The 144179-nt window shown below is 45.2% G+C and overlaps 2 protein-coding genes across 5 annotated transcripts; both read right to left on the bottom strand.

The window, feature by feature from the left end:
* Positions 1–49544: 49544 nt before the first annotated feature.
* On the bottom strand, positions 49545–95917 carry TMEM44 (transmembrane protein 44). Of its 4 annotated transcripts, XM_052639237.1 has the most exons (11): positions 95624–95917; positions 93073–93199; positions 91313–91406; positions 90042–90208; positions 89749–89835; positions 84767–84937; positions 83247–83387; positions 81545–81649; positions 68904–69062; positions 56653–56685; positions 52986–54105 (listed from the first exon to the last, which is right to left on the bottom strand). In XM_052639237.1, exons 1-11 carry the CDS (start codon positions 95776–95778, stop codon positions 53995–53997), a joined length of 1350 nt encoding a protein of 449 aa, XP_052495197.1. In that variant the 5' UTR covers positions 95779–95917; the 3' UTR covers positions 52986–53994. The 4 variants fall into 4 exon arrangements, with proteins under 4 accessions (XP_052495210.1, XP_052495197.1, XP_052495204.1 ...); XM_052639250.1 differs by lacking the exons at positions 52986–54105; positions 56653–56685 and adding an exon at positions 49545–49681; XM_052639244.1 differs by lacking the exon at positions 56653–56685.
* Positions 95918–106835: 10918 nt separating this feature from the next.
* On the bottom strand, positions 106836–132348 carry LSG1 (large 60S subunit nuclear export GTPase 1). Its single transcript, XM_052639908.1, has 14 exons — positions 132213–132348; positions 130612–130738; positions 126438–126558; positions 126171–126257; positions 125593–125679; positions 121577–121637; positions 120353–120529; positions 114602–114997; positions 114055–114156; positions 113758–113910; positions 113207–113321; positions 110946–111025; positions 108792–108965; positions 106836–107260 (listed from the first exon to the last, which is right to left on the bottom strand). The coding sequence occupies exons 1-14, from the start codon at positions 132309–132311 to the stop codon at positions 107081–107083; spliced, it is 1959 nt and encodes a 652-aa protein (XP_052495868.1). The 5' UTR covers positions 132312–132348; the 3' UTR covers positions 106836–107080.
* Between the last annotated feature and the right edge of the window lie 11831 nt (positions 132349–144179).

Raw genomic sequence — 144179 nt, 5'->3', positions numbered from 1 at the left:
CCTCTGGGCTCTGGCAACTATTGATCTTTTTCTTTCACTACAGTTTTTTATTTTTCTAGAATTTCATGTAAATAGAGTCACACAGTGTATACTCTTAAGTCCGGCCTCTTTGATATGATCAAGATACAAAACGGTCTCATCATCACAGGGGCCTCTTGTGTTGCCTTTTTATAGCCCCATTCACCTCAAATAGGAAAAGGAGTACGTCAAGGCTGTATATTGTCACCCTGCTTATTTAACTTCCATGCAGAGTACATCATGAGAAATGCTGGACTGGGAAGAAACACAAGCTGGAATCAAGATTGCTGGGAGAAATATCAATAACCTCAGATATGCAGATGACACCATCCTTATGGCAAAAAGTGAAGAGGAACTAAAAAGCCTCTTGATGAAAGTGAAAGTGGAGCGTGAAAAAGTTGGCTTAAGGCTCAACATTCAGAAAACGAAGATCATGGCGTCTGGTCCCATCCCTTCATGGGAAATAGATGGGGAAACAGTGGAAACAGTCAGACTTTATTTTTTTGGGCTCCAAAATCACTGCAGATAGTGACTGAAGCCATGAAATTAAAAGACGCTTACTCCTTGGAAGAAAAGTTATGACCAACCTAGATAGCATATTCAAAAGCAGAGACATTACCTTGCCGACTAAGGTCCATCTAGTCAAGGCTATGGTTTTTCCAGTGGTCATGTATGGATGTGAGATTTGGACTGTGAAAAAGGCTGAGCGCCAAAGAATTGATGCTTTTGAACTGTGGTGTTGGAGAAGACTCTTGAGAGTCCCTTGGACTGCAAGGAGATCCAACCAGTCCATTCTGAAGGAGATCAACCCTGGGATTTCTTTGGAAAGAATGATGCTAACGCTGAAACTCCAGTACTTTGGCCACCTCACGTGAAGAGTTGAGTCATTGGAAAAGACTCTGATGCTGGGAGGGATTGGGGTCAGGAGGAGAAGGGGACGACCAAGGATGAGATGGCTGGCTGGCATCACTGACTAGATGGACGTGAGTCTGAGTGAACTCCAGGAGTTGATGATGGACAGGGAGGCCTGGCGTGCTGTGATTCATGGAGTCACAAAGAAAGAGTCGGACATGACTGAGCAACTGAACTGAACTGAACTCACCTCTCTTTTCCCCTCTCCAGGCCCTGGCAACCACTAATCTCTTATCTGTTTCTGTAGTTTTGCCATTTAAAAGATATAATATAATGGAATCATACAATATGTAATTTAGGAGAAATCGACTTTTTCATGCCACATATTTTCCCGGAGAGTCATCTAAGCCATTGAATACATCAAGAGTTTGTTCCTTTTTATCACTGAGTAGTTTTCCACAATGTGGATGCATACAGTTTATTTACCCATTCACAGGTGGAAAGACACTTGCTTGTCTTCAATTTTTGGCTATTTGGAATAAAGTTTTTGAACATTTGTGTACAGTTTTTTAGCAGGAACATGAGTTTTTTCTTTTATCTTGGAGAAATGCCCAGGAGAGCAATTGCTGGGTTGTATGATAGCTACATGTTTAGTTTTGTAAGAAACATCCAAATTGGTTTCCAGAGTGGCTATTTCACTTTACATTCTCATCAGCAGATTGTCAGTGATCCAGTTTTTCCTCACTCTAATGAGCATTAGGTGTTGTCATTATTTTTTATTCTAGCCATTCTGCTAGGTGTGTAGTGATAGCTCACATGCTTTAAATTTTATTTCCCTCATGGCCTCTGATGGTGAACCTCTTCTCATGTGCTTATTTACCATCTGTATATCTTCTTCAGGATGTCACTTTATTCCCTCTGACCATTTTCTAATTGGATTTTTTTAGCAGTTGGGTTTTGAGAGTTCTTTGTATATTCTAGAAACTAGCTCTTTGTCTAATATGTGGTTTGCAAATATTTTCTCTCAGATTTTTCTTTCATCCTCTTAACATGTCTTTTGCAGAATAAATGCTCTTAATTTGGAGGAGTCAATTTTTTTTTTCCTTTCATGGATTACTTAAAAAATTTTATGTGAATGTATGATTTTATTTATCTTGTATAAAAACCTAATAGTAAGAGTGCTGGTCTGATGAACCAGGTTTGTTTGCCCAACATGTGGCAAGCTAAATACTGAGATGCCAAGGTGTGCAGCAGAGAAAAGGTTTATTTGGGAAGCAGTCAAGTGAGGTGATGGAAGAACAAGTCTTAAATCTGCCTTCTGAAGGTGAAGGGCTCAGGATAAAATCAAGGTATGAGTATCAGGAAGAAAGGTCATTAGAGATATAAGACAGGTGAGGAATCCTGTGAGATACACTCTGTGCAGGTGTATCTGAGCTACATGCTTCTTCATGGGACACATGTTCAAAAACTGGTGGTGCTGGCCTGAACTGAGGGTGGAGTTTTTTGGCCGTTGGACATCAAAAGCTCATCATCAGGCACTTAGGGCCCAACTAAATGCTTGGTGGTCTCAGCCTGTTTGAACTGGGCAAGGCTAGTGCCTGTTCCTGGAAAAAAATTTAAAAACTTTTAAGCAGTCATTACTATAGTGCCCCATACGGCAAAGGTGTTATCTGCAGAGGGCAATTAAAAGAATATTGTGATATATTGTCTAATTTTATTGCCCATTTTATTGCCCATTTATTGCCCATTTATTGCCTATTGCCCAATTTATATACCTGGATATAAGTCCTTTGATAAATACATTTTTTTTTTGCCAATGCAATTGCACTGTGAACAACACAGGTTTGAACTGTGTGGATACATACACTTGTACCTGAAGTTTTTCCAATATATACATTGAAAAAAATTTTTTGAGATTTGTGACAATTTGAAAAAACTCTCAAACCACATAATCTAGAAGTATAAAAAATAATTTTTTAAGTGAAGTGTGTCATGAAGGCACAAAAAGCTATGTGGATACTAGATACTCATCTATTTTATCATTTACCATAAAATATACAAAAATCTATTTAAAAAGTTAAAATGTATCAAAACTTATATGCAAAAACACTCACAGACTGTACATGACACCATTCATGGTGGAGAGAGATGCAAACAAGTGTAAGGAGGCAGTTTTAAATCACAAGTACATAAAATTCATTGTGGTACACACTGTGCTACTGTAACAATTTTGTAGCCAACCACTGTTGCTATGAGCTTCCCTGGTGGCTCAGATGGTAAAGTGTCTGCCTGCAATGCGGAAGACCTGGGTTCGATCCCTGGGTTGGGAAGACCTCCTGGAGAAGGAAATGGCACCCCACTCCAGTACTCTTGCCTGGAGAATCCCATGGACGGAGGAGTCTGGTGGGCTACAGTCCACGGGATCGCAAAGAGTCGGACACGACCGAGTGACTTCACTTTCGCTTTCACTGTTGCTATTGCCATAAGCCCAGGTGTTGTGAGTATCCACTTTAAACACCGTGTGGCACTAATCATCTCTACCTATGCGGTTCATCTGTCTAATAAATTTTAAATGACAGTAAAAAAAATTTCTCCCCCAATTTGCTGTGTGACCAGGGAGCTCAACCTAGTGTTCTGTGATAGCCTAGAGGGGTGGGAGTGGGTGAGAGATGGAAGTAAGGTTCAAGAGGGAGGGGACATCTGTATATCTGGGACTGACTCACGTTGATGTATGGCAGAAATCAGCACAATATTGTAAAGTAATTGTTCCAATGAAATTTTTTTTTAAAAGTAAAGAAAAAATTCTCCCTAGCAGTTTTCATGTATTTTTCATCATGTTTAGTGCAATACACTAAACATTGAATAACATCATGGGACCCAAGTGAAGGCCCACTAGAGACGTTGGAAGTGCTCCAAAGAATCAGAAAAAAAGTCATGACATTACAAAAAAAAAAAAATTAAATTGCTTAATATGCACCAAAAATTGAGGTCTGCAACTGAGGTTGCTGCCATTTTGAGATAAATGAACCTAGAGTGAGGACCATTGTGAAGAAAGAAAAGAAAATCCACAAAGCCGTCAATGCAGCTACACCAGCAGGTGAAAATATTGCACTTTTAGTGAAATACTTTTTTATCAAGTGTTGAAAATGCAGCTTTTATGTGGGTGCAGTATTGCCATAGGTAAGGCATACCTATAGACTCCAGTATGTTTCAAGAAAAAATAAAGTCATTACATGACACCTTAAAGCAAAAGGAAGATGAGGGATCTAAAGAATTCAAGGCCAGCAAAGGATGGTTTGATCATTTTAGAAAAAGATTTAGCTTTAAAAATGTGAAGACAACAGGGGAAACAGCTTCTGCTGGCCAGGAGATCCTAGATGCCATTAGAAAATCATTGAGGAGAAAGAATATCTAAACAGATATTTAATGCAGACAAATTGCTCTATTCTGGGGGGAAAATTGCCACAGAAGGCATTTATAGGTAATGAAGAGAAGTGAGCACCAGGATTTAGGACAGGAAGGGACAGGAGGCTTATTCTACTATTTAGTGCAAATGCAGTCAGGTTTATAATCAGGACTTCCCTTGTTTACAAAGCTGCTAACCCTCGAGCCTTGAAGGGAAAAGATAAACACTAGCTGACAGTCTTCTGGTTGCTTAACAAGGAGACTCAGACAATAAGAACATTTTTTTGCATTAGTTCCATCAGTGCTTTGTCCTTGAAGTCAATAAGTACCTTGCCAGTAAGAAATGCCTTTTACAGTTCATTTGATATTGGACACTGTTCCTGCCCGCCTCCCCCCCAACCCAAATCTCATAAGTTCAACACTTCAGGCCACCAAAATAGTCTGCTGCTGCTGCTGCTGCTGCTGCTGCTAAGTCGTGTCAGTCATGTCCAACTCTGTGCGACCCCATAGACGGCAGCCCGCCAGGCTCCTCTGTCCCTGGGATTCTCCAGGCAAGAACACTGGAGTAGGTTGCCATTTCCTTCTCCAATGCGTGAAAGTGAAAAGTGAAACTGAAGTCGTTCAGTCGTGTCTGACTCTTAGCAGCCCCATGGACTGTAGTCTACCAGGCTCCTCCGTCCATGGGATTTCCCAAGCAAGGGTACTGGAGTGGGGTGCCATTGCCTTCTCCGCCAAAATAGTCTACTTGGCCCCAAACACATCTCTAAGTCAGCCTCTAGATTCAAGGGTCATAAGGACCTTTAAGGCTCTTTATTTATGGTACTATCTGGAAATGACTATCAATGCTACAGAAGAAAACCTCAACAGAAAGAACAACATGAAAGTCTGAAAAGATTACATCATGGAAGATGCCATTATTGTTACAGAAAAATCTGTGAAAGTCATCAAGCCTGAAACAATAAATTCCTGCTGGAGAAAACTGGCCAGATGTTACGCAGGACTTCATAGGATTCATGACAGAGCCAGTCAAGGAAATCATGAAAGAGACTGTGGATATGAAAAAAATGGTGAGGGGGTGAAGAGTTTCAAGATATGCATCTTGCAGAAATTCAGGAGCTAACAGACATCACACTAGAGGAATTAACAGAAGAGGACTTGACGGAGATGAGCATTTCTGAGCCAGAGCCAGACATGAGGAAGAAGATGTAGAAAAAGCAGTGCCAGAAAACAGTGATGTTAGACAAGCTGGTGGAAATATTCTGCTTATTCAAGATATTCAAGATGGCTTTTGACTTCTAAGACATAGACCCTTCTGTCTTTCAGGCACTGAAACTAAAGCAAACTGGAGAAGAGTTGGTATTACATAGAAACATTTAGAGAAATGAAAAGGAAAAAAAAAAAGTCAGAAATTAACAAGGTATGTCTGAGTGTCATTGCCTCTCCTGACTCCTCCAGGTCTTCTGCCTCTGCCGTCCCTAAGGCAGCAAGCCAAACCACTTCTCTTCCTCCTCCTCAGCCTACTCAACATGAAGACAATGAGAATGGAGACCTCTATGATGATCCGCTTCTACCTAATGAATAGTAAATAAACATTTATTGTACATGTTTGTGAGTGTCTTCATGTGAAAACCTAATAATTGATTGACAGAAACTGTAGGAGAGATTTCTGTGTCATTATCATAGCCTAAGCGTTCATTGTGTAGAACATCATGTGCAAAACTTGTAATGAAATGGATTAGTCTATCCTTGCATAGGAATAAGGTGAGTGATATTTAATATGAAATTAATAATGTGTTCAGCTGAAGCTCCAGTACTTTGGCCACCTGATGCGAAGAACTGACTCACTGGAAAGGACCCTGATGCTGAGAAAGACTAAAGGCAGGAGGAAAAGGAGACGACAGAGGATGAGATGGTTGGATGGCATCACTGACTCAATAGACTTGAGTTTGAGCAAACTCCAGGAGTTGGTGATGGACAGGGAAGCCTGGTGTGCTGCAGTCCATGGGGTCACAAAGAGTCAGACACAACTGAGTGACTGAACTGAACTGAACTAATAATGTGTTACTTTTCTTACTATATTATAGATTCGCTTTCAAATTACATCACTGTACAGTATGCCTCTCTCTCTCTTTAGTACTTAGAGAAACTGTTTCAGCCTATTATCACAGGAAAGAGGGTTTTCACAAATTGTAACAATGTTCCAATACTATATTATGAATATGACTATAATGCTGTATGCCAAAAATTTTACAATTCATTCACTGGTATGTAGGCTGCTGCTGCTGCTGCTAAGTCCCTTGAGTCGTGTCCTACTCTGTGCGACCCCATAGACGGCAGCCCACCAGGCTTCCCCGTCCCTGGGATCCTCCAGGCAAAAATGCGGATACAATGAAGTGATCATGTAGATTATACTAGGCTACCACAACATTGCTGCTTCTTCATTCCCTAGTGGCTCAGTGATAAAGAATCCCCCTGCAATGCAAGAGACCCAGGTTCAGTCCCTGGGTTGAGAAGATGTCCTGGAGAAGGAAATGGTGACCCACTCCCATATTCTTGCCTGGGAAATCCCGTGGACAGAGGAGCCTGACAGCCTATAGTCCATGGGGTCATGCAGAGTCGGACACAACTTGGAGACTGAACAACATTAGCAGTGCTTATTTAACTTCTATGCAGAGTACATCATGAGAAACGCTGGGCCGGATGAAGCACAAGCTGGAATCAAGATTGCTGGGAGAAATATCAATAACCTCAGATATGCAGATGACACCACCCTTATGGCAGAAAGTGAAGAAGAACTAAAGAGCCTCTTGATGAAAGTGAAAGAGGAGAGTGAAAAAGTTGGCCTAAAACTCAACATTCAGAAAACTAAGATCATGGCATCTGATCGCATCACTTCATGGGAAATAGATGGGGAAACAGTGGAAACAGCGGCTGGCTTTATTTTGGGGGGCTTCAAAATCACTGCAGATAGTGATTGCAGCCATGAAATTAAAAGACGCTTACTCTTTGGATGGAAAGTTATGACCAACCTAGACAGCATATTAAAAAGCAGAGACATTACTTTGTCAACAAAGGTCCATCTAGTCAAGGCTATGGTTTTTCCAATAGTCTTGTATGGATGTGAGAGTTGGACTATAAAGAAAGCTAAGTGCTGAAGAATTGATGCTTTTGAACTGTGGTGAAGACTCTTGCGAGTCCTTTGGACTGCAAGGAGATCCAACCAGTCCATCCTAAAGGAGATCAGTCCTGAGTGTTCATTGGAAGGACTGATGTTGAAGCTGAAACTCCAATATTTTGGCCACCTAATGTGAAGAGCTGACTCATTTGAAAAGACCCTGATGTTGGGAAAGATTGAAGGCAGGAGGAGAAGGGGATGACAGAGGATGAGATGGTTAGATGGCATCACCGACTCAATGGGCATGAGTTTGGGTAAACTCCGGGAGTTGGTGATGGACAGGGAGGCCTGGCATGCTGCGTTTCGTGGGGTCACAAAGAGTCAGACATGACTGAGCGACTGAACTGAGCTGAAATAAATGTGAATTTATTTTTCACATCATCTTTTCATTTTTAACACATGTAACATCTACAGCATTTTTACATTTAATGTTAGTAAGACGTGTAGCATCTATATCTACAGTATTGATGCAGATGATGCGTCTTGTAAAGAGAGAATATAAACTTATAGGATAAATAAACACAGTACAGTATTGTAACTGTATTTTCTCTTTCTTTGATCTTCTTAACATTTTATTTTCTCTAACTTACTTTAATATAAGAATACAGTATACAATAAGTATAAAATGCAAAATAAATGTTAATCAACTGTTTATATTATCAGTAAGGTTTCCAATCAACAGCAGGCTATTAGTAATTAAGTTCAGATACAAATATAAAGTTTTCCATGGATTTTCAACTGCACAAAGATTAGTGCCTCTGCCCTCCACATTGTTCAAAGGTCAGCTGTATTTTATCCCAGCCTGTGATTTGCCATTTCATTTTCTTAACAGTCTTTTGAAGAGCAAAAGTTTTAATTTTGTTTAAGTCCAAGTCATCATTTTTCTCCTGCTGTTTGTAATCTATTTAATATATTAATACATCCCAACCCAAGGTCACAAATATTTTCACTTATTTTTTATTTTAGAAATGTTGTATTTCTAGCTCTTACATTTATATCTATGATCCATTTCAAGTTAGTTTTTGTATATAGTATGAGATAAATATTTTTTTCTAATTTATTTCAATGTGTTTCTTTTTACCTTTTTAAAAAATTTTATTTATTTGGCCACACTGCATGGGTTGTATTATCTTAGTTCCCAAACCAGGGATTGAATTCTGTGCCCTTGGCAGTGAAAGCAAGTTCCAACACTGGACCGCAAGGGAATTCTCTGAGGTAAGCATTGTGGTTCACTTGTTTACGTATGGATCTCAATGATTACAGTAACACTTGTGGAAAAGAGTGCCATTTCTTCACTGAATTGCCTTGGTATCTCTAAGGGGTTTTCCAAAGTGCACAGCCAGAGGGAACAGTTCCATAAGACTGCTCTTCCTTCAGACAACAACTTCAAGTTTGGGGTTTTCCCAGTTGAACTTTCAGATTCAATTATTTGCTAGAATGACTCACAGGACTCAGGGAAGCCTTATACTTACAATAACCAGTTGTGTGCTTAGTCACTCAGTCATGCCCAACTCTTTGTGACCCCAGGCTCTTCTGTCCATGGGGATTCTCCAGGCAAGAATACTGGAGCGGGTTGCCATGCCCTTCTCCAGGGGATCTCCCAACCCAGGGATTGAACCCAGGTCTCTCGAATTGCAGGCAGATTCTTTACCCTCTGAGCCACCAGGGAAGCCCAAGAATACTGGAGTGGGTACTTACAATAACAGTTTTATTATAACCAAAGCATGCAAATTAAAACCAGTCAAAGGAAGAAACTCATGGGCAAAGTCTGTGTGTGTGTGTTGTCACTTCAGTCGTGTCCGGCTCTGAGATTCTATAGACTGTAGTCCACCAGGCTCCTCTGTCCATGGGATTCTCCAGGCAAGAATACTGGAGTGGGTTGCCATGCCCTCCTCCAGAGAGTCTTTCCACCAGGGATCAAACCCACATCTCTTATTGGCGGGCAGGTTCTTTGCCACTAGCGCCACCAGGGATGCCCCAAGTGTTTAAATGCATTTCTTCTCTCATCATCAGAGATGTGTGACTCTACTGAAAGTCATGTGTGGTGATATGTACAGAATATTGCCAACCGGGGAGACTAAGCTGAGCTTGAGTATTCAGAGATTTTACTGAGGTTTCATTACAGAGTCACGATCGGTTGAAACATTGCCCATGTGGTTGAATTCTAGACTTCTCTTTCCTTGAAGTTGGACTGATATCATGTGACCCAAAGTCCCACACCTCTAATCTCATGCTTTGTCTTTCTTGCATGACCAGCCCCCACCCTGAGTTATCTCATTAGGATTGAAATACAAGTTGTATTTCCAGGGGCCCTCCATAAAAGAGAAAGACATTTCCTATTGCTCAGGAGATTCAAAGGGTTTCAAGGTTGTTTCCCAGGTACTGGGACAAAAGCCAGACCTCTGGAGGTCACATTTCTTACTATGCAGCAACATTGTTGAAAATAAATATACAGTATTGTTCATAAATAAAAGTTTAGGCTATCATGCATGGATCTGTTTCTGAACTCTACTCTGTTTCATGATCTACTAAATGAAACTACAGAAACCTTTTGTTTTCTATGTAAAATATTTTTGTAATACTTAATTGTTAAATAATGTGCGTATAATATAGGAATTATAAGGAAATATGATAAGAATTATCTGTCTATGTAAAAATAAAAAACTCAACACAGTAGTTGGAACATAACATTGAGGAAATTTTCCAGCAAATAGAGCGAAAAGGCAAAGAGATAGAAAACAAGAGAGAAAAAGTAAGAGATTAGAGTACATGTTTAAGAGGATGGCAACGCACTCCAGTTCTCGTGCCTGGAAAATCCCATGGACAGAGGAGCCTGGTAGTCCATGGGGTCGCAGAGTCAGACACGACTGAGCGACTTCACTCACTTAAGAGGACTTACATCTGAATAGCAGTGTTTCTAGAGAGAAAGAGAAAAAAAGTGGGGGTGGGGGAGGAAGAATCAATGGTGTAATTCAAGAACAGAATGAGCTGCCAGATTGAAGAGCCCATAAGTGGCTGGTACCATATGACAAATCAAGAGATTTTTACTGCTTCCAGAGAGGAAAAAAGTTAAGTCAAATACAAAATTTAGGAATCAGAATGGCTTCTGACTTATCAGCAGCACTAGAGGCCAAAATACAATAAAATTCTGAAGGATGTCATTTCCAGTCTTGAATTCTATGCCCTGCCAAATGACCAATTGAGTCTGCAAGTGGAAAAAAGTTATTTTTCAAGTATATACGTTCTCAACATTTTTATACTTATCACGTATCCTTTCTAAGAAAGCTGCTGAAGAATGTACTCCACTTAAAGAATAAATCAATGAAGAGGATCTAAAACAGGAGAGAGACAAGGATTCACCAGAAGATGGTGGAGAGAAATCCCACAATAATAGCCTTGTACCAGATGTAGAGATTCAGTTCTGTTCAGTTTGGTCGCTCAGTCGTGTCCAACTCTTTGCGACCCCATGAACCGCAGCACGCCAGGCCTTCTTGTGCATCACCAACTCCCGGAGTCCACTCAAACTCACATCCATCGAGTCGGTGATGCCGTCCAGCCATCTCATCCTTGGTCGTCCCCTTTTCCTCCTGACCCCCATCCCTCCCAGCATCAGAGACTTTTCCAATGAGTCAACTCTTCACATGAGGTGGCCAAAGTACTGGAGTTTCAGGTTTAGCATCATTCCTTCCAATGAACACCCAGGACTGATCTCCCTTAGAATGGACTGGTTGGATCTCCTTGCAGTCCAAGGGACTCTCAAGAGTCTTCTCCAACACCACAGTTCAAAAGCATCAATTCTTCGGCACTCAGCTTTCTTCACAGTCCAACTCTCACATCCATACATGACTAACTGGGAAAACCATACTGCTGCTACTGCTAAGTCACTTCAGTCGTGTCCGACTCTGTGTGACCCCATAGACGGCAGCCCACCAGGCTCCCCCATCCCTGGGATTCTCCAGGCAAGAACACTGGAGTGGGTTGCCATTTCCTCCTCCAATGCATGAAAGTGAAAAGTGAAAGTGAAGTTGCTCAGTCTCACCTGACTCTTAGCGACCCCATGGACTGTAGCCTACCAGGCTCCTCCGTCCATAGGATTTTCCAGGCAAGAGTACTGGAGTGGGGTGCCATTGCCTAAACGGACCTTTGTTGGCAAAGGAATGTCTCTGCTTTTCAACATGCTATCTAGGTTGGTCAGAACTTTCCTTCCAAGGAGCAAGCATCTTTTAATTTCATGGCTTCAGTCACCATCTGCCGTGATTTTAGAGCCCAAAAAGATAAAGTCTGACACTGTTTCCACTGTTTCCCCATCTATTTCCCATGAAGTGATGGGACCAGATGCCATGATCTTCGTTTTCTGAATGTTGAGCTTTAAGCCAACTTTTTCACTCTCCTCTTTCACTTTCATCAAGAGGCTTTTTAGGTCCTCTTCACTTTCTGCCATAAGGGTGGTGTCATCTGCATATCTGAGGTTATTGATATTTCTCCCAGCAGTCTTGATTCCAGCTTGTGTTTCTTCCAGCCCAGTGTTTCTCATGATGTACTCTGCATAGAAGTTAAATAAGCAGGGTGACAATATACAGCCTTAATGCACTCCTTTTCCTATTTGGAACCAGTCTGTTGTTCCATGTCCAGTTCTAACTGTTGCTTCCTGACCTGCATACAGGTTTCTCAAGAGGCAGGTCAGGTGGTCTGGTATTCCCGTCTCTTTCAGAATTTTCCACAGTTTATTGTGATCCACACAGTCAAAGGCTTTGGCATAGTCAATAAAGCAGAAATAGATGTTTTTCTGGAACTCTCTTGCTTTTTCCATGATCCAGTGGATGTTGGTAATTTGATCTCTGGTTCCTCTGCTTTTTCTAAAACCAGCTTGAACATCTGGAAGTTTACAGTTCACGTATTGCTAAAGCCTGGCTTGGAGAATTTTGAGCACTACTTTACTTAACCAGTTCCATTTAGAGAAGAGTGACTCAAGAACAGATATGAGGGAATTCCCTGGTGGTTAGAACTCTGAACTTTCACTGCCAAGGGCACAGGTTAAATCCTTGATCAGGGAACTAAGTCCTGCAAGCCACATGGTGCAACCAACAAAAAAGAAACAGATACAATGATAACTGTTACCACCAAAATCCCACTGACATTATAGCCGCATTTCGACTTAAGGACATGCTTATCTGTGTTTGTCGGGGCTTCACTGTATATTTAAGACAATCCCTGCTCATATCCCTGTGTCCTGCCTCTAGAATCAGCTGAGAAACCTCATTTTACAACGTCTCCATTTCTGAAGTGTTCTTCTTTGACCTGTTCTTGAGAACTAGACATAGGCTATGATGATCTTAGAAACAGAAAATACAAAGCAACCCTTTCCCTTTGTCTGTTTTACAGGGTGTTCAGTGCCTCACCCATACTGCAGATCTGCCAGGTGCTGGATGCAGGTGAGCCCTCTTGGTTAGAGATTTATTTACCTGAAGCCAGTGGAACTTAAGCTCCTTACTCATATACGTCCCTCCCGAAGCCCTGCACATAACTCAACATTTGTACTTTTGAATTCATACTCTTCTTAAAAGAGTCCTCCAAATTATATACTCTTCACACCCCACAAATCCTAGATCTGCTTCTACTTGAGACTTTTCCTGTAACTTGCTCAGAAGAGGCTTTTAAAAACTGAGGAAAGCTAAAGTTATACTGTACCCTCGAGATGCTGCTGGTGCTGCTGCTGCTGCCAAGTCGCTTCAGTCGTGTCCGACTCTGTGCGACCCCATAGATGGCAGCCTACCAGGCTCCTCTGTCCCTGGGATTCTCCAGGCAAGAACACTGGAGTGGATTGCCATGTCCTTCTCCAATGCGTGAAAGTGAAAAGTGAAAGTGAAGTCGCTCAATTGTGTCCAACTCTTCACTGCCCCATGGACTGCAGCCCACCAGGCTCCTCCATCCATGGGATTCTCCAGGCAAGAGTACTGGAGTGGGGTGCCATTGCCTTCTCCACTAGAGATGCTAGTCAAATTGTTGTCCTAGGATAATGCTTCCCTTCTGATAACAGCCATAGTGCTCTTTCTTTATACAGCTTTTTGTGTTTGTGTGTGCTATTCAAATCCAAGCAGTGGGTTAATTAGGGATATATAATATGGAGAGTAAGACTGTTAAAAAAAAAACTGGAATGATAACGTAAAAGTCAGTACTGTGGTTACCTGGTGGGGGGAGGGCTGGATGGGAGTAGTCAAGGGAAAGAGACTGGACGGGCCACACAGCTGGGCTTCAGGCCCAGGTGTTCGTTTTATTATTTATCTTTAAACTGTGCATGTACTCTTCTGTAAATGTGGAACATTTCATAATTTTAAAGGGCAAGGGAGGTGCCTAAAGGGCATTATTTCCTTCCTTTATTGGGAACTAGAGACAGTGAGTGAATAGATAAAGAATCATCATCAATAGCAAGTTAAATACAAAAGGAAACCATAAATTTCTAACATTGTAACAGACAAAAATAAAAGCAACCAAAAAACTCTACCGTTCTAGTAAATCTGGGCCTGGTTAGAGAGGAGAGTGCTTACTGCAATGAAGTCCACTCACTGAGCAGAAAAGCGGCAAAATCCAGCTGGGTTTCTAGGACTTCCTGGCACAAGAGCCTCTTGCTGGGTCGAGTGTGTTAAGGATCTGCTCCTCAGTTTTGCTTCTCCAGGAACTTGATTTTGGAGGCTCCCTTGGAGCTTCCCAGGCTTTAAGAGAGCTCCTCTTAAGGACCAGCCTCTTGGGAACTTCTTGAGGACATGGATCAATGTTTTATCTACCTATAAATTCCTGGCACCTGGCAAAGACTCATTTTTCTGTGAGAAATAAAATATTGCCTGCCATACCAGTAAACAAAGGATGTCGCAGTTATCATTGATTGCAGCCACCCTGACAGTGAGCCCTAGGGATGTTCAAGATAAAAACAAGGAATGCCCACCATCTAGCCAGCCAGGACCAGACCCAGAGCCCTGGCAACTCTCCGGGGAGTGATTGAACCCCGGGGACCAAACTCTTCCTGTTCACAAAAACCTGCTAACTGTCCAGGGACAAGCGGCCGATTGCTGTGCCTGAGGAGACTTCAAAACCCTGTGAGACCTGGACCACAACAAGAAATGGTTTACATTCCAGGAGTTCTCACTGTGTCAGAGCAGCATGAATGCTTCATTTTCTGATCCACCCATAAACCAGAAGAGATTCGGTTTAGAAAGATAGTGATGGAATCAAGCCTAGAGCAGAGATCTCCTAACAACCGCCTGCTTACTGTTCTGTTACACTCTCCGTGCCTCTGATCCTATCATCTGAGTAGCCCAGGGTCAAGGGCCTGCCACCCACCAGAGCAAGTTAGTTTATGAGTTTTCTATTGGCATTTATATAAGGCTATCTCTAGATAATGGTCTTTTTCCGGTGGCTCATTGATAAAGAACCCGCCTGCAGTGCAGGAGCAGCAGGAGACCAGCGTTCAGTCCCTGGGTTGGGCAGATCCCCTAGAGGAGGGCATGGCAGCCCACTCCAGCATTCTTGCCTGGAGAATGCCATGGACAGAGGAGCCTGGCGGGATACAGTCCACGGGGTCGCAAAGAGTCAGACATGACTGAGGTGACTTTGCACGGCACCTCTCAGTCAATTCAGCCTTTCAGTCATGTCCAACTCTTAGTGACCCCATGGATTGCAGCACGCCAGGCCTCCCTGTCCATCACCAACTCCCAGAGTTTACCCAAACTCATGCCCATTGAGTCAGTGATGTCATCCCACCATCTCATCCTCTGTCATCCCCTTCTCCTCCTGCCTTCAACCTTTCCTACCATCAGAGTCTTATCTAATGAGTCAGTTCTTCACGTCAGGTGGCCAAAATATTGGAACTTCAGTTTCAGCATCAGTCCTTCCAATGAATATTCAGGACTAATTTCCTTTGGGATTGACTGATTTGATCTCCTTGCAGTCCAAGGCAGTCTCAAGAATCTTCTCCAACACCACAGTTCAAGAGCATCGATTCTTCAGAGTTTAGCTTTCTTTATGGTCCGACTCTCACATCCATACATGACTACTAGGAGAACCATAGCTTTGACTATACGAACCTTCGTCAGCAAAGTAATGTCTCTGCTTTTTAATATGCTGTCTAAGCTTGTCATAGCTTTTCTTCTAAGGAGCAAGCGTCTTTTAACTTCATGGCTCCAGTCACCATCGGCAGTGATTTTGGAGCCTGAAAAAAGAAAGTCTGTCCATGTTTGCATTGTTTCCCCAAATATTTGACATGAAGTGATGGGACTGGATGCCATGATCTTAGTTTTTAGAGGAGAGTGAAAAAGCTGGCTTAAAACTCAACAGCAACTCTAACTGAAAGCAAAATAGCTATTGAGTGGATAAATAGTAAATACTCCTTCCTAAATTCTGTCTTTATAATGTGACAAGCATTGGGTGGGGGTGGGAATTCTAATGGGTTGTTTATTTTTCATTCATTTACATAAATGAGTTCCTAAGCCCCCCAGAAAATATCATGAATTAATTAGTAGAATCTGTAATAGCCAAGAGTCGGACACGACTGAGCGACTTCACTTTTACTTTTTTTCACTTTCATGCGTTGGAGAAGGAAATGGCAATCCACTCCAGGGATCTTGCCTGGAGAATCCCAGGGACATGGGAGCCTGGTGGGCTGCCGTCCCTGGGGTCGCACAGAGTCAGACATGACTGAGGTGACTTAGCAGTAGTAGCCAAACCATTGTGTGGAGCTTTGGGACATCCACCATAAAAATGAGGACTTATTATTATTTTTTAGCAACTGATACACCCTAGAAGCATGAAATCTTTTCCAGAACAAGGTGAAGTGTACATAGGTAAATGTTATCCATGTCCCAATGTAGGAAAGCAGATATCCTAGTAATTGGTGTCTGTTATCCCAAGTCACAAAGAGACGAGATGAACATGCTGTTCTCCCCTGACTTATTCTGAAATAGGTAGGAGGGAGCATGGAAAGGGTACATAAGAGAGCCCTTCTCTTAAGAATAATGAGACATAGAGCAGCCTGATTTCTAATCATTCATTAGCTGAGAAAATATTGCTGGAGTCCCCTTTATGTGCAAGGCTTTGCCTGGGGAGAAGAAGCGACACATCTAGCTAGACCCAGGAGCCCATGCTTTGCAAAGATGCTGACACGACGGTACAAGGTGAAGAGCAGACATAGGCGAAGGTGACTGCTGCCGTGGATAGATGTGCTCCCAACTGGGGGCCTGAAAACCTGACTCCAGTCGTAGCTTTGCCCCTAGTGTGCTATGTGACTTTGGGCAGATGGCTTCATCTCTCTGGGTCTTCATATCCTTGGCTGTGGAATCAGAGGTGAGAAGACTTGCAGAAGGAACACAGCACGGATAAAGGTCCCATAATTCTTCTCTACTTTGCTGTCTATGGCTGTCTGGCTCCCCACAGAGAACACGACAGGCCTTCCTCTCCTCACAGATCCACCCATCTCTTCTAAGTCTCCTCACTGTTTGCAAATGACCTGACTCCCTACTGCGCAGAAAAAAGAGAAATCTCTGATGGTGGCTGTTTCATCCTCCCACCACTGCACTTGCGTCATGCTCTTCCCATCACTCCTTGTGGACATGGAGAAAGCATCTTTTTTTGGTCAGGGTCTTATTGCACATTCTCCAGTCATTCCATCTTATAAACAGAACAAATATAAATTCTCTCTGTCCCACATCTCCCTCTGGTTGCTGATGTCTCTCTTTGCTCTCCCAAGGTTCCTGAAAGCTGTCTTCACTCCCTGTTTTGTTTCTGCACCCGTCAGTCATTCTTCAGCCCCCCTCCAGTCCGGATCCCCCTACACCCACTTCCCCTGCAGCTGCATTTACCACCATCACCGGGACCTTTGTTACCAGAGCAACCTGTTCACACTTCCTCTGAGTTCTGGGCAGAGTCCCCAGTCCAGCTGGCCACTTCCTCCTTGCTGAAACACCCCATTTTCTTGGTTTTCAGTACCAAACACTGGTGATTCCAATCTGGGCATTTCTTCGTTTCCTTTACCTGTTTCTCCCACTCTAGCTGATCATTAAGTTTGGAGGCCATAAGACCCAGTCCCAGGCCATGCACATCTCACCTTACTTTTCTTCCTAAGCAATCTCACTTTTTCTCAGGTTCAAATCAGAGCTCGGTCCCTTGCTTACCTGTTCACATGCATTTATTGAGCCTTTAGAATAGGCCAGGTTTTATGCGTTTGAAGTCAGTTTGCTTCTCTATTTATTACTGATACACTTTATGTATTGAAATCATATGACTCAGATTAGGACTAGAACTCACTGTCTTTTAGAATTGAGATCACACACCTGCTCTCAGGACCTAATGAAGCTCAGGTTCTTGATCCCTCATTATAGAAATAATCCAGTCAGAGACAAAATGATAGATAAGAAGTGGATTTATTTACAGGGAAAAGCACTCCACAGACAGAATGTGGGCCATCTCAGAATGTGAGCATGGCAGCAGGGGATAGGGTTGTGAGTTTTTATAGGGGTGGGTAACTTCACAGGCTAACAAGCGGGAGGAGGAGTCCAGCTATTTGGGGGAAGGGGTGGAAATTTCTAGAAATTGGGCCACCACCCACTTGTTGACATTTTAGGGTCAGCCTTGGAACTGTCATGGTGCCTGTGGGTGTGTCATTTAGCATGCCAGTGTGTTACAGTAAGGGTATACTGAGACTCAAGGTCTAGTGGTAGTCTCGTCCACCATCTTGGACCTAGTTGGTTCTAACCAGTTTGTATCATGTCCTATGGTTATGTTATTCTTTTAAAGGTCATGCCCTACCCCCTTCCTTCCTGTTTCAATATTAGTGGAGAAACACATTTCGTTGCTGAAATAATCGAAAAGACTAAAAGAAGCAAGTAAAAATTAGCCATAATTGCATTATCCAGAGATTGCCACGGTCCACATTTTGACATATATTCTTCTAGCCTTAATCCTCTTCATATAACTATGGTAGGTTTTTATTATAAAAATTGGATGATATATTCTGTTTTGTAACTTGCATTTTTTCACCAACAATAAATCATGGACATTTTTTCATGTCAGCAAACATATTTTTAGAACATAATTTTTATTGAATATACAGTACACTTTCATACAAATCTACCCCAATTTTTCAGCCTGTTCTTCTGGTAGCCGTGTAATTTGCCCTGATTTTCCCTTGTGGTTAAATCTTTACCAGTTTATATAGTTATTACTTGGGATACATTTCTAACGAGAGAACTGCTGCGTCGAAACAGGAAGGAGGAGCTGACCTTCTAAGCCTGTGCTCGGGTAGCTGCCTTGACCAAGTGTGTGGCCACAACCTATTTGAAACCACAGTTGGAGGGTGTTTGATATGCCCAAATCCCAGGCCACATGCCAGGTTTCTTTGTTTTTGAATATGTCAAATTTTATCTTTTGGGGGTTCTTTATACGGGAAATTCTTTACTGTCTGAGCCACCAAGGAATGAACAGAAACTAATATCGCAGCTGCTAGCCTACTACCATGTTCAATTAGCAAAGTCTTTAATTTGATTCTGTGAAAGTGCCAAAGGCCCTGACGCGTGACTGTCTCTGGTACTAATTTGACCTCAAAGATCTCAGTTTCCTGTGGGCTGTGGTGTTGGGAAGGGAGTGCGGTGGGCAGAAGCCCACACAGTTAGCCTAAATATCATGCAGAGTGTGGCAAGCCTTATGATAAAGTGCCTTGACCGAGAACAGGGTAAGTTAGGGTTTCGGAAGGTGGTTTTGAGAGCCAGTGGGCAAAGAAAAGACTTGGACACAGGCCCAGAGATGTGGGAAGACTTTGGGGGTAAAGACCTTCTGGCCATCATGAATAGAATGTTAGTGTTTATGGGTGTGGGTGCATGCACGTGTGTGCATATGCACACACAGGGAGTATTTAAGAGAAGATGGTTTACTCTTGTGGAAAGTCTAAAGGGTGAGAGGTTTTGAATCAGAGGCCATCAGGGTTAACCCCTGTACTACAGGCAACAGGAAACTAGGGAAAGACTTAAAAAAATAATGCACAGCCTGGGCAGGGAAGTACATCCAAGAACAAAAACAGAAATCAACCCCAAATATTCATTGGAAGGACTAATGCTGAAGCTGAAGTTCCAATACTTTGGCCACCTGATGTGAAGAGCCAACTCATTGGAAAAGACCCTGATGCTGGGAAAGATTGAGGGCAGGAGAAAGGGGTGACAGAGAATGAGACGGTTGGATGGCATCATCGACTCAATGGACGTGAGTTTGTGCAAACTCTGGAATGTATCGAAGGACAGGGAAGCCTGGTGTGCTGCAGTCCATGGGGTCACAAAAAGTTGAACACAGCTGAATGACTAGACAACAACAATATTGGGCTATATTGTCCCAACATTGTTCTCAGCCTGTCTACTGGTCAGGGGAGCAGAGCTGTCAGCCTGTCCCCTCAGCCTGACAAGTACACTTCCAGAAGCCTCGAGAATATTCAGTGGGGCTTTGTTTTTGATCCAGGCAATATTTAACTGTATTGAGCCTCCAAATCTGTCAACCTGTCCTGCAGGTCAGATGTAGTTATTTCAGGAGTTCAGTGCTCTAAGGGGAAAGAGAGTAAAGAGAGAGACGGTGAAGGCCCAGAGTACAGTTTCTGGAATGCATGGGGTCCTGGCTTGGTGTCCAGAGAAGTCACAGTAGAATCAGAGAATCTGTTGCTGGGAGAGGGAAGGTGGCCCAAGGGGCAGAGGGCAGTGGTGGGGTAGGAGTGAGGGGCGGTGTAGAAAGTTTATCTGGGGTGCAAAAATTGCTAGTTCCTTTTGCGGCTGCTCCAAATATAGCAGTCCTCCACTCTTCCCTCTAATCTCGGTGTGGCCACCGTGACCTTCCAACTTGGCTGCATCCAGACGGCCCACAGAAATTGTAGTCGAAATCCAGAACTCACAGTGGGACACACCCTGCAGCTCCACACAGTCTGATGAGCCTTGCCGTGTGCAATCCTTGTTCAAGAAGACACATTTTAAGGAGTTAAAGTGTGCACTGCATTATCTTCCACTTGCAGTTTTTCCCTGTTTCTATAGGAGAGAGTCCTGAAGCCTGAGAAAGAAGGTGTGTGGCTGAGGATTCATCACAAGGCTGATCTCATTTGCCTTCGCCCAAAAAGAAAAATTCCCTGGATAACTCAGGACCTAGCACTGTAATTAAACTTCTGACCCAGAGATGGCACTGATAGGGGCAAAGCTGGGGAAACCCCATCTGCAGCCTCCCTATGGAGCACAGAGGCTGCAGGGGAAACCCTGGGAGTTCATTTCTTTTCGCTAGAATTGTCTGCTGAATGCAAATAATCTCTAATTTGCTCCCGCTCCCTTTTTTTTTTTTTATATATAACACCAAGAAGCTGGAAGAAATCCTACGTCAATCAATGCATATTGCCGTTTACTCTGCCAGCAAACTTCTGCCTAGCTTGGTACAAGATGTTGCTGCTGTTGCAATCAGGAATGAGGGATTTAGCAATCACTGATGGGAAACTCATGCTCATTATTTTAAAACGAAACCTACGTTTTTCAGATTTTCCTTTTCTCCTTCAGCCAACCTCTCCTGGAAAAAGTCACAGAGTCAAATCCTGTTTGCTGGTTCTTTTTCTCTCATCCTCTGGGTCTCTATGTGGGAGGGGCTGGGAACTGACTTGGGAGTCTCTTCTAATCTCTGTGTCTCTGTTGGAATTTGTCTGCATCTTTTGTGTTTTCGTGTTACAAATCTTATAAAAATGGGAATATTTCATCTATCCCGAAGGAAAGATCTTTGGGGTGCATATTAAGTATGTTAAGATCAAAAGAGCAATGGCCCCTGAATGGCTCACAATTAAATAATCTGGCAGTCAGAAGAGCTTTACAGAGGAGAGGAATACTCTGATAATGAACATGCCTGGGGGGCTCCCTTCGACTTGAGGCATCCAATTCTAATTTCCTCTATAGGAGCCCCAGAGAAGGAAATGACAACCCACTCCAGTATTCTTGCCTGGAGAATTTCAGGAACAGAGGAGCTTGGCAGGATACAGTCCATGGGGTTCCAAAGAGTCAGACATAACTGAAGCAACTCAGCATGCATGCATGCCAACATCCCATAAACATCTCCCACCTCACCCTCTTCCCCAAAGCCTTGTCTCTCATCTTTACCTCTGTAAATCAAAACCCCAGCTGCTCAAGCCTCAAACCTTGAATCCATCTTATATTCCTGTTTATTCCTCACATTATATGTAAACCGTCTTGCTTGCTTTACCTCCAAAATGTATTCAGAATCTCTCTCACCTCTTCTTTCTGCTATCCTAGAGCAAGACATTATTATCCAGCTTCTGGAGTATTCTAGAACCCTCTTAACTAACCTCCTACAATCTACAGGGATCCTTTTACAATAGGAGTCAGAACCAGGTCAAACCTGCTCCAGGCTTTGTTTCCACTGATCTGGCCCCCTCCCCCTGATGCTCGCCTATGCCTGGCTCACTCGCTCCAACCACTCTGCCCTCTTCCTCCAATAAGGCAAGAACTTTTCATCTTGGCAGTATCTACTCTTCTTCCAATACTCTGGCCCCCTGATGTGAAGAGCTGACTCACTGGAAAAGACCCTGATGCTGGCAAAGACTGAAGGCAGGAGGAGAAGGGGACGACAGAGGATGAGATGTTGGATGGCATCACTGACTCCATGGACGTGAGTCTGAGCAAGCTCCAGGAGTTGGTGATGGACAGGGAAGCCTGGCGTGCTGCGTCCATGGGTTTGTAGAGTCTGACACAACTTGGCAACTTACAACAGCTCTTCCATCAGTTATCTGGGTGGTTTGTGTCTTTCACTTTCTTAATGTCTCAACTGAAATGTCACCTTATCAGAGAGGCTCCACCCACCCACATTAAAAAACAGCATCCCCTCCCTTCATTGTTCTGTAATCTCCCTTATCTTGGTTTTTCTTCATTACACTGTCACCACTCAGCATTTTATTTATTCACTTGTTCGACTATTGTTGGGCATCCCCCCATCATAATATAAACTCAGTAGGGGCAAAGTCTTGGCTAATGAATCCCCACTGCTTGGCACCTACTAGGTGTTCAATTGGTTTGTGTTAAACCTGGGGGCTTGGAAGACTCTTAGGGTTCATTCTGTCCAAATGTATCACTTTATACGTAAGGATACTAAGGCCAGAGGGGACAACGGATTAGAGGAGGCCCCTTGGAAGATTAACAGCTCTGCTGGAACAAGTGCCCAAGTGCCTTGACCCCCAGCCAGTTCTACTTACCTCGGCCGCATTGAAGAGCGCAGCCTATGATCACACCCAGCACACGTGTGTCTGCGGGTATCATCCAACGTTTACTTTGCTCTGTGTGATACACTCTGATGCTTATGATGATTCTCACTCTATTTCTTTTTTTTTTGAAAGCTGCTGATCAGATTGTTAAATTAATTTCATGACCTATTAAAGGATTGTGACCTACCATTTAAGAAAACTGTACACTATTCTGTAGGGTAGAAGAAGGCAATGGCAATCCACTCTAGTACTCTTGTCTGGAGAATCCCTTGGATGGAGGAGCATGGTAGGCTGCAGTCCATGGGGTCGCTAAGAGTCGGACATGACTGAGCGACTTCACTTTCATGTATTGGAGAAGGAAATGGCAACTCACTCTAGTGTTCTTGCCTGGAGAATCCTGAGGACAGTGGAGCCTGTTGGGTGCCGTCTATGGGGTCACACAGAGTCGGACACAACTGACGTGACTTAGCAGCAGCATACTACAGGGTAAAAAATACATATATTTTTTTCTATCTCTTTTTCCTCTTTTAATAGTGCTACAAGTATGGCCACATTTATTTCAAGAGTTTTAAAAGTACCAGAAGAAAATCAGGTATTGATAGTCATTCCATAGTGAGTGTGACTACACAAAGCAACAAAAGAAATACCTGAGATCTGGTTTCTAGGCTCTCCTGTCTCAGTATATTAATTTTGAAATATCCCCTTGTTCCTGAGTCCATTCCTGTCTCCAAGTTTACAGCTTTGGGTTTCATGCTATGCCATATCATATTCATTTTCTTGGTTTTCTGTACCAAGTCATGCTTATAAATTGCTTCTTTGTACTTGCAGTCAGAACAGTGCATTCCAAAAGGAGGCAGGGGGAATGGTGAGGGTTTTCACATAGCTAACTTTGTTTTGACAATCATGGTATCTGATGGAGGGGGAACCAAGCACAGCCCCACACCAGTCTCATTGTACACACCGACTCCTTGAAACTTCCGGGGGTGGGGAGATACATACAAGCATGGGGGCGAGAGACTGAAAAGCTGGTCAAGCTCAGGACAAGAAATAAATGGTTATGCAAAGCACAGAGGTCAAGGTCATATTAAAAATCAAGTATGTAAAATACTGGCTCTGGCACAATAACTCTCTGGTCTAAATTTATCCCAGTTTTCCAACTCTCACAGGACTGACAGAGCAGCTAGTGTTACCACTCAAGAAAAAGGCAGAACAATGTCTGAATCTGTATTTACAAGCAGTCGCAGAGCAAAGAGGCCAAAAATTCAACCTGGCTCCTTCAGATGCTGCAAAAGTTGCTCCAGGTAATCAGATATTATATAGCAGGAGCGTAGAGTTTATAAACAAGATGATTCCACCATCTTCATTATTGTGGCTGTTGTCACCCCCATGGCTGGGGATACTGTGGAGAGTGGATCACCAGGTTTAGACCTTTCGACATCTCTCCGAGGATGGGAGGAAGACCAGGTGAGACCTGAGACTCACATCCTGGTTATTTTCCAAGTGCGTCTGCCACACGTTCCTGGCCCTGCTCTGGGCCCTCTGGGCTCTGTAACCACATCACCAAGCCTCTATTCCTCTGGCTTCTTGTTGAGTTGGGCAGGAGACTCCACGCTGACAAATTTAGTCCCTACTCCTTAATACCACCTTCCTTCCTGCTTTACTGCTCTTTCGGCAGTGATCCTGTTCATCTGTGGCTCTGGCTCCGAAGTGGAGGCAGGACTCTTGCTCACATGGAGTCCTGCCACAGCGTCTCCTTGCCTTACCCTTCAGGCTCATTCCTAGTCCCAGGGTGCCCCCCACTCTCTGCTGGTCCCATAACTCTGGCCACACCTTTTGTAAGCAGTCCCTTCGTTAAGCTCTTTCTCTCCCCGCTCCCCACCGCACTGAACACCCGAGTGCGCGCTGTTGCCTGCTGGGACCCTGACTCATGTACTTGGACGCACGCCTATGGATGCTCTAGGCTTCGCTCACACCCAGGATCTCACAGAGGTCCCCGCAGGCAGAATGCTTTGCTGCCTTGAAATCTGACCTCTGGCCCTCGCACATGCCCTTGGGTCTGTCCCTCTACCCTCCCCTTTTGGGGACAGTTGCCAGCAGCTGAATGCCAGCAGTTGCTCAGCTGAAGTTGTCACTGAGTTTGTTAGGCAGTGTGGGGCAGGATCAGATAGGGCCACAGGTCACAGCAATAACTCCAGGGTTTTCAGGCCTCATTCCTTTCCAAGGACGCAGGAACAGTAGAAGTGGACTGGGTAAAGCTAGTCCTCAGGCAAAGTAGACTGAAGCCTGGAAAGAACGTGAAAGACCATCTTGGCCAATTCACTCCCTTTGCAGTTAGGGAAACTAAGGCCGTAACTGCTGGAAAGGTAAGAGGGTAAGGTACCAGAGAGGCAGGGTGAGAATCCAAAACTTCTGAATATTCATCGGATCCCAGTGTTGGAAGGAGCATTAAAGGTACAGTCACAGTGAAAGACAGAGTATAGGGCCTTGCCATTTACAGGGAGGGGTTTGGTGACCTCCAGGCCTCATCTGAACCAGGAATAGTCCAGACGGGGCAGCAGGGTGTGACTTGGAGTGAGGAGGCCCCCTTCTGCCAGGGTCACAATATCTCCCCACTCCTGACACTGGCCCTTGGCCAACCTCCTGAGAGCCACCCAAGTGTGGGTGGCATGGCCTCCCCTTTGTGGGTCAGGCCTGCAGTAGAGGGTTGGCTGTGCTCCCCAGCCAGGCTCACTTCCTGGGCCCACAGCTGGACTAGGTTTCCTGGTCCCGGGAGGTGAGGTGGGGCCCCATGACTAATCCTCACCAACAGAAGAAAGTGAAAGCTATGGGTCAATTCCCATTCATGGCAGTGAAGAAAAAGCTTTACTTTCTCTTCTGCCCATCTGGCTGGACATGAAGGATTCTAAGATGGTGCAGTTACCAGATGGGCTCAACCAGGATGCCTGTGTCCCTGGAAGACCCCCACAGCAGACTATAGGAATGAGACATAAACAAGCCTTTGTTGGGACTTCCCTGGTGGTCCTGTGGCTGAGAGTCCGTGCCCCCAATGCAGTCAGGCCAAGGTCTATACCTGGTCAGGGAACCAGATCCCATGTGCTACATACAATTAAGAGTTTGCATGCTTCAACCAAAACCCAGGACAGTCAAATAAATAAATAACAAAAAATAAATATTTAATAAATACATAAATAAGCCTTTGTCCTCACATAGGAAGGGTGGAGGAAGATGATTAGTAGCTAGAGGTAACTACCCTGTTTAACAGAGAAATTGAGGAAATTTACAGGTGACCCACCAATCCCCCAAATCCTTCAGGCTTGATCTTTCAAAGACATCTGGGAGCCCCCCTTTCTGCCCAGGTGTCTCTGCAGTGTATCCCATCTTCCCCTCCCTGCCTTTCTTTTCCCTCTCTCCTGCCACTTATCTCCTGATCAGCTTAAACAGAGCCACCTAGAGAGTGGGTCTTCTTCCATTGGAAGTGCCCTTCACAGTCTGCCAGAACCACTTCTTGAAGGGCCAGCTGATTCTCTGCTCCTGCAATTGCCTGGATCCCCACAGTCATTACTGGGCCACTTTTCTGACAGCAAAGCTGCTGATGAATAGCAAATGCATGCAGAAGTCTCCATTATCTCCTTTATTGTTTCAAAGGGACAATAAATTAAGAGCACTATTTACAAGTTTTTGATAATAACTACAATAATAGCAATGACAGAGATGATAACCCGCCTTTTTTTTCCCATTGTACAAGCTTCCAGCCATTCACCCTAGCCATCTCTTAAAATAGAGTCCTTCCTATCTTGACTCTATCCTTTTGGGACATGACCTGGGTTTCTATGTTTAATCTCCAAGATTCTGGGGTGGTACCCACATACAGATTTTTTTTTTTAATAGCTTGAGGCCAGAGGGGATATTTCTGCTGAGAAGACAATGAAATCTGTGCTTTTTCCCACAAAAAAAGGAAAAAATGTTTCAGGGGACACCACACCTAAACATCCTGGGCATTTCCAGCAAATCTCAGCAGAGGATGAGATAGTTTGGGAGAAATACTGAAACTAAGGCTGATAGCACTCATGGTCAGTTTTGTTTTGCTTTTTTAAAAATCAGGGTAGGTGGTCAATTGAGTTATATTAGTCTGCTATCAGTTTCTCTTGACTAGATCTTGCATTCTTAAAAGGTAAAAATCTTTAGTGAAATGATCGTGTCTGATTATGGAATGGCCTTAGTGATGAGTGGGTAAGTGAGTGACTAAATGAATGAGTTTATAATCTCATGACCTGAGAGCCATGGAAAGTGGGCTTGCCACAGTCAGGAGAGCCGGGCCCTAGCCTTGACCCAGTTATGAACCTAACCACGTGATTGTAAGCAAGTCACTTCCGCACACTGATACTTGGTTTCATCGTTTATAAAATGAAGGCCTTGGACTAGACCAGTGCTTCTCATACCTCCATCTCATCAGGGGATCTTGTTAAATGCAAACTCTGATTTAGGAGGTCTGGGGTGGTGTTGTAAGAGTCTTCATTTTTAATAAGCTTCTGCTGCTGCTGCTGCTGCTAAGTCACTTCAGTCGTGTTCGACTCTGTGTGACCCCGTAGATGACAGCCCACCAGGCTCCTCTGTCCCTGAGATTCTCCAGGCAAGAATACTGGAGTGGGTTGCCATTTCCTTCTCCAATGCATGCATGCATGCTAAGTCACTTCAGTCGTGTCTGACTCTGTGTGACCCAGGCTCCTCTGTCCCTGGGATTCTCCAGACAAGAATACTGAAGTGGGTTGCCATTTCCTTCTCCAATGCATGCATGCATGCTAAGTCACTTCAGTCGTGTCTGACTCTGTGTGACCCAGGCTCCTCTGTCCACAGGATTCTCCAGGCAAGAATACTGGAGTGAGTGGGTCATTCTTCTGGTCCATAGCCACACTTTGTATAGCAGGAGTCTTGGTCTCCAAGTTCCCTTTGCTAATATTCAATGGCTCAATTCTTAACAAATTAGAATAATCAGTTTATTCACCACTCAGCAGCCAGACTCCTTATAAAAGGTGAGTTTGACCCTTTGGTGGTTTCTTGTATCATTCAGAATAATATCCACGTTTCTCAATGCAGAACTACAAAGCCCCACATGATCTGATTCCGATTCATCACTTCTACGGCACCTTCCTCTACCTCTTCTTCCCCTTGCTTATATATATTCCAGCTGGATCTCTTTGCTGTTCCATCCATACTCTTGCCCCAAAGCCTTTGAATGTGCTGTTCCCTCCACTTGGAATACTGTCCCACCTGGAATACTGTCCCACCCGCCTCCTGCTGTAGTTTGGTCTTTGTCCAAATGTAACCTTATCAGAAAGAACTTCTCTGATCACCCTCTAAAAATATTCCCCATTTTCATCTATTACTCTTTTAATCTCTTACTCTGCTTAACTTTCATTCATAGCAAATCTTGACATCTAACATTTTGCATAAAGATTTTTGCAGTTAACAATTGTCTTATTTATTAAGCGGTTTTTTTAAAATTATTGTCTATTGATTCAGTTATCTGTCTATTGTCTTTCTCCTCCTCTGGCATGTGAGCTCCACAAGAGCAAACATTTGGTCTCTTTTACCCACTGCTATCTTCCCAGGACCTGACCGATGTCCAACCATCATTTGTTGAATGTGCAAAGAAAGAGATGAATAGAAAAGTGAAAAGTGGTTACACTGTTTAAAAAAAAAAAGGAGTCCCTATGGCATCATTCAACCCTTCTGTACCGTCTCTATCAACAAGAAAAGCTGTGAGTCTCCGAGACCCTAAAGACTGCTGGGTGGAAGAAAGGAGTCTGCAGAGAGAATGGCTTGCGGCCCACCTTAGCCCCAGAGCAATTTCTGTTCTTACAACTCACTGGAGTCTCCTCTGCAGCCACTGTCACGTGGTGAGTGTATATTACCCTCGCCCCAGTGGAGAAGTGTATACATCAGGCCACCATTCAGATCCCACCACGCTAACTCTCCTTCCTCTGTTCTAGGGACACCACTAGCTTTCGACTGTGATTGGACTGCCCACACTGACTGCCACAACGAGAAAGAACAGGCTGCTCAGGCTGACCCGAACGCCCGCTTCACCTGGCATGTACATGTCTCATTATAAATTAATCACTTGGCATTCTGCTTTATCCCCTTCAGTCTCCTCTGAGTGACTCAGCTTTCTGAGACTGATTAACTTTGGTACCCAACGGAGTCAAGTTTCTGAACCTTCAAAGCCAGACCCTGAACAGTGGCTGCTTCTATAATATGTTGCTGCTCTGTGAAAGTGCATAGCAGGTGGCCAACTGGTCCTTCCCAGGCACCATGCGACATCACTGAAGGATTTGTTTAGCACTTTCCCACAAACCCAGCAACTCCACTTAGAGAAATGACTCTTGTGACTCCATGGACCATAACTCACCAAGCTCCTCTGTCCATAGGATTATAGGCAAGAATATTGGAGTGGGTAGAAATTCCCTTCTCCAGGGGGGTCTTCCCAACCTAGGGACTGAATTCCAGTCTCCTGAATTGAAGGCAGATTCTTTACTGTTTGAGCCACCAGGAAAACCCATATTAAAGAGATATCTGGATAAATATGTAGAGATGTAGGAAAGTGCATCGTCATCTTCTCTCTTCCTCAGCTGGAAGTGGTGGGGGGGGGGGGGTACTTTTGCATCCTACGTTGTTCCCAGAATGTGGATGGGTCCTAGACTCCTCTATTCCCCACTTCCTATAGCACCCCTGGGAATTAATTGATGGTTTGTCATTTATTATAATTGTGAGGGGAAGTGTTCGTGACAGCAGAGTTGGTTAAGTAATCTATACCCAAAGCTGGGAAGTGAATGAACTTCTAGTGACCAGGGAATTAGGCAGCTGTGTCTCAAGCTCCAGGAGTGCAGTCCTTGTCACAGAGTAGCGACTGACCTGAGTGATTTGAGTTCTGGACCAGAGGTTTGTTGAGTCCTCAATTCTGGCTGCTGCTGTGGACAGGGCAGAAGCAGTTTTGCAAGCTGATTGGGAAGTCAGCCAAGGTCAGATGGTTTCCAGTCACTGGCTACTCCTGGAGTCTTTCCTCTGGAGTATGGTAGCTTCTCCAGCAAACCAGAGGCTTCTTTAAACTCCCTTTCCCAGCGGAGAATATAGAGCCCTCCTTCCACCCACTCACATTCCAGGGAGCCTTAGCCCTGCAATCACCCTCATCACCACTTTGTAGCAGCCAGTTTCTTTCAGTTTTCAGAGATGATACACCCTTCCAAGGGTGACCGGGATGACCTCTTTTCCTGAAGCAGGAAATAATCCCCATGTTAGTAAGAAAGCTGAGAACAACTAATCCATCAGTCAGCATCTGACTCACCACATTAAGGTGTGTCATACAGCCGTTAAAACGAAGATGCAGATTATACAGAGAGAAGAATGCGACAAAACTGCCACTTGAAATCAGTCCCAATTTTACCAAAGTATAGATGCGCAGGTGGGAACATGCATTTGTGGAGAAATAATTAAATGACATCAAAATGCTAACCATGGTTATCTCTGAGTGGTGAGACTTCTGGAAAGCTTTTTTTCCTCTTACTTTGTTTTATATGTCTCTGTACTATTTGAAATTTTACAAAGAGTATGTTTATTTTATTAGGGGAAAAACACTATTTTCAATTTGGAAGAAAACCCTTTTATTCAGTTTTGTGTACTCCAGCAAAATGTTAGAGTAGTTGCTGGGGCAAGGTACCACGAGACACAAAGCTGAGAGCAGCGTGAACCCTGCCCATTATTTGCAGGACCAGTGTGCCCTGGATTAGATGACCTCTTCGTAGGTCTTCCTATTTCGAGAGTCTATGATTTGAAGACGCCAAACAGTATCTCCAGATCAAAACTATTTATAAGAATCATTTCCTTCATAATGAGTTGGGACTTCCGCTAACTGCTAGTGTGTTTGGATGACATCATCTCTGAGATTTATGTGAAATGACTCCTTTTCCTTGATGTTATCAAGGAGTTTCAGCAGTTGGGTTCCTTATATTTCTTTGTGTTTAAATGACATCTGAAGAAGCTGTCATTTGTCAAGGTTTAATTGTTTCCAATTTTTTTTTCCTGGCAAGTTTCCAGATATTGCTGGGCAGATTTGATAATGAGACCAGCAAAAATGCTGAGAGATGAAACACGCTGAGAGTTCTAGTCCAGACCATCTACTTTTTACCTATGTGACCCTGAGCTCGTCACTTTTCTCTGGGCCTTACTTTTTTCCGTTTAGATAAAAGGCGAAGAGTTCGATAAGATGATTTTAAAGATCCTGTCCATCTCTGATACTCTGTGATGAGTTTTAACTCTGGGATTATTAAAAAAAAAATCTCCTTGCCCTGGTCCCAAGTATTCTTATATCTCATTATCTGCATCATTCAATAACGGTAGAATTATACTGTTAAATATAATCCAGCAGAGTTCTCTTCCACACCACCCATACTAGGTGGTCATCTGTATCTACTAATACCTTTAGAAGCAAGAAGCTCCCTTCCTTCCAAGGCAGACCATTTCCCTTTAGTCAGAAAGAGCACTTAAAAGGTATTTTTTGGCAGAACTGAATTGTGCTGCCCTGTGCCTTCCACCCAGGGTTCTGCAAAGGGCAATGTGAAAGGCACTACGCTTTGTCCCCGTCACTGCCCCTTCGGGAGCCTCAGTGCAGGTGTTTCTAATTTCTGATACTGATCTTGGAGGTGGGGGTGAGGGTGGTTCTCTCACTTCCTGTTTTAGACACCAGAATCTCAACAAGGGTGAGAAGTTTTGCAGTCCTTTACTCAAAGTTCCACTGATGGATGTAAAGTTTGGAAAGTCTGGCACTGAATCTCTTTTCTCAAATGTTGTCCTTTTGCCCCAGACAGAAGTCTGGAGCCTCACTGCCTTGCCCTACAACTGTGTGGATGACCCTTCCTCTCCTAACATCAGCCTTCTCTCCCTTCTCATATTCCCTCTTTCCTTTTTAAAGCCCCGGAGGCCCTGCATCTCCCAACCTCATTTTCTTGAATTACCACCATTCAGTCAAATATCTGTGTTCAAGTCCTCTCTTCTGTCTAAACTGTATAGCTCCAGCATGTCTCTGTCTTCTCTCCACTTTCTGCCTCTGGGTATGGAGAAGAGGTGGCTCCAGCGATGGAAATGAAGGATATCTAGAACAAAGAGGATTCCCATTTCAGAGTGCAGTTTGCTTTCTTCCAAATAGGTTAGGAAAACAAACAAACGAAAAAATCAGAGGCATCTTGGACCTCAAGGATTACAAATTTGCAACTAGTAGATAAATATGACCTGGAGATCTAATGCTGCTGCTGCTGCTAAGTCACTTTAGTCGTGTCCAACTCTGTGTGACCCCATAGACGACAGCCCACCAGGCTCCACCGTCCCTGAGATTCTCCAGGCAAGAACACTGGAGTGGCTTGCTATGTCCTTCTCCAATGCATGAAAGTAAAAAGTGAAAGTAAAGTTGCTCAGTCGTGTCCGACTCTTTGCGACCCCATGGACTGCAGCCCACCAGGCTCCTCCGTCCATGGGATTTTCCAGGCAAGAGTACTGGAGTGAGTTGCCATTGCCTTCTCCTGGAGATATAATGCACAACATAGTAATTATAGTCAACAATGCTGTGTTATAAACTTCAAAGTTGCTAAGAGACCAGATCTTCATTGTTCTCGCTCCAAAAAAAAAAAAAGTAATTATGTGACTTGATGGAGGTGTTAACTGATACCAAGGTGGTAGTCATACTGCAACATATCAATGCATCAAATCAACACCTGTACAACTCAAACTTACACAATGTTATGTGTCAATTGTATCTCAATTAAAAAAGAAAAAAACCCAGAAACAAAAGGATCAGTTAAGCTTCAATGGGTCTACATTAGATTCCTTTGGTCAACGTGATTTTAATCTTTCACTTTCTGCTGCTGCTGCTAAGTCGCTTCAGTCGTGTCCGACTCTGTGCAACCCCACAGACGGCAGCCCACCAGGCTTCGTCGTCCCTGGGATTCTCCAGACAAGAACACTGGAGTGGGTTGCCATTTCCTTTTCCAAAGCATGAAAGTGGAAAGTGAAAAGTGAAAGTGAAGTCACTCAGTCGTGTCCGACTTTTCACGACTCCATGGACTGCAGGCCACCAGGCTCCTCCATCCATGGGATTTTCCAGGCAAGAGTACTGGAGTGGGTTGCCATTGCTTTCACTTTCTAGATGATCAGTTCAGCTTCAATGGGTCTATATTACATTCCTTTGGTCAACATGATTTTAATCTTTCACTTTCTAGAGGAACAAAGGTCCCTTTGCCTTCTTGGGTTTACATTTTCATTATAATTTTCATTTTAATATCCTTTCCATTAAGAGAAAATGAGCCCACACTATTCTAATTCTTAGGTTTCTCCTGTGAATGGGAAGTGGGGAATGGGAGGGGCTTTGGAGAGAGGGCTTTCTAATGTCTCTACCAGGATTCGAGTAGAGAAGAATAAGTAGGTGACATATATTAATATATTAAGAGATTCATTGCAAGGAATTGGCTTATGCAATTGTGGGGGCTGGCTTGGCAAAGCTGAAATCCGTATTGCAGACAATCTGGGAAGGTAGGCTGAACTCTCGGGCAGATTCTCTAAGGAAGAAGTTCTTATGACCTTTCAACTGATTACCAACTGATTACCTAGGTTAAACTCCCTTAAGGATTACTTGTTCAGTTGCGTCTGACTCTTTGTGACCCCATGGACTGTAGCTCACCAGGCTCCTCTGTCCATGGGATTGTCCAGGCAAGATTACTGGAGTGCGTAGCCATTTCCTTCTCCAGGGGACCTTCCCAACCCAGGAACTGAACCTAGGTCTCCCCCATTGCAGGTAGACTGTTTACCATCTGAGCCACCAGGGAAACCCTTATCTCCCTTACGTAAAGTCAACTGATTACGGACTTTAAACATACCTGTAAAATACCTTCCCAGCAACATCTAGATCAATGCTTGACTGAATAACTGGAGACTATAATTAGACAAGTTGATACATAATGAAGACCATCTTGTCTCTCAAATACCTGTCTTGGAATCTTGGAAGTTCCAAGAAAAAGTGAAATATGCTCAAATCTTTGCTGTGTTTCCTTCCTTTGGGACTAAGACCCCCTAGACCAGTAGAGCCTAAGGTCACAAGGGAAGACAACAGACATTTTGCTAGTGGATCATTAGGAGTCAGAAACTGGAGCCACTCCTGTTTCCACCCCCTGACTCCTGAACCCAGAAATCCTGGCTCTGGGAGAAACAGTAGCATATGTTGGATACTGATTTAGAGAATACACAGCCTGCTGGAGGACACTGCGCCAACCTCGTGAGATACTGCCACCTGGCTGGTGCTATGGATAAGTCTTCAGAAGATCAGCCCACATTCTATCAAGCCAGCAGATGCAGAATGATGGGGAGCACGGTAAGGCTAATGAATTCCATGAGCAGAGGCCCATTGCTATACTTCATGAGCTATAAAGTAAACGTCCTGATCAGAAGCAGTGTGGCGTGGGGTAATGAGATGGGGAGTAAATTATTCTGTACATCCCCATATGGTCATTTGGGCAGAAGCATTGTGTGTCAGGAAGGCAAATCCATGTCTAGATTAAGTGGCTATTGAATAAGAACAAAGTGCTGGCATTTCCATGATGGAAACAGTCCAGTGTAATCAGTTTGTCACCAAGTAGCTCTCTGATCTCTCCAGAATCATAACAGGATCTCAGTACTGGTCTCTGCTGCTGACAATTTGGGCACTCAGCAATGGTCATAGCCAGGTCAGTATTGGCGAGGAGAAGCTGAGCCCATGCATAATCTCCATCCCTGCCACCATTCCCACTTTGTTTATGAACCTGATAGGCAATGACAGGACTGACTGAAGAAAGAATTTGACTGGCAGCCACAGAACGTGTTACCCCATCCACTGGATTCTTTACTGTCTGAGCCCTGGGGCTTCCATCCAACTCTCACCTCTGCGGAGGTTACCCTTTGGTGAGCGTTCACATGGATTACAAATATCTTCACAGCTTTTGCCCATTCAGAGATGGCTATACACTGACTTCTTGCTGGGACCTCCTTGTCCCTACCTCTCAGGTTCTTGCCCATTCAGCCCAACCACTGCTCACACCCTGTGGATCCGCGTAGACCCTTGCCTATGTATAAGCATAGGAATTCTACATTGAGTGAATAGTAGTTTATCTTAGACCACCAAAACAGAGTCATGATGAACCTTCACTCAGTTCCCAGACTTGAGCCAGTATACAGGCCAAGGAACTCTTGAATGAAGTGGAGGCCAGGTCCCTTGAGAAGGGCTCTGGTGCACTGCCAAAGTTTTACACAGCTAATCTTTCATTCTTCTCCAAAAGAGACCATGATTTGTTAGCCAAATGTCGTAGTTCTCTGTGACTCAGACTGCTGCGAATACTGCCTCAGCTCAGTTGCCCATCGTGGCAAGCACACCCATCTTCTGTGATGAAACTGTCACTTGGTGTCTGCCACCCTGGGCATCCTATCATCCCCGTTGCGTTAGGGACACCAGTGTGGTGGCTGTAGCTCCTACTGCAGTGTTTGACCTACAGAGAAAAGTGCCCACAGAGCTCTTCAAGGATCTGAGGCTCCCCTCAACCTAAAACACAGAGTTCAGAATCTTTGCTGAGAGGGATTTTACAAATCACCCCCATACCTTCCTGTCAGAAAACAATAGTGATGACTTATTATTCCATTATTTTTGTGGACCCGGAATTCAGACAGGACACAGCAGAGACAACTTATCTCTGTTGCCTGGGGTCTTTGCTGAAGACTCAAATGCTGAGAAGCTAGAATCTGAAGGCTTAAGGGAACTAAAGAATCTGCTTCCAGGCATCGTTCATTCAAGTGCCTGGCAAGTTCTTGCTGGAGGTTTGTTCATCCCAACTTGGTCTTTCCATGGTGTTGCTTGAAGGGCCTTAATGATGTGGCAATTGGCTTCTCCAAGTGAGCAAGTCAAGGGCCCAAATTGGAAGCTGAAATGTTTATTAATAGTCTTGTTTGGGAAGCCCCAGGGCTCAGACAGTAAAGAATCCACCTGCAATGCCGGAGACCCACATTCAATCCCTGGGTCAGGAAGATCCCCTGGAGAAGGGAATGGCTACCCACTCCAGTATTCTTGCCTGGAGAATCCCATGGACAGAGGATCCAGGTGGGCTAGAGTCCATGGGATCACAAAGAACTGGATACAACTGAATGACTAACACTTCACTTTGGGAAGCCCCACCCCATCAGGTCTGCAATCTTATTGGTCTCATAGATCAGCCCTCTTCTTTATGTGAGGGGACTACACAGTTGTGAATACTAAGAGATGAAGGTATTAGGGGTCATCTGGAAGGTGGCTACCACACCGGGCTTGGTGAGGTCAGGTAAAGCCAGATAGGAACAGTGCTGACAGAAAGCTAAAGGGCAGGTAACTGAGAGAGATGCGTCACTGTGTTGGCCACTGTAGCCCAGGGCTTTGTGGATGGTGTTCTCGGTCTGTCCGATTTCCATCAGCCCAAATAACCTTCCAAAGGTAAAGAGTTTAAAGTTTCCCAAAAGGGAAGCATCAGCTGGGAACATCAAAGCCGAGGCACACAAAGCCGCTTTGCTGCAGACTCTTTGTTGGCTACATGTCTGTGTTGCCCAGTTTCCTGATGCGCGTTATCTTCGGCTGCTAATGGATTTAGAGCCAAATGGGAGGGGGTAGGGAAACAACAGCAGGGCTTCGAAAATGATTCTCCACTGAGCAAAGCTAAAAAGAAATCTCGTGGCATACTGGATTTGGATTACAACGGTCTTCTCACTCTTGGTCAACAGAACGCCATATCTGTACGTGTGGTGACGGGCGGGCAGCACTCTGCAGGGGCCAGCAGAGTTTCCACTTCAGCACAGCATGGTTTCACACCGGAGCACCTCAGCGGTTGTTCTACTGACCACAGGAAAATTGAAAGTTTAATGTTTTTCCTTCTCATCACCTCGCCACCCCCTGATGGGTGCTTTCCTGTCATTTTGTCTTTCCGGATGGAATGATGCAGAGGGAACCTCTGGGGACAACTGAGAGAGTTTGTGCCTGAACACAAGGGCGGGAAAAACCAGTGGACAAGATGTGAAAGGGCTTGATAAACATGTGAGAGATATCGAGGTGCCAAAACACAGCCGCAGAGCTGAGCTGCCAGCTCCGCTGAAGCTGAAGCCCCAGCGGAGACTGGGGCATGCTTTCTCTTCTTGTTGGGACTTGAGAGGGTGGGAGTCCCTCAGGCAGGAGTGTTTCTGTTCTCCATGGAGCTGCCCAGCTAAGACCTGCTGTTTCTCAACAGCCAGGTCATGATGAAAAGGAAGAGATTTTCCTCCAGGACAATAAGAGCTTCTGTTTCCAGGATGCAGCCCCTGCTGTTACTGTGCTGTGTGACCAGGGCAAGTCTCGACTTTTCCACCTGCAGTTTTGTCATCTGTGGGTAGTAACAAACTGCTTCTCTGGGGCTTGAACCACTTTGTTTATCAAGTGCAGGAGGAATGAGGAAATACTCACTGAACTCCAAAACACCCTTAGGTGAAAGCCTTACGGGGACAGGGAGAACTTTGCTTTCTCTCCAATAATCCCCCTGGCTTCTACCAGCGGTGTGTGGCAGTAATACAGGGCCACTGACTTGGAGGCTGGATGCTTGAACACCTGTGTGTTCACACACCTGTGCACTCTGCCTTGCTGTGTACCTGGAACACATGCTCCCCAGGGGGTCTCTGTATAGTACTGCCTACTCTGGTCTTTCATAGCCTTGAGTCTAAAGTTGGAACGCCACCTGGTGCAATACACGGTGGAAAGTCGACCAGATGGATACAAGAACTCAGGTTCTTGCCCAGCTCTTCCCAGCAGCTCAGAAATTAACACATTCTATTTCTTTACTGTCACTATGCAGTAGGTCACCTGAGGGAACTTGTAAAAAAAAAAAATATATATATATACCACTTCCCTGTGTCACCAAACCAAATGAATAAGAATCTGAGGATGAGGCCCTGTTTAGCTTTTTTTGTTTTTTAAAAAAACTCCACAGGTGATTCCAATGTGTTTTGAAGGCCGAAGCATTTAACCTTTCGTGATTTAGAGCTCTTAGAGGAGAGAAGCTCAGGTCCAGTGGTGACCCAGACCCCCTGTTAGTTGGCAGCAGAGTCAGGACTGGACCTCAAAGCTTGGAACCCCTAATCCTTGAAAAGTACCTAGAAGTGATTTACAAAAATTGCTCCCTTCCCCATGTATAGAAAGTCTTGGGTTTCCTCAATAAAAATCACCCCCAATTCTAAAAATATCCATGGAGGCGCATCCCTATCCACGTGGGAGGGCAGTTGGGCCCTGCACTGAGAGTGGCCAACAGTTACCTTCCCCTGGATGGACTCACTGATCACAGGTGCTGCTACCAAGCTGGAGAGAGGACCCCTCACTCCCAACTAGATCCAGCTTTGCTAAAATGCTGAGGGACAACTGATGGGAAGTAGCCATAGAAAGTCACATGTACCAAGAAACTCTGTTCCCACTTTCACTCACATATCTTCTGAAGGTTTTACCAAACCAAACTTGGGTCCACTTGCCTACCATGCAGCAAACCCAATTTGTTGACATGGGGTTGTGGTGAAGGAACATACAGCATTTATTTACAGGGCCCCAAGCAAGCAGCATGGGTGGCTCAGGCTCAAAAGACCCAAAATCTTTATTTTATGGAACTGTATTTTACTCCTTGCTTTTTTTTTTTTTTTTTTGCCACACCATGCAGCATCTAGAATATCCCAACCAGGGATTGAACCCATGCTCCCTGCAGAGGAAGTAAGGGGTCTTATCCACTGGACCAGCAGGGAAGTCTGGGGAGGGTTTTTAACGACAGCATTTGGGCTGAGGGATACAGGGGCCATGACTTGTTCTGGTCGGTTGGTGGTGACAGTGTGGCTTGGGGAATCTTACTCATCAATCTTCTGGTTCCACCCAGTCTGGGGTCTATATGCTCAGTTTGTAGTCCATCATCCTTTGTCTGACAGGGTGGGGGCCGTTGGAGCCTGTAGAACAGCTCAAAGATGCACGTCAGATTGTTCTGTATATCCCTTGAGGAAAAGCTCAGACTCTGTTTTATGGAGCCACAATTGTCTTTACTTTTCTCGTTTGACTCCTCCTTTGTTTCCGCATTCCGCTACCCTAATTACTAACTGCTTGTGTCTGCTCTTTTGAATTCAGGGAAAGCCTAGGAGACTGAAGCCTTTTGCCACAGACAAGAAACAGGGGAACTGGAGGGGCTTTTGTACCTAGAGGAGCCCTGAAGGGTTCTGCTTGGTTTCAAGAGGAATGCCTGTTGGTTGTCTCCCTGCCTGGGCCCATGTGGCTGAGGCCATTCTCTTTCCCAGTAGACCAGAAGGATCCATCAGGTCCAATAGTGGTCTGTAAAGTTCAGAGCAAGGGAGAAAGTCTGGGGGACAGTCGAAGGGCTGTCTTCTCTCCTGGTAACTGACACCTGGAAGGGCTCCCCTCCCTCTAGCCCGAAGTCTCCCACACTCCCATGGCCTTGAGACTTCACCTGGCCCCTCCTCTCTCTCAAGAAATGCGCTGAGTAAGCCTTGCTCTCCTGCTCCGTCTTTCCCTAGCTATGAGACCTGGGGTCCCGTCACAATAAAAGGCATTTCTGGGCCTCTAGGCATCAGTCTGGATATGGGTATTGAGAGTTTCAAGTACTTGCCACAAGACCTTGGGTTGATCCGTTGATTCCTCTGAGCTTTCTGGTCCCTCAGCTTCAGAACGGGCATCTAGAAACAAACCTTGCTTACCTCTCAGAGTTGTGACAGAGGTCAATCTCATTACTGTTATGTGAAAGACCTTTGTAAACTGTAAAGACTGCGTGAATGAGGACCTTTATAATTAGGGAATTGAGACTTGGATGGGCATACAAATACTCAAAAGGATAGATCTTTCAGTGAATTAGCCCAAATCATTTTGGGGTTGGGAAAGAGCTTCAAGGGGTCCTTACCTAAGGGGTCTATTGCGGAGCGTCTCTGCATTTATGGGCTCCCTGAAGGCATACAGTGGGTGTCCTCCCCCTTACAGAGGGAGGTCTCAGCATAGACCCTGTCCTCTCCTGAGTGGCAGAAGCTGTCCCAGAGCCAACACCTCTGTAAGGAAGGCTACAGGCACTTCTGTTGTTGCAATCAGCTTCATGACAAGAACTTATTTACTGGCAGATGCCAGTAAATGTTGGTTAAGTGAATTGATTCCAACAGAAGGTAATGACCCATGCTAATCCTATACTCTTTTAAGATCTGCAACTTTCCAGGACAGAAGTGATGGATACTACTGAAGATCAAATTAATTGCGGGGGGTGGGGAAGAAATAACCAAATAAATCTCTCCAGTTATAAGATAATACAGACTATCTATTGTAGCTAAGGAATAAGTATTACAGGTATGTATTATACATAGACAACAAAAAGAAATAAGAGCACAATTCAATTTCATAAAACTTTACTGTTTTTAAAAATGACTGTTATTAATATGGGCCCCAAACCAGGCTGGGCGTTGCAGTAGGCAGAAAGAAATCACTCATAGTTATAACTGGATGAAGGATTGAATGGTGATGAGGGGGAAGTGTCAGGAAGGATTTAAGGAAGAGGTGGCATTTGATGTGGGCAAAAAAGGGGAACTGGGGGGATAATCCAAGCAGGGAATCACGTGATGAATGAAACTCTGGACATATTATGATTAAGTCACAACAGTCACTGCGTTTGCTATGTAGGCACTGTGCGAAGTGTTTTATATACACTATCTTATTTGTTCCTCATAGTAACTCTATGAAGTGGGTATTTTTAAAATATTTACTTATTTGGCTTCAGGGGACTTCCCAAGTGGCTCAGTGGTAAAGAATTTGCCTGCCAGCGCAGGAGATCCAAGAGACATGGGTTTGATTCCTGCATGGGAAAGATCCCCTGGAAGAGGACATAGCAACCCACTCCAGTATGCTTACCTGGAAAATCCCATAGACAGAGGAGCCTGGAGGACTAGTCCATGGGGTTGCAAAGAGTCAGACACTACTGAAGTGACTAAGCACACACACACACACACACACACACACACACACACACACACTCACCGGGTGTTAGTTGCGGCACTCTAGATCTTTGATTTTTTTTGCAGCATGTGGAATCTTAGCATGTGAACTATTAGTTTCAGAATGTGGAATCTAGTTTCCTGAGCAGGGATCAAACCCAGGCTCCCTACATTGGGAGCATGGGGTCTTAGACACTGGGCCACCAGCAAGTTCCTGAGGTAGGTATTTTTATTCCCATTCTACACATGAAGAAACTGGAGACCAGATGGTCACAAAATGGCAGGAATAATGACACCCCCATCTCCCAAGTCTTTGTTCTTAGGGATTCCAGCATGGATGGAATTAGCTGGCGTGCTGCAATTCAAGGGGTTGCAAAGAGTCGGAGACGACTGAGCGACTGAACTGAACTGAACTGAGGATGATACAGTGGGAGAAAGGATAGAATGAAGATCAATCATCAACATCTTGTTTATGGATTCTGAGGCATTTTATTTAACAGAGATGGAGGGCACAGAGGCTTTCAGGAAGGGGAGGAAGATGACTAGAAATGTGCTTTGAAAGAGAGGACATATGTATTGGTAGAACTGAATCACTTTGCTGTACACCTGAAACACACACAACATTGTTAAGCAACTACACTTCAATAAAAGTTAAAAAAAAAAAAAGAAAGAAACGTGCATCAAGGTCACTCCTGTGGCCAGCGGGAAGGTAGACAGGAGATCAGTTAGGAGGCCGCAACCATGACCCAGTCTTGGAAGAAGAAAGACGGCTTGCCCCCATGCTCTGCTGACTAGAAAGTGTGGCGCCAGGACCAGTAGCCTCCGCATCACCTAGAGCTTGTCAACAATGCAGACTCTTGAGTCCCACCCAGACCTACGGAATTTGAATTTACATGTTAACTTGATACCCAGGTCATTTTAATGCCCATGGAAATCTGACCACCCCTGCCACAAAGAACTGGAGTTCTGCCTGTGGGTGGAGTGGGAGAAAGGGGAACACCCTGCCAAGAAAGATACGCCATTTTGGGACAGCAGATCCCTCTGAGAATCAGAGGAAAGCCAAGGGTCCTCGTCCCAGAAAAAAGGGCCCATGATGACCAACATTCACCTGCAACTTTAGGGCTTTCACACAGCCCTGCAGAGCCTAAAGACCACTGGCTGGGTCTGTAAGGAATCCCCAAGTCTTAATTCATGAATAATTTAGTAGAGGAAGAGTAGCAAGGAGTTTATAATTTAAAAAAAGATCCAAGTCTGCAGCCATGGGCTGCCATTCTACAGACCTCTTCAGAGCCTGGACGAGGCTTCTGTCCTGGTGGCCAGGGCCAGGCCTCAGTTTCCATCCCACCACCACCACCACCACCACCACCACCACCACCATCCCCCCCCACCCCCTGCCCCTGCATTGTTCTCCAAATTCCCTGGTGACCTAAGCAGACACCCTGGAGCAGGCAACAAGGAGCAACTTCCTCGAGCTGAACCAGGCCTGCTTGCCTGTCTGCCTGCGTTTCTTTAGTCCCAGAAAAGCCAAAATTAGTCTCACTTTTGTTTCTTTTCTCAGGAGCCTCTACATTGTATCTCAGGAAAGGATTATTGTGCTCTGGGGACCCTATCTTATCGTGGGGGAGGTGATGAGTGAAAGGAAAATGGTCTTTGACAAATTGGTTGAATTCAGGCAATCACATGACTTTCCAGTAATTGCCCACCACTGCTTCAGTGAGGCTATTGTTTCAGCTCCCAAATATTTAGCCAAGTAGGAGGCTGGGGAGGGCTGGGGAGCCCTCAGAGAGGTTTGAGAGCTTGATAATGTGGGGAAAGGACTTTTTTTGGGAGATCCTCTGGTATTTTGATGGAAATAGTGATACCCAGGAGGCTCTGGCCCCCTGACTTCTTTATCACTAACTGAGTTCTTTGGGGTTAAGGTGACACCTTGGGATCACTTACAGAATTCGGAGAGAGAGGGAAAGATTCCTTGGGAGGGGTGGAATCCAGAGGCCATGAGCATGTGAGCCTCATTTGATTGGGCAATCACTTACCTCACGGCTGGACAGGCTGCCTCCCTGATGCCTCTGGAGCAATTTTACTTCTCACAATGAGCACTGCTCAGAAAAACAAAACCAGGCACAGTGAGCCAGCGGGCAAAAGTGACTCGAATTGTCAGAGCTAAAGTTTTTGCAGGAAAAAAATCAAGGCACAACCAGGCATTTGCCCTTAGACAACTTTTCAAAAATTCCTGCGTCTCCAGGGAGAGAGAGCGCTCCTGTTGACCTCAGCCAGGCTTGCTCAGCTTGACATCATGGGACATTTGGGAGATGAGGCCAGTGGCGGCAGCAGCACATGAGAATGTTGTGTTATCGCCGGGAACACTTTTCCCCTGGGCTCATGCGGTCATCTGTCTGATATGCTTGTGGGTGGAGGTGGGCAGAGGGGAAGGGTGTGTCCAGTCACCGGCGACAGAAAAGAGCCATGAGGTCATCGGAGTTCGAGGCTTTCCTCACTGACCAGTGGCAGCAATTGTCTTCCCAGCTTGCGTTCCCAGGGGTTCACCTCCGCTCCCACGGAGGGTTCTGATACTGGTATTCCTGCTTTGGACATATATTTTCTTTCATCTGAAAAATATGCCCCGATAGCCAGATAGGGGCTATATTATTTGGCAAGAGATTTGAGTTTTAACGCTGAGAAGTGCACAGATGACAACTCCTTCCTGTCTCAGCCTTTCTGAGAAGCCCCCTTGCCTCACATAAGCCCCTGCCTAGGCACCACTGTGTGGGCAGCCTTCTACCCTCTTTGCTCACACCCTCCCCATAGATCCCTTCCTGGGCATCTCACGAGGATTTGAGACTCCTTCTCCCCTCCCACCCCCAGATCTCCTGAATTTTAAAACTTGAGGATCTGTGTGATAGGCACGCCCTGGTGATTCTGCTGCACTGAGTTTGGGAATCATTCAGCCAGCTGATCTCGGGGACAGATTTAGCTCTGGCATTCTCGGATTGAAATGTTCTGTGGGATGGCAGGCTCCAGGGAGTAAGCCCCCAGCCTCCCACTGGCACAGGTGAGTTCTAACAATCATTAGGTCTCTGTCTTCTTACTTTAGTGATTCTTAACCCTGACGGCATATCAGAATCATGTGTAGAGTTTTGAAACAATTACATATGATTTCTAAGCAGAGGGTAGATGTGTGTATGTCGGGGGGAAATTCTCCTCTCTTCTCTAAAAAACAAGAAAAGGGCTTTAGAAACCCCGGCAGTGGTTTCATCAGAAGGTTATGTGTTAGTACCTGCTAATCTGTTCGGGAATCTCCCTAATGAGGACCAGTCATTTGGAGCCACAGAGGACAGACAGCCTTCTGAGCAAAGAGGGGCATGGGAACCCCATGACTTGCCCAGATGACTTCTTTTAAGACTAGCCTTCTTAGGGAAAGGGATGTGCTCAGATGCTTTAGGTTCCAAGATGGTCAAAGAAGCCTCGAACCCTCGGATAGATCGTTGCAGGGAAGGAGATAGGGCAATTTGGAACCAGGTCTGACTCAGCATTGTGGAGCCAGCTGGTGTCCTGCGAGGAGGCTGTGGAGGCCAACTGCTGTATTAGGAGAGCACAGTTAGCAGGGGGGTGGTGGGTGGGGCGGTGGGTGGTGGGCAGTGGTTCCTTCTCCAAGGGCTAGGGCTGGGCCTGAAAAGCTGCAGAGAGCATTGCAGGCACCAGCTGAAGAGGGGGCAGGACCAGTGTCCAATAGTGACACCATGAGGCCGCTAGCAGTCACAGCACAAGTTGTGATATACGCTAATATTCCTTTGGTTGGTTAGACCAGCACCGATCTAAGTGCCAAGCCCTTATTCATTCCTTTAATAACAGCTCTGTGAGGGAGTTATTATCACCCTTTTGTAAAGAAAAGGCAATTGAGGCACGGAGGTTATATGAGTGTAGCCAGCAGGCTGTGAACCAGGCAGTCTGGCTCCAGAGCCCACATCCTTAACTGCCAGACAGGCCTCGCTGCCTCCGTAACAGCAGCCACTGTTTCCCGAGTGCCTACTACATGCTATTATGTTCTCTGTGCTCACCACTATCTTATGAGGTAGGAGCTGGTTTTATTCCCCTTTTACAGAAGATTTATTAGTGGACTGCTCATCATTATTCTCTCCCACTCTGGGAATGAAGGCCAGACTAATCCCACCTAATCTCACCATGGTTCCTCTGTGTTTTGGAACTTCTGAGCCTTTAGGATTCTTAGAAAACTGTAGTTAAGTGAGACTCTTCATTAGGGGATCCTAGGCCTCCTGCAATAAAACAAGTGGAGTCTTTAGAGGGGAACTGGAAAAACAAAAGTGAGACAATATTTCTACCTCCAAGCAGGAGGAGGTATTTCAGGAATCCTGCCCCAGATTTACTGAATGAGAGTAGGTAAAGGGTGGAGCCAGGAAACGTGAATAGAAAACAAAACCAAAAACAAACCACAGGTGATGCTGGCGTGCAGTCAGGGCTGAGAATTACTGCCTTTATTTCACAGCAGTATTTTACACCCTCAATGACCCAGCAGCAGTGTTTCCAGGAACTGCTTCTAGTTTCCAAATCCTCTTGCTTAGAAGGAAGCTGCAGGTGGGAGCTGACTAGAGGGAAGGAGCTGGCTAAAGACTGGGGGCAGAGAAGCCAAGCTCAGGAGGCCCAACACTCACAACCACGTGCTCTGTGCTCATGCCCTCTGCTGTCCTTCTGTACTTGGAAACCAGTCTGTTGAAAGACAGTCTCAAATGTCTTATTCTTGGTGAACACTTCTCCTGTCCAGCTGGTCCTCCCGGCCTTGCTCCCACAAAGGCTTGCACCCTGGGAGCCCCAGCACAACCCTCCTTCTGAGTTCCCCCCACACCAGGCAAGACACGCTGGCAGGACTGGGTAATTTTCACATGCTCCCTGGCCCAGCATGTTGTCTGAGCCATAGTCCTCTCTCAGAAGTGCTAGCTGACTGAGCAGAAGAGAAAGGAGCAAGGGAAGGGTGACAACAGAAGGATGGGGAAGCCAGAAGGGGGCAGGTGCTGAGCAAGGATGGAGGCTGGCCAGTGAAACTGTATTTAGTGCTGACCCCTTGAGCATTTGTGACCTCTGTTCAGACTCATGGAATATGCCAGTCCAGGCTGTCTTCTGGCCACCCAGGAACTGTGGGCAGAGAGCCGAGAGAGCTGGGAAAAATTTTATGATTGCACCAAGAAGCATGACTTACTTGTGTGGATGCTTCTACTAACCCTAGGAGATAACTAGGGTAGATCTTAATAACCTAATTTTACATCTGAGGAAATGAAGGATCAGGAAACTAAAAAACAGGAATTTCCCTGAAGGTCCATTGGTTAGGATTTTGCACTTTCAATGCAGGGGACCAGAGTTCAATCCCTGGTTGGAGAACTGAGATCCTGCATGCCACATGGCGCAACAACAAAAAAAGGAAAAGAAAGTTAATTAATATGTTCAAGGTCACATGACCAATAAGCAGAGGATGGGATAATCCAGATTCCTTGCTAGTCAAAAGTCGCTTAGATTCTTAAAGTTGGAAGAGCCCTGGAATATCATCTGATCAATCTCTAGTCAGTAATGCCCCTTCCCCAAGAAGGGGTGATGGAGCTGTGCAGGATAACTTTAGTACCAGGGAACTTCTGGCCTCCACTGCAGCTGGGACAGAACCAAAGGCAAGTTCTTCCTTGCACCAGCTCAATCTTCTCCTCCTGAAGATCAGCCAAAGGCACGGCTCCCTTTCCACTCTGTCCACCTCTCTGCTGCCCCTGAGACGCCAAGGCTGACATCCAGGACTGAGTGGAGGCCCTCCTGTGTGGCACTCTGACAGAGGGCCACCCATGCTCGCTCAGCTAGGACAGCAACTCAGCTGGAACAATGTGGATGAGTCACAGCTTGCCCATGGGGATTTATTTCCCAGTTACGGTATATCAAAGGGGCAACATCCTCAGCCACTCTGCCTGTTCAGGAGAAGTTAGAGCATCTCAAAGCATCTCCATCCTGCCTCCTCAGAAGTTTGAAAGGTTTTACTCATACAATCTCATAATAAAAATGTACTCAAGGGTGGGAGGGAGGCTCAGGAGGGAGGGGAATATATGAATATGGTTGATTCACATTGTTGGACAGTGGAAACCAGCACAACAGGACATCCAGGTGAGTTTGGCCTGAAGTGGAGGGAAAGCTACAAAACAAACTGCTTCATGCTTAGGAGTCATGATAATGACTGACAGTTTGATGGCCTTTGGGAGTTGAAAAACCCTTTCATGGTTTGTTCTTGGGTTTTGCAACCTATCAGTAAGGCAGACGGGAGAAAAGGAAATATTTCTGTGTCTGTGTGTGCAAACAAGAATAAGAGAATCGGTCCCTGAGCTGGCGAGTGGTGGAATCAGGACTTGCCCCCAGGCCTTCTGGGTCTGAGGTCACTGACTTTGCCCCTCTTGCAGCAGGCCAGAGCAAGCCCTTGAGGGACCACCCAGGTGCTGAAAGCACCAGGCTCACACGTGCTGCCGCTCAGGCTCAGTGCCAGCCACTCCCACTGGGACTGGTGGCAGCACTTCTGAGTCTGGCGCTTTATTGCATACTATCTTATCTCAATAGGAAAAGGCAATTCAGGGGAAGAATTTCCTTGTCACCGTGCTCCCGACTTTCCATTGTTCAGCTTTCTCAGCCCTGGTTCATCCCCTGGGTCTGACAATTACTCATATCCATGGAGGTGCCTTATCAGGGCTGTCTAAGATACAGGGCCTATTTTTCCCTCAGTACCAGATAAACTGGAATCTGTTCCCCCTTTATGGCCTGATATCATCCCACAATCAGCTAGCTCAGAAGCCAGCTGCACAGGGAAGCTGCTTGAACAGCAGTCCCTAGTAATCCGGCAGTTTCCTTCACAAAGCCCTAGAATGTCAGGGTCCTCTACAGGCAAGGGTGATGGAGAGCCACCTCTTGGTGAAGCTGACTGTGAGAGTCTTCACTCCTGCACTTCCGCCCTCAAATTTTACTCTGAAAAACTTCCAACCTACAGAAAAGTTGCAAGAATGATATGATGCACATGCTTATACTATTCACCTGGATTCATCAGTTGACCCCATTTCATCACGTTTGTTTTAGCTTTCATATATAGTTGAAGAATTTCTTCTTGTTGTCCATACTTCTTCTTGTCTGACCATTTCAAAGTGGCCAAATTATGATGCTTCTCTCCTAAATAGCTGGCATGTCTATCTGAAGAATAGGGGGTTCTCCTACACAACCATAATACTATTATCACTCCCAAGAAAATGAAATGATAATGTTAGCTAATATGCAGCACACGCTCCAATGTCCTCGATCTTGGTAATGTGAACTTCATATCCTGGTTAAGGTGATATCCTCACATCACCCCCACAGTAATATGCAGATTACATCATTGTACAGGAATCTATTTCCATTTGTAATTAATAAAGTAATTAGCAGGGTGTGATGAAATAAAATCTATCTTTTAAGACAGGACAAGAAAACTTAAACATAAAATCCTCTCTCTGCATCCAGTTGCAACTCCTCCCTCTCCTTAATGTGCAGTGAGTATCTGCAATACACATACACCAGAAGTTCTCAGTGATAGGAGTGCCTCTTAACTGTAAAGTTCACTTTTACCCTTGTTTCCAACACTAGTCATGTAAATTCCTTGCAGAGTAGCACTTTTTCCCAATTCTGTAGTGGGTCGTGCTGACTTTAAGTCCACTTTGCACACGTTTACCTGGACTACATAACCTTGGTGAACTTTATGTAAAACATTAGTATGTCATTTTGATGTATTTATTGTCCTTTGTCTTAAGAATGACTTCTAACAGAATAGCTCTCAGAGCTTTCTGAGAATCTGTTTCCTGGGTTATAATCTTCAGTTTGGTTCAAATAAAATTCCCTTTTTTTCTTCTTAGGTTGATTTTTAACTGAATTTTCACACACAAGAGGTACTTTGTGACCCTGTGAATATCTTCTCACGAATTCTTAGCAATTATTGAGGTCCTTGCCTGTCAAATATTATTATGACGGATCACTTTGTTTTAACCCCCCAAAAAATGCTCATTATGAAAAAGGTATAAAATACTGAAAAGTATAATGAAAATATAATTTCTACATCCACACAGAGAGCAAAATGAAAATACGTGCACAATACATAGTTACTTATAAGCTTCCCCTGTTCTAATGTTTACATGAATGTTATCTGGGGGAGCATATAGGTATTCATAACTTTCTTCAGTAATTCAGATCTGTTCCTCTGTGGTCTTCTAGGTCTAATACCCAAATAGCATTTGTTCATGAAAGTATAATGTTTAATCTTTCCAAACAAGTGGGGTTTTGAGGCTTTATCACTTTTGCACCTGTTCTAAATACATTTATGAAAACATCTCACACAAATAGAAAGGCTTTAAAAGTAATTTCCTTAGGGCAATGTTCTCAAAGGATCACTTGAAGAGCTTGTTAAAGATTCCCAGACCCTGGGACTTCCCTGGTGGTCCAGTGGTTAAGACTCTGCACTTCCATGCAGGGGGCTCCATGTCTGGTAGAACTAAGATCCTGCATACCTCACTGCTGCAAACAAACAAACAAACAAACAAACAAACAAAAACAAATGAACAAAAAACAAGCCCCCAAAGATTCCCAGGCCCTGCAGATCTAGGACATCACTAGGGTGGAGCCTAAGAGCCTATTATTTGAACAGATACCACACACACCAGAGCTTTAGGACATACATATTCCATAGTGCACTTGCTGGTCAGAAAGAAAGGCCTATGGCATAGCTCTTCTCACACATGGTCAGGCTGTCCTTGGGTAAGACAGTGGCAGCTGCAGTGTAGGAGAGCCCTTTTTCCGGTTGTGGGTTTAGAAAATCTCTGAGACTTGCACTGGTGATGCTCCAAGTACTAGGACACCTGCAGCAGAGATAAAAGGATGGTCAAGGTCAAGTCCAGAGCAGAGACAGGCCTAGCTAGGCTGCTCTGAGAGCAGATACGACCTGTTGTGGGCAGGACTTAGAAGCTGGAAGCTAGATCAGGAAAAACAGCAAGAGGAAAGGGCCCTGGCACGAAGGATTCCACAAAAACAAGCAGGATGTAAAGACAGTTTTGACAAACAGTTCTCAACACACCGTGGTGTCTCATTAGCTTGTACTTACTGGAAGTTGGAGAGAATCTAGCCAAGAAAAACAAAACAAAAACAGTGTAATCTTGGAAACTTACGGCTGGAAAGCACGTTTGAAATCAAACCTAAAGGAGAAAACTGCTAGAACAAACAAAGCAGTCCTAAAAAAAAAAAAAGAGTGGGTGGGTGGACCACTGTGGGCAGAGGGGAGGAGCAGGGCACTGATGTTTTCCTTTACAAGCTTTTTGTTACAATCTGATTCTCTTTTTTAAAACCGTGTACCTGCGCTATTAAAAAAAAAAAAAAAGACTTAAAACGTATTTTAAATATATTTAAAAAGAATCTGCTCTGCAGTACACCCTAAAGGATGCTGAACGATCTCAAATACTTTGAGAAGGGTAATCTCGTGATTATCCCGTTACAAAACAAGCAGTGTGAAATGCATCCCAAGAGCCGTCCTCTGCAGCTCCCCCGAGGCCCGGGCGCGGTGGCGCTGAGGTAGGAAAGCGCACGCAGCGGGGACTGAGGGGCCGGCACGTGCAGGATTCGCGACTCGCGTGAGGCGTGGCTGCACAGTGCGCACGCGCCGAACCGCACAGGCCCTCTCTTCCCGGAAGTCGACGGGCGGTGGTTTGAATGAATCGCAGGCTGCCGCGGTTTGGCAGAATCCCAGAGGGAAAGGTAGCAAGTAGCAGCTGGGATTCACTTCTCATGGTGCCCCTAGGGGCCTCCCTCTCCGTCACAACTTGTGGACGCCACTTGCTGCCCCACTAAGGCAGTGTGGAGGGTGAGAAGGGGGCGAGCGCCCCTGACCCAGGATAGGGACTTAGCCCTGCTGCAATCACATAAGAAAAGCTTTTCTTTTTCTTAATGATTGATACAGAGTTCTTTTTCTGTCACTGTGGAAAATATTATTCATATCTCATACTTAAGACTTTTCAGTATTGGAAGAAAACTGCAGACATTTTTAATGTCATATGCTCTGATCTCGTATTACAGCAAAACTTGGACTCTTCATAAGGGGGATTTTATCTTAAATGGATAGTAAAATCCAAACAGAGAGAAGTGCACATTATATAATGAAACCTATTTTTAAAGTGTATCTAAAATCTCTCTTGATAGTGCCTCTTTCTTGAGAGTTTATGAACGTGATAGTCTTCTGTAGGAAAGAATCACTGGCATGTTCATAAAAGGGAAAGAGGCACAGAGATTTGCCCTTTCATTTTACAGACGAGGAGACTGTAACCAGAAAGGGAAATGACTTGACAAGGATCTCACTGAAGCAGACCTAAGAACTGGAGCCCAGCCATGCTTCTTGCCTCTCCTGGCTCTGGGGGAGCTCATACCCCATTGTAACAATAACATGTGAGTGTGGCATCAGGTGTTTGTTCAAACATCTCTTCATCATACTGAAGTACTGGGGGAGATAAAGGGATTGGTTCTTCAGGGTCTAAACAGATTTTAAGAAAATTTTACTGATACAGTTCTCCCTAAATCACAGATTTCTTTCTTTGGGAGGTTAAAATGGGTGAATTTTTTTTTTTTTTTTTTTAGTAGCTTAAGCAGGGGCTGGATAACCACCACTTAATCACTTATTGGAGTTGTTGTCAGGCTCTTCACGCCTCTGAAGTTTCTTCCATCTGACGGTGTGATTCTTTGGTTACCAGCTGGCTTTCCGGACATATGTGGCCAGGAATTATAGGGAGGAAGGACACTAATCCTTCTTCAATGTCTACTTTGAGTCACCTAGTGTTAGTAGTGTTATGCATTCCATATATATTACTTACTCTTCACAACATGCTTTCTAGATAGCTATTAGCCTACCCCAAGAGTTCACCAAGTTTAAGTAACCAGCTCCAAGCCATGCAGCTAATAGGCAGCACAACTGCTGTTACACCATCTCCTATGTTCAGGTGAATGGGCAGGAGAGGAGCGTCACACAATTGGCTCCCAGCTTCTCCCTAGTGTAGGCAGCCTCCTTGCACTGCTATGTGTAACTCTTCAGGGCAATTAACTCCCATTATCATCCTGGTCTGACTGACAGTTAGGGATGGAATTGCAACAGAGGCCCAGGGCAAGAATCCTCTTACTAGGAGGAAGGCATTTTGGCTGGCACTTCTTCACAAAGGCTCCAGAGTTACAGAGATTCGAATAACAGGCAGGTTCTCATTAAACAATGAGGCCAAGCTTTGCTTCCAAAATTCTCAGTTTAAAGGTTCATTCTGGTTGAAGAGACTTGGGAGTCTGTTTTGAGACAAGCTCGGACAATGATAATAAGAAATGGTTTGTGAAGAAAGAGGCTGGGACAATGGGATCTAAAGAGATGGTCAACATCTACAGCTGAAGCAATTTGTGCTGGTCAAAGCCAGCAAGATCACTTGATGTTGTTGAATGAATGGACATTCCAATCAGGATCCAACCAATTTCTGGGTCCAAGCCAGTCTCCCCTTGGAGGGAGGGCAAACTCCAAGGATGTCATCCTATTCCCATGCCTTTTACCTTTCCAAAGATAAACCTTTTTCTTCCCTGCTGTCACCAATCAGATTAAATACACTCCCCAAGTTGGTACTCTATCCATGACTGTACATTTCTGCTTCCTGAAAAGTTGTGGCTGTAGGGATGTAAAACTGACCAATCAGCTGTGGTTGATCTGAGGCATGCCAGTCAGCTTCCTATTCTACCTTCCAGTAGCTACCAGTCAGCTATAGAATTAAGTACCAACTCCCAGTTCCTCTCCAGCCTCTTCACCCTCTCTCTACTTCCATTCTGGGTACATCAGAGTCTTCTTTCCTTGGCTAGATTCTCCCCTTCTCTGCTTCCAATTCTCTGTGTGGTTTCATCTTCTGGAATGTTCTAACCCCCCACCTCGGCCCCCAACTCAAAGTTTCATCTTCCATCAAAGTACAGCTTCAGTGATTAAGATCACAAAGTAAAACCAACTTTAGCAAACTCCGTTATAAGACAACCAGGGTCCAAAGCAACTGGATAAATAGGGTGGCTTTAGGTTCACTTCTAGTTCACAGGTCACATAGGGAATTGATTAGAATCTATGCAGAGACCTGTGGAACCGAACTGCTTCCCAGAGGCACCCTCTCTTTCATGCTGGTGGGACTTGCACTACCCTTTAGGAGCAGCTGGGCAGCTGCAGCTGAATCACACAGGCTGCCAGGGGCCAGCCAAGAGCAGAGCTGTGTTTCTTGGCATTTCTCCCAGATCCCCTCGTGGCTGACTTTGGAGGCTGTGCTGGGATTCCGATGTATCCCTGAGCTCCATGGTGAAATACTGTAGTTCTCTCAGTCAGGATTTATTCATTCTAGTGTTCCTCCCACCTTAGCTCCAAAATAAACCTGCAAGGGGATCTCGGTGCTTGAATTTAACACCTCCAGCCATGCCTCTATCCTTTGCGTGCTTTCAGCTACCTTCTAAAGCAGACAGTCCCCTTCACCTGCAGACCTTGCTCCAGCACACACTTTGCCAGACTGGAGCAAGTCCTCGTACCTAGAGCAATTTGCTTTGCTTGCCTTTGCAATACCAGTGATCTTGTAAACACTTGGCTGATCAAAACAGTCCTCTCTCAACTTTCAGCAGAAAACTCTACTGGGTTACTGGAAGGCAGTAGCCAGGTCCCATCAGAACTTGTCATTGTGTCCTAGACACCCAGAATGTGGGCCCACCGCTCGCTAGGCTTAGCCAGGTCTTGCATAATGGGGCTTTGTTGAGATCCAAACATATTAGCTGCTTGTTAGATGAACTCATTCACAGCAGATATTCAGAGTATGGTTGACTCCAAAGGGAAAAGGAAAAGAGGGCCCAAAGTCCTTTAGATTATATGTCAAAGCACAAGTGGTTTGTGACAAACTGCAGATCTTTAGAACAAACTTTGGGCATGTTCAAGTCTGTCCACTGGGCCCAAAGTCTTAGCTCCATTCTGAGCTGTGGTGCAGACCAGCCAAGCTCCATGACAGCTTCTGGTTCCTCACTTTCATGGGCAGCCTCGGCAGAAGCTTAATTCCTACCAAGGCTGTCCCTGCAGGTTGATCCCTGGTCAGTTCCTGACAAATGCTTGACCTTGGGCTATGAGCTGCTGAGTTGGCTCCAGAAAGTGTTACTCATCAGAGGGCAAGTCCACTGGCTTCACAGACCACCTGTGTGCCTGTGATCTGAGTGTCTCCATGCTGTCTTTGTTCCCTCCAAGGTTTACATCTTCAGGATCCCACTGTGGAAAGAAGACACAAGAGGTACCTTGGTGGACGAGACCCGTCCTATCTCTTACAGTTCCCCCAACAACAGCTCCAGTCCTGGTTCTCAAGGCCCAGGCACAGACAAGAACAAACAGATAAGGACAGGTTAACCAGGCCTGTGATTCGAGGACCTAACAGGGCAAGTGTAACTCTAAATCAAGAAATTAATGGACAGCTACCCTGAATAGATAGTCCTACTTCCCCTCCCGTTCTCTGTTCCCCCTGTCTTCACCAAGTCCTTCTCCAGTGAGCCTGAGGCATGTTCCCTTTATCCAGAGAATTTCTATCTCTATGCGAGACTCATTCCCAGAAAAGACCAGGAAAATTCAACCTATTCTTTATGGCCTGGGTAAGTTTCTCCTCCTCCTAGAAGCCTACCACGACACCCACTGAGCTCTTACCCTCTTCTCTGTACTGCTTGTATCGCTGGTTTGCGGCTGATCATGGGAGGTCCTGCCCCTTGCCTGAGTGTCTACCTTGTCCTCAGGTAGATAACAGAGCCCCTTAAGAGTAGGGCACTAGTCTACCCTTGCCCCCCGCCCCCCATATGGTGCTTCTTCTGAACTTGAGGTCAGCTAACTCATCAAAAACAAACACTTAAAACCTAATCCAGAGTGGTGGTCAGTGCCAGTGAACATTTCATCACTGACTCAGACAAGTATGGGAAACCGAAATTTGCAGAAGTAGGGGTAAAAGGTTAAAAAAAAAAAAAGGTGAGCACACAGGTACTGATGATGCGGTACCAAAGTCTTCCTATTGTTCTAATAGGATGGATAAGAGAGCTCTGTATGCGGGCCAAAAGCAAGGGAATCCTTACTGATTCCAGCCACAGAGGTATGTGGGGGTCAGGCTCAATTCTCTTCTGTGGGTCTTAATTTCTCCTTGTGTGAACTGGGAGTCTGAATCAGGAACTAGATAACATGAGCTCTCATTTCTGAGTTTCTATGACTGGTGATTCTGAGTCACAAGGCTGCATTTGAGGTATCAAAAGACCCAGGAAACAACAAGCAAAGGCCATGTAGGATGTGTCAGCCCAGGCTAGACAATCTATTTGGGCAAGAAAATAGAGCTAGGCGTAGATGTGCACTCAAGAAAAATGCTCCTCCAGCTGCTCAAACATGAATCAAACAATCCAGTCCTTAGAAGGTCAGGACAAGGTCCTCAAGGCTCCCTGAGTCACTTGACAGACAATGCCTGCAGCCTGCCAGTTATAAAACACAAATTGTAGCTCTGAACAGAAAGAGTCCAATTTAATTCGTGATTTACTGATAATAACTGAATTGATTCTACTACTTGGTCATGAGAAATAGCATTGCGTTAAAATGACCACCTCATCTCCCAGTCACCCTGCTGGTGAGGGCCCGAGCTGATCTGCTTGGGGCAGCTCAGCCCCTCGTCCATGTCTGGGGCTGTGTCAGGCCCTTCTGGTGCCGGTTTCTCATCTACCTGTGGTTGCAGACTTGGGGGTATACCTCTAAGCAAATCCCTTCCAGACATTATCAGAAATGCCAAGTAAAAGAGTTCCCTGGCCCCTCAGCCTCCAAGACCCAGTTGCCTAGCAGTGGAAGCAGGGGCCTGGTCCGTTCTCTGAGAATGGACAGTGTGTTTCTGGGTGAATTCTGTTTTCAAGTGGAGACCCAAGTGCTAGATCTGGTTTTGGACCAGCCTCACCAGGAGGGCCCAGGGTGCTTATCAAAAAGGCTCCCTTGACCCCATCTGTAGCTTGGGATCTAAGGCTTGGCATTTGAACAAGCTCCTAGGGTGATTCTTAGCCACCCTGATGTATCAGAACCACTGCTCCAGCTCCTAAAATGTCTTCTTAAGAGTTATCCTTGCTACTCCTGACCAGTTCAGCTGCCAGGAAACAGAAACTCTGATGAGGCACTCTTTAAACTGGGTTAAAACCTTCAAAAATGTTTTAAATCTCTTCCTTCTGAATTCCCCAAATAATGTGTTTTTAAATGTCATTTTAAGTAATAAAAACATCGCTGGAATCCAGGCATGCAGAGAATTTCAGCAGAAGATAATCTACTCTCTGATCATAAAAACAAAAAAAATCCTGGGAGGTGACAGGCACAGGTGGCTGTCATGAATCATGTGCTCATTTGTCACTTGGAGTTGAGGATGGCAGGGAGACAGGAGCCAGCTGGCCAAGGTCTCCAAGTGACAACACGGGGGAATGTTGATCTATGCTCTCTCAGTCACTCCCAGCACCATTGCCACTAGGGAGCTGCTGGGCTTCCTCCCATTCAGGGACTTTTGTTCCAAGCACATTTCTTCCTTGGGTAATGCATCTTCTCTGAATCCCCACTAGATGGTTTGGACAAAGCAGAAAGAACTCTGAACTGAAAGAGCCTGGAAAGAACCTCAACTTTCAGACTCTCCTCTTATTTTCAGATTTTTTTCCCCTAGAGGAATTTGGCAGGGGCCCAGCCATCTAAGAGGGGCTCACAAAAACAGGAACTGAAATCAAGCCACAGGAAGTCCCTTCTGGAGTAAAGAGAGAGCACAATTGTCCATACCTGCTCCGAGATTAGGGCTTCCCAATACTTCTGCTGCAGAATAAAAAGAGATAAAGAAAAAAAGTGTTGAATAGAGTTTGCCACCATCACGGAGCAGAGCAGAGGTCAGCGCCAGCCCATCAGCTCCTTGAGCCAGAAGCCTGGCCCTCCATTGGGCTGGAGGCAAAGGAACAGCTGACTTCAGCAAGCAAGAAGGCAGCAGCTACTAGCAGCTCCAATTTAGTTAAATGGTCACTAGGATAATTGTGATAATTATGAAGGGCTTGAAAAAGATTATCATCTATACAGATTTTAAATTACTATTATTAGGATTTATTATTATTAGACATAACAATGAAGATTCCATTTATTAACCACATGGCTGAGATGAGTCAACTCGAAACCATAAAACTAAGAAAAAGAGATGCAAATAAAATCTTCACTTTGAAACTCCAGGGTATTTGCTACCACCCAAGATTCATTTTTAATCAGCCTTTACTGTACAGTTGGTTCCACCCCAAACCTCAAATATATCTGATTCAGGTTCTTAAAGGGTAACTTTGCCATCTGCTCTCATTCCTCTGGCACCTCCTGCAGTGCCCGGGACATGTGTGTTTGTGTGTGTGTGTGTGTGTGTAGCTGTGTTATCTGAATTAAGATTATAAAAACTTTATTGAACCCCTCTATTTGTCTGCTGATAACTGCTAGCCCAGAGATGGGGCTCAGCTATGTGTGCGTGGGGGTGGGGGGTTGCGGGTGGAGTTCCACTCTGGGCCAGAGGTGGAGGAAGGGGCGGAGCAGGCAGCGAGGTGCCCCAGGCTGTGCTGGCAGAGCTCTGCCTCAAGCTCACACCCAGGGCACCTGGTAGGCCCGGGGCAAAGGGCAGAGACCCCATCTTGACTCTGAGGACGGCAGAGAAGGGGCACCAAAGCTGGGTTCTTGGTCTGTGCCCCCACACAAGCTCCCTGTCCCTCCCTGGGCAGGATGTGGTGGCCCCAGCAGGAGAGAGGGCAGAATATGGGGTGGGTGAGGCAAAAGGAAGCCTGACAGTCTTCTCCCCAGTTCCTCCCTCTTCTCCCGCCTTCCCATCCTCCCCCCATGAAGCCCTTCCCGTTTTTTGCAGGAGGACAGAATGTACTTCAAAAACTTGAGTCACCGCTGACTTCAGCTGTGCCACGCCTTTTTCTTTTGAACAACTCTTTAATTATAAGATTTTCAATCATACACAAAAGTAAAACAATAACACCCATGGACACACCCTCCTTCATTTGTTCTAGCTCCCCCAAGCTTTCATTGGCTTAAGTATTTTAAAGTAAATAATGTCATCTGTAAATACTTCAGTATTATCTTATAGATAAGGACTTTAAAAAAATCCTAAGCACAATGCCATTATTACACCTAACAAAGTTGTTGTAATTCCACAGCATTGATTTTTTAATGACATCCTGCTGGAGGGAACATAAACTGAAAAAAAAAAGATTAATTGGAGAAGATACGAAATTACTAAAAATGATGGTTCCTCATACAGTGCAAAGGACGGAAATGTTGATGACAACATAGGGATTGAAAAAGTTACATAACTTCTGCAAACATAATGGAAATAAAACGAGAGGTGAAAGAAAGAATGGTAACCTTCCTCTTTCTTTAGAAAATACACATGTTCATGTAAAGTATAATTGGTGATGTGCAATTGCCACAGTGAGTTTTGTAGTTTGTTTTAAAAAAATTACTAAATTCAGTGTGACATACTGGATTATATTCTGGAACAGAATAAGCATTTTAATGGAAAAACTGGTGTGATTCAAATAAAGTCTGTACTTTAGGTAACAGTGATGTACTACCGGAATAATGTTAATTTCTCAGTTCTGACACATGCAGCATGGTGCTGCAATGTGTTAATCTTAGGAGGAACTGAGTGAAGGTAAACAAGAACGCTCTGCACTACCTTTGTAACTTTTCTGTAAATCTAAAATTATTCCCAAAGAAAAAGTGTATTTAAAGACAAGCAAACAAGTAAGCAAACAAATAAAGAAGCTGGAGTCCTCCAACTAGGTTTGAAATGAAACCCTGAAACCGCCTTTCCAAAATCTTCAGCAACCTAAAATTTCAGAAGAGTGCCCTCTAGTGGAAGTAGTAGATGAGACTGTCCCTAAGAAGTAGGATTAATCCAAATTTTTGTAACTGAGGTCTCTCTCCACCCCTTAGGAAAAAAAGTGAACATAACTAACATTTTTGTAGTTTTTTCCCTGTTTCAGGAGCAACATTTGTTCATTTTTGTATAGAAACTTTTTAAACAACCAAACTGAAGACTGCATGTAATTCTATCTCTGAAAGAGAGCCTTTATGATTTAATGAAGGAACAGCCCTCTGAAACACACACACAAAAATCAAATTATGCAAATTGCTTTTCTCTCTTAACACAGAATAAGCATTTCTATACACCCTTAAATTGCCTTTAGGACCACAATTCCATCACTTTCATGAACCACAGCACACAGTATTTCAATTCACCTCATTGCTAAAAGTACACATTTTTGTGTTCTGAAACCTGCCCCCAGGTCATGCGCTAACTTCTTTGTTCCTGAAGACTCTGAGGCGTATCTCTGCCACTGAGGAGAGTCACTTTCCAGACTGGCAGCTGAACGGGCCCCCAGAGGCCATCTGTACAGCTCCCTCCTTATATTTAGGGAGAAGAGACTTCCCCAGGACTCAGGTGGTGAAATGCTGCTGGACTCAGGACCCGTTATAAAGGTTTTTTTTTGTTTTTCTGAACATAAAGTTTTGAGACTGGCCAGATACACACCAGCTACAGTTCAGTCTTAGATTTCATTAAGTAGATTTCCTTTTTTATTTTTCTTGCACCTTTCAGGCATTTAAACCTTCCACCGTGCACTTCAGTATCTCATCCTTCCTATTTTTTTAGTTAATTAAGCAGTTCTGTAGCACTTAACTTGGGATCAAACGTGGTTTCAGCTCTCATACATTCTTTCCATATCTCTACCAGCTCTCTCCCTCTCTACCTTACGATTATACAGCGGAAGTGACAAACAGACTCAAGGGATTAGCTCTGATAGACAGAGTGTCTGAAGAACTACGGATGGAGGTTCGTGACACTGTGGAGTGATCAAGACCACCTCCAAGAAAAAGAAATGCAAAAAGGCAAAAATGGCTGTCTGAGGAGGCCTTACAAATACCTGAGAAAAGAAGAGAAACTAAAAGTAAAGGAGAAAAGGAAAATTATACCCATTTGAATGCAGAGTTCCAAAGAATAGCAAGGAGAGATAAGAAAGCCTTCCTCGGTGATCAATGCAAAAAAATAGAGGAAAAAATTGAATGGGAAAAATTAGAGATCTCTTCAAGAAAATTAGAGATGCCAAGGGAACATTTCATGTAATAATGGGCACAATAAAGGATAGATATGGTATGGACCTAACAGAAGCAGAAGATATTAAGAAGAGGTGGCAAGAATACACAGAACTGTACAAAAAAGATCTTCATGACCCAGATAATCATGATGGTGTGATCACTCACCTAGAGTCAGACATCCTGGAATGCAATGTCAAGTGGGTCTTAGGAAGCATCACTACAAACAAAGCTGGTGAGGTGATGGAATTCCAGTTGAGCTATTTCAAATCCTAAAAGATGATGCTGTGAAAGTGCTGCACTTAATATGCCAGCAGACTGGGAAAACTCAGCAGTGGCCACAGGACTGGAAAAGGTCAATTTTCATTTCAATCCCAAAGAAAGGCAGTGTCAAAGAATGCTCAAACTACTGCACAATTGCACTCATCTCACACGCTAGCAAAGTAATGCTCAAAATTCTCCAAGTCAGGCTTCAACAGTACATGAACCATGAACTTCCACATGTTCAAGCTGGATTTAGAAAAGGCAGAGAAACCAGAGATCAAATTGACAACATCTGTTAGATCATCAAAAAAGCAAGAGAGTTCCAGAAAAACATCTACTTCTGTTTTACTGACTATGTCAAAGCCTTTGACTGCATGGATCACGACAAACTGTAGAAAATTCTTCAAGAGATGGGAAGACCAGACCACCTGACCTGCCTCCTGAGAAATCTGTATGCATGTCAGGAAGCAACATTTAGAACTGGACATGGAACAACAAATGGGTTCCAAATTAGGGAAGGAGTATGTCAAGGCTGTGTATTGTCACCCTGCTTATGTAACTTCTATGCAGAGTACATCATGCAAAATGTCAGGCTGGATGAAGCTCAAGCTGGAATCAAGATTGCCGGGAGAAATAGCAATAACCTCAGATATACAGATGACACCACCTTATGGCAGAAAGCAAAGAAGAACTAAACAGCCTCTTGATGAAGGAAAGTGAAAAAGTTGGCTTAAAACTCAACATTCAGAAAACTAAGATCATGGCATCTGGTCCCATCACTTCATGGAAAATAGATGGGGAAACAGTGGAAACAGTGACAGACTTTATTCTGGGGGGCTCCAAAATCACTGTAAATGGTGACTTCAGCCATGAAATTAAGACACTTGCTTCTTGGAAGAAAAGCTATGACCAACCTAGACAGCATATTAAAAAGCAGGCACATTACTTTGTCAACAAAGATCCGTCTAGTCAAAGCTATGGTTTTTCCAGTGGTCATGCATGGATGTGAGAGTTGGACTATAAAGAAAGCTGAGCGCCGAAGAATTGATGCTTTTAAACTGTGGTGTTGGAGAAGACTCTTGAGAGTCCCTTGGATTGCAAGAAGATCCAACCAGTCCATCCATCCTAAAGGAAATCAGTCCTGAATATTCATTGGAAGGACTGATATTGAAGCTGAAACTCTAATATTTTGGCCACCTCATGAGAAGAACTGACTCACTGGAAAAGACTCTGATACTGGGAAAGATTGAAGGCAGGAGAAGGGGACAACAGAGGATGAGATGGTTGGATGGCATCACCGACTCAATGGACATGAGTTTGAGCAAGCTCTGGGAGTTGGTGATGGACAGGGAAGCCTGGCATTGCAAAGAGTCAGACACGACTGAGCGACTGAACTGACCAGCTCAAACTTTTTACTCGGCTCTTCCTTCATGTCTGTAGTGAGTAAAATGGGATGTGAGATAGCAAAATGGGTCACAAGCCATGGAGTGCTATATGCAAGGCCCCTGGTGACCTGGACCGGTGAAGGAGGAGTTCTGACCCACAGAGGGCTGGTTTCCTTAATAAAGATGACAGTTTCAATGCAGGGACATGCCAAGGTTGGCATAAAGGGTCGAGATGAAGAAGCCATATGTATCACAACGGTGGGCAGCAGGGGTTGGGAAAAGGGCCCTTTCTATTCCAGTCACAGGGATTTACAAATACTGTATTTAAGCCAAACTCTAGGACCACCAGGCAACCTTGGCCCTGGCAACCTTGGTTCCTATTCCTGATTCTTTAAAAATTTTTTTTTACCCTTTAAAATATGAGATATAACTGACATATAACATTGTATATTTGTGGGGTTTTTGGAAGAAATTTTGCTATTCATGTGCTGCTCAGAACCAAAGGACTGACTCAGTGTGACTAACCTCCGCCTGCCTCCCCCAGCCATACACCTTCACACCTAGAGTCACTTGCTAAATGGGGCCTGAAAGATAACCTGGTCCACAGCTGAGTATCTGTGGGAACGGTGCTTTGTCAGCCTCACCAGCTCCCTGAGCTCATTAGCTTCATTTACAGAGCAAGTTCAGAAAAATGAACGGCACTGCCTGGCGCAGGGACTCAGGGCCAGCGTGGGTGTCCAGCCCACCTGCAGCCTGCTGTCCACCGCACCGCATCTAGAACCATCGACAGGTTTGCAGAGCCCCAGCAGCACCCTCATTTGATCCTCACAATCTCTGTCATGTAGGCAGGGCAGGTCTCCTGATTCCCGTTTACAAAGGGAGAAACTCAAACCCAAGGAGTCCAGTGCAGAAAAGTATGGCCACCAGGCAGGTGAGAGCCTAACAAGTCCCGTCCCTGCTCAGCGCCCTCTCTTCTGCTCAGCCCTGCTGCCCTCGGGGCCCAGTGGAGAGTCTCTCCTCATCCCCAGGGGAACTGGCTGACTCTCCACACACTTCCAGACATACCATCTCTCTTGGCTACAGGGCACATAGGAGCACACAGATCTGGGCAGGGCAGATACCACACCCTGAAACTTGATTTCTAGCCTTTGGGGCCTATTGGAATGTTCTGGCCTCTTTCTTCATACTTTTATGTATTTTCTTTTAAAACTAGGACTTTTAGAGTCAGTGTATGTGGGCGTGTTCGTCTCTCAGTTGTATTTGACTCTTTGTGAGCCCGTGGACTGTAGCCTGCCAGGCTCCTCTGTCCATGGGATTCTCCAGGCAAGAATACTGCAGGGGGTTGTCATGCCCTTCTCCAGAGGATCTTCCCAACCTGGGGGTCGAACCCAGGTCTCCCACACTGCAGCCAGATTCTTTACTGTCTGAGCCACCAGGGATGATGTGTGTGTATTCTTTTTTTTAAACTAGTTGTTTTTTCCTTAAAAGAATGATGTGGCTTTAAGAAGGACAAACATCAGAGGCCTCTGTCCTGACCTGCGGGTGCTGGAAGCAGGGTCTGGAACAAGCAGTGCTTGTTGTCAAGGTTGTCAAGAGCCTCAGGCACAGAATTAGCAAGACACAGGGGCTGGGACTGGAGCCTCTTCAGACAGCAATCTGATATCTGGTGTTGGCTCTGTACACACACACAGACACACAGAGACACACACAGACACACAGAGACACACACAGACACACAAACACAGACACACAGACAGACACACACAGACACAGACACAGACACACACACACACAGACACACACACACAGACACACACACACACACACACACACTGTGCCGGCTCCAGCCAGTCATTCTCAACATGCAGACTTTCTTTCATTGACAGAAACAGCCCCGCTGCAGAATTCCTACAAAGCTTCTTACACCAGGTCGACAGCATCACTCGGAAGCACAGAAGGGAAAAAAATGACTAAGTACTCCTTCCTCACCAAGAGGGACTCAGTCCTTTCTTGCATCCCAGAGGCTAGCGGGGGAAAGCCTTTAAAGGCACAAGAGGAGTCTCAACACGAGGGCGACCCTGCACTCATGAAGCAGGGGCTGGCCACTGTGCTGGCAAGTGAGGAGGCTGGCTGGAAAGTCCTGCTCCCTGTGGGCCCAGCCCCCCACCCACTGCGGCTGCTGACCCCTCCTCCACAGGGGCTCAGGATGCCCTCGGACAGCTGTGCCAGGGGTAGGGCTACCTCGTGTTTAATGGCCGAGGGAGTGAGGGGGCACCGTCCCTGTGGAATGTGCCCTCTCTTGTGGAGATAGGCAGAAATCCAGGCAGCCCCCACAAATGACCTCTCCACAGAGTCACGAGTCACACTCATCCGGTGCCCTGACCAGCCCAGCTGGTGCACACTTTGAGGATCAGTGAAAATAACCCAGTTCTCCCTTCAGGCAAGTTTCCACATCTTATCTGTCTGATCCCTCCCTTCTCTTGTGTGTTCTGCATCACTGAAATTCCTTGTAAACCCCAATGTTTTATCCTGTCTGCTAGACAGGGCCTTGCCTGAGAACAAAGGCAGAGCACAGGTGAGCGGAGGAGTCCTGCCTCCCTCCCTAGGGAGCTCCTGCTGAGGCAGTGGGGTGTAGTGGGTAACGACAGGGTTTCTGAGCCAGACTTCTGAGCCAGGTTCAGATCCCCAGGTCTGCGAATTATAACTGTGATGATGGTGATGATGTTTTCTTGGGCATGTTACTTAAACTCACTTAATCTCAGTTTTCTCTCCTGGGAAACAAATATTTAAAGGTCTTTGCCTCGGGCTGTTAGAAGGATTATACCAAACAGTGTTTGTGAAGTAGAGAACATACCATGTGTGGCTCATGACACAACCTCAGTCACTGTGAGCAATGGTCTTAAAATGCTTAGTGAGCTGAGTGATGTGGATACAGTGTATGTTGTATTGAGGGGCCATTCTTCTCTCCACCTCCCCCAGTATGGCAGGAAGTGGGTCTTCAAATCCCTCAGTATGTGCCCCAAAGCCACAAAGCCACCCTCTGAGAGTTAAGTCACAAAACTGTAAAGGCCAAAGCCCACACAGGAGGTAAACACATCACCTTAGCTGGGAGTGCGCAAATGCTCCTTTCTGTACAGGAGGCGGAAGCCCAGCTGGTTGGCAATAGACAAAGACAATAAGAGGTCAAGGCCACGGATGCCCACTGTGGCCAGAGAGTAGAGACAGATGCCCAGGGTGCTGCAGCCCAGCATTAGAAAACATTTGCCGGGAGCAAGAGAGGCTGCAAACCAGAGGAAGTGGTGACCTGGGGCACAGCATCTGACCGCAGGCCTCAGTCCCTTTGGTGTGTGGTCTGGAGGAGCAAGGTCACAGTCAGGCTGTGGCCAATCTACCAAGGGCCCCCACCCGGTGAGGTGGGGCAGGCTGGCTCACCTGTCCTCAGAAGGTTTGCTTTCAAATCCCGCCCCCCTCAGAACATGCTTGCTGAACGAGTGAGTGACGGAACAGGTGGGTGAATGCGGCATCACACTCATCAAGTAAAATGCCCTCTTGCTCCCCTTCACCATCAAGGATCCAGAATCTTTAAGAAATACTGCTCTGAAAAGCCAAGGAGACCACCCCGTCCCACCACGCTGAGCTGCTGCTGTTTGATTGAAAGGCTTACAGCTTAATTTTCATCATTACACCTTCCAAATTTGGAAAACTCAGCGGTGGCCACAGGACTGGAAAAGGTCTGTTTTCATTCCAATCCCAAAGAAAGGTGATGCCAAAGAATGCACGAACTACTGAACAATTGCACTCATCTCACATGCTAGCAAAGTAATGCTCAAAATTCTCCAAGCCAGGCTTCAACAGTACATGAACCGTGAACTTCCACATGTTCAAGCTGGATTTAGAAAAGGCAGAGAAACCAGAGATTAAATTGCCAACATCTGTTGGATCATCAAAAAAGCAAGAGAGTTCCAGAAAAACACCTACTTCTGTTTTACTGACTATGCCAAAGCCTTTGACTGTGTGGGTCACAACAAACTGTGGAAAATTCTTCAAGAGATGGGAGACCAGACCACCTGACCTGTCTCCTGAGAAATCTGTATGCAGGTCAGGAAGCAACATTTAGAACTGGACATGGAACAATAGACTGATTCCAAATTGGAAAAGGAGTACATCAAGGCTGTGTATTGTTTGCTACCCTGCTTATTTAACGTATTTGCAGAGTACATCATGAGAAACGCTGGGCTAGATGAGGCACAGGCTGGAATCAAGACTGTCAGGAGAAATATCAATAACCTCAGATATGCAGATGACACCACCTTTATGGCAGAAAGCAAAGAAGAACTAAAGAGCCTCTTGATGAAAGTGAAAGAGGAGAGTGAAAAAGTTGGCTTAAAACTCAACATTCAGAAAACTAAGATCATGGCATCCGGTCCCATCACTTTATCGCCAATAGATGGGGAAACAGTGGAAACAGTGGCAGACTTTATTTTGGGGGGGGGCTCCAAAATCACTGCAAATAGTGACTGCAGCCATGAAATTAAAAGACACTTGCACCTTGGAAGAAAAGCTATGACCAACTTAGATAGCATATTAAAAAGCAGAAATATTAAAAAGTAGAAACATTATTTTGTCAACAAAGGTCCATCTAGTCAAACCTATGGTTTTTCCAGTAGTCATGTATGGATGTGAGAGTTGGACTATAAAGAAAGCTAAGCGCTGAAGAATTGATGCTTTTGAACTGCGGTATTGGAGAAGACTCTTGAGAGTCTCTTGGACTGCAAGGAGATCCAACCAGTCCATCCTAAAGGAGATCAGTCCTGGGTGTTCAAGGACTGATATGGAAGCTGCAACTCCAATACTTTGGCCACCTTATGCGAAGAACTGACTCATTTGAAGAGACCCTTATGCCAGGAAAGATTGAAGGCAGGAGGAGAAGGGGACGACAGAGGATGAGATGGTTGGATGGCATCGCTGACTCAATGGACATGAGTTTGAGTAAACTCCGGGAGTTGGTGATGGACAGGGAGGCCTACAGTGCTGCAGTCCATGGGGTCGCAAAGAATCGGACACAAGTGAATGCCCAAACTGAACTGAACATCTTCCAAAATTTCTACAATAAACACATCTTACTTTTAAGAAGAGAGCATATAGATTACCAGAAGACCCTGAACTGAATTGAACATCTTCCAAAATTTCTACAATAAACACATCTTACTTTTAAGAAGAGAGCATACAGATTACCGGAAGACCCGAAGGGTCACACATCTGACAAGCTACCCTGTCCCGTGCTCGCATATTCAACAGCCTGTCCTGGGAGATTCATAATCCCATCTGACCCGCAGTGTCTATGTCTAGTGATCTTCCCAGCTATTCAGCACTCAGGGCTTTGCCATGTGTCGTGTACGTGCGTTTCAGGTAATGAAGTAGGAGGACTGTGCTGGGGGAAGGCAGGGGTTCGGGAGGGTGGGGCAGCTGAGCTTCTAAAAATACATTTCTTATTTAACAAGGCAAATGTACTCATTTCCACTTGCCTCACTTATGAGTGTGATCCCATCCTCTTGGGATTTACGTAGTTAAGCAAATAAAAGTCTAAAAAGCGAGAGAATAGAGGAGAGGAAGGAAAAGGGCTGGAAAACACAGAAATGGCCCAAAACAGTCACAGAGACAAATTTCCAAACTTTTCAAGGTCACGGTCCAATCCTGACCTCAGTTAGGGTTTCCACAGAGTGAGAGTGAGTGTAACTTCCTACCCTCTCCCTCCCTCCTCCACCTCCCCGTCTCACCAACCCCGCTGTCCCTTCCCCTCACTGAACACACTCTGTACTCAGGCTTCCTCTCCCCTTGGAGCCTTGGACTCAGCCTGGACTGCTGGCTTCCGGCCGCCAAGCCATGCACCTTGGGTGTCTTGCCCATTCTGAGATCAAACCCAAGAAACAAACAGCATCGAATGCAGGACTTTGGGATACACGGACCCTGAATGGTCCCTGGTCTGAAATAGAATCTCTCCCTCAAAACTCAAGCTCTCAGGGACCAGCTGTGTTTGTTCCAGGACTGAGAGATAAAGATGAGGGCAGCCCTGGCCTCCAGACCTAAAAGCTTGTGCACAGCCTAGCGGGGGAGGCAGGTCCCTGCAGCCCCCCAGGCCACACGGCACACAACAGAAGGGGTGTAAGAGATGTATGGGCTGTGGGCACCCCAGAGAGGGAGGCTTTAATCCCTGGGCGGGGGGGGGGGGGTTGTGAGTAGGTGGCATCTGGGTATGATCCTGACATGTGAAAACTGGGCCAGAGAAGACCCAGGAAGAAAGGCCCAGAACCCTGGGGACGAGGTAGCAGTCCATGGCCAGGGAGGACATGTAGGTCAGGGCAAGGAAGGGCACAAGGCCTGGGCAGGTGTGCACGGCCTGGAGCCCACGCCACAAGATCAGGACTCAACCCCTGAAAATCACAGGCTCTAAGTCTTTCAGATTTCAAGGTTCACTGTGAGTTCAACAAGTATGGGGGACTGACTCAGGACCTCCGGCTCCTTACTTTGCCAAGTAAGGCCACTACGACCAAAACCAAAACCTCAGCACCAACTAACCACTTCCTATTATCATCAAATCATAAAAAGGTATTTAAACATCAAAAGAGTGGAAGAACCCAACCAACCCAGAACGAAGGTGCCCCCCGCTGACACCACCTGTCCACGACGCTGTCCTTGTTCTCACTGGCTGCAAAGGGAAACTTCCTTCTGACCAGGGCTGGGAGCCACAGCTTGTGGGGCTGAGAGGGACAGGACCACAGACCTGAGAGTTATACCCATTTCTGTATCACAGAATGTGATGTGTCTTGTTCGCAGATCCAAAAATTCACAATGAGGCAAAGCTTATGAAAGTGCCAGGCAGGATGCCCACCAAGGGCCTCCGTGTATCACCACGACAGCACCACAGGGAGCAGCTGGTGCTCCTCTGGGGGAAGAAAGGCTTCCCTGGTCAAATGGGTTTGGGAACCACGGAGCCTCGTTAAAAAGTCTGTCATTCAGCATTTATTTCTCTAAAACGTGACTGTTTCCATTGACTCAGTGTGCAGTGCTTCCCCGACTCATCTGACCACAGAAAGTCCTCCCCAGCACGGACTGTGCAGGAAAGTCCTCGGAAGATGCTTATTCACTGTTCAGCAGGCACGAGGTTGGTGTGGAGGAGCGGAGAGATGCAGGTACCAGGGAGGCACGGGCAAGCCCAGGTGAAGGAGGACGCGCACACCCACCAGCAGACCCAGCACGTACCTCGAGGTCCGAGTTGATGGAAGAGACCTGGGAGGAGCTGCTGGAGGACACGCGGGCCTGGATGACCTGAACCGGAGGGTAGGAGGGGGGCTCCTGCAGGGACGTGGCTCCTGTGTCTCTCTGTCCGTCGCCAGGCAGCCTGCTGGCACTGCAGCTCACCTGCAAGGTGTGTGGGGAAGGGCAGGCAGAGACTTGGCATCTTTATTTTTTGCACTGTCAGGGCGTTCGTGTCCTTCAGGGTTCCAAAGGTAGGAAGGGATGTAGCATGCGGCGACCTCCGCCATCCTCCCGAAGCCACCGAGCTCCCCCTAGCGGCAGTCAGCCCTCGTTTGTGTGTCCTTCCAAACTTCCTGTGCACACACGAGCAAATGCAGGGACATATTCCCCCCCATTTCCACTAACAGTAGTACACTCTGTAGCCTCCTATGCATCCTCCTTCCTTTTCCACTTAACAACATGCTTTAGAAATAGAACTGCAGCAGCTCTGTGTTTGTAGCATTGTATAGGTGTTCACAATCTGTTTAACCAATCCCCTGCTGATGGATGTTTTAAGGTATTCCCAACCTCTTGCTTTTACCAATCATTACTGACTGTGGTAAATTATATCTTACATTCACAATTTCAGGATATACAGGATAAATTCTTAGACGTGGAATTGCCGAGTCAGACGGTATGCACACTTGTCATTTGGATAGCTCTTGGCAAAAGTAGGGCTTCCCTTGTGGCTCAATGGTAAAGAATCCTCCTGCAATATGTGAGACCTGGGTTTGATCCATGCGTTGGGAAGATCCCCTGGAGAAGGGAATGGCTACCCACTCCAGTATTCTGGCCTGGGGAATTCCATGGACTGTATAGTCGATGTGGTTGCAGAGTTGGAAATGACTGAGCGACTTTCATTCTTACTTCCACTTGGCAAAAGTGCACTCCATAGAGGCTTAACCAGCACACCTGCCAGCAGCCTGTGAGAGTGCCTTGGGAAGGGTTAAGGGAGGAAGAAACTTATGAGATTATCTAGCTAACTACCATCTATCTATATCTATCTATCTAGACTTCCCAGGTGGCCCCGCCAATGCAGGAGACATGAGACACAGGCTCGATCCCCAGGAGGAGGAAACAGCAACCTACTCCAGTATTCCGTCCTGAAGAATCCCATGGACAGAGAAGCCTGGCAGGCTACAGTCCATAGATTCTCAAAGAGTTGGACACGACTGAAGTGACTTAGCAAGCACCCATATCTATCTACCCATCACCTATCTCTCTGTCCACCTCAGAAGAGATGTTCCTCCCACAGGGCACACAAGTTTCCCACAGGGATCCTCGAGGCTATGGGCGGGGGTTTCAGTTCAGTTCAGTCACTCAGTTATGTCTGACTCTTTGCGACCCCATGGACTGTAGCACCAGGCATACTGAGCTGGCATACTGAGTGTAGCACCAGGCTTCCCTGTCCATCACCAACTCCTGGAGTTTACTCAAACTCATGTCCATCGAGTCAGTGATGCCATCCAACCATCTCATCCTCTGTTGTCCCTTTCTCCCGCCTTCAATCTTTCCTGGCATTAGGGTCACTTCAAATGAGTCAGTTCTTCACATCAGGTGGCCAAAGTATTGGAGTTTCAGCTTCAGCATCAGTTCTTCCAGTGAATATTCAGGACTGATTTCCTTCAGGATGGAAATGGTTGGATCTCCTTGCAGTCCCCCCCTCAAGAGTCTTTTCCAACACCACAGTTTAAAAGCATCAATTCTTTGGTGCTCAGCTTTCTTTGCAGTCCAATTCTCACATCTATACATGACTGCTGGAAAAACCATAGCTTTGATGGACCTTTGTTGGCAAAGTAATGTCTCTGCTTTTTAATATACTGTCTAGGTTGGTCATAACTTTTCTCCCAAGGAGCAAGTGTCTTTTAATTTCATGGCTGAAGTCACCATTTACAGTGATTTTGGAGCCCCTCAAAATGAAGTCTGTCACTGTTTCCCTTGCTTCCCCATCTATTTGCCATGAAGTGATGGGACCAGATGCCAAGGTCCCATAGTTTTCTGAATGTTGAGTTTTAAGCCAACTTTTTCACTCTCCTTCATCAAGAGGCTCTTTAGTTCTTCTTTGCTTTCTGCCATAAGGGTGGTGTCATCTGCATATCTGAGATTATTGATATTTCTCCCGGCAATCTTGATTCCAGCTTGAGCTTCATCCAGCCCAGCGTTTCTCATGATGTACTCTGCATATAAGTTAAATAAGCAGGGTGACAATATACAGCCTTGATGTACTTCTTTTCCTATTTGGAACCAGTCTGTTGTTCCATGTCCAGTTCTAACTGTTGCTTCCTGACCTGCATACAGATTTCTCAGGAGGCAGGTCAGGTGGTCTGGTCTCCCTTCTCTTGAAGAATTTTCCACAGTTTGTTGTGACCCACACAGTCAAAGGCTTTGACATAGTCAATAAAACAAAAGTAGATTTTTTTCTGGAACTCTCTTGCTTTTTCAATGATCTAACAGATGTTAGCAATTTGATCTCTGTTTCCTCTGCCTTTTCTAAATCCAGCTTGAACATGTGGAAGTTCACGGTTCATGTACTGTTGAAGCCTGGCTTGGAGAATTTTGAGCATTACTTTGCTAGAGTGTGAGATGAGTGCAACTATGTGGTAGTTTGAGCATTCTTTGGTGTTGCCTTTCTCTGGGATTGGAATGGAAATAGACCTTTTCCAGTCCTGTGGCCACTGCTGAGTTTTCCAAATTTGCTGGCATACTGAGTGTAGCACTTTCATAGCATCATCTTTTAGGATTTGAAATAGCTCAACTGGAATTCTATCACCTCCACCTGCTTTGTTTGTAGTGATGCTTCCTAAGATCCACTTGACTTCACATTCCAGATGTCTGGCTCTAGGTGAGTGGTGACACCATCGTGATTATCTGGGTTGTTAAGATCTTTTTTGTATAGGTCTTCTGTGTATTCCTGCCACCTCTTCTTAATATCTTCTGCTTCTGTTAGGTCCATACCATTTCTGTCCTTTATTGAGCCCATCTTTGCATGAAATGTTCCCTTGGCATCTCTAATTTTCTTGAAGAGATCTCTAGTCTTTTCCATTCTATTGTTTTCCTCTGTTTCTTTGCATTGATCACTGAGGAAGGCTTTCTTATCTCTCCTTGCTTTTCTTTGGAACTCTGCATTCAAATTGGTATGTTTTTCCTTTTCTCCTTTGCTTTTTGCTTCTCTTGTTTTCACAGCTATTTGTAAGTCCTCCTCAGACAACCGTTTTGCCTTTTTGCATTTCTTTTTCTTGGGGATGGTCTTGATCACTATCTCCTGTACAATGTCATGAACCTCGGTCCATAGTTCATCAGGCACTCTATCTATCAGATCTAGTCCCTTAAATCTATTTCTCACTTCCACTGTATAATCATAAGGGATTTGATTTAGGTCATACCTGAATGGCCTAATGGTTTTCCCTACTTTCTTCAATTTCAGTCTGAATTTGGCAATAAGAAGTTCATGATCTGAGTCACAGTCAGCTCCTGGGCTTGTTTTTCCTGACTGTATAGAGCGTCTCCATCTTTGGCTGCAAAGAATATAATCAATCTAATTTCTTTATTGACCATCTGGTGATGTCCATATGTAGAGTCTTCTCTTGTGTTGTTGGAAATGGGTGTTTGCTATGACCTGTGCATTCTCTTGGCAAAACTCCATTAGCCTTTGCCTTGCTTCATTCTATAGTCCAACGCCAGATTTGTCTGTTACTCCAGGTATCTCTTGACTTCCTACTTTTGCATTCTAGTCCCTATGATGAAAAGGACATCGTTTTTGGGTGTTAGTTCTAGAAGGTCTTATAGGTCTTCATAGAACCGTTCAACTTCAACGTCTTCAGCGTTACTGGTTGGGGCATAGACTTGGATTACTGTGATACTGAGTGGTTTGCTTTGGAAATGAACAGAGATCATTCTGTCGTTTTTGAGATTGCATCCAAGCACTGCATTTCGGACTCTTTCATTGACCATGATGGCTACTCCATTTCTTCTAAGGGATTCTTGCCCACAGTAGTAGATATAATGGTCATCTGAGTTCAGTTCACACATTCCAGTCCATTTTAGTTCACTGATTCCTAAAATGTTGATGCCATCTCTTGTTTGACCACTTTCAATTTGCCTTGATTCATGGACCTAACATTCCAGGTTCCCATACAATATTGCTTTTTACAGCATCGGACTTTACTTCCATCACCAGTCACATCCACAACTGAATGTTGTTGTTGCTTTGGCTCCATCCTTTCATTCTTTCTGGAGTTACTTCTCCACTGATTTCCAGTAGCATATTGGGCACCTACCAACTTGGGGAGTTCATCTTTCAGTGTCCTATCATTTTGCCTTTTCATACTCTTCATGGGGTTCTCAAGGCAAGAATACTGAAGTGGTTTGCCACTCACTTTTCCAGTGGACCACATTCTGTCGGAACTCTCCACCATGACCCATATATCTTGGGTGGCCCTACATGGCATGGCTCATAGTTTCACTGAGTTAGACAAGGCTGTGGTCCATGTGATCAGATTGGGTAGTTTTCTGTGACTGTGGTTTTCAGTCTGTCTGCCCTCTGATGGAGAAGGATAAGAGGCTTATGGAAGCTTCCTGAGAGACTGACTGAGGGGAAAACTGGGTCTTGTTCTGATGGGCAGGGACATGCTCAGTAAATCTTTAATCCAATTTTCTGAAGATGGGTGGAGCTGTGTTCCCTTCCCGTTATTTGGTTGGTTTAGTCAGTAAGTCGTGTCCAACTCTTGAGATGCTGTGGACTGTAGCTTGCCAGGCTCCTTTGTTCATGGGATTCTACAGGCAAGAATTCTGGAATGGGCTGCCATTTCCTTCTCCAGGGGATCTTCCTGACCCAGGAATCGAACCTGGGTCTCCTGCATTGCAGGCAGATGATTTACCCACTGAGCTACCTGGGGCCAAACTAGAACTGACTCATTTGAAAAGACCCTGATGCTGGGAAAGATTGAAGGTGGGAGGAGAAGGGGATGACAGAGGATGAGATGATTGGATGGCATCACTGACTCGATGGACATGAGTTTGAGTGAACTCTGGGAGTTGGTGATGGACAGGGAGGCCTGGTGTGCTGCAGTCCATGGGGTCGTAAAGAGTCGGACACGACTGAGCAACCTTCTCTTTCAAACTACGGTGGAGGTAATGAAGACAATGGCAACCTCCTTCAAAATGTCCCATGCACTCACTGCTGTACTCACTGCCCCCAACCCTGCAGCAGGCCACCGCCGACCCACGCCTCTGCCCGAGACTCCTGGACACTCACAGGCAAGTCTGGGTCAGTCTCTTGTGGGGTCCCTGATCCTTTCTCCTGGGTCCTGGTGCTCACAAGGTGCTGTTTGTGCCTTCCAATAGTCTGCTTCCCCAGTCCTGTGTAAGTTCTGGCGGCTCTATGCTGGGGTTAATGGCGACCTCCTCCAAGAGGGCTATGCCACACCCAGAGCCCCTGCCCCTGTGGCACTCCACTGCTGACTGGTACCTCCACAAGAGACACCCAAACACAGTTCTGTCTCAGTCTCTGTGGGGTCTCTGGGTCCTGGTGCGCACTAGGTTTGTGTGAGCCCTCTATGGGGTTTGATTCTAACACAATTCCGCCCCTCCTACCATCTTGCTATTTCAAATCCTAAAAGACGATGCTGTGAAAGTGCTGCACTCAATATGCCAGCAAATTTGGAAGACTCAGCAGTGGCCACAGGACTGGAAAAGGTCTATTTTCATTCCAATCCCAAAGAAAGGCAATGCCAAAGAATGCTCAAACTACCGAACAATTGCACTCATCTCACACACTAGCAAAGTTCTCCAAGCCAGGCTTCAATAGTACATGAACCGTGAACTTCCACATGTTCAAGCTGGATTTAAAAATGGCAGAGGAACCAGAGATCAAATTGCCAACATCTGTTGGATCATCAAAAAAGCAAGAGAGTTCCAGAAAATATCTGCTTCTGTTTTATTGACTATGTCAAAGCCTTTGACTGTGTGGGTCACAACAAACTGTGGAAAATTCTTTAAGAGATGGGAGACCAGGCCACCTGACCTGCCTCTTGACAAATCTGTATGCATGTCAGGAAGCAACATTTAGAACTGGACATGGAACAACAGACTGGTTCCAAATAGGAAAAGAAGTACATCAAGGCTGTATATTGTCACCCTGCTTGTTTAACTTATATGCAGAGTACATCATGTAAAATGCCAGGCTGGATGAAGCTCAAGCTGGAATCAAGATTGCCAGGAGAAATATCAATAACCTCAGATATGCAGATGACACCACCTTTATGGCAGAAAACAAAGAAGAACTAAACAGCCTCTTGATGAAAGTGAAAGAGGAGAGTGAAAAAGTTGGCTTAAAACTCAACATTCAGAAAACTAAGATCATGGTATCCTGTCCCATCACTTCATGGCAAATAGATGGGGAAACAGTGAGAGACTATTTTTGGGGGCTCCAAAATCACTGTAAATGGTGACTGCAGCCATGAAATTAAAAGACACTTGCTCCTTGGAAGGAAAGTTATGACCAACCTAGACAGCATATTAAAAGGCAGACACATTACTTTACCAGCAAAGGTCCGCCTAGTCAAGGCTATGGTTTTTCCAGTAGTCATGTATGGATGTGAGAATTGGATTATAAAGAAAGCTGAGCGCCGAAGAATTGATGCTTTTGAACTGTGGTGTTGGAGAAGACTCTTGAGAGTCTCTTGGACTGCAAGGAGATCCAACCAGTCCATTCTAAAGGAAATCAGTCCGGAATATTCATTGGAAGGACTGATGTTGAAGCTGAAACTCCACTACTTTGGCCATCTGATGCAAAGAACTGACTCACTGGAAAAGACTCTGATGCTAGGAAAGATTGAAGGCAGGAGGAGAAGGGGACAACAGAGGATGAGATGGTCAGATGGCATCACCGACTCAATGGACATGAGTTTGAGTAAACTCCAGGATTTTGTGATGGACAGGGAGGCCTGGCGTGCTGCAGTCCATGGAGTTGGAAAGAGTCGGACATGACTGAACAACTGAACTGAACTGAACTGGTCTCTCTGTCCATCTCAGAAGACAGCTTCCCCTCACAGGGCACATGGGTTTCCACAGAGATTCTCGAGGCTGTGGGCTGGGGTTTCAGAGCATGCATATCTACCTGTCATCATCAATCTATCTATCATATATCTCTCTGTACATCTCAGAAGAGAGCTTCCCTCCACAGGGCACACAGATTTCCACAAGATCCTCGAGGCTGTGGGCTGGGGTTTCAGAGCCAGGCAGTCATCACACTGACACAGCACAGGGGCAGCAACCTGCCTTCCAGACCACGTGTCCACCAGCTAACTGCCTTACCTTGGCAAAAAACCTCGTCCTCCTGAGCGCCACTTTCCTAACCTATAGACAGGGCTGGTATCCCCTGCCTGCCCTCCTTTTAAGTGGTGTCATGAGGATAAGATTTAGTAAATGCCCTGGACACGAGAAGAACAGCTGCTCGTACGGGTCCCCAAATCACGCAGGGCTGCAACCCTAGACAGGTCCAAGGCACAGATTCCTGTGAGAGCCGGCTGGAAGGGAGGAAAATCCACCAAGGAGACACAGGCAGACATGGGGGGTGGGGAGCAGAGGCCTCCCAGCCACAGCAATGAAAGAATCTATAAATTCCCCAGGCCTGACCACACCTGAGTCAACAGATAAAACGGAGTTCCAAATTCTGTGAGTTGTGGACTCCTAGGACCCCACGCCCTCAGCCCCTCGGGCCCAGCCTGGCCCCAGCTGCGCCTCTTGGGAAATCTCTCATTAGACCAGTGTTCAGGAGGGGATGTTCGGAAGAGTGGGCATCTCACTGGCTTGTTTGCCCGTTTCACAGGGTAGTCCAAACAGGATGTGTATTAAAGCATGAGGCATCACGGTACCAAACCACAACATGCCCATCAGGACACTCTCATTAAAAAAAAAAAAAAAAATCTGCTAACATAGCAGGCATGAAATGGCGGCATAAAAATCATGTCTTTTCCATAAAAGCTCAGGGCCCGGAATCAGACATACTTAGTCTGAAACCTATTTTTGAGATTTTCTAACTATGGGATCTTGGGCAAGTGAGTTAACCCTCTCTGTGCCTCATTTGAAAATAATAATAAAAGTATTAAATATAATAATTTAGCATAATAATAATTCAACAATTTCTATAACAATAGAAATAACATTTGTATCTACTTCAAGTTGTTATAAGAATTTGTGTTGATGATAATTTTAAAAAACATTTATCAAGCATTTACTGGGTGTCAGCCATTTTGCCAAGTAAGAAGCTGCCTAACTCTGTAAGGAAAGGCACAGATCTGGGTAGAGACAGGTACAAATCCTGGTTCTAACACCAACAGATCGTGTGACCTTGAGCAAGCTGCTTAACCTCAACCGGCCCCTTTTCCTTCTCTGTAAAATGAGCATGGTAACCTCAAGGGTTGGGTGTTTGGGTTAAATGATGTAATCTATGTAAAGCACTTAGACCAGTACTCTAAGCACTATAACCAGCGCTCTAAGCACTATGACCAGTACAGTTATCACCAGAAGGGTTGGTTGGTATCGATTACTCAGAGCCTGACAGGTAGTTAGCGCTAATAAACAGACCACCGCAGGAATGATGACTCTTCTGCCCAGGCTAGAGGCAGGGCTCCTGGCTCCCAGCTGGGAGCTGTCATGAAGACAACGCTCGCCCTCTGGTGGACACAGAAGGAAGAGAACAAGAGAACACAGTCTTGTCCCAAAGAGCCTGTTTCCCAGCAGGCATCCTCTCAAGACTCAGGTACAGCGAGTCTTGCGTTTAAGTGAACACAACTTTTGAATTATTGTTTTTTATTTTGCACCATTCTTTTTATTTTGCATTATTATTTTTCAGAAATTCCATGATTTCAAAATTTCTAATGTAAAGCGTTGGCCAGATGCCAGGGCTCCCCGTGGTTTCCCCAGAGCTTCCGATCACCCACCTACCCACCCAGTCTCCCGATGGAAAAAGAGCTTAATGGCCAAAATAGGCTCTTAATTGCGAAAACGTGCTCCGAACCTCCCTGAACTTCACTTACATCCCATATAGTCTATTTGCACCCACTTCCCAAGGAACAACAATAAGTAAAACCTCTCTATCAGGACCAAACTCTGAGCGTCAGCATGTCCCAAGGTCAGCTCAGTGGGGCCCCTACTACTGAACTCTTCGTTCCAACACACCTGTGCCAAGAACCTGTGACTCGATGCACCAGGGTTGAGGCAGATGAGACAGAAGCAGACAAAGTTTATATCCCAGCAAGAAACAGAAAACAAACAAAAGTAAAAGATCATGAAATGTGCTGTGCAGAGCATTTTAAAAGGTAATAAAGTAATACAGATGGCGACTGCAGCCATGAAATTAAAAGACGCCTACTCCTTGGAAGGGAAGTTATGACCAACCTAGACAGCATATTAAAAAGCAGACACATTACTTTGCCAACAAAGGTCCATCTAGTCAAACCTATGGTTTTTCTAGTGCTCATGTATGGATGTGAGAGTTGGACTGTGAAGAAAACTGAGCACCAAAGAATTGATGCTTTTGAACTGTAGTGTTGGAGAAGACTCTTGAGAGTCCCTTGGACTGCAAGGAGATCCAACCAGTCCATTCTGAAGGAGATCAGTCCTGAATGTTCATTGGAAGGAATGATGCTAAAGCTGAAACTCCAATACTTTGGCCACCTCGTGCGAAGACCTGACTCATTTGAAAAGACCCTGATGCTGGGAAAGATTGAAGGCAGGAGGAGAAGGGGACGACAGAGGATGAGATGGTTGGATGGCATCACCAACTCAATGGGCATGAGTTTGGATAGACTCTGGGAGTTGGTGATGGACAGGGAGGCCTGGTGTGCTGCGATTCATGGGGTCGCAAAGAGTCAGACACGCCTGAGCGACTGAGCTGAACTGAAAGTAATACAGCAGAAGAGGCAATACACCCATTTGACTGGGTGGTGGGGGAAGAAGGCCTTCGGAGAAAGTGACGTTTTTACTGAACAGAAAGACAAGAAAAAAAGCAGACATGTAAAAAAGTCAGGAGGAAGAGCATGTAGGCAGAGGAGTGAAGAGATATTCTGTGTGGCCAGAGAGGAGTGCAGCGGGGTAGGAGAGGAGGCAGTCAGGGGTGGGTGAGCACGGGTCTCGCAGGGTCTAACAGGTCTGTGTTAGGAGAGTAGATTTTATCCTGTGTGAAACGGGGGGCCAGAAGTGAAGTGCGATGAGATTCGCTCAGTCGTGTTCGACTCTTTGCAGCTCCATGGACTATGCAGTCCATGGAGTTCTCTAGGCCAGAATACTGGAATGGGTAGCCTTTCCCTTCTCCAGGGGCTCTTCCCAACCGGGGGATTGAACCCAGGTCTCCTGCATTGCAGGAGGATTCTTTACTAGCCGAGCCACAAGGGAAGCCAGAGGAGTGCTTTAAAACAAAGAGTAGCAAGATATAATTTACATTTTAAGCAGACTCTTCGGGTTACTGGTTGTAAATGGAGCGGCTACGGCGGCTAAGTCGCTTCAGTCGTGTCCAACTCTGTGTGACCCCATAGACGGCAGCCCACCAGGCTCCCCTGTCCCTGGGATTCTCCAGGCAAGAACACTGGAGTGGGTTGCCATTTCCTTCTCCAATGCATGAAAGTGAAAAGTGAAAGTGAGGTTGCTCAGTCGTGTCCAACTCCTAGCGACCCCATGGACTGCAGCCCAGCAGGCTCCTCCATCCATAGGATTTTCCAGGCAAGAGTACTGGCGTGGGGTGCCATTGCCTTCTCCATGTAAATGGAGGGGATAGTACAAAAATAGCAAACCAGTGACAAGGCTCCTGGATCTACTTGTTTCCCACTTTTTAAATTGAAGTAAAGTTGATTTACAATGTTATGTTAGCTCTAGGTGTACAGCAAAGTGATTCAGTTATATATATTTACCTGTATATACCTATATTCTTTTTTTCAATTCTTTCTCATTATACCTGCTGGACTCCTCTGTCCATGGGATTTCCCAGGCAAGAATACTGGAGTGGGTTGCCATTTCCTTCTCCATAGGATATTCCCGACCCAGGGATCGAACCCAGGTCTCCCACATTGCAGGTGGATTCTTTACCATCTGAGCCACCAGGGAAGCCCTATAGTTTATTACAAGATGTTGAAAATAGTTCCCTGTACTATGTAGCAAAATCTTGTCATTTATCTACTTTATACATAGTTGTGTGCTCCCAATTTATCCCTTCCCCTACCCTTCCACTTTGGTAACCATAAGTGTGTTTTCTATATCTGTGCGTCTATTTCCGTTTTGTAAATAAGTTCATTTGTAGTATTTTTTAGATTCCACTTGAAAGTGACATCATATAACACTTGTCTTCCTTACTTCACTTATATGGTAATCTCCAGGTTAGATCTACTTTATTTTTATTTATTCATTTTTTGGCTGTGCCCCTGCCATGTGGGATCTCAGTTCCCCAAACAGGGATCAACACCCATGTTCCCTGCATTGGAAGCGCAGAGTCTTAACCCCTGGACCACCACGGAAGTTCCTGGATCTACTTTAAATGAAGTATTTACAAGACTCGCCCACGGGTGAGATGGGCACAAGCGCGTATGAGAGGAGGGGCATCTGGGTTTGCCTCTCTGCACTGACATGAGGAAGATAGGGAGAGGAGCAGGAGCCGTCTGGGCATGGAAATCCAGAATTCCGTATCGGACACGGCATGTGTGAGATGCGATGTGCTGATAATGAAGAGGAAGCGGAGCAGCCCAAACTAGAAAGGATGGAGACACAGGCCTCGGAGATCTCAAGGGCTGGCAGGTGGGGCTATGGGATCAGAGAAGGGAGCCCTCCTGAGGCGGAGTTCGGGTACTGCAACCTTGAAGTCAGGCTCACAGGGAGAAGCCGCCAGGAGGGAGGGAGTCAGAAAAACTAGGCCAAGGAGGGCCCCAGAAACTGGAAGAAGCGGGTGGCTGAATGAGTTGAATCTCAACTAGGACAGAAATTACCCCAGGATTTAGCGGTAGGGAGGTCACTGTAGCCTCGACAGGAACATCTTAGTGGGGTATGGGACGTGAAGTGGATGTCTCACCACCTTTTCCAGTCTTTTCTCCAACCCTCCTCCTCCTGAGGACCCCTCGGACAGGCCGGAGCCCCGGGAGTCACCCCATACGCTCACAGCTCCCACTGCTCTACCCGCTGACTCCACTGAAGCTCTGCGTCCGCATCAGCTCTGGCCTTGGTTCAGGCCACACTACCTCTTTCCTGGACTTGCAGCCGTGCCTCACTGACCCCCTTATCTCCAGGCTCCTCTCTCTAATCTGGCCCCGACACAGGCTGAGCGATGGCCCTGGAAGGCGTGACTGACCCCGAGTCTCTCGTCTGGAAGTCTCCTGGACGCCCATCGTCCTCAGGATGACGGTCAGCTTCCACACTGTGACCTTGCCTCTTCGCCACCTTTTCATCTTTCCAGCTCCACTTCATCTGACCACCTCCTCCCTACCAAGGCCTTCAAAAGCTCTTGTTTGCATGCTTTCCTGACTCATTCTGCACCTCCTACAGCTAAAGTGTCACCTCCAAGAAGCCTCCCGTGACCACCCCCCACCCTTCCGGGCACCCAGCTGCGGCTCACGGCCATTTACCTGCTGCACCGGTTCAATGGTCAGCTCCATGTAGCGACTGATGGCTGCCATCCTCCTGAGCGGCTTGCAGTGTGGGAGTGTGGTGAGTGGCACCCAATCCGAGTTCTTTCAAAGGAGACAGGAAGACAAAAAGGAAGTAGGAGACACTTTCTAAAAACAGGATTCCATTTTCTTCAGCAGAATCCCTACAGTATTTTTTCTGTTCTTTTATGGCACATCTCACTTTCTACTTCCTATAAGAAGTATCTTCTCTGTCTCTTTGATGTCACAGAAGGTGGGTGGGTCCAAAACTTTGCTGCACAGTGGAACTACCTGGGCTTCTTAAAAAACAGCTAATGTTTAGCTTTTAACCCCAGACATTCTGAGTTAACCAGTGTGGAAGTGACCTGGAGAGTTTAAAAGCTCCCCAGATAATTATAAAGTTTGACAAAGCTGGGAGACTACTTAGGTGGGTGCTAAACAAATGCTTTTAGAAGAAGTGGTTCTCGAACTTTACTGTGCATCAGAAGCACCAAGAGGACTTATTAAAACAATTGAGCTGTGTTTTGGTAGAGCTTGGTGGACCCTAGAATTTACATTTCTAACAAGTTCTTGGGCGATGCTAGTCCAAGGACCACACTTTGAGAACCAGAGCTGTAAAGGCTGCTGAAGAGATGCTGAAGGCTCTACTTACTCTCTTCAGAACACTAAACACATGAGGCTCTCTTGAAATATTTTAGCTCCCTTTCGGAATATAATTTCATAACAGATTCTAGAATGGAATGAAAATAACATCCGATTAGAGCCTTCCTCGGAACTTGGATCTTTGGTCCAAGAACCTGTATCGCCCCTTTTAGCTTGGCCATACCTACACACCATCTCCTATTTCATTAACTCAGTCAGATTATGCTGTTAAAGCTAGAACATTTGGAGGAGTGGACCTGGCTCACTCACAGGGAGTCTCATTTCCACTCCGAAAGAAATGAGAATAGTGAAGAGTCTTCATAGGAGACTAGATATTTTTTTCCTGAAAAAATTATCTTAGAAAAGAGGGAGCTGCTTTCTGTTCAAGTCTTTACAAGCTCTCTTATTATCATGAGGCACTTGTTCAATTATTTGCAGCCAAGGACTTCTGACAAAGACAAACTCCCTCAGTTAGCATAGTTCTCCTTACTTACAGGGGTCACCTGATTAAATCAGTAAAGACAGAGACAGACACATTTACAGATATGACATAATTGCAAAGGGTGGATCTTATTGTAAACAACACTTTAAAAATTAGCTTTTTAGCAATATCAGCTTTTAAAAAAATTGTGTTATTGGTGGTGATGCTGTGGATGTCAAATGTATGCAAAAGTAGGAACATAAGTTTTTACCGAACGTGGGCCAAAAGCACATTACCTCTAAACTCAAGTATTAATTTATATAGTAAGTGAACTTCAATATATGTATAAATTACCAAATAGCATAAGTGGACATTTGACTGTTTTATCGACATTGCTAAAAAATGTTCAAGTTTATGCAGCGATCAAAAAAAAAAAACTTTAAAAATATTTTGTATTTGGAAAAACAGAGGATCTCATTTTCTCAGGGCACTCAGCATTGGGCATAACCCACACTGGAGGGACCCCCAGATTCCCAGGCTGGGCCCTGGCGAGGCTCTCCACCTCTGCCCACGCTGGGCACAGACACCGGTTAGCCCCATCCAGCTGGGAGACCTTGCCTCAGTCATTGCCTCCTGGTTTTCTTCCTCCTTCTCTGCACAGGTCAGAAGGGCTTGGGTGTCGGGGTTCTCTCCCGCTTCAGAGGCAAATCCCAAGACCTGCCTCATCTTGCTCTTCATCACGCAGGAAAGGAAAATGATCTGAGAAGTGGAAGTTAAGGTTCAAGGAAGCAGAGAACTTCAGTTGCCTGACGCTGCCTTCACCTTGGCACCCCGAGGGCTCCACCCTGGAGTGACGCCCTCACTCCCCAGAATCATCCTGCCAGGGGAGGCCCCAGAGCAGACACAAGACAATCTAAGGACAGAGCCAGGTCCAATTCTCTCTGTCCCCCCAGGGCCCACCACCCAGCCAGGTGCTCTAACAAGCACTTGGTGAATACTTGTTAAACCAAAGGATTGTGAAAACCATCTTCCTTGGCTTAGGAGGGACGGTACATGTAGTGGGTGGAACAGCGTCTCTCCAGATTCATATCCACCCATAACCTCAGAATGTGACTTTATTTGGAAACAGGGTCTTTGCTGATATCAAGAATTAGTTAAGATGAGGTTGGCAGTGGACTAGGGTGGATAAGTTAAGTCCCACAACAGGAACTTCAGAGGAAGAGAAGATAGGCAGAGATACACAAAAGGAAAAGGGCCACGTGACGATAGAGGCAGAAATGGGAATTATGCGGCCAGGAACCAAGGCACCCCAGGAGCCCACGTGAAGCCGGAAAAGGCAGGGCAAGACTCTCTCCTGGAACCTTTGGAGAGAGTGTGGCCCTGTCTGGACTTGGGGCTTCTGGTCTCCAAAGCTGAGAGAATAAATTCCTTTGGCTTAAACCATCGAGTTTGTGGCAATGTGTTATGGCAACCTTGGGAGACTCAAACAGTAAGTGAGAAAATCTTTTTCGGAACTGTTTATGCTAAATCCACAGGGTTTTTTCACACACTCCCTCCCCAGCAGAGGCTTATCCACCCGCCACTGTCTGAGCTTAGCCTGCCCTTGAGGCCCTCACACCAAAGTCACTGGGGTGTCAGCACATCGGGCAACATCCCCTTGGGGACAAGAAAGGGGGACAGCTTTTCTCCCTGCTTCCCCACCCCAGGCTCCAGCACCAAATAGGACAGGAAGCTCAGGATCAGCTGTGCAGGCCAAGTCAGCTCGCAAAGCCCTTCCCGGCCCACGAGAAAGACAAGGCAAAGGTGAGTAAACAGATTCATGGAGGGTGGGGCCGACGCAGCGGGGAGCAGCATGGAGACAGGGGCTCTTCTCTGAGCCCAGGGCCAAGAAGTTCACATTCCCTCTGCCGTTTCATAGGGCTCCAGTCAAGAGATCCTTCTGCTTATTTAAAAAAAAAAAAAAAAAAAGGAACAAAACACAGAATTTCACGCTGCAATTGTGTCTGCCTGCCCTAGGCTTCAAACCACCACCCTGGCCACTGAGAAAGAATTCTTTCTACCAAGCGGGTAGGAGGGCGTGGTGAGGCAGAGGGGAGACGGGACACAGGCAGTCCAGCCCCGGGACCTGGGGTGGATACAGACAGGTCCAGCGCTGCACGGCCGAGCGAGGTCAGGAACCAGGGCGTGGCCCGCAGCAGGTACTCAGGCCGCCGGTCATGGGCCACGATGGCCGAGGCGTAGAGGAGACCAGCCAGGGCTGACAGGAGCCGGGTCCACAGGTGGATGGAGGGAAATGTCCTACCCCGGCACTGGGCAGAGAGAGCAAGGGGCTGAGCTGGGAGGAGGACTGCCGCCTCGCCCAGCTCCCTTCGGTTGATTCTAAGACCCAGGCCCCTTGATGTGAGAGGTTGGAGGGCAAGCCCTCTGACCAAGGCCAGCCCCCAGAGGAGTTGTTTCCATTGGGCTTCAAGCTGCTTCCAGGAATTCCCTGGCAGTCTGGTGGACTGCACGCTTTCACGGCAGGGGACACAGGTTCGATCCCTGGTCAGGAACCTAGGATCCCACAAGCCATGAGTCAAGGCCAAAAAAAAAAAAGTTGTCCCCTTTGTCTGGTGAACTCCTATTCATTCCTCAGAACCTGGCTTAAAATCAACTCTGGGAAACCATCTCTTACTGCCTCCACCCTAAGGGGAGCAAGTAAGTCCTTCTTCTGTGTCCCTCACACCTGACATACCCCTCTACCAGAGTGCCTTTCACGCTGGTCATGACTTAGCTCTTTACACATCTGTCTTCTCAGTAGACAGAGAGCTCCTCAGAGCAGGGCTGAGGGCCTCACCATCTCGGTGCCCTGGAACCCAGCACTGGGCAGGAGCCCGTGAGTTTCAGTGGAGAGAGCATAAGGGAGATAGAATTATGGAGAGCCAAGCCCTGACCCTTCTCTTCCTGGGACCACCAACTCCGAACCAGCCCAGATGGGAAAGTCAGGGAAATTAGAGATAACATTCTGGTAATTTTTGAAGCCAAGGGGATATTTTTGGAGAATGAGTCATGAATATTGGTCTTTTTAAAAGAAAACATATGCAATATCTATATGTAAGTACCATTTACAGGTATAAAGTCACTTTCTATACACATTAAGTATATAAACACATATGTATTTCCAATTCATACAATTACATAGGTATTTAAATTAACACAGAATACATATACATGTATATGTGTGTGTATATATATACACACATGTGTTTACATATATATATACACATGTGTGTTTACATACATACATATATATATACACGTGTGTTTACATATATATATACATAAACTTAGTCTGCTCATTAGATGACTATATTTGGAGACATGCAGGCCTTGCCTAAGGAATGGACAAAATTCAAGAGAAAAAGCATGTTTTGGTCAATTTTCCCCATTTTAATTTTAATCCTCAAAAGGACTGAATTCCCAGTGGTTGGAACTCTGCACTTTCACTGCCAAGGGCCTGGGTTCAATCCCTGATCAGGGAATTAGGATCTCCCAAGCCATGCAGAGCAGCCAAGGAAAAGGAAACAAAAAAAGATTCCTCAGGAGTGTTAGGCCTCCCTCTGTGTCTCTTCCAACCTTGTTCCCAGGCTTCCCTGTTTCAACTCTGGGAAACCATCCCTTACCACCTCCACCCTAAGGGGAGCAAGTAATTCCTTCCTCCCACCACCACTACCTGCTGGTGGCTTAGTGTAAAAAATCCACTGCCAGCGCAGGAGATGCAGATGTGGGTTCGATCCCTGGGTTGGGAAAATACCCTGGAGATGGAAATGGCAACTCATTCCAGTATTCTTGCCTGGGAAACCTCATGGACAGAGGAGCCTGGAGGGCTACAGTCTATGGGGTTGCAGAGTCAGACAGGACTTAACAACTAAACCACCACAACACCCCTAAACAGACAGCACCTAGCTGGGGAGGGTGACTCCTGAACCGGTAGCCCCAGAGGCTGTAGGTAGAGTGACACCCCTTCCCTTGGCTCTTCTTACCTCACACAACGCAGGCAGCACCACTATACCAAGAAACCCTTGGGGTCCTCAAGCCCACCCACCCCATTTTACAGGGGACATTGATGGCCAGAGGGGCAGTGATGTGCAGAGAGGGGCTCAGCGGGGGGAGCCCTCTGCTCTCACTCTGGTGCCAACTCATGCCCAGTACCATCTGACTCAACACTCAAGCTCTTGTCAGTGTTGGTACTAGGGCTCTGGAGGGCTAGAGGGCTGTTTGACTGTGGCGCTGGGCACACAGCAGGTGCCTCAAGCATCGCTGCCTGAAGACTGGAACTGGCTTTGTGACTCAAGATGTGGCAGGAGCTTCTCCAGCACACTCGGGCCTGCCTAACAGTTCAGGACTGATGGTTGAGGGGACAACCCGCCTGGTGGGTGCCTGGCAAATCTGTGCTGGGGGTCGGAAGTGGGCCATGCCACAGCTGCTCCTGCAGCAGCAGTGATTCCCCATGTTGTCAGCACAGGGCTCTACTGATCAGAGCACGTTCACACTCCTTGTCCCATTCAAGGACTTGCCCCTGGAAAAATGGCATCTTCTCCCACCAAAGCTACCCAGCCAGACTGCTCAGTGCCCCCACCAAGGGTAAGTTAGAAGCAGCTTCTGGGGGATCCAGGGTCTGAGGCCATGCTGGCTCAGCTTCCATTGCACCCCAGTCTTGCTGGCTTTCTTCCAAATGAGGGAACCCTAGCTCTGGGCTTTTGTTCACTGGACCAGACACACTCAGGGCTGGCAGTCTCTCCTAGATTACCCAGCTCACACCCAATGTAATCTCCCTCTATCTTCCTGCCAAGGGGAGTCATCCGGCTTGAATGCCTCTAGTGATGAGGAGCTCACTACCTACTAAAGCAGGAATAAATAACAATACCGATTGCTCTCAACATGCCAGCCACTGGGCAAAGTGTCTAACCCATGGAGTCTTTTTTTTTTTCACTGAATGGGATGTGGCCCTCCTAGTAACCTCCTGGTTATTGGTTCCGGTCTTGGTTCTGATCACTAAGACTACAGAGAACAAGGCTACTCTTTCTGCCCCAAGACAGCTCTCCATTTCCTGTATCCATGAACTCCCTATTTTCTAGGCCAGATATAGTCGCTCAGTAAGAAATGTCTCCTGGCACTACCCTGGGCAGACCCCAAATGTCTGGCACCCAGCGAGAAGTAAAACAGAAAGGGTGACTGCTCTCACAGTGCCAACTCTCTGCTGCGGAACCAGGCAGCCACTTGGCAAATAACTAAAGGAGCTAATTTCAGGCTGTGATAAGTGTGATCAAGAAAATGAAGCAGAGGGAGGAACCCAGGGGTGGGGCTGGCCTGGGGTATTTTAGGGGGGCTGGTGTTATGGGTTGGATTGAATTTCCCTAAAAAGACACTGGAGTCCAACTCCCAGAGCTAGTAAATGTAGCCTTATTTAGAAGTAGGGTCTATGTAGATGACGAAGCTAAGCTGAGGTTGTTAGGATGAGCCCTGATCCAAGATAACTATTCCTTACGAAAAGGGGAAAGTCAGGTACAGGAACGTATGGAGGAAAGGCCACGGGAAGACTACATGCATTGGTGGATGTACACGCACGCGTGCGCGCACGCACACACACACTCGGAGAACACCACACAAATCCTGGAGTTGTGCTGCCACCAGTCAGGGAACTAGCAGAAGCTCAGGGAACAGCCTGAAACAGACCCCTCTCTAGGGCCTTCAGAGGGAGCGTGGCCCTGACACTTTGGGGTTGGGCCTCTGGCCGCTGAGACTTAAAGACAATACATTTCTGTTGTTCCGAGTCTGTGACACTTTGTCACTGCAGGCGAAGGAAACTTTTACAATACGGGTGGCCAGGGCCCTGCAGCAATTCCTTCAAAGGCTGTCATGTGACACAGCTTCCCAGCCCCGCACCACCCTGAAGACCCATCCCAGGGGAGCACAGTGCTCCCCACACTCACCTCCGTTGATCTGGAGATCGCACCTTTGCTGAGAAGACCCGGTGCTCTGGGAGGTTCAGGCTGCAGCTCTCGGAGTGCTCAACTAAGACCCCACCATCCCCAAATCCTGTTCTCCTGGAACTGCTATTAAATCACAGCGCTGGGGCTTCCCTGGTGGTCCAGTGGCTAAGACTCTGCACTCCCAGTGCAGCGGGCCCCAGTTCGATCCCTGGTCAGGGAACTAGATCCCACAACTAAAGATCCCATGAGCCGCAACAAAGATCAAACATCCTGAGTGCTGCAGTTAAGACCCGGCCCAGCCGAATAAATAAATTAATGTAAAGAAAACACAGTACTCTTGGGCAAGTGACTGTTTTAAGACTAAATGATGGGCTGGCACATTTCTGGGGTCATGTAATACGTGGTTCTCTTGCAGGTGCCCTCTTGCCTTGGTGGCCTTTCCTGCGCTCTCCTCTGCCCCTGTTGCCTCCCCTCGCCTCTGCTTCCTCAGGCCCCACCCTGTCTTCCTGCCAACCTGGGCACCCCCAGCACCCAGCAGTGTCAACAGTCTTCACCCTCATTCATTTGCACAATGCAGAGGTTTCTCTCCCTCTTTTCCAAATCCCCAAACATTTGATTCTCTTTCTTAGAGCATTCAAACACCTTGTTTTCCATTTCTCTGTCTTCTTGAGGGCAAGCAGGGCATCTCAAGTCATGTCTGTTTACCCCAGGGGAGTGGCCAACATAGGGCTTCCTTTACCCCAGACACCGGGAAAATATCTGCCAACAAGACACTCTCGAATATAAAGAGCCCAGGAGCTGAACAATCCTATCTTCTAAAACCTCAAACCTTTTCATTCCTTAATAGGATGCTTGTTCATCCAAACCCAGGGGCTCCTTCCTGAGAACCTGTTTCTCATTTGCTACAAGAAATAGAGTGGACACAGAGCCCTCCCGCTGTGAGCCTCAGGATCCCTGGAGCCTGGGGCCAGCTGCCCTCTATCCCGCACACACATATACACAAACACACACACACCCCCCATACATACACACACGGCTGTGCACACGGGGACACCATCTCTCCACCCCAGTGACCTGGAGCTGGGAGGATGGTCCCAAATGCCCTAAGACCTGCAGGGGTGACCCCACAGTCCCAGCCCCAGGCTCACGATTCTGGAGAGTGGGGGGATCCGGGAAACCCAGGAGCCCAAGGCCGCGATGCCACCCAGCAGGAAGCCGAGGATTTCTGTATTGTCCTGTGGGAACAGTGATACACTCAGCACCTGGGGGAGACTCCCAGGCACACTGGGCCCACCCTTTTCTGCTTTTAAGTGGTTATTCCCAGCAAGGCCTAGGCCTGGCTCCCACCCCCAGGACACTGATTGGGACTGTGTGGAGGGGAGGGACCCGTATTCCTCGACATCATACCCCTCTCCCCCAGCCCGAGCAGGCCTGGCCTCACCTGCACCAGGATGCCCAGCAGCCTCCTCTGCAGCCCTCGGTCATGGCCTGAAGCCCATGGGATGGCGGCCCACAGAGCCCAGCCCGGGCCCAGGCTCAGTGGCAGGACCAGGGCAAACACACTGGCCTGGAGCCGCCGCCTCCTCTTCCTCTCCCGGGAGCCCCGTCCTGCAACAGACACCAAGATCCTGCTCAGCTGCCGGGATCTGGAACCCAACAGACAGCTGCGTGGGAAGAACTGGTGTTGACCCCGGCCACGAGGCCAGGACATGCTCCCACGTTGTCCCACAGGCCAGACCTTGCCCACTCTTGAAGGGCCTGTGGTAATGCCCTCTCATTCCCCCCACCGCCCATGCCTGGTGCTCTTGCCCTTCCTCAGCCTTTCACGTCATTTTATGTTTCAAGGCAGGTCAGCGTTATCCTTTATCACATACATCTGCGTGCACACAGTGCTGTTCATCCTAGACTGGAGCCCCCTAAGGGCAGGCACTGTGCCTAGGCAGCTCTAGAATCTGCACAGAGCCTGGCACTGAACGGAGCCCGCACAAGCTTGGTGAATGCCCTATGAGTGGGCAGAGTGGTGCCAAGGCATCAAAACTGTGAGCAGGAGAAGCATCATCTTTGAAAGACCCCTCGAAATAGAAGGCAGATCCTCCGCTGAACAACTCCAAAAAGAGCATTCCTCCTCTGGGCAGCACTGAGCCCAAGGATATCTTACATTACGCCCTGGTGCAAGCACTTCCTTTTAAGATGACGGTCCGAGCATGTTGCTGCCCCTTGTCAGGAACGTCTGGTCCCACATACTCCCAGCCTACTCATCCCATCTCAGCCACCTCCAGTCCCTGCTCTACCTGAGGCTGTGCAGGTCCTTTCCTGGACTCCATTTCCAGCAGTGGTGGGGCTTCACCTGGAGCCCCTGGACTTGCACACTGAGTATCACTGTCTGTCCCCTAAGCCCTGCCCCCTCCTTCTTCCTGACCTCTTCCCAGGCTGCTCTTTCATCTGGAAAGCCCTTTCCTGCGGTCCCAGTTCCAACGTCACCTTCTCCCGACACCTGCAGACCCTCCCCTCCTCTGCTGCCCACTGTGTGCACACCCCTCACTAGCAGCGCTGACTACCTTTTAGGGCCCGGATCTCTTGCTCTGGCTGAGGCCAGGGAGCTCGCTCATTCATCTGTACCTGGCAGGGGCCCAGCTCAGGCATGACAGGGAGAGGTGCTGATGAATGAAATGAGTGGATGATGAAGTCAGGAACAGGTGGCAGCACACTCACCTGAATTAGACTTGAATTTGGAGCCACAGACTGGGAAAAGAATGGACACAAAGTTCACCAGGTCGACAGCTGCTAGGTAGGCACCAGTGAAGACCTGCGAGCAAAGGAAAGGTCTTGGTGTTCAAACCTCTTTCCACAGCTGTAGTACCTCTCGTTCTGGATCTCCTCCACCACATATGTTCCACTGAAATAGGGTTTCCAGGGATACCTCCCACGCCACAGAGGTTGGTCATCACCTCCATTTGAGGAAATGGGGTTTTGCTCAAGTGACCAAAGCCATTATGAAAACGTGCATCATAGAGATGGGACAAGATCCCAGCCTGCCACACTTTCCATTGTACGGCGTAGTCTTGTGCAACTCTGGCCCAGCCGCTGACCTTCCCAGGGCCTGTTTCCTCATCTGTGAAGCAGAGATAATAACAGCACTTCTCTCAGTGTGAAGCCGATGATATGAGCCGACACATGGAAAGTTGCTTAGGCTGGTGATCGGAGGAAAGTAAGATGCGCCTGCCGAAACTTGCACTCGCTACTGCCACTATAGTGGACGCTTGAACAGCTCACTTCCTTGCAGCGGAAATTCTGAGTGTCACTTTACAGCAGGTCCTCTGTATCCTCTGTTCTGCATCCATAGATTCAACCACCCGTGGATCATGGGGTGTCATAGTGTGTATTATTTGAAAAAAATCCACGTATAAGTGATTGCACACAGTTCAAACCCGTGTTGTTCAAGGGTCCAATGCATTTAGTGCTTAACAGCATGTGTTCTAGGGTTTGAATCCTGACACTGCTACTTACAAGAGAGTGCCTGTAGCAGGGTTATGTAATCTCGCTACACCTCTCCACACCTCTTTTACACCTCATGTGTAAAACAGGGATGATGCGAGCACCCATAATTTAAGGATTAAGTGAATTAATATATGAAAAGCCCTTACTATTTAATAAATATCAGTTATTATTGGACTTGAGCTGAACTTCATTATCTTTTATCAGCTAGTGAGAATTGCCTCCAAAATGAAAAGTGATTTGTTTCTGATAGAATGCTGCACACAGCAGGGTCTAGAACTCTTCAAATCTGTGTCCAACCGCCAGGCTGCCCTCCTTCACATCTCCCTGGGTGGCAAAAGGCCAGGACCAGCCCCCTAAAGTGGGGCCCATATCTTCCTTGGGATATGTGTTCTGAGATAGGCCCCTTTCTACACAGATTTGTTTAAGGTCCCAGACTTTGGAAAAACATGAAATGTTTATCATTTGCTCCAAAGCCCACATCACCACCTGGGAAAGGATTCAGATACCCCTGCATGAGTGGGGGCAGTGCCTGGGCTCTAAAAAACAGTAACAGCACCCATCTTTTTTTTTTTTAACTGGACATCTACTATGTGCCAGCTCCTGTTTTAAGTGCTGGGGAGACGGCACTGAATTAAAGTTGTTGCCCTTATGAAGCTGACATGCTAGTAAGGGTTAACATGTAATAAAGAATAGACGCAATGAATAAAGTAAAGCAGATGGTACATTGAGGGGGACATGAGCAGGATGAGGTGTCTGGAGCAGCTGTGGGAGACGCAGGGCACAATTTTAAACAGATGGTCAGGAGGTCTTATTGAGAGGAGATTTTTGAGCAAAGACTTGAAGGAGGTGAGCAGTGACTCACGTGGTTATTGGAGGAGCAGAAAGGCCAGCAGGGGCACAGACCCTAGGGCAAAGCTGCTTTGTGTGGGGAAGGAACAAAACAGAAGCCACTGTCACCTGTGGTCCCAACCCACCTGAATGGTGAGCTGTCTGGCCAGAATTGCCCCAATGGTGTCACACAGACTGATCAGGAGGCAGCACGCAGCCCATAACGCTGACTGGTCCCGTCCAGATTTCCTCCCACATCTCAGATACAGAAGCCTGTGGGGACAGACAGGAGTGTGGACAGAATACAAAGATGTAAGGTTGGGCTCCCAGAGCAGGTGTCTGAAAAAGGCAGTTGTGACTTGGTGTCCTTACGAATCACTTTCTTCCCCATATATTCAGCAGGTGTTTTAGACCTTAGTTTACAGATGCAAAAAGTAAAGGATGGAAAGGACTCTGAGCCTCTGACCAACAAGCCCAAAGCAAGAGCCAGTCCTCATGAAAGGAGGAGTTTCTTTCCCCCTATCAATCTGGCTGCCTCAAATTCATGACCCACCTCTCAGTGCTGACAAACGAGCTGTCAGCTTTACTTTTTTAGACGGGAAACAGGAGAGTTATAAAAGTAATCCAATCACTGCAGTTTTACTGTAGAGCAGAGTTAATTGCCTAAATTAAAAAGGCAACTTGTTTCTTTGCAATTAACATGAAATCCTTCTAATCCATCTGTGCAGTGAGATGGCTCGGTTTCTGCCAGCTGCATCTGAGTTGCTTTCATTTTGGGTGCACGTTCTTTATACACCAGGGAAGTCTCCTCAAAGATGCCGTGGCACTTTGGGTTGCCACTGCTGGCTTCTCTCCCTTACTGCTCACTTTCTACCCCCACATTCGCCCAGGAATAAGTGCAGGAAGGCAGGACAAGCTGGAAGGGGCAGACGTCTCTTTGTCAGCATCATCAGTCGGATCTTGGAAATACTTTGTCTGAGATGTTTCCCTGCCAACATTTCTAAACTGATGCACAATTGTAGCTCTGGTTTCATTTCCTTTAACCACAGGGTAGGACTTACTCCACATCATTAGGACCATTTGGCCAGTTCTGAGCATCAGCCCTTGGGACAAATTGATGCGGACAGAAGACGACTGGGCTCCCAAACATTCCTGACTGGCCAGACAAAGCCCAAAGCTCCCAGTGGGAATGTCAACTGTTAATTTTGAATCCTGAAACTGAAGGCCCGAGAGTGAAGACTCTACACTAGAGACTCCCCGAGTTGGACCCAAGTTAGAAATAATTTATTTCAACCCTCCCATTTGAGAGAGGAGAACACTGAGGTCTATGGTGAAAGGTGAGTTAATGCAGGCCTTCCACTTTACCTGTGGAGGCCCTGCCTGTGCCCTGGTGCTCTTCAGCCACGTCTCCAGCTCTCAGGGGTCAGGGACCCCGGGTTGGCCCTGATCCAGCCCCTACACAGCTGAGGCAAGGAGGAACGGCAGAGGCTCTGCTCTCAGCCCAGCCAGTGGGCATTCTCACGGACGCTGGTAACCTCTCCAAGTGTAGTTCGTGGAGGGTAAGCTGTCTGATGACACCCATCTCAGAGGGTGGTGGTGATGAGCATGTGAGACCATGCAGGTAAACTGCCCCCTTAGTTCCCATCCTCTGATCTGGGTAGTCACCTCCCAAGACTGCCCCTTCCAGTAGGTCCTGGGGTTTCAGTTCTCCCCATTCACTCAGGCAAGTCAGTTAACTTGTCAGAACCTCAGGCTTCCTCATCTAAACAGAGTCAGTGACAGTCCCTGACTCACGGGGTGGTGGCAGGGATTGGTGACTTAACGATGGCAGGACTAGGCCCTCAGCAAATGTTCCAAGTGTTTTCTTATTCATGGCCTGCAGACTCTCTCCAACAACATCAGGCCTGAGGTAAACAGGATTGAGTGCTGAGGGTGAGCAGGTTCCAGCCTCCCTGGGGGTGGTCCTTCTCTCCCTCTCCCTCCACCTAGGGAATACATAGGGGCACCATCCTCCAGAGCTTGGGACAGGGTGCCAGAAGACCTAGAGACCATCTTTAGCCAGACATCACCCTTAGAACCCAGGTTACGGTGATCACTCGGCCAGATCACTTCCGGTGTTGGACAGACCAGGGCCAAATTTGTAGCCAGAGTTATATAACTACCTCTCCCCTTCTCAGCTAGGAGGACCTTGGGTAAACTGAGGCCAGAACATGGAGAGACAAGCTCATGTTCTCTGCCAAGGGTGGATGGCAGCGCAGGAGCAATAATAATGCTGTTTAATGAGCACTTAGAAAGAGCTCTACCAGCACTAACTCATTGGATCCTCCCAGCCGGTCCTATGCGCTAACATCCCCATTTATGTGAGGAAAAGTGAGCCCCAGGGACTTTACACCTCGTGCAGCTCACAGGGCCAGTCAGTGGGGAAAGGCTGACAAGACACCCAGGACTGGCGACTTCCAGTCCACGGTCCCGCCCACCATACCACCCAGCCTTCTGTGGGCTCCCAGCCCAGCCTCCTCGTTCGTGGAATCCGGAAAGAAGGCTCTGATTTCAGTCTACAGCAAAATGTTCCTCTCGACCCTGGACTTGTCCTGCCTCTTGGATCCTCCCTTTCTGCCCTCACCCTTCTAGGTGCCCAAGAGCGAGTCAGCAGGGCCAGCGCCCCGTTCCCCCCGCGGCCGCCCCGGCCCCCATTACAGCGCGTGGACGGCGATCCAGCAGGAAGAGGCGCAGATCCACAGGGCGAAGGAGATGCAGACACGGTGGCGGGCGAAGCAGCGGTCCAAGTAGTCCCAGTCCCAGAGCGCGGGCGCCGGTGCGCGGCTGGGAGCCTCCCCCATGGCAGGCTCCATTCCGCCCAGTCCGGTGCCCGCGCCTTCGCGTGGCCAGGGACCCGCGTGCAGCCTCCCTTGCTGCCCGCGGCCCCGGCGCCGCCGCCCCGCACGCCCCCTTCTGTGCGGTTCCGCCGCAGCGGGCCAGCCCGAGCACACTGTCGGCCGGCCGGAGATGGGCGCGCCCAGCTCCGCGCTCCCGGGGGCGGGCGGCGGCGGTCAGGACTCCAGGGAAAAGTTTCCGGAACCGTGCGGCTTCCCCACCCCTCCCGCTATTGTCGGGGGTCTGCGGGCGGGAGGCCGCCCCCCAGCGTCCGGAGCCGGGAGCAGCCTCGGCACAAAGGCTGCACTCCCTGCCCCCCAGACAGCGGCGGCGCCGCTTCGCGGACCCCTTCGCTGTCACCCATCCCCCAAACCGGAGGCCAGAGAGGAATACAGTGACCTGCCAGCCCAGTGGGAGGCACCTTCATTACCCCACATTTCCTGAGCCAAACAATGCACACTTCGCTCCCGGCGAGCCGCCTGGGCTCTGGTGATCCCGAGAGGTGTGAGATCGTTAAAATGGCACGATACAAAGGGTGCGGTGGGAGGCCAGGAAAGAGAAATCGCCCGCGCTCTCCGGCATCCTCTCTCACCCTCTTTTCTGAGGCTGTAGCTGCACCTTGCGTCCCCACCATTTGCCCAAGCGGGGCTCTAGAAGTGAAGTCCTCCTAGGCGGCGACCCCCGCAGCCAGGGAGCCCCGTGATTTTTGCAGTCTGCCCCCTCCCATTCAGACACGGCCACTCAAGTACATAGGACTGTTTTTCTTGAAAATAAACTATTATAATTTAAATTTTTTCTTGTTGATTTTTAATAACTTAAAGAAGGAGTTGTCTGTATCATTTCTTTTTTTATTTTTAAAGATAGCTCTATGGAGATCCCATTCATATACCATAGAAGATTCACCCTTTTAAAGTGTACAAGTCAGTGGTTTTTAACATATCCACCGAGTTGCTGCAGCCACCATCATTATCGAATTTTAGAACATTCTCATTACCTGGCAAAAAACCTAGCACCCACTAGCACGTAGTTACTCTTCATCCCCCTCAAGCACTCCCAGCCCTAGGCAGCTTCTGTCTCTATGGATTTGTCTATGCTGGACATTCCTTATAAACGGGATCATCCAATAGGTAACCTTTTTGTGACTGACTTCTTTCACTTGGCATAATGTTTTTAAGGTTCATCCATATACCGTGGCGTGTATCAGGGTGTCATTTCTTTGTTATCTATTTGACTGCACCGGTGGTTGCGGTACTCAGGAACTTCCATCTTCATTGAGGCACGCAGGGATTTAGTTCTCTGACAGGGAGTGAAGTGGGGTCCCCTACATTGGGAGTTTGGAGTCGTAGGGCCTGGACCACCAGAGAAGTCCCCATTTCTTTTCAGGACTAAAAAATAATCCACTGTATGGATGTACCACATTTTATTTATCTTTTCATCATTTGATGGACAGTTGGGTTGCTTCCACGTTGGGGACATTATGAATGATGCTATTATGAACATTTGTGTACAAGGTTTTGTGTGGATATAGGTTTTCAGTCTCTTGGGCATATACCTGGGTGTGAGGAACTACTGGACTTTTTACCAAAGTGGCTGTGCCATTTCACAGGTTCATTCATTTTTAAAAGCTACGAGCACTCACGGGAGAGACGACCACTGTCAGTCTTTGTGCTAAGGGCTCGGGACACACTGCTGAGAAAAACAGACATAGTTTCCACCTACCTTTACAGTTCAGTAGAAGAAAAAGATATTAAACAGGCAATTGAGCAAATAGAGATTGAATTAAAATGTATTATTAAACAAAACGGGCCAAAATTCAAATAGTAAAATGATTAAGATGAAGTGATATAAAATTAATGCCAACTAAGACAGTTGGTTCAGTGGTAAAAAAAATTCACCTGTGAATGAAGGAGATGCAGGTTTGATCCCTGGGTCAGGAAGATTGCCTGGAGGAGGAAATGATAACCCACTCCAGTATTCTTGCCTGGAGAATCCCATGGACAGAGGAACATGGCAGGCTACTGTCCGTGAGGTTGCAAAGTTGAATACAACTGAGCACGCATACATGCAAGACAAGATTAGATGGGTAAATTAAAAGGGAAAATATATGTAACCCAAGTTTCTCATAGTCTATAAACAATAAATCAGAGAAGGCGATGGCACCCCCCTCCAGTACTCTTGCCTGGAAAATCCCATGGACGGAGGAGCCTGGTGGGCTGCAGTCCATGGGGTCGCAAAGAGTCAGAGACGACTGAGCGACTTCACTTTCACTTTTCACTTTCATGCATTGGAGAAGTAAATGGCAGCCCATTCCAGTGTTCTTGCCTGGAGAATCCCAGGGACAGGGGAACCTGGTGGGCTGCCATCTATGGGGTCGCACAGAGTCGGACATGACTGAAGCGACTTAGCAGCAGCAGCAACATAAACAATATATACTCTTAGTCTAATTTCTGCCTTCTGGTTCTTTTTTTTTTCCTTTTGTTTTTGTCTTCTGGGTTTTTGTGGGTTCTTCTGGTGTTTTCCTCTGTGCTTACAACTGGTCGTCTCTGCCTTGATCTAATTACCCATGAGTGCTGACTGGTGGCCATCTAGATCCTGGGTTCCTCTGGTGCCTACAGCTCCCAGAGGCAGGTCTATTCCAAAATCATCTATCTACCCACTAGCTGTCTTGCTAAAGTGAGGACTGTCCACAGTTTGGTGTCACCCTTTCACAAGGTCCAAGATCACCTTATACTATCAGTTTTGTTTAGACCTGAAATTGCCACTGTTTAACTTGATTCAGTCTTTATTTTTGTTTCCTTCTCCCTCAGCCTCAGCATAAATTCTGGGGAGATGGACCTAATTTAGTTGTTTCAGGGAATTCCCTGGTGGTCCAGCGGTCAGCACTTAAGGGTTTAAGTCCTACAGTTGCCCTGCCTGAGCAGTTGAGGCTGTGTGGCCCACAGATTGTCAGTATCAGAATCGCTCTGGTTGCCCTTCAAAAAGCAGACCTACTAAATCTAACTCCCTGGGCGCGTGTCCTTGGAATCCACATGATTAGTGTCCTGGATCTGCTGAAACAAATCACAAATTTCGTGGTTTAAAGCAACAAAAATGCATTCTCTCACAGTCCTGGAGGCCCAAAGTCTGCAATCAGTGTCACAGGACTAAAATCAAGGTGTTTCCTGGGCTGCCTGCTCTATCGCTTGGTGGTATCTGGTATCTGGTGCCTGCCCTACTCCCTGGCACTTTAAGGGAGAAGCTCCTTCTTGTCCCCTCTCTTCCAGCATCTGGTGGCTGTGAATATTCCCTGCCTTGCAGCTGCATCACTCTGATCAGTCTCTGCCTCCTGCCTCCAGGTCTATATTGCCTTTTCCTCTTCTATGTTTAATCTCCCTCTGTCTCTCTTTTATAAAGACATTGTGTTTGTGGCCTCCTCAAATAATCCACAATAATCTCCCTGTCTCAAGATCCTTAACTAAACCACACCTGCAAAAACCCTTTCTTCCTACAAGGTAACATTTACAGGCTCCAAGGATCAGGACTTGATATCTTTGGGGGCCATTATCCAGCCAACTAACTGCACTGTTTTATGCAAGCTTCCTTGGAGATGCTTATGAGAAACAGGGTTATGAGATGGCCTTCACTTGGGGTGGAGAAAATGTGGGGAGCTGTTTCCAGTCACTGGATATCTGGGGACATTGGACAATGGATTAGGAAAGTGTGGGTTTATGATAATCTTCTACTGGAATTCACATGCTGCCTCCTTGCAGCTATGACTGGGTAAAGCGCTGATCCTTTCTGGACGGGAGTATTCTTACCTGTAAACTGATAACAAGAGTACCTACCATAGAGTTACTATGATTATTAGAAATCCTGCAGATAAAGCATCTGGCACATGCCAGTTGTAGCAATTGTTACTGTCTTTCCCAGGAAGAGCCTCAGATCTACTTAAAAACAAATGTGGTTCAAGGACTTCCCTGGTGGTCCAATGGCTGGAGCTCTATGCTCTGGTCTGGGAACTAGGTCCCACATGCTGCAATTAAAGATTCATTGCACCACAAATAAGACTCAATGCAGCTAAATACATACATACATACATACATATCAGTTCAGTTCAGTTCAGTCGCTCAGTCGTGTCCGACTCTTTGCGACCCCATGAATCGCAGCACGCCAGGCCTCCCTGTCCATCACCATCTCCCGGAGTTCACTCAGACTCACGTCCATCGAGTCTGTGATGCCATCCAGCCATCTCACCCTCGGTCATCCCCTTCTCCTCCTGCCCCCAATCCCTCCCAGCATCAGAGTCTTTTCCAATGAGTCAACTCTTCACATGAGGTGGCCAAAGTACCGGAGCTTCAGCTTTAGCATCATTCCTTCCAAAGAAATCCCAGGGTTGATCTCCTTCAGAATGGACTGGTTGGATCTCCTTGCAGTCCAAGGGACTCTCAAGAGTCTTCTCCAACACCACAGTTCAAAAGCATCATTTCTTCGGTGCTCAGCCTTCTTCACAGTCCAACTCTCACATCCATACATGACCACTGGAAAAACCATAGCCTTGACTAGACGGACCTTAGTCAGCAAAGTAATGTCTCTGCTTTTGAATATGCTATCTAGGTTGGTCATAACTTTTCTTCCAAGGAGTAAGCGTCTTTTAATTTCATGGCTGCAGTCACCATCTGCAGTGATTTTGGAGCCCAAAAAAATAAAGTCTGACACTGTTTCTACTGTTTCCCCATCTATTTCCCATGAAGTGATGGGGCCAGATGCCATGATCTTCGTTTTCTGAATGTTGAGCTTTAAGCCAACTCTTTCACTCTCCTCTGTCACTTTCATCAAGAGGCTTTTTAGGTCCTCTTCACTTTCTGCCATAAGGGTGGTGTCATCTGCATATCTGAGGTTATTGATATTTCTCCCGGCAATCTTGATTCCAGCTTGTGTTTCTTCCAGTCCAGCATTTCTCATGATGTACTCTGCATATAAGTTAAATAAGCAGGGTGACAATATACAGCCTTGATGTACTCCTTTTCCTATTCGGAACTACTCTGTTGTTCCATGTCCAGTTCTAACTGTTGCTTCCTGACCTGCATACAGATTTCTCAAGAGGCAGGTCAGGTGGTCTGGTATTCCCATCTCTTGAAGAATTTTCCACAGTTTCTTGTGATCCACACAGTCAAAGGCTTTAGCATAGTCAATAAAGCAGAAATAGATGTTTTTCTGGAACTCTCTTGCTTTTTCCATGATCCAGCAGATGTTGGCAATTTGATCTCTGCTTCCTCTGCCTTTTCTGAAACCAGCTTGAACATCAGGGAGTTCATGGTTCACATATTGCTGAAGCCTGGCTTGGAAAATTTTGAGCATTACTTTACTAGCATGTGAGATGAGTGCAATTGTGCGGTAGTTTGAGCATTCTTTGCATTGCCTTTCTTTGGAATTGGAATGAAAACTGACCTTTTCCAGTCCTGGCCACTGCTGAGTTTTCCAAATTTGCTGGCATATTGAGTGCAGCACTTTCACAGGATCATCTTTTAGGATTTGAAACAGCTCAATTGGAATTCCATCACCTCCACTAGCTTTGTTCGTAGTGATGCTTTGTAAGGCCCACTTGACTCCACATTCCAAGATGTCTGGCTCTAGATTAGTGATCACATCATCATGATTATCTGGGTCGTGAAGATCTTTTTTGTCCAGTTCTTCCGTGTATTCTTGCCACCTCTTCTTAATATCATCTGCTTCTGTTAGGTCCAGACCATTTCTGTCCTTTATCGAGCCCATCTTTGCATGAAATGTTCCCTTGCTATCTCTAAGTTTCTTGAAGAGATCTCTAGTCTTTCCCATTCTGTTCTTTTCCTCTATTTCTTTGCATTGATCGCTGAAGAAGGCTTTCTTATCTCTTCTTGCTATTCTTTGGAACTCTGCATTCAGATGCCTATATCTTTCCTTTTCTCCTTTGCTTTTCACCTCTCTTCTTTTCACAGCTATTTGTAAGGCCTCCCCAGACAGCCATTTTGCTTTTTTGCATTTCTTATCCATGGGGATGGTCTTGATCCCTGTCTCCTGTACAATGTCACGAACCGTATTCCATAGTTCATCAGGCACTCTATCTATCAGATCTAGGCCCTTAAATCTATTTCTCACTTCCACTGTATAATCATAAGGGATTTGATTTAGGTCATACCTGAATGGTCTAGTGGTTTTCCCTACTTTCTTCAATTTCAGTCTGAATTTAGCAATAAGGAGTTCACGATCTGAGCCACAGTCAGCTCCTGGTCTTATTTTGTTGACTGTATAGAGCTTCTCCACCTTTGGCTGCAAAGAACATAATCAATCTGATTTCGGTGTTGACCATCTGGTGATGTCCATGTGTAGAGTCTTCTCTTGTGTTGTTGGAAGAGGGTGTTTGCTATGACCAGTGCATTTTCTTGGCAAAACTCTGTTAGTCTTTGCCCTGCTTCATTCCACATTCCAAGGCCAAATTTGCCTGTTACTCCAGGTGTTTCTTGACTTCCTACTTTTGCACTAGGACCACAGCCTTGTCTAACTCAAAAGAAACCAAGCCATGCCTGCAGGGCAACCCAAGACGGGCGGGTCATGGTGGAGTTCTGACAGAATGTGGTCCACTGGAGAAGGGAATGGCAAACCACTTCATTATTCTTGCCTTGAGAACCCCATGAACAGTATGAAAAGGCAAAATGATAGGATACCAAAAGAGGAATTCCCCAGGTCATTAGGTGCCCAATATGCTACTGGAGATCAGTGGAGAAATAACTCCAGAAGGAATGAAAGGACGGAGCCAAAGCAAAAACAATACCCAGCTGTGGATGTGACTGGTGATAGAAGCAAGGTCTGATGCTGTAAAGAGCAATATTGCATAGGAACCTGGAATGTCAGGTCCATGAGTCAAGGCAAATTGGAAGTGGTCAAACAAGAGATGGCAAGAGTGAGCATCAACATTCTAGGAATCAGTGAACTAAAATGGACTGGAATGGGTGAATTTAACTCAGATGACCATTATATCTACTACTGTGGGCAGGAATCCCTCAGAAGAAATGGAGTAGCCATCATGGTCAACAAAAGAGTCTGAAATGCAGTACTTGGATGCATTCTCAAAAACGACAGAATGATCTCTGTTCGTCTCGAAGGCAAACCATACAATATCACAGTTATCCAAGTCTATGCCCCAACCAGTAACGCTGAACAAGCTGAAGTTGAACGGTTTTATGAAGACCTACAAGACCTTTTACATGCACATATATATATTATATATAAATGTGGTTCAATGAAAATGTGAAAAAGAACATCACATCTCCATCAACTAATGGAGACACAGCTTAGTTCTTCGTTCTCTTTTCTACCACGTGCCAGGAGCATCTGTCTTCTGCTCCTGGGTCTCTGGAGTGAATTATCCACAGCTCAGAACTCCCACACTTCAGTCTCACATAGCAACTGTCTTTGTGACATGTCTTGCATATCTTAACTGAGCACATCTACAATGAAACGGGATGATTTTCCTTTCCAAAGCTGCTCCACCCAGGTGGTCTTCCCTTACAGGTGATCGGGCATCTTGGTCCTGAGGGGTCCATTGCCTGCGCTACTCCTCTGTTAGGGACTTTCAAGCATGCTAAGTGTTGTCTTTCTACCAGGCTGTGAGCGCCTTGCCATGGTTTTGTTCCTGTCTTTCTCCACAACTCAGTGCTTGGCACATGGTAAGGAAAATACATATGGAATGAAAATACTGATTTTTAAACAGGCCAGAGAGAGATATGTACTTAAGAACATACTGGAAATGCTCTAACAATACCTAGTATTGTGTGAGTACGCTAGGGAAGGCTTTCAAGAAATGCATTAGCTGAGCTTTGGAGATCAGGTGCTCGTGCGGGCAGAGGGGGCTGGCCTGTGGGCACAGGCAGCAGCAGAGGTGCTGCAGCAGGTAGAGCCAGGTGAGAGGGGTGGTCGGCCCAGTCCCAGGGGAGCCAGGACTCTGTCCTGTAGGGGACACTTAGGATGATGACTTCTAACCAACTCCCTCCCTGCCTCCCAAATTCTTCCAGTACCTTCCATAGGGCTCTCCACTTGATCCACCCTCAGGAAGTGACTCAGCTCCTTCACCAGGCTCCTCCCCGGCCCAGGAGTGAATGTCCTCTGGCCATGGTCCAGAGTTTGACAAAAAGGAAAACTTAACAAGGGAACTATAACACACGTCCTCCTCACACGGCTCGTAAGCACATCCTGTTGGCAGAGGCACTGCAGCCACTGGCATTGTCCTAAAGAAGGAAGGGCTGCAGCAGGCTGACTAGCTCTGCCGGAGCGGGCAGCCAATTGGGCCAATCCCAGCTGCCTGTGAAGAAGGGCGGGGTTGGGGTGAGAGGGTGGGAGGTGGCTGTGGGCAGGTGAGCAGCTCAACAGCTTTCCTCTTCTGAGGACACACTGTCTCCTGTCAACATTCTTATAAAATGCATTATAAAGAGAAAGGGCTCGTGGCTACTCCTCTGCCATCTATGGGGTCGCAGAGAGTCAGACATGACTGAAGCGACTTAGCAGCAGCAGCAAAAAAAGTTCATCAATTTAATTCACCTGCTATGTAGAGAGAAATTAATTCTAAGATAATACATTTTTAAAAAATGTATGTTTATCTACCTACTTGGCTACCCCAGGTCTTAGTTGCAGCACACAAGATCTTTGATCTTTGTGGCAGCATGCAGGGTCTGTAGTTGATGCATGTGGGATCTAGTTCCCTGATCCAGCATTGGGAGTGTGGAGTCTCAGGAAGTCCCTAAAGAATGCATTTTGAAATACTGGCTGTTCCAAATCTTAAGCAGTCCCATTGTGGACAAACTGGAGTTGAGACTGAAGTGATAGGATTGTTAGGGTCCTGAGTTCTATTTAGAACTTTGCCATCAACACACTGTACATCGTGAAAGGAAAAAGAAATCATTTTGTTGTTGTCTTGGCATGCCATGCATCATGTGAGATGCTGCCGCACAAAGGACTGAACTCGCAGCCCCTGCAGTGGAATCGGAGCCTTAACCACAGGACCAGGTAAGTCGTTTCTAAATTGCTCAAAATGGTGGTTGTTACCTTTTAGTAACGAGCCTTTTGAAAGCACTATCTTTCCTTTCTGTATGGCCTCTCACCCTCAACTAGTATACAGTACATTGAACACAACAGACAATAAATGGCTGTAAATGGTGGAAACTTAAAAAATTTTCCTCACTTCTCCACCAAGACTGAAGAGGGGAAAGGGCTAAAACAAGGGAGCACTTGGATTTCTGGCCTGCTACCAATTTTTCTGTTTATCCACGAAGAAAACATTGCTACTGGTTTCTTGACAAAACTCTACTTCCTTCTAATTTCCTCAAAGAAAACAGATGACACATGAATAGCACGTTCGGCTTTAAAAGGATGGGATGTCCCCTGTAATAAAACACGGGAAAAAACTTCAAGACAATAAAATGATAATGACTGCTTCAAAAATCTCCAAATACTAACCTCTACAAGGGTGGGCATACTATTAACAAATTTCAAGTTTGCTTAACAAGACATATTCCAGGCAGAAGCAAAAGTGAAAACAGAAATTCTCTTTCAGGGTGTCCTAGTTTGTATTCCTCAGGCTCTAAGCAAACGTTCAGTTAGTTTATTTGGGAGGCAACTCCATGAAGCAGAAATGAGGAAGCAGCGAAACCGAGACAGGGTAGGGAGAAGAGCAAGGAAAGGTGAGTTAACAAGACAGTTTAACCGTGGGCAAATAGGGCTCAGTTCCACTAAGGATCTTGAGAAACTAGAATGTACGTGCTGTGTGACAGGAAGCTGGGGTACTTACCAGCCGGCCCCCACTTCTTACTGGTTGGGGGTTACTCTGCGGGGGTTCAACCTCCTGCCCTTCCAAGCTGCCCTTTGTGTAGGCTGAGCAAGCTCCTGGGGTGTAGGAAAAGTCCTCAGGTGGGAAAGCAGGGAACACAGGGCTTGCGGCAAGTGGTCAGCCTGTACAGGAACTGGGCTGCAGGCAGGCGGATGCCAATTCACACTGAGGGACGTGGAGTGTGTATGTGTGTGGGGGGGCATCTGCAGAGACATCCATCTCTTACAAGTTACACTTGCTAGAAAGCTGAGTCCGATACTATTGACAGTGGTTATCCACTCATGAACGTCTGACTTGTCAAAGGTACGTCTCTAGAAATGCCCTCACATTTATGCTTGATTTTCCACAAAGGTGCCCAAACAACTAAATGGGAGAAGACGAGCCTTTTCAATAAATGGTGCTGGGTCTACTGGATATGCACATGTTAACAAATTAAGCTGATCCATTTCCTAACTCCACTACGTACAAAAGTGAACTCTGGTCCAGAGACCTGAATTTAAGAGCTAAAACCCTAAAACTCTTCAGAAAAAAAATATGAGTATATCTTAGTAATCTTGCATTTGGCAATACTTTGATTCTAACACCAAAGCACAAGCAACCAAAGAAAAAAGATAAATTTAGACTTCATCAAAATAGAAAAGTTGGTCAATGAGTATTTGTTAAAACTGGTGAATAAAAAATTTTAAATTCCCCAGATAGAACACATTTTCAAATATACCAAATATATTATGGTCCGTTAAAGGCAAGTCTTCTTAACTGTGAATTCATCAACTTTGGGATCTATGACCCTCTGGATACATTTTGCATATCTGCATAGGTGGTAATGCACATTTTTCTGGAGAAAGTGTCCATAACTTTCATTAAATTTCCAAAACCATCTATGACACAAAAAAAACACATGCTCCCCACTCTGAGGTGGACACTCAAATCTTCAGTAGGTCACGCTCTCCACAGGCTTTAAAACTCACTCACGCCAATCCCTGTTCCAAAATCTGATATGCCTTCTGCCATATCAGGGGTGTAAGTTGGGTATGTGTGTGAGGTTGAGTATCACAAATTTAATCATGTACTAAAAAATCCAGCCATGTTTTAGCAAGTTAAAATCATTTAAAGAATGTGAAATGTCCAAATAGCAATAAATCTATAGGAGCCAATAAAAAACTCACAAGTAGCAGCTGAACTTTAATATCTTCCCCCAAATTCCCAATTTATAAATTACTCTGCACTTGTGTATATATTTACACAAATATACATCATAAATTCCCTCATCTTAAACTCGGCCTTCCACAGGAGCAGGGTCCTGGGAACCTGAGACAACTGCTAGTCTGAGCTGGTTCTCTAAGGAGCCCCTTGGTCTTAACACCAGCTGCTGTGTGTGCATCACAAGGGCCCACCCATAGCACCACAGATGCACAGCAAAGGTGCCAGTTCTGCTGCGTCCAAGTTCACGTATCCAGGTGCTTATAGAGTCTGCGGCTTTTCTCTTTTTTGTTTCTGTTGCCGTGTTTTTTCCAGGGCTTCCCAGCCCCCCTCTCAGAGCTCACAGCAGCTGCTGTCATCAAGCCACTCCCAGGCTTGTAGCCCATCACAGCCTGGACTCCTTTGGTCAGAGCTCTCACATTTTCCTAGGAAATAAGGGAAGATATTAACGGCAGTGTCAGCAGTCTCCTTCAGAGAATACGCACAGAACTGTTTGTGGAGAACTCCAGGATAGCGGACTTCTGTCTCTCACTGCTCTTCTTTCTCTCCCCATTCTCGAAATAAGTTTCTCAGAGTTTTGTCTTCAATTCATTCTGCCTTCAACTTTTGTTTAGTCCCATGGCTTCAAACACCAGCTATATCAATACTCATAATACCAGCTATTTTCTGGAAATCTCTCTTGATATCAAAATTCTACTTGTGCAACTCAGTTAGTTAGCTGACTCGACATTCTTTATTTTGGCCAGTGGTATAAAAACCTGCTCAGCCCCCAGGATGACACACTCCATCTTATCTGTCACAACAGTTAGACACTGAGTTCTGTGGACTCCACTCTCTAGAACTTTGTACATCCTCCCCTCTTATCCATCCCCACTGCTTTAACCCAGGTGTTCACTGGCTTTTACTGGACGACTGCAAGACTCCTTGAGTCCGGAGTCCACACTTCCATCAAAGTTCTCTAATCTGTATCTAAGTCCTGTCCTCTCTGAAGGGCCCTTGCAGACTGGGAATCAAGTCCATATTCCTTCCAACAGCACACAGGGTCACCTGCAACATGGGTTTGGTGCTGATAAAGTCCACACTCCCATATCTTTTTGCCTCTGTTCATCTACTCCTTCTGCCTGGAAATTTCATCACTTCTTCCCACTGACACGTTTTTATTTGTTTCTCAAACCCTAGCTTAAATATCTCTACCTTTCTGTAGTTTGGCAAGGATGTGGAGATATTAGAACCCTCATACATTGCTGGTGGGAATGTATAATGGTGTAGCCACTTTGGAAAATATGTCTGTCTGGGAGCTACTCAGAAGGTTAAATATACAGCAATTCCAATGACCCAGCAATCTTACTCCAAAGTATGCACCCAAGAGAAATGAAATTCATGTAAACAGAAAAACCTTCATGTGAATGTATACAGCAGCTGTTATTTATAATATACAAAAAGTGTAAACAACCCAAATATCCATCAACTGATAAATGAATAAACAAAATGTGGTATATTCCATTTAATGAAATATTATTTGGCAATAGAAAGCAAAAGAAGTATGGATACGTGAATGAACCCTGAAGCTATTAGGTTTAGCTAAAGAAGCCAGCCACAAAGGATCATATAGTATATGATCCCATTTATATGAAATGTCCAGAACAATCTATTTATAGAGAAAGTAGATGGCTGGTTGGAAGTGGCTAGGGGAAGTGGGGAATGGGGAGTGAATGCTAATGGGTACAAGGTTTCCTTCTGGAGTGATAAAATGTTCTAAAATTAGATGGTGGTGATGGTTAACACAACTCTGTGAATATACCATAAACTATTAAATCATATATTTTAAAAGGGTGAATTCAATGATATGCGAATGACATTTCAATAAAGCTGTTACTAAATAAAGCTGTTTCAATAAAGCTATTCAATAAAGTGTATTGGATCGGAAGTTAAAAAAAAAAACTTAAAAAAACTCACCTGATGGAAAAAAGCTTTGTCCACTACATTTTCAATCTGATATGCCTTTTTATTTCTAACCACCTGCAGTTTTATTTCCCCACCATTCACTTTTTTCTGCAGGAGTCGCTGGTGTTGGTACTGAAAGGTCACAGGATCTCTGCCAGGAGGAGGATGACAGTATAGGAGTTTACCCTGCAGAGATAACACATGTGGTAACAGCACATCCTCAGAGCATCTGTGTGAAGTTCACAGCGGTGGCCTCTCGCCAGGGCACACTGATGGAACTTTCGTTCTTTTCATAGCCGAGATGAGTTCTGGTCACTGCGACCAGACAGTCCTAACACCCAGACGACTATCCTCAGCGTTCTAGAGGCCTCACTCCTTCCATAGTCCTAAGTTAGAATGTAGTCTTTTTACTCTGTGCCCCTCTTTATCTTGTTTAATGTACTCCTCAGTACAAGTACGTGATTATATTGGGTTGGCCAAAAAGCTGTTTGGGGGTTTTTCTGTAACATCTTATATAAAAACCTGAACAAACTTTTTGGCCAATCCAAAACTTAATGCGGTAGTTGGGGGTTTAGTCACTCAGTCGTGAACAACTCTTTGCATCCCCAGGGACTGCAGCCCACCAGAATCCTCTGTCCAGGGGATTTCCTAGGCAGGAACACTGGAGTGGGTTGCCATTTCCTTCTCCAGGGCATCTTCTGGCCCAGGGATTGAACCGGCCTCCTGCACTGCAGGCAGGCTCCTGCACTGTAGGTGGGCTCTTCACTGACCGAGTCTCACCAGGGAAGCCCTGTGCTTAATGTATTCTCCACAACAGAAGCCAGGCTGCAGATGGACAGTGTGGCTGCACTAGTGGGGACACTGGGCCTGATGCCATTGCTCACTGGGTGCCAAGGTTCCTCTTCCTCCCATGTGTACTCTAAAGACTGTGCTTGTTTTTAAACTCATTTTCTCCATCCTCCACCTAGACAGCGTATTAAAAACCAGAGACATCACTTTGCCGACAAAGGTCCGTCTAGTCAAAGCTATCATTTTTTCAGTAGTCATGTATGGATGTGAGAGCTGGATCATAAAGAAGGCTGAGCTCTGAAGAACTGATAGATCCAAACTGTGGTGCTAGAGAAGACTCTTGAAGAGTCCCTTGAACAGCAGGGAGATCAAATCAGTCAATCCTTAAGGAAACCAACCCTCAATATTCATTGAAGGACTGTTGCTGGAGTTGAAGCCCCAATACTTTGGTCACTTGATGCAAAGAACTGACTCATTGGAAAAGACCCTGATGCTGGGAAAGGGGGTGAAAGAGGATGAGATGGTTAGATACCATCAGAGACTCAATGGACATGAGTTTGAGCAAGCTCCAGGAGATGGTGAAGGAAGGGAAACCTGGCGTGCTGCAGTCCATGGTGTTGCAGAGAGTTGGACATGACTGAGCGACTGAACAACAATCACCACCCCCTATCCTTCACAGATTAACAAATGGCAAAGAATAATTAATAAGTAATTCATCCGTACAAGTGCTCTATTAACTATTTTCTTCCTAAACTAAAAAAAAAAGTACACGGCTGTCCTTTTATTTCTGTGCCCTCAAAGCCCCAGTGATGACATACTAAGACGAGGAGGGAATAAAGTGACATCCTCACAGCCAATTATTACAAGCCTCCCAGAATACCTTTTGTGGAAAGCAGCAGCTTACTACTGCTAATAATAAAAACTACTGGGGCTAATTTTACACTAGGCACTGAGCTAAGTGGTGTTTGTGTACATGGGGGTGTCTGTCTCCAACTCATATACACCATTCTCATTTATTTCCCACAATAATCTCATGAGATAGGTACTATGAACTCCTATTTTGCCGATGAGAAAAACCCAAAACTTACCATGTCTTCACTGTAACAGGGAAATAATAGCTCACAGGCTTACATACTTTATCACCTTTACTGATAACAGATATTCAGGGATGTTCATCTATCTCGTATCATGTCAGTCCTTTCTACGTTTTATATGACGCTGGCTCCCCTGGGTCAAGAGTATAATTCCAGTTATAAAACAGTATCAAAAAGAAAATATCTCCTTTATAACCCAGCTGGTTGCCATCACCCTAAACACATGTAATGGAAAAAGACCTCCTTACTTATTCGAGAGGAACAAGAGGCAGGGCTCACTTACACTGACATAATCCTTCAGGACGTAGCGTGCAGATCGAGGCTGGTCTGGCTGTCCATGTGCTGTCATGAATCCTCGCATACCTATGAGGAGAAATGAATTCCGTAAAGCCTCAGTTAGAAGGCACTGTAACAAAGAAACTTAAAGTTAACGGAAATCTAGCCTTTTCTGTTATTACACTGCATTGTTTTGCTACCTTAAAAAAAAATCAATTCAACAACATAGGAAATATTTTGGTTAGCATTACAAATATATCTGATAATCCAGGACCGACTATACCGGTACATTTGATCTTTTGACAAACACCTAGCAACATGTTGTGATAGACACGTTCAGTCTCTCTCTACTCTAGTTATTTCTTTGATCTCTTTGATTTTAAACACTGATTCAAGGAGGCTGCTTGTAGAATGCTATGTTGTCATTATTAGCAAAACCAAAAGCAACAGATCAAGTTTTCTTATTTAATGATATACCTACACTTTTTTCAGTTTTCCAAACATACAACAAAGATCCCTTTAATACTAATCCAATTAGGAGGGAGCCACAGAGCACAGCTGATAATAACACAGGCTTTAGCTGACAGGTTCAAAACCCAGCTCCTCGTACTAGCCCTATGTTGGGTCCTTTAGTTTAGAAGAAAGTAGTTATAAATATACACAAAAATACCTTTGGGAGGAGGATGAAAATCTAAAAATTAAAAAAAAAAAAATTATAGGAAAACAGCTTTTCCCAAGTAAAACACCAAACCCAACAAAATTAAAAACCGAACAAAACTGACTTCTAGAAAGCTGAAGAAAATATACATCAGGAAACACATCTGAAACATAGGTGGCAAAGAACTGCTACAAATCATTAACGCACAAATGATGCAGAGAAAAAAGTGATTCTTAGAAGATAAATGGTTGACAAATACACAGACAGATGATGAACTGTACTAGTATTTTAAGAACGTTTAGGCATGTGTTTTTACAAACTGGCTTTGTCCTCACTTTTTGATTTACCAGAGAGAATTAGATGAAAAATTTGAAAAGCCTCATATTATTTTCAGTTTTCTCTGGATATCAAACCAGATGGAAAGTCTGAAGCAAAGTCTACTTTTCCCAGTCTTTCAGGCCAGCACAAGGGAGAGATGGATTAGGAAAGAAACCTAGGTTCTCACTGAGGCTATGCCACGGACCAGACACCACCTTGGGCAAGTCATTTCATGCTCGGAGCTCAGATTACTTGTTGTAAGGAAAGGGAGATGGGGGATGGGGGCATCTTTAAGACCCCTTCTTGTCCTATGATTTTGTGACTATACTAGTCTTACCACAAGTGCTTAATATCCATCCTCTTTAAAATATCTCAACTAAGGCAAAAATTCAACGTCTGATTTAACTGTAGTTTATATCAAATCACCTTTCTCTGCCAGTAAGCACTCAAATAACCTGAACTCTTTCCTAGCTGAGGGCAATTTCTTGAAAGGCAAGATACATATACATGGAAATTTTTTAACACTGATATTTCTTAAGGTAGATACAGGTCTCTCCAGATTAAAGTTTGTGTTTAAGATAAGTAAATCACAGTCAATTGGAGAAATGACAAAGATAATTCTCATGTGTGTGTACGCTAAGTTGCTTCAGTCATGTCTGACTGTGCAACCCTATGGACTACAACCTGCTGGGCTCCTCTGCCCATGGGATTCTCTAGGCAAGAATACTGGAGTGGGTTGCCATGCCCTCCTCCAGTGGATCTTCCCAACCCAGGGGCTGAATCCTCGTCTCTCATGTCTCTTGCACTGGCAGGCAGGTTCTTTACCACCACCACCACCACCTGGAAAGTTCCTACATGGAACTCCCATGAAGAAAAGCCAACAGAGCCTCAGATCAGAATCCCTACGTCTACACTTGGGTCCAAGGCCTCCTACAGGAAAAAGCCTGAGATCACAAAGGCCTGGGAAGACACGTGTCCCAGGCACTGATTTCTACGATGAAAACCTGGGAAGAGGCAAGGAACATAGCACACCTCCTTCTCTAACTCTAAAAAGCACCTAACATGAAGTAAAATACCACTCAGGCAGCAGCCGGCTCCCCCTCCTTTACTGCTGGACCCCAAAACCACTACCAAGTCAGCTACCTGGAGGCTATTCTGCAGGAAAGACCAAAAGGATCACAAAAATATCAACACTGAAAGACGACAAATGCTAAGGGAAAATTCTGAATTTGTTTCTGTCAGTAATTATATTGTTATTTTTTGTTCACATTTTAAAATAAATCACCACTCACATCCATAAGCCGTCAGCAGTTCTTCTGATGTTGGAGGTCGCTGGGGATCTTCATCCTCTCTAGGCTTTATGATGTCAATGCCGTATGTAGCTTCTAAAACATGTCTTGGAATATTCTGGCAAACATAAGCTTGTCAAGGAATCTCCTTCTCTGAACTGACCCTCCTCCTCCTCCCCATGGCATCTTCTAAGAACACTGTATTTCAGTACCATGGGGACAAAAAATTTTCCACCTCTCCAAAGTAGTATGATTATTCTTAATTTTAAAAGACTTTCAGTCCCTCTTTTAAAAAAAGCCTTATGCACCAATGATTACCTCCAAATGTACCCTTCAAAAATATTATCTCTGAAACAGACTTCAAGATGACAAATTTTTACCTACATACACTACAGATTTGTGAGAAAATCCTAATTCAGAGATAAATCACACAATCTTTGTTTCTAATCCTTACAATTATGTAAGGAGGGATTATTTTTTCCTCCCCTGTTTAATTACCCAGATTTTTTTGAAGCTCCCATATACACAGAACCACCACAATTTTGGCATAGCACCAAGGATATTAGTGATACAGGTGGGACATGATCTCTCATCTGGTCAATCGGGAGGATTCCACTGCAAATCATCTCGGCTTTGGTAGAGACAAAGGACGGCATCACCAGGCCTGGGCAGTCACACAAGCAGAGGCCAGGTTCTACATAGAGAGTCTGAAGGACAAGTAAGGGCGTTAGGCTGGGCCCACGGCACAGGAAGGGAAGAAGAGCAGCACACGAGTGGCAAAGAACTTCAGAAAACACTCAGAGGGAGGAACTGTCTGAGGAGTAAATGCGAGGCTGATGCTGTGGAAATACCTGAAAATGCTTGGTGTGACCAGGCGTAGCAGACACAGACACCTTCTTGTTGCCCAGGATGGTGTTGATTGTTGAACTCTTACCAACGTTTGGATAGCCCACCTAGAAGGAAGTCAGACGGAATGTCTATAGTTAAGGTTGGCAATCATCACAGGATGCCAAAAGCCTACCCTATCTAAAAAGCCTGCATCACAGGATGCCAAAAGCCTACCCTATCTAAAGGAAAGAACACTGGACCGGAGCGCAGAAGACAACCTTAAAAGTTTGCATTCTGGTATCTCTTGTAAGTCACGAAACATGGAGGGATTAACTGGGAGACTGCAGAAGGTAACTAAGACGAACAGGGGTGTAACCAGTTTAAGCCTTGAGAAAGTTCATTCTTTGAGTTGGGCTTTGCCTGTCACACATGGCCTGCTCCCACGACGCCCATGGGCAACAAGAAGTCTTCAGTGTTCCCTGTGACACCAGGGCCTGACTGGTCTCTGGGGTTCCTGTGCATGGGAATACAGACCCCCATGAATCAGTTTTATGACATATCTCATCTTACCAGCCCAACAGTAAGCTGTCCGTCCTTCACCTTCTTTCCAGAGTGCAGCTGCTTAAAGACCTTGAGCAATTCCTGCTTTGATACCAAGTGACTAAAATTGTGTATTTGCCTCTTTTGTGAGGCGTTCCTTCCGTGAGCCTCAGAATCCACAGTATGGCCCTCCTTGCAGTCCTGGCCACAGGCTTCCTCATCAGGGCCGCTGCTGTCTTCCAAACACGTCTGCCAGTCCTCCTCCTCCTCCTGACAGTCCTCATACTCACTCTCATCTTCTTCACTACTGGCAACTTCACCAAGTGAAAGATGTTCAGTCTCTTTGTGTAGAATTTCAGCTTCGTCACAACTGGAGTTTTCAAACTCGGCTGTGATAGCTTCTCCAGGGTCTCCGTTTACTTCTTCCTGATGAAATAACAGAAACCACATAAGTTCAGAAGTGTGTAACAACTGCACTTTTCACTCTGGTGAAAACACTCAGAGTTGGTTATCTAAGATGAACAGAGGACAAAAAACACGAAGAAGAGAAAAGGTGATAGATGGAGATGAGATAACATGAGACTATAACTGAACTATCAACAGTGGTGCCCTCTAGAGGTGGACCTTCACATCACACATTTTTATATTCCTTGAACTTTGAACAAATAACATCTATTCTTTTTCTAACAGATAACTCTTGTCTAAGGCCATACTACCCTGAACACCTTGATCTTGTCTAATAGATAACTCTTTTATCTATTAAAAAAAGAGTAAGAATTTAGAAAAGTCTGTGTCAAGCCGAATTCCTTGGCAGTACTTTTGCAATGGGCTGTAGAATAAAATAAAAACATTCTCATTAACAGTAAAACAGTTAACATTCTCTTCTCTGCACAAAGCAAGAAGGGTATAATTTATAATTAATATATATTTGCATTTTCAAAGACAGTGATTCTCATAGTTAAGGAAACTATTCTTTTATAACTGCCTTTAATAAATCAGAGCACCATGGAGCACAGGTCCCTGTGTGTGAAATATGACAGCAACAAAACAACACTGTGCATGGAAATTATTCACCGAACAATGATTTTTTTCTTTTTTGGAAAGAGAATGGTAAAAATCATTTACAATTCATGGGTATACTACTCCTTCTGGATGAATTACAAGTTGGAATCAAGATTGCCAAGAGAAGTAACAACCTCAAATATGCACATGATACCACTTCAATCACAGAAAGTGAAGAGGAACTGAAGAGCTTCTTGATGAGGGTAAAAGAGAAGAGTGAAAAAACTGGCTTAAAACTCAACATTCAAAAACTAAGATCATGTGATCTGATCCCATCACTTCATGGCAAATAGATAGGGAAAAATGTAAACAGCGACAGACTTTATTTTCCTGGGTTCCAAAGTAACTGTGGACGGTGACTGCAGCCATAAAATTCAAAGATACCTGCTCCTTGAGACAAAAGCTATGACCAACCTAGACAGCATATTAAAAAGCAGAGACATTACTTTGCCGACAAAAGTCTGTACAGTCAAAGCTATGTTTTTTTCCCAGTAGTCATGTATGGATGTGAGAGTTAAACCATAAAGAAGGCTGAGCATCAAAGAACTGACGCTTTCGAATTGTGGTGCTGGAGAAGACTCTTGAGAGTCCCCTGGACGGCAAGATCAAACCAGTCAATCCTCAAGGAAATCAGTCCTAAATATTCATTGGAAGGACTGATGCTGAAGCTGAAACTCGCCTTGGCCACCTGATATGAAGAACTGACACAGTGGAAAAGACCTTGATGCTGGGAAAGATAGAAGGCAGGAGAAGGGGACGACAGAGGATAAGACGGTTGGATGGCATTATCGACTCAATGGACATAAATTTGAGCAAAGTCCGGGAGATATTAAAGGACACAGAAGGCTGGCATGCTGCAGTCCATGAGACCACAAAGAACTGGACATGACTTAGCAACTTAACAATCATTCTGAATTCTTATGGATACTAAAGCAGAAATACAACAATTTACAGTATTACTAATTCTTATCAATAAGGGTGAATTGATTTAGATTTAGAAATGATGCAAACCTGTCATTTCCAAATAATCTGCAGGAGAGGGCATGATGGACTCAGTTAAACAGGTACCCTACATTTTAGGGAAGAGAAACAGTCAGCGAGAAGAGGCATGATTTCACTGTCATTTCAGGCGACTCAAAAAGAAACTTGGAGTTGGAAGCAATTTCTATAATGAATGTCAAGAAGTCACTGTGTGCTATTCCGAATCACTTAAGAGTATGAAAGAGGCAGAACATAAGAATGTGAACTGAACGTGGGTATGTACTAGGAAAACTAAGGCTTGAAGCAGTTCAGGTTCAGGAAAAATGATACAGGCAAGAAAAGGACTTTGCGGTAGTTACATCAAAAATTAAAAGAAAAAAGGGACCAATTGAAAAGGTATATACAGCTCCCTTGCTAAGACTAGAGAGCGAGGCACTCTCCACCCCCTTCTGATGTCTATGTCAGAAGCTTTATCTGTCCCTTTTTCACTTTAATAAAACTCTGCTACACACACACCAAAAAAAAAAAGGAAAGAAAGAAGGGAAAAGTCCATCTTTCGGGGAACACAGTGCAATTTAACAAATGGCCGAGAAATCAAAAGTACTCAATTTAAAAAAAAGTCCCATTAAAAAAAAAAAGAAGAATGGTTAAACAACCATGGTGGCTGCTGCTGCTGCTAAGTCGCTTTAGTAGTGTCCGACTCTGTGCGACCCCATAGATGGCAGCCCACCAGGCTCCTCTGTCCCTGGGATTCTCCAGGCAAGAATACTGGAGTGGGTTGCCATTTCCTTCTCCAAACAACCATGGAGAAAGAACTAAACTTCAAATAGGTGAAAAAATAGTGAATATCTATTTTTAATAAGTTCATGCTTGACATTCAAATGACAGATGTGATTAGATACGATATCACAACAGCAGCTGGTAACAACGTGGAAGATCATGAACAGAGATTTCAGAAGACTTCAGTTCAGTTCAGTCGCTCAGTCGTGTCCCACTCTTTGCGACCCCATGAATCGCAGCACACCAGGTCTCCCTGTCCATCACCAACTCCCAGAGTTCACTCAGACTCACGTCCATCGAGTCAGTGATGCCATCCAGCCATCCCATCCTGGGTTGTCCCCTTCTCCTCCCGCCCCCAATCCCTCCCACCATCAGTCTTTTCCAATGAGTCAACTCTTCACATGAGGTGGCCAAAGTACTGGAGCTTCAGCTTTAGCATCATTCCTTCCAAAGAAATCCCAGGGTTGATCTCCTTCAGAATGGACTGGTTGGATCTCCTTGCAGTCCAAGGGACTGTCAAGAGTCTTCTCCGACACCACAGTTCAAAAGCATCAGTTCTTCGGCGCTCAGCCTTCTTCACAGTCCAACTCTCACATCCATACATGACCACAGGAAAAACCATAGCCTTGACTAGATGGACCTTAGTCGGCAAAGTAATGTCTCTGCTTTTGAATGTACTATCTAGGTTGGTCATAACTTTTCTTCCAAGGAGTAAGCGTCTTTTAATTTCATGGCTGCAGTCACCATCTGCAGTGATTTTGGAGCCCAAATAAATACGGTTCAACTTTTAAAAAGGAAAAAAGAATATCTTCCATAAACCAAGCACTGGTAATCCAGTCTGACAGGGAAACAATTCCCCAAGTTAGCTGACAGTCAGCAACAGGAGGCAGCAAAGATTACCTGAGAACAGATCCTGCAAACAAATCCCATTTCCCTTGGGAATCTACTCCTTGGTTGTCAGTTCAGGGAATACCACAGATGTAAAAACTGATCCTTTTCCCATTTTCAACAGGGCCACTGGGTTGGTGCATCAGGGCTGAGTGATATATTGATAAACAATTCTTCAGCACCGCAACTAGACACTAACTTCCAGGAAGGATTTGAAACAAGAGAAGCCATGGTGAAGAGGACAGACTATGAAGCCACACTGCCCAAGGATTACAAGCAGTTACACTCTTTCTGGAGAAGATGAAATAAAACACAGCAAGCATTCAGAATAGCAGCGCCTGCTAAGAACAGGTTTTCTGTGGATTAGCTTTTATTAACAACAGTAATAGCACAATAACTACTTTTATAGCCTTTCAAATACATCTTAAATGCTTGGTACACCTGTGCTTATTAAGTCCACAAAAGGTCGCCGAACTCTGTCCTTGGCCCCAGACTACTCAACAGCGTTATCAATGAACATTAAGAATACACAGAGGGGCCAACACAAAATCTGCAGATGATTCAACGCTGGAAGAAGAGAAAAGCAAATGACACATCCGAAATAAATTCTACCTTGTCTGCAAACCACTAATATTTAAGAGGAACATGTCCTAAGCTGAGCTAAAAATAAAGTGAGCAACTTTCCCCACATGTAAAGATAGATGAGCTCTGCTTGGTAAAATCTTCTCTTTTAAATACTGAGTTGGCCAAAAAGTTCATATGGGTTTTTCCCTTAAGGTAGTACAGGACAATCAGAACAAACTTTTTGGCCAATCCAATATTTGAGGGATATGGTTGTACATAGGTTTAATGAGCCAAAAGCATAAGCTCCTTTCAAAGGAGGTGAATTAACAAGAACTCTGAATTCCTGGGAGTATCCTGACCACAAGAAATAAGAACACATGTCCTGGGCAAACCACACCTGAAAGACCATACTGGATCAGTGGCCACCCATTTTAGGTGCTCTCCTGACTCAGGCAGAGAGGCCCTAGGGTGAGGAGCGCACTGCAGGACAGGTCTGTAAGGAGCAGCAGAGCAGAGAAATGTATCTTCTGCAGAAGACAGAACACAGGGAGAAAGTACGAGGCCTTAGATCAAAGTTAGGAGCGCTGAGCCTCACTGGACTGAATGAAGAACTTTCACCCTGGAGAGAAAAAGAACGAGACATCTGGTATGTATGGCCCCAGAGAGTATGTGACTGTCTGCCAGGGGGGTAGAGGAAGAAGTCCTTCACAGAGATAGAGCTCACTAACTTGTGAGCTCACCAACAAGAAGGGGTTGTATTCAGAGCACCCAGCTCAGACCACCAACTAGTCGGCAATGGCTGATAAACAGAGGTGAGACAAAAGGAGGTGGACAGGAAAAGCTATGACTTTAAGTCTCTTTCAGCTCTAAGATGCTATTGCTAAGTTCTTTCCATAGCTGGTTATCATGAATTTTTATTAGAAAATAACTCTTAAACTGTTTCTATCAAAACTGGGTTAAAACACATGGTGTTTCTTAATTTAGTATTACCTCATTTCTTTGTTTTCAAAACAAAGTCAAAAGAGATTCTAGTTGAGTCCAGAGAAGTTATTACATTCAGTTGTATCTGAATTTTGGTTTTGACTTCTCGTAAAAGCAACTGTAAAGTCATTAGGAAACGTCCTATACAACTTTCTGCCTAGCATTTAAAAAAATTATGTGTCTTCAGAGAAAGCAACTTTGCAACTCACTTGTCTGTAAGTCATCATACTACCCTACTGCTGCTGCTAAGTCGCTTCAGTCGTGTCCGACTCTGTGCAACCCCATAGACGGCAGCCCACCAGGCCTCTCCATCCCTGGGATTCTCCAGGCAAGAACACTGGAGTGGGTTGCCATTTCCTTCTCCAATGCAGGAAAGGGAAAGTGAAAGTGAAGTCGCTCAGTCGTGTCCGACTACCCTATATAAATAAAGCCCCACAAATCAACAATAAGAAAAAATAAACAAAGCGCACTTAATAAACCAAAATCTTCCTCCCTGAAGCCCAACCTGAAGAAGTCCCCAGTTACCTTAGAGTTACCCATCAGTTGAATGGCTTCAGCCAAAGCTGACCAGAAAATGACCTTCACATTTTCTTTTTCGAAGAATTCAGCCCAGGCACTCCGCTGCTCGGCAGTCAACAAGTCTGCCTTATTTATTAGAATAACATTCTCCTTGTTGTCATCAATGGTTTTCACATAACATTCCTGGGCAAGACAAAGATACTCAGATATTTCTCCAAATGGGGAAAAATTTGGCTAATTATACTGAAGACCCCCTTCCCCCAGTAGCTATTACTAAAAGGTCTTACTGTCCCAGTTTTAAAACAGTCCTAATATAAAAGATTTTTAATCATGGTACATTCTATGGATCCTTTCAGCAGGCTTTGAAAAGAAGTTAGGTCACATATACTTACAAACTTTTCAGATAAGAAACTAAAGGGTTTCTCATTTCTTTATACAGTTTCTTTTAAGCAAAAATAAAGAACTGCTGATTTGTCAGTCAGCAAGAACTATTTTCAAGCCAAATGATGACAGCCAATAATAATCTTACCATTTATTACAAAAAATATTTTTGAAGTCTAAAAGGAAAATAAGACTCAGTGATTAAATTAACTCCCAAACATAGCTTTCCATTAGGAAATACCCCAAAAATATTGAAAGCTGAATTAGTAAGAGTTTCCCTATTTTGAATTTTGCTATTCACCAGTAAATTTTAAAATAATGGTTCTACTATGGTCCTCAAACGGAAGCAGGAATACTTCACGTGTGTTCAGTCTTATTAATTCAAAGCCTGTATCGCCTCATTTCTAGTGATCCTCACACCTTAATGATGACCCCTGCAGTATTTTACAAACTTAGATCATTTGTTGAATACCACAGAAGGTAGTAACTATGGTGTGAGAAGAGAAAGCTTAGTGGGATGAAGGGACTAGGCATATGCCAAAATCAGCAAAATGCTACTTCATTTACTGTCTCTTCAAAAATGAGAAACATTGGCAAATCCTCTGACCAAAGTGGCTTCTAAACTAAAATCTAGAAAGTTCGAGTGTTTGTGTGTTCCTGCAGATGGAAACAATTGTCTGAAGAAAACATCTGTCTAAAGGGTACCACTATGCAAGCTCCTGGCCTTGGAAGGAGTGGGGGACCTGACAGGGTGCAAAGGCTGGCCCAGAGGTGCTGCTGCCAGTGACACTGTCCTCCCACTGCTGCTCCAAGGCCTCTTAAGTTTGAATCTTGTCACGTTTTACTTACCAAATCCTCACACCTAAACAGGAGCGGATTTCGAGCATCTACTATCTGGACCACGATATCACTGAAAAACAAATGTGAGACACGCCAATCACTGTGAAGTGAAAGGAAACAGTATTGAGAGCAAACATTCTCCATATGTTAGGCACCGATATAGTTAACTTTCAATGGGCACAATTATCCCCAGTTTATATGTGAAGAAACAAGCTTGGAACAGCTAAGTGGTCCATTCAAAGTCACAAGGTACTAAGTGATGGAGCTTGAAGGGGAACTCAAGCACTCTGGACCAGAGATCATGCTGTAATAGTAACATTTTCCTGCTCTCAAAATGCTATAATTTTAAACTATACCTTCTAGTCATCTCTCCTGGAAACATTAGAGTTATTCCAAAGACTTCAACCCAAGGTGAGGTCTACTGTATACTCAGCACCCAGTCTACACTTGTGTTAAGCAAGGCCTCAAAAAGCCCTAATACATCACCTGATCACAGCTGCCACTATAAACCTCACTGAAACCCTTCTGACGTCTAGCAAATCATCACCCACCAGTTTCAAGAATGTGCTTAAATCCAAAAATTCAAAACAGCGAAGTATCAACTTAAGTTGCCACAGTGAAGCAGGAAATGATGAATCCAACCCCCTTCATCACACAGAAGATGATGGAGCAATGTAAAAACTTTCTGCACAGACAGCAAGTCCCTCAAATTCCTCACAAAGGTAGCGGGGACCAGCAGGCCAGCACTGTATGAATAAATACTGCACTTCTCCGGTAGGATCCTCCCTGCCCTCAGCCTCTGCGGCTAGGACACTGTGACCACCGCTGGGAGGGAACAAGCTGCCATGTGCCAGTACCTTCTAGTAGTCATCCCAATCCATGTCTGGTTCGCTCTTCCTCAAGTAACTCCTATGAAACTATGCTGAACACCAAGGAAATGTGTTAAATCAAGGCTACCAATCAGGGCAGAGCTTTTGACAAATCTGGGTTTGCATTTTCCTTCAGAATAAATTTCCAGCATAATCTTGTGAGTAAAGGAACTCATAGCCTTGCTAATTTCCGACAAGATGCTCAAAAAGTTCTCTAGTTAAGTGGGTCCTAGTATTTCCTTTAAGGTAATATCCACTGCTTTCCAACTGTAAGGATTTAACAGTAAATGCAAAAATGACTGCAAAAAACAGACAAAGTCTAATGAACCAAAGTCCATAAACATTATGGCTACCTCCCAAACAGGCAGAAAGAATAACCAGCTTAGACACACCAGTAAGAAGACAAAGTGTAAGATGGCTTGCTTCGTGTACTGAATTAAGATGCAGGGCAAAGTGCCGGTTATGTGCTGGGAAGGGCTGATGCAACGCAATGGAAACGCCCTGTCTGACTGGAAGCAGCATTCTGCTTCCCTCCGTGCCTCAGCAGTTTCCTGCATTTCAATGAAATGTCATACACCAAATCCTTTCTGATAACTATTCTTGAACTTAAAGAGGCAGATGACATAGCTAGCCTGTTACCAAACAGGAGACATCTGCTGTTTTACAGAACATATCAATAAATGTTTCCTGTTAAAGAGACATGGCAGGAGCCACTTTATTGGTATTTTTATGTAATTCAGATCCACTTCCATGTGATACAGCAACAGAACAAGTGATGCTGTAATCCAGTTGAAGCTACAGAACAAGTGATGCTGTAATCCAGTTGAAGCTACAAGTTTCAACAGGTCCAGGCTTAGTCTGGGGAAATAAACAGCTTATTTAGGGGCATAAAAAATAAGGGCCTTCCTGTTAAACACGGAAGAATTCATATGGTTACCTTTGTTCCCTCTTAAAACCTACAAAAATGAAAGTAAAGGCTGGAACTCATTAGGACAAAAAGAGCAACTCAGAAAGTTAGTCAATGAGAAGCAGGCCTGTTCACACTCCAGAGTTCCAAGAAAGCTCAGGATCAGAAGCATCAGATGCAGCTTTTGAGACAAGGGCAAGGTGTGGGGCTAAAACCACTCTGAACAGGGAGTGATTAGGTCCATTCCCTTGTTCCATTCAGCCAGGCAGCCACACCTCACCCCACAGCCCCTCAGCCCCCTATCCCAATGGCAGAAGCCAGGCTTTATTGTGGAGAAGACGAACCTGAGAGGCTCCAGAGCTAAGACCTCAAGCATAGGAGAAGGTGGGAAAGAGATGCCACACTGAAGAGAAGAGGATTAACATAAGTCTACATATAGCCCAAATGGTGGAAAGGCCCAGCCACCGTGTAGTATATTATCACCTTTACCCCGTTCCTGGCAGACGATCATGCTTCTCTTTAAGAAACTGACTGATCCTAGGGAAAACACCCACAGATACTAACATCTTAGGGTATCCCAACAAAATAAAACTGATCTCTGCTCAGTCACCATACAGAGAAGTTCACCTGGTGGCAAAATCACCCAAACAGAAGTCCTGTCAATCAGCTTTGTAACACTTTGTTTTCTTAAATACGAACAGATGGCAAACATCACTTGATACCTGTGGAGAGCCTCTTACACAAAAGTCAGAAACCAGAATAAATAGGGAAAAAAAGAAATGTGGAAAAAGACAGACAAAATAGGAGAAAATCTAGAATTAAAAAATAAACTAAGAGTGTGCAGATAGGGGCATTCCTTCAAGGTAGAAGTTTCAATATTCCACATTGTTACCAATTCTCTTTGGAAATAAGGGCATTTTCAGCAATATACATCCTAACTGCATGAAGGAGAGATCAGTCCACGCCAGTCCCCAAAAGAACCATAATGGGTCTTCCTAAGCCCCATTCAAACCTAGGTCAATCTAAGAGGTCTGCATGGAGCCTGGCAATTAGCAGCAACCTTCCCCTTCCTTCAGGCTTAGAGATTTGCCATAATATTCTCACCTCCTCACATCCCAGCCCAATGACCCTCTCTACCCAAGGGAGCAAGACGGGTTGGAGGCATGCAAGTGACTTTAAAGAAAAAGAGATAATTCATGTTATCATAAAATTCATCCTTTTAAAAGTATACAATTTAGTGGTTTTTAATAAGCCACAAAGTTGTATAACTATCACCACTAATTTCAGAGCATTTTCATCACCCTAAAAAGAAATGTAAGTGACTTTTACAAATTTAATACAAGTCCTTTTTCTTGGTAATAATGCTAAATGTGCTAATATTCTTTCCCAAGAATCCCAGTGAAAGCATCCTGTTTCCTAACATTCTTACTGAGTGTATTTTATAGATTAAACACACACACCCCTGCCCCCTGAAGGCTTATTGTTAAAAGCATCATTTCAAATATAAGGTTAATTTAAGGGGTCCTTGTAAATAATTCATACACTCTTTTGACAAAAATAAAAACCCTTTAGCAATAACGAAGAATGAGATTGAAGAAAGTTGATTCATCAGTTTCTAACAATCAGGACATGGCAATGATCGAAAATCTCCCATTCTCAACTTATCAAAGTCATTCTCTTCTTTTCAAATCCCAGCTGAAACAAATCACTCCTAAATTCCCCCAATACTACTAACTGTTCCTTCTGCTCTGACTTGGCCCGTGATCCTTCCATCTGTAACACAGCCGGACTCACACTCCACCTTGTATTTTACTAGTATTTCGTCAACTTAGTGCAAGGATTGCATTTCATCTATCTGTGTGTCCCTGGTGTTTGACCTCTCCCCAAATCACATTTGCTCTCTGCAAGCAGACACCAATCCTTTTTCACACCTATATTTTCCATGTTACTAGTATGAATTTGTATACATTTGCTGAAATAACTATAGGTGCTTCACAACTCATCTTACAGAAAACAATAACCATTATTTTAAGTTTATCAATGTGTTTATTAATAACAAACCCCCCCTTATATTTTAAAAGAAATGTAGTATCACAGTTCCAATTTTCATAATAATTCTCAGTAGCCCTTTGTATAGCTTGATCCTGTTTCCTTAACCCCTCCCTGGGCTCACAAACATACATAACATGCAAATCTAATGTACCACCACCACCACATCCTCCTTACACCCGAAGAAAATGGTAATCTACCTTCTCTCAATCACCCTCCAGAGTTGGCGCCAAAAGTCCAAATTTCTTTCAAATGGTGTCAATATCAGGTTTTGTTCCTCTTCCAACCTGGTTTTAGAATGAGAAGTTTATATTTCTGCTAGATTTTGATAGTTAGGTTTCAAGTAATATAAATACTCAAATTCATTGCATTAAAAAATAAGCACACAAATATTAATTGTCAAATGATTTTTATATCCTTTCTGTTGACTTTATATAATTTAAATTTTCTACTTAAGTTTTTAAGTCCTAGAGGTTTATGCATCACGTTGGAAGAAGACTCCAGGGAGCAGTGATTAACTCCAGAGTGACAAACGGCGGGAGAAGGACATGAAAAGGAGAAAAGGCCAGGAATGCAGCAATGAACTCACAACCTTTGTGCAAGGAAACACATGCACAAAGCAATGTGGCTTGCACACACACCTATTTGCACTTTTAAGATGAAATCTACCTTTTCTCTTTAAAAGAACAAAGCCTTAAAAATACAAACAGCAATGCAAGCACACCAACATGCCTAACTCAAAATTTCAAGAAAATTCTTCATGGAGGTGAACACTCACCGGACAAGCTGACGTCTCCATTCTAGAAAGTTATCTTTCTCTGCCTGTTTGAGTTCTTCTGGGCTAGTTTTTTGGTCCCACTTTGGTCTGAAACAATCATTAAAAAAAAAAAAAAACCCACATGAGTTACCAAAATAGAATAGGATAACTGGATTTAATAACGGCAGTTGAGAAAAGAAAGCAGAAAAAAGTGAACACCAAATAAAGAATTTTACATTCAGTGGTTTCATTATGCCTTTTAATATCCTACATTTTTACTCAACTCACCTCCTTGGTATACACAGGAACTGTTTGTTTTCTTCATGGAGTTTCTTAATTCTCTGGTTCTCCTCAAAAGATAGCAGTCCAGTTCTAGCCTCAGGAGGCACAAATTTAATATTAAGCTTCTCTGTCCATAGGGGAAAAAAAAAGTACTGCTATTTAAGAGGAAGTATAGAGAATGAATTCATTACTCAGAATATTAAAAATATGAACACCTAAAACAGAATTTAAGCTTTCTTGATTTACATAGATTCCCCTAACCTAAAAAAAAGGAAAAGATCTTTACTAAATGTTTCAAAAGGTCAACCACTTTTTTCAAGTGCTGATTTTTATAAAACTCCATATGCTAAATGCATTTCTTGGAACCAGAAACAATAGGAGTGGGAAGCGATTGTGAATATTCATTACAACCAATCTCCTCATTTTACCCATGGAGAATAATTTTAAGCCAAAGGGACTGAGGGGAAAAGCAAAGTTCAGCAAGGAGACGCACTCCAGTCAGAACTGGTGAGCTACTACAAAGCTAGAATTTACATAGAAGATTTATAAACACTCACAATTAAGCCGTACAAGAATTTAAAGGAATAAAAAAACACCCAGTGTACGTATAACCAGAGGCCTCTGCTCTAGGCTCTATCCCTCCAAGCTGCTCCAGGCCTCTCCACTGCACCTCTCCACACAGCCACCTAGTCTCCGCGGCAGGTGACTCCAGTGAGATAAGCACTTGGGAGCCAGCTACGCTTCTTACCAAAATGCCAAGAGGAGGTCCTATTCAAGGATAACAGGTCATCTTCAGCAATGGTTCTCTTGATCTTTAGGCAACGACGGCAATCCACTATCCTCACGTGACCACCAATACTGAACGGTCCAGTCACCCAGTGTACAAACAGCCAATTCAGTCACCATTCTCATCATGTCATCCTCAACCACCAGTCAGAACACACACCCCTCCAACCCCATACCTGATCATTTTCTGACATTAATTTCTCCTTCCAATGTTTCCACTTTGCTTGGTCCAAGCTCTGTAAATCCCTCTAGCCCCTTGATTCTTTCCTCTTCTCCCAGTCCGCCATCCAGCTTATAGCTTCACTTCTTTCCCTATTTGGCTGAAACTGCAGAGTATACCCATTCCACACTCTGACTGAACATCAAATTCCTTAGCGTACTGCAGCTGCTCCCAAATCTCAAATCTTAGGGAGAGTCAACTACCCATTCCTATTCTCATCTCAGTAGCCATAAGCAGGAAGCACACGATGGATGATGCAGCCACCTGTCTCTGAACTGCTTTCACTACCAACACTTCTGACACCAAATGTGTGGGTTTTCTCACGCCAACAACCAGTTTCCCAACTTTCCAGACACCAACTGGGTGTCCTACAATTCTGTTCTGACACTATCAAGAGACTGCCCCCACTTCAGATGCCTAATCTGCAAATGGGTTTTTATGGAGGCCTCATTACACGGGCGCCACTGTTACATAGTTGGGCACCGGTGACTAACTCAATCTCCAGGACATCTCCTATCCCCAGGGGTTCGGGGAGGAGTTTCGAAAAGTCCCAACCCTCAAATCACAGGGTAGGTTCCTGTGGCAATCAGCTCCCAGGCAGAAGCACTGTCCATCCTTCTCACAGCAACCTCAGGTCACCTCATTAGCATAAACTCTAGTAAGGTTGAAAAGTGAAAGTTGCTCAGCTGTGTCCAACTCTTTGCGATCCCATGGAATTCTCCAGGCCAGAATACTGGAGTGGGTAGCCTTTCCCTTCTCCAGGGGATCTTCCCAACCTAAGGATTGAACCCAGGTCTCCCACATTGCAGGTGGATTCTTTACCAGCTGAGCCACAAGGGAAGTCCAAGAATACTCGAGTGGGTAGCCTTAACCCTTCTCCAGAAGATCTTCCCGATCAGAAATCTAACCAGGGTCTCCTGCATTGCAGGTGGATTCTTTACCAACTGAGGTATCAGGGAAGTCCAACCTAGTAAGGTTGAAAGGGGCGTATTATGAATAATAAAAGACACTCCTTTCGCCCCTACCACTCAAGAAATCACCAGGGTTTTAGAAACGCTTGTATTAAGGAACCAGAAATGAAGACCAAATATAAATGTACTTCTTTTTATGTCACAATATCATACCTTCTGCTTATTTGCTGAGTGCGGCCTTTGCCATCTTTTAAAAGTGAAGAGTTCCCAGTGAACACTTAGCATTTTCCATTGTTCTGCACTCCTTTGTTAAGGTTAGGGATCCATGAGAACCAGTTTAGAAACCATGGACCATCGCCCTATTCAAAAGTGCACTATGTACATGTATACACACACACGACACACACACATACGATTCTGCCTGCAATCTCAGGGGTTCATGGACAGCTGAAACTTGTAGTCTCCAGGTTAAGAATCCCTGTCCCCTTGTGTCCAGAAGACAAGTGCTGTCTGAAAGACTCAGAGAATTGAGGAAAATCCTATCATTAAATAATTCTCCATTACTAAGCGAAAGGGAATTAATTTCCAGGAGGGATTTTTATGGATTTTTTGAAAGGCTTATGGAAATCTCGTTATGGAGGTATGTCATTGGTCATTAGTGATTTACTTAGTCTCCAATTCCTCTTTCCCTCACGCTCATGCTCAGCGTCTTCTGTTGTGTCCAGCTCTTTGGGACGCCATGGACTGCAGCCTCTGTCCAGGCTCCTTTGTCCATGGGATTCTCTATGCAAGAATGCTGGAGTGGGTTGCCATGCCCTCCTCCAGGGGATCTTCCCAAGCCAGTGATCAAACCCACATCTCCTGCATTGCAGGTGAATTCTTTACCACTGAGCCCCCAGGGAAGCACCCCCCTGCCCCCCTTCTCCTGAGTGGGACTGAACATTCCAACCTTCTAATTACGCTTACATTGCTCAGAAGACCAACCCGTATACCGAAACTATTTAGGAGTACTCGTTAACATGCAAAAAAGACACTCTTCTTCACTTACTCCAGCCCCTCTACAAAGTCTGGTTTAGTCTAACCACGAACAGTTTTGTTTCTGTTCTTTTCTCCATTCTTCTCTTTACTACTCTTTCAGCCCTGGCCTGATTCGCTTGCTGGACTAAAGCAACAGTCTCCTAACTGGTCTTTCTTGTTCAAAAGCCACCGGTGATCTTTCAAAAAATATACTTGCTTACAACCGACACCTTTAAAGACCTCATTCCTGGACTTGGCCCTTCCTTCCTCCCTAAGTGTTTGTTCATCGCCTCTTGTACCCATGTACTTTAAGCACCATGAAATTTTTTCCAACCATTTTCTGAACAAAGCAGGCTGCTGCTCAGATCTTAGCTCCTCCATTATGATGTATGATGATGTAACCTCCTGCATCATCTCACCTGTCCCGCTAACATCAACTCATCTTTTAAGGCTCAGACCCTGCGTAAAGAGTTCCCTGACCAGCCCCAGTTTTCCTTCAGATAGAAACGGACACCTTTTATCCATCTCTTATTACTCTGCTACAGTCTTCTTTTATAGCACCTAAGATAAAATTCTGTAGAAATAAAAATTTCTCTTACTCAATACTATACTTTTAGTAGGCACACAATACCTGAAAGTAACTGGGGTTCAATAAAAGCATTTGGAACAAATCTGCTAAACAACAGTTATAGTAACAGAAGAGCAATAGAAACAGTAGTTTGTAAGGGTATCTCTGTGCCAGGTAGTTTGCTAAGTGCTTAGAAAACACACATAAACACACACATACACAAAACCACAAACAAATCAAAAACAAAAAAGGGCAAGCAGTGACTAAAATAAAATTATATGCGTGGAAAAATGCACTACAGTGTGTGACAAGTACTTAAATTTAATTCAGGATTTTGCTTCTAACAATGGTAGCAGGAAACATTTTCTGGTAAAAGCTGGTTCCTGTTCACCATAATGTTAACTGGTCTCTTCCCTGATGACAGACTGAGTTTCTCGAATTTGAAATGACAGACAACCACAGATGCTTTTTAGAGCTGAATTTTAAAACTGTGGCACATTTTGTACTTCCCTGTTGAATTCAACTGAACCTTCCGCACTGCTCCTGAGATATCTGCCTTTGGGTTAAAAACAGCTTCCTTATGAGTTTAGGAAGACTGGCAAAACACCCCCCAGTAGACTTACTTGTATCTAGTCAGCAAAGACAGAAATGTGCTGGAGGCACTCAGCAACAACTCACCAGCTACAAACTCTGTTCCTGCAAGTTCCGCAGTGGCAAGGAAGTCATCGAGGGAACTCTGTTCCGTCACGGAATGAAGATTAAGTCTACCCCAATCATAGCCATCGTTGAGCTCACTTGTGTGCAGCTATGAGTAAAACATAGGAGGGTAAGAGAGCTGCTTTCTTCTGCTCTTCACATCCAAATAAACACTGCTGCTGCTGCTAAGTCACTTCAGTCGTGTCCGACTCTGTGTGACCCCATAGACGGCAGTCCACCAGGCTCCCCTGTCCCTGGGATTCCCAAAAAACCATTCTATGGCCTTGAGGGTGGTGTTAGCTCTTTTAGTCAACACTAGTAACAGTTAACATTTAAATGAGAACTTTCTTACCTCGTGATAATTATTTTCCGTTTACTTTCTTATTTAATTTTCAAAATCTTTTGAAATAAACTTCGTATCTCAATCAGGATTAAACTGGATAGAATAAACTGCCTAGAGTCATAAGCTAAGAAGTGGCAGAGGTATTTGAATCTAAACCCATAAACCATATACTCTGGTTCTGGCAGCCACTGTTGGTCAACTTTTTTAGACAGACACTCACAGTAAGAAATACACTTCACATAGTGACTTAAATGCTGTGAGATACTGTGAGATGCTGTGTACCATTCAGTAAAGTGAAAACAAAAGAATCCTGAAAGTTACCTTTATTACATTACACACAATGTGGTATTTTCTTGAGTTTTATTCTGTGGGGTGAAGAGCTTGGCTAGTTGCCACTTACTGATCTGATTCCAGACACACCTCAGTTTCATAAGATAAACACCATCCTAACCTACATGCTCTGTACAGGTACAAATAAATGAAAAAAATTGAAGGTTAAAAGGCTAGGTGGTTTGCCCAAAGGCCACAGAATCAGCAAAAATCAGGGTAAGGATTAGAATCTAGTTCTTTACTGAGAACTTCGTGAATTCTCAAACACTTCGAGGAATAAATGTCAAAATGACAATTACAAATCAATCAAACCACTTCATCCGCTCTTCAAGGATCCTAAAACTATGACCGCTTCCAGGCCCAGGAAGCTACTAGGCCCGCCAAACTTTGGAGAAATGCTGTCCAGTTCTGAGTAACACCACTAGGGAATAAAAAAAAGTGAAGCACGAATCTCAGTTATTTTGTACTTTTGCTACCAACCAGCTGCTCTTGGAGGATCAATTCTTTAGAAAAATGAATACAAGAAGAAGTCGTTTTTGCGTCATTCCTGTGCAGAAACTTCCAAATGCTTCCACGGCCTACAGGATAAATATCAAACTTTTGCCCTGGTTTTCAAGATCTCACTCCGACCTCATCACATTAGCCTCCACCTCTGGGCCGTGTCTTGCTAGGAGGGCCTGTTTATCCGCCTGGTCGATTCTAACGGTCTTGAGCATTTGCGCATTTCAGTATCCAAGAGGGTCTGGGGGGGTCGCCTAGAACGGATCCCCGCCGTTACCGGGGGGCAACTGTATTCATCCCTAGAAACCCTACTTTGGTATCATTTCCTTTGGAATATTTTCCTGAGAACTCTGACCGTAAATTTCGCAGCGTTCAGACTCACAACTAGGCAGAAAGACAAGGTTTTTACCCAGGAGTCAGTGTGGCGGTGGCTACGGCTCCGTTGAACTTGCTGGCGGATAAGAGCCCGGCCAAGGGTTCCACCCTCTGGCGCTCTCCTCCGACCCATGCTTCTCCAGAAGACGAACGAAAAGCGGCAAGCAAGAGTCACACCAGCTTTCTGGGTATTCAGGAGCGCGATCTCCGGAAGTGACGTGTAGGCGAGCCCAAGTGGTTAAGGCCCGAAGTCGCAGGGAAACAATAATTTGCCTCAAATCGCCACTTATATATCTCACATTTGCCACTACGATAGAAAGTAAATGTAAAAGGTGGTTTCAGAGCTTAATTTTCAATATATATTCCTAAGAATATCTCAAAGTTGGATAAGGCGAGTAGATTAAACGAATGGTACCTTCTAAATTTGTGCGTCGATTTTTAGTGTTCGGGGTACAACTAGGAGACTCGGGAAAAAGTGGCCGGGCATATTTGCGGTAGCAGCCACGCCTCCGGTTAATTTCGTCAGGAGGAGGTGGAGACCTGCGTGAAGGGTGTTCCTGCAGCGCTAGGTGGCGTTGCTTCCTGGCGCTAATTTTCGGCCTAGTGTTTTAAGGTGTGGCTTCATCGCGGTCACGCCTGGCAACTAAACAGCTTTGTGTTTACTTGGTCTTCCTAAGCTGTGAATTGGTGAGAAGAGTTCCTGCGTGGATGGCAGTTTGGAATGGAAAGAGCTTGACAAGGTTGCAAGGAAAGCCAAAGGAATCTGACTTAAACGTTTTTGGTTATTTTTCTAAATAGCTTTCTAAAAAGCATTTAAAACTCCTAGCTAGAATTGTATTTAAATTTTCCGATAAATTAAAATAAAGTGAAAGCAGTGACCCCGCTCCACTCTTTGTGGCCTTTTGCTCCTCACTTTATCTTTAGAGAAGTTGGATTAGAGTTATGAGGGTGTTGGGGGTTTTAACTCTATTCTCATTAATCAGGAGAACACCTCATTGTTGTGATGCTTTGAGAGCAAGCAGCGTGCCCAAATCATAGCTGAAATATATTTGGTCAGGCATCAAACCCAAGTCTCCTCAATATTTTATCCGTTCCTGGGGCGGATAAGAGGGGAGAATGACGGTTGTTATTGTGTATTTTATTTATTTATTTATTTTTAATTTTAATTTTTACTTTATTTTACTTTACAATACTGTATTGGTTTTGCCATACATTGACATGAATCCACCACGGGTGTACATGCGTTCCCAAAGTTGAACCCCCCTCCCACCTCCCTCCCCATAACATCTCTCTGGGTCATCACCGTGCACCAGCCCCAAGCATGCTGTGTCCTGCGTCGGACATAGACTGGCGATTCGATTCTTAAATGATAGTATACCTGTTACAATGCCATTCTCCCAAATCATCCCACCCTCTCCCTCTCCCTCTCGCTCTGAGTCCAGAAGTCCGTTATACACATCTGTGTCTCCTTTGCTGTCCTGCATACAGGGTCGTCATTGCCATCTTTCTAAATTCCATATATATGTGTTAGTATACTGTATTGGAGTTTTTGTTATTGTGTATTTTAGAACCTAGTTCTTCCCCAAATTTGATGTGCATGTGAACCCTCTAGGAATCTTACTAACGTGCTGATTCTGACTGATAAGGTCTAGGGTCTGGCGGCACTGGGTCCTTCCAAGAGATGATAATGATGTTGGTCTGGCCCACAGGCCACTCTGAAGAGCAAGAGAAGTCCATTTCCTGCTGGTGCAGATGAAGACCCTGAAGAGCACTGGCTAGAAGTCAGTCACAGCAAGTTTGGGTCAGGAAGAGCTGGAACCATATCCCCCACCCATGTCTGCATTCCCTGCTAAGCCCTGTTGTGGGCTGTATCTCACTGCTGACTCTAACTGAATTGGAGTGCACTTTCACCAGATAGCTCAGTTGGTAAAGAATCTGCCTACAAAGCAGGAGACCTGGGTTCGATTCTTGGGTCGGGAAGATCTCCTGGAGAAGGAAATGGCAACCCACTTCAGTATTCTTGCCTGGAGAACTCCATAGACAGAGGAGTTTGGTGGGCTACAGTCCATGGGGTCGCAAAGAGTCGGACACGACTGAGCAACTTCACTTCACTTTGGTAATGGCAACCCACTCCAGTATTCTTGCCTGGAAAATCTCATGGACTGAAAAGCCTTGTAGGCTACAGTCCATGGGGTCGCAAAGAGTCGGACACGACGGAGCGACTTCACTTCACTTTGGGAAACACTCAAAGGATTGCTGACAAACCATGTAGCAGTCGGCATGGCTTTGGGAAGGTGGTGCTCATGGATCAGTGAAGGAAAGCATTAGAATGTGCTTTCTCCCATCTCTCAACTTAGAGACAGCATATCTGTAAAAAAAACCTGAGGAATTTCTGTGGCAGTCTACTGATTAAGACTCCACCCTTCCACTGCAGGGGGCATGGGTTGGATCCCTGGTCAAGAACTAAGATCGTACATGCATTGAGGCATGGCCACAATAACATACAATAAAATTGGATAACTAAAACAAAAAACCCCAAAACCTGAACATCATCTCCAGAACTAAGATGGAAGAGAGAGTTTCTGGCATTCTCTTAGAGCTGAGTGGATAAAGAAAGAAAGAAAGAAAATGAATTTGCCCAGTCATGTCTGACTCTTTGCGACCCCATGGACTGTAGCCTACCAGGCCCCGCTGTCCATGGGATTTTCCGGGCAAGAGTACTGGGATGGGCTGCCGCTTCCTTCTCCAGGGGATCTTTCTGACCCAGGGATCGAACCCAGGTTTACTGCGTTTCAGGCAGGGGCTTTACCCTGAGCCACCAGGGCTCAGTGGACAAAACTAACTCATAAAGCAAGATTCAATGAACTTTATATTCTAGTGACAATAATAATGACAGGATGTAAACAAACCTGCCACCTAGAGCTCAGTTAGAAACTGGGGACTTCACCTTCATTTCCTCTTCCAGATTTTGTCACCTTCAGCAATTTAAGGAAAACAAACACTTTTGGTTTCTATTGTCATTCTTCTCCTAGGCTTCAAAAAATCTGGATCAAATAAAGTGATAATTTAATCAAGATAGGGCATCAAAAAGACACTGGCATCGTAAAATGTCAACAACTACTCTTAGCTGACAAAGAAGTAAGGCATTAAAAAAAGTCTACTCCCCCCTGAGATACTCCTCAAATCTACCACTGACAAAAAACTAAATCTCAGCTTTCTTATCTGGTTAATGAAGATAATAATAATTCCTGTCCTGCAGAGGTAGTAAATGAGATAATGCTGCAAGATCATTGCCTAGTATTTTGTGTTCATTTTCACAACTGAACAATTTTTTTCCCCAACAATTGGACAATGCTGGTGAGATTCCAGATGTATAATTGGTTCATACTGAAGGATTATGAGGCTAGTTCAGTGAGAGGGCAAGGAGGAAGGGGAATTGAGGATGCTGATGAGACACGATTGTGGGATCTAGATTCAGAGGAACAAAGTGAAATGGGGGCACAGGGAGTGATGATGGTGATGGTCAAGGGTGGAGAAGGTATTGGTTGCTGCTCCTGAGTGAGGAAGTTGCAAAGATGAATCAGCCCAGTCCCTACCCTCTAACTACAAAAGCCATTCCACCCACACACTTCAGGGAACAACACAACCCAGCCAAACTCCCTTCATCACTTTGTCACGACAGTGGAAATGTTTGTGTCTGGAAGACTAGTCAGATCTTTCTAATACCCCATATAGCTGAGACCTGTTGAGGCCAAGATTCCCTAAATAGCTGACTCTTGGGGAATGGTGCATTGATTTGGAGATTTGGAGCCTCCTGTTCAGTTTCCAAATAGCAATATGGGGTGTTCCTCATTCTTGATTTACTGTGATTCAACAAATGCAATTCCAAGTCCCCCAAACCCACATGCAGGAATAAACCTTGGAGCAGCTTTCTGCTCTCCAGCTTCACACTCTTGTGCTTCTGAGCTCCACCTCTCTCTGGGGATGGAGTGGGATGAGTGGGTGGGTTTCTGTTTTGGTTTTCACCCCTTGGCCAATAATGTGTCAGTGGCAGAAAAATGATCCCAAGGCAAGCTTGCAACCTTGCCCTCCCTCTTTCCCATTCTCTACACCAACTTCTTCCACAAGGACATTAAAGCAGTTTGCATAAACCTGAGAGTTGTGAAAATAGAAGTCTGGCAGTCTCTACAGAGTCACTGAATCAGTAGGAAACGCCCTTCGATTATCTACGATTCTCAATTTATCCCTGTCGAAAATGGGTGGATTCCTACACATAAACAAGTTTCAGTAGTTCAGCAGTGACTATAAATGGAAAGTTTGAGTCACTTCAAACATTGCTTTCCCGCTTGTGCGAGTCACTGTGTGTTCAATGGAACATGTAAAAGACCTCTCGTTTTGGTGGGCAGGCTACAAGATCCTATGTGTACTGTATCTGAACCCATGAATTTTCCCCAACTCTTGGAGTTATATGTGGAATTTCTGTTTTTTTTTCTTTTTATTCACAGATGAATATTATTTTTTCCCTCACAACAGCAAGTAAGAAAGGGCACTGTCAGTTTTCTGAACTTTTAGCAGTACAAATTGAGATCCAGTAAAGTTCAGTGAAGTAATACAAAATAAAGAAGGCTCCTAGTAGAATGAATAATCAGCAACTCTAAAATCTTCAGATGGAAAGTGCCAGGTTTCTTTCATTTGTTCATTCATTCATTCATTACTAGTCTTTGGGGTTCAGCAATGGACGAATTCCCTGCTCCCATGAGCTTATATTTTAGTGGTCATCAGTCCAACAGAGGGACTCATCCAAGGTTAAATAGCTCAAGTCAGTGGTGGAGTGATGAACTATAAGTAAGACCCTAATCCACTGGGAGGGGCTTCTGACCACTGAGATTTCACTGTTTGTCTCTAACTGTGGCCCCTCCCCTAAATCATTTTAATAGATACATCGATAATGTTAGCAGGTACACTTGGATGGCAGGGAAATGAGAAAAAGTTGGAGGAAGTGTGAATAGAGTCAGGAGAAAATACATAGGGCTGTTTCTGTTTATCTGAAGGACTGTCATAGGGACAGGAGAGGATTGTTCTGACAAAGCAAGTGGAACTAGAACAAATAGGGAGAAACTACAGAGTTGCCATTTCAACCTGTGTAAGCCTTCTTACAATTGAAGAGGTTCAAAGATGGAATGACAGCTTTGAAAGGGAGTGAGCTCTCTGTCGCTGGAGGTGTTTAAGCAAATGCTAAATAATCAAGCATCGGGATGTTCTCAAGTAGGCTCATGCTTCAAAGTGGGTGTTGGAATAGATAATCACTAAGGTGCTCGATTAGGTAAGGTTCTTAGCTAATAGACTCCTTGCCCTTCCTGCTTATGCCACCCTTTGTTTCCCTCCAATATCTGAAATACTAGTGGCACAATGATGATCTCAGAGAAGGTGCCTAGGCTGGCAATATCAGCATGGTACCTTCACTATATAACCCAGGAAGAAGAGTACATCCTGCCCTCTTTGTCATGTAAGGGTCAAGGGCATCATGAGCCAACGATCTAGCAAATGTGGTCATTATTATTCACAAGTACTGCCAGCACTTATTCATTGGAAGGACTGATGATGAAGCCGAAGCTCCAATATTTTGGCCACCTGATGCAAACAGCTGACTCATTAGAAAAGACCCTGGTGTTGGGAAAGATTGCAGGTGGGAGGAGAAGGGGGCGACAGAAGGAAAATGGTTGGATGGTATCACCAACTCAATGGACATGAGTTTGAGCAAGCTCTGGGAGTTGGTGATAGGGAGGCCTGGCATGCTGCTGTCCGTGGGATGCAAAGAGTCAGACATGACTGAGCGACTGAACTGAACTGACTAGCACAAATGAAAATGTGAAGATTGAAGGCTCCAGTTTTAAAGATAACCATGCCAGCCTAGCAGTTTCTCTGTCCTCTCTCTGCCTTTCGAGGGAACAAACTTGGCATTCATTCCTTGCGTCTGGTGGTGCTGATGAGAAAGGCTCACTTGCAATGCTCATAGTTTCACTTCTCTTGACTGCCTTCTTATGTCTTTGCATTTCTGCCAGGCCCTTCTCCAGGTGGTAAACATTTCAAGCAAGCAGTGCATGAAACGCGGGGCTTCAAGGCAAGCAAAGTAAAAAAAAATGTGAGAACATTTTTGGGGCCTTAGGACACAGGATGACCTCCAGAGTTTATAGACATCTAGTCTGTCTATTTTCTTCTCTTACCCTTGCAGTTTCCTATTATGCCCTTTGCTTTGAGTTGAATGCTGTCTTTCAAAAATAGAGATTCCAGTCTTAACCTGATAAGATATTATTTGAAAATAGGATCTTTGCAGATGTACTAAAGTGAAGACAGGGTTACATGTGACTAGAGTGGGGCCTACTGCAATGACAGATGTCTCTATAAGAAAACACAAATTTGGGCACACACAGAAAAGATACAAAATCAGGGGAGAACATCATCAGAGGAGGAAGGCAGAGACGGGGGTGATGTGTCTACAAGCCAAGGAATGCCAGGGATTGCAGAAGCTAGGAAGAGGCAAGGAAGGATGCTATCTTCTACTAGCCTCAGGAGCTATGAGAGAAAAAAAACTCTATTATTTTCAGCCGTTCTGTTTATGGTAATTTGTTATGGCAGCCTTCGAAAGCCAACATAGCTTCTTATGATCTTAGAACCAGAGGGGAATTTGCTCAGCTCACAAGCAGGAAGGAGAGGGCCCAGGAAGAGGCAGCATCTTGCTCTGGGACCCTCAATGAGTCAGAGCTGGGACATGGGTGTCTGAGCTCTGACTCTGATCACAGCATATCCCTACTCAAAGGCCTCCAGTGACTCACCCAGCTTGCAAGATGCCTCTACCTGCTATTCAAGGTCCTCCAGACTCAGTCCCTGACCTGACTCAATGCCAAGAGCATAGCCTGGGAAAAAATATTTGCAAATGATGTGACCTACAAGGGCTTCATTTCCAAAATAGTTCATACAAACAGCTCATACAACTCAGTGACAACAATAACAAAATCCAATTGAAAAAATGGGAAGAAGATCTAAGTAGACATTTCTCCAAAGAAGACATACAGATGGCCAACAGGCACATGAGAAGATGCTCAACATTGTCAATTATTAGAGAAATGCAGATCAAAACTACCATGAGATACCACCTCACATTGATTAGAATGGCCATCATCAAAGAAGCCTACAAATAATAAATGGTGTGGAGAAAAAAGAACACTCCTACATTGTTGGTGGGAATGTAAATTGGTGCAGCCACTATGGAAAACAGTATGGAGTTTCCTCCAAAAAACTAAAAATAGAATTGGCGTATGATCTGCAGTTCCACTTATGTCCAGACAAAACTATAATTCAAAAAGATACATGCAATTCTGTGTTCCTTGCAGCACTATTCATAGTAGCCAAGACATGGAAACCATTAATAGGTGAATGGATAAAGAAGACGTGGTACACATATCCAATGGAATACTACTCAGCCTTAAAAAGAATGAAATAAAGTCATTTCTAGCAACATGGATGGACCTATAGATTATCATACTGAAGTCAGAAAAGGACAAATACCATATGATATCCCTTATAGGTGGAATCTAAAATATGACACCACTCTAACTCTCTTACATCCTGCTTTCATTTTTAAAAATTGATGTAACATAAAATTATCCCTGTTAAAGGGAATAATTAAGTGGTATTTAGTATATTCAAAATGTTATGCAACCACCACCTCTGTCAAGCTTCATAACATTTTCATCACCCCAAAGGAAAGCCTGCATACATTAAGCACTTGCTCCCCGTTCCTCCATCCCTCCAGCCCCTGGCAATCCCCAGCCTGTGTTCTGTCATTAGGGTTTCACTTCAGCACAATGTTCTTGTAGATATCCACTTTCACGGACCATGGTGATTAGAATGAGCCCATCTGGATAACTTAAGCTATTTTCCCCGGTTATTTCCAGTTGGTTGGCAACCTTAATTCCATTTACAATCTTCCTTTCCCTTTGCCATGTACTGTAACTTATTCATGGATTCTGGGGGTTAGGACATAGGCATCTGTGGTGGGGGTGAGGTTGCTGTTGGTGGTTGTGGTTGATGTTCAGTCGCTCAGTCGTGTCTGACTCTTTGCAACCCCATGGACTGCAGCACACCAGGCTTCCCTGGTGTCCTTTGCCATTTCCTAGAACTTGTTCAAACTCATGTCCATGGAGTCAGCGATGCCATCCAGCCATCTCATCCTCTTTCGTCCCCTTCTCCTCCTGCCTTCAATCTTTTCCAGCATCAGGGTCTTTTCTAATGAGTTCACTCTGTGAAAATCAGGTGGCCAAAGTATTGGAGCTTCAGCATCAGTTCTTCCAATGAATATTCAAGACTGACTGGTTTGATCTCTTTGCAGTCCAAGGGACTCTCAAGAGTCTTCTCCAACACCACAGTTGAAAAGCATCAATTCTTTGTGCTCAGCCTTCTTTATGTTGGTGGTGGTGGTGATCACTCTGCCTAGTTAGGATGGTCAGAATGTGTCAAGGCCCTGTCTGAACAACTGGAGGATTCTACTCAGTATTCTGACTCCAGGAGCAGGGCACAGAGACGGTGGTAGTAATCCAGGGAAGGAGTGGATACAGTGCACAGAAATTGTGAACCTGATGCTCATCTAGAAGGTCCTGGATGAGGAGGAGGGCAAGGATAAGAGATTAGGAATAGGTTGATAGTGGGAAAAATGAAGTGGGCTAGCGCATAGCTCCCTGCACTTCAGTATCTGTTCAATCATGAGAAGTTGAAGCACACATATTCCCAACCTCTAACTCTAGATATTCTGGTTTATGGGTGGGATCCAGGAATTTTTCCACGGAATTCTGATACAGCCAGGGGGTGAGTCTGCTCTGTGAAGAATGCTGATGTGATAGGAGTCAGGAATGAAGAGGGCTGGAAGGGTAAGAGGCTGTAATCTCACAGTAAGATTTTGAAGTTGGAGAGTCCTTGGACCCACTGGAGTCATTCCCACCTTGGGGTCTTCACACTGGCTGTGCCCTCTGCCTAGCACAGAGCTGTCCAAATGCATGGTTTTAAATGTTCCAGCAGCCACATTAAAGAAGTAAAGGGTTCATGTTTGGGAACGCATGTAAGAATTAAAGATTTTTAAATTAAAAAAAAAAAAAGAAGTAAAGGGAAATGGGAAAAATTAATTTTAATAGCATATTCTACTAAATCTACAAGCCAAAATATTATCATTTAATATGTAATTGCTATAAAATTATTGAATATTTTACATTCCTATCTAGGTCTCTATTATTTTTTTAAAATTTTACTTTATTTTACAATACTGTATTGGTTTTGCCATACATCAACATGAATCTGCCACGGGTGTACATGAGTTCCCAATCCTGAACCCCCCTCCCACCTCCCTCCCCGTACTATCTCTCTGGGTCATCCCAGTGCACCAGCCCCAAGCATCCTGTATCCTGCATCAAACCTAGACTGGCGATTCGTTTCTTATATGATATTATACATGTTTCAATGCCATTCTCCCAAATCATCCCACCCTCTCCCTCTCCCACAGAGTCCAAAAGACTGTTCTATACATCTGGTCTTTAAAATATTGAGTGTATTTCATGTTTGCATCATATTTCAATTTGGACCCAGTACTTTTCAGGTGCTTATTAGCAGCATTTGGCCCATGACTACTACCATTTTGGCCATCACAGGTTGGAATGTTCTCTCTCCATTTCTTTGTCTGGCTGGCTTCATCCCATCCAGGTCTCTGCCCAGAGAGGCCTTCCCTGGCTCTGCAGTCTAAACCAGCTACTTGCTACTCCTAACATTGCTTTCTTTTCTTCAGAGACTCTTCACTACCTGATATTTTCTCAGTTGTTTGTTTGCTTGTTATCTGCCTCGCCACAGGATATGAATCCCGTGAGGGCAAAGGCCTGTCTGTCAGCTTTGGTGCAGTGTCCCCAGCAATGACATCACATCCACAGTGCACTCTCAACAAATATTTGTTGAATGACTTTGAAGATCCCAGGTATGTCATTTGTCATGGCTGAAGCCAATGTTCATTCAGTGGGATACAGGGGGAGGGGGACCAAGCAGGAAGAGCATTATGCGAGAAATAAGGTGGGAGAAAGCCAGCCCCAAAGCTTCGTGCAAGCTTAAAGGCTTACTCTTAGATGTTATGTTAGAGGCTGGGTTTCTTTCCAGCTGTGACTTGGCTGTGTGTTGATTCAACTGCTGTCTTATCTGGTTCTGTGAGAAAATGTTTCACCAAGTGTCACTTTTGCCTGGCACCAGTAGATGGGGCAGTGTCATAAAAAGCAGCCTATGGTCCATGCAGCTTCGGTCAGCCCTTGCCAGCTGACTTTGCTGAGGCCTATTCTGGAACTGTTCCACATCTCAGGTCTACACGCTGTGTGTCTTACACATCGGAGTGCTCATATTTGCCTAAACCTTCTCTGTCCTCCCAGGTTGAAAATAAGCTTACTAAGAAGATAGCCCAGGAGCAGCTCTGTGAGCCTGTGCGTCTGGGACATTGGGTCTGCTGGAAAGCCTGGCCCGCCAGTGGAGTCCTCCCTGCTGCTGTGCACCACTGGTTTCTCTGCCACTGCAGGAAGCCCAGGAGGTGCCTCTCGTGGAGGCTGAGACAAGCCCTAGCTCCCATCACCAGCGCCTCCACTTCCTCCCTAAACCCTTCTGATCCTTGGTTGTTGTTCATTTTTGTTCAGTCATGAAGTCGTGTCCAACTCTGCGACTCCACGGACTATAGCATACCAGGCTCCTCTGTCCTTCACTGTCTCCCAGAGTTTGCTCAAATTCACATCCATTCAGTCGGTCGGTGATGCTATCTAATCATCTCATCCTCTTGCCGCCCCCTTCTCCTTTTGCCTTCCATCTTTCCCAGCATCAGGGTCTTTTCCAATGAGTTGGCTTTTCGCATCAGGTGGCCAAAGTATTGGAGCCTATCAGCTTCAGCATCAATCCTTCATTAGAATATTCAGGGTTGATTTCCTTTAGGATTGACTGGTTTGATCTCCTTGCAATCCAAGGGACTCTCAAGAGTCTTCTCCAGCACCGCAATTTGAAAGCATCAATTCTTCAGCACTCAGCTTTCTTTATGGTCCAATTCTCACATCAGTACATGACTACTGGAAAAACCATAGCTTTGACTATATGGAACTTTGTCGGCAAAGTGACGTCTCTGCTTTTTAATGTGCTGTCTAAGTTTGCCATAGCTTTCCTTCCTATGAGCAAGTGTCTTTTAATTTTCATGATTGCAGTCACCATCCACAGTGATTTTGGAGCCCAAGAAAATAAAATCTGTCACTGCTTCCACTTTTTCCCGTTCTATTTGCCATGAAGTGATGGGACTGGATGCCATGATCTTAGTTTTCAAATGTTGAGTTTTAAGGCAGTTTTTTCACTCTCCTCTTTCGCCCTCATCAAGAGGCTCTTTAGTTCCTCTCTGCTTTCTGCCATTAATATGGTATCATCTGCATATCGGAAGATGATATTTCTCCTGGCAATCTTGATTCCAGCTTGTGCTTCTTCCAGCCCAACGTTTCTCATGATGTACTCTGCATAGAAGTTAAATAAGCGGGGTGACAATATACAGCCTTGTCGTAATCCTTGGACCTTTGAGTAATTTGGAAATGTTAACTGCTTGGACATGATGTCTGCTTTTGTAGAGTCTAGACTTTGAGATATGGACTAGCTAAAGGTCACTTAAGTTGCTCAGTCATGTCTGACTCTTTGCGACCCCATGGACTCTAGCCCACCAGGCTCCTCCGTCCATGGGATTCTCCAGGCAAGAATACTGGAGTGGGTTGCCATTTCCTTCTCCAGCGGATCTTCCCGACCCAGGGATCGAACCCAGGTCTCCCGTTAGAGGCAGACGCTTTAACCTCTGAGCCACCAGGGAAGCACAAGTTAATTTGGTGTGTTTTTTATAGGATTTTTTTTGTTTGGACCACTTACTCTCTCTACTTCATTGACACTATAAGATATTCCTGAAATGCAA

The sequence above is a fragment of the Budorcas taxicolor genome, chromosome 1, assembly GCF_023091745.1.
Source record: "Budorcas taxicolor isolate Tak-1 chromosome 1, Takin1.1, whole genome shotgun sequence".
Lineage (NCBI taxonomy): Eukaryota > Metazoa > Chordata > Mammalia > Artiodactyla > Bovidae > Budorcas > Budorcas taxicolor.
This window is presented reverse-complemented; position numbering and strand designations above follow the sequence as displayed.

What these genes read in the sequence shown, in the direction of transcription:
- LSG1 (XM_052639908.1), bottom strand. Translation starts at nt 132,311, where the DNA reads ATGGGTCGGAGGAGAGCGCCAGAGGGTGGAACCCTTGGCCGGGCTCTT. An exon ending in TTCCTGTGTATACCAAGGAG is followed by an intron (nt 126,258 to 126,437) that starts GTGAGTTGAGTA and finishes TGATTGTTTCAG; the next exon opens with ACCAAAGTGGGACCAAAAAA. An exon ending in GTCACACCAAGCATTTTCAG is followed by an intron (nt 113,911 to 114,054) that starts GTATTTCCACAG and finishes CTTGTCCTTCAG; the next exon opens with ACTCTCTATGTAGAACCTGG.
- TMEM44 (XM_052639237.1), bottom strand. Translation starts at nt 95,778, where the DNA reads ATGGAGCCTGCCATGGGGGAGGCTCCCAGCCGCGCACCGGCGCCCGCG. An exon ending in CAAATTCAAGTCTAATTCAG is followed by an intron (nt 90,209 to 91,312) that starts GTGAGTGTGCTG and finishes TGTCTGTTGCAG; the next exon opens with GACGGGGCTCCCGGGAGAGG. An exon ending in GTGCAGCGCTGGACCTGTCT is followed by an intron (nt 83,388 to 84,766) that starts GTATCCACCCCA and finishes TCCACTTCTCAG; the next exon opens with ATCATTTTCCTTTCCTGCGT.